Source organism: Lepisma saccharinum, chromosome 30, assembly GCF_977018435.1.
Source record: "Lepisma saccharinum chromosome 30, izLepSacc3.1, whole genome shotgun sequence".
NCBI classification, from domain to species: domain Eukaryota; kingdom Metazoa; phylum Arthropoda; class Insecta; order Zygentoma; family Lepismatidae; genus Lepisma; species Lepisma saccharinum.
Window position 1 is genome coordinate 611838 of NC_139258.1, and position 143725 is coordinate 755562.

The window sequence follows — 143725 nt, forward strand, 5'->3', positions numbered from 1 at the left end:
TCATTCCATTCTTTTATTGCAGTGACCATGAAAGAACTCCCATAGAATGTTGTTCTGTGTACAGGAATCGTGAAGTGTGTTTTTTGACGAAGGTTAATTTGTTTTCCTTTCTTCCTGTACGGAGCAATTTGATCAAATAAATATCTTGGTTCCTTATTGTTCAGGATCCTGTACAATAAAGACAATGCCAAAAATGTTCTCCTATTCTTAACGTTTAACCAATTAAGTTCCTGTAAGTACGGGGATATGTGTTCTCTTCTTTTGACATTCAGTATAAATCTTATGCAACTGTTTTGAAGTTTTTGTATCTTGTAATTTAGAGCACTGTGGATGTTTATAAATACGGGGGAAGCATAATCAATTTTTGGCATTACAAGTGTGTCGACTAGGTGAGTTTTCGTTTCTTTGCTTAGCATATGTTTTAATGGAAAAAGTGATTTCAGTTTGGCTATAGAGTTTTTAATTATATGTGTGACATGAGAACCCCATTGTAGATTCTCGTCCAATATTATGCCAAGGTTGCGTGCTGTTTCTACTTTCTGTATTTTGGAATTATTCAGTGTAGGGAGGGGGAGTTTTAATTGTTCTAACTTTGTGAGGTTACTCGTTGTGCCTAGAGTTAAAATGTAAGACTTGGATGAATTCAATTTGAGTGCATTACATTCAGACCAGACATCTGCACGTCACTACTTGCGCAGAGACTTATTCTCGTTCGTCTGCTCCACATATAGCTGGAACAGGGTATAAAACTCTATATCATATATGGTTTTGAAGAAATGGCACGTTAATTGTGCTTATCCGGAACAGGCTAACACATGGGAGAGGCTCTTGTCTGCTAATTTATAATGGTATTTAACAAACAAACCTAAAAACATAGTAATAATAACACCTTGTACCTGCATTTTTTATATCTTCAAGCTGTACTATTTTCCTTTCATTATTTTCCCTAAATGGTGCCTCAAATCTTGCACTGCATTTTTTAAAACCAAATTCCTTAGAGAAGACCCACAGAAAAAAACTATAATTGAAATGACAGCCCCAGTGCACAAAAATTGGTTTTCCAGAATCTTGAAATTGTCAGGAAAATAAGAACTTTGGAAATGCTTAATTCTTGAAATGTAGCACACTATAAGTATTGGGAACCTATAATAAAATGGTAATATTCATACTAGAAGTTTAGAAACAACTGCTTTGGAGAGATATTACATGTAAGATTCTAGAATTTGTGAAATGTCCAGGTTTTGTTATGTGCCTGATGGGCAAACTATGTGTGAGATGAATTAGTTTCATGAGAGCGATAACAGATGTCAGTGCGCCAAGCGTGAATGAGAGGACAAATTGTAGCTTTTGGATGACGGGAAAAGATTGATGTATACATGAGAATAATTAGAAAAGAAACGTGGTAACAATATAAAAATTGCATAAATAGAACAAGAGACATATTGTAAATAGTAAATTACTAATGTAAAGTCTATGTTCATATGTGAGAATTTAAGGACAGTTTACAATCGAAGAAATGATTTGATTACAAGAATGTGTCCTTTTCCGATCTTTGGATCGGAATATTTTTATATTTTTTCTTACCACTGGCAAGGAGTAGGTTGTCAGTCTTTTTCGTTTGTTTCTGTCTATGGTTGCGCTGTGATAATTTAGTCACCCCAAAGCACATTCTTGGTTTCGCTTCATGTTTGCGGCACTAAGCTAAGGTTAGCGCTTTCAGTTAGCGAACTGTGGTTTTCCTTCTATTATCTCAATTGGCCTAGGAGGTGGTGCTGTCTTTCCATAGTTAGACGCCCCTAAACATTTATTTTGTATATCTTGGTTAGGCCGACATGCCCAAGAAAAGGGGAAAGAGGGCAGGAAGAAGAGTACGAGAATTTATACTTGAAAGAAGGAAACAAGAAGGAGGAGAGACAATACAACCTCCCGCCATAAGTCATGACCCGTTAGGTTTGAAACGCGATATATCAATGAAGGAGAAAGAATTTAAGCTGGTGCCAATAGAAGAATCATCGTTGTCGTGACACATTTATGAGAACTGCAAATCAAGTAACAATGATGATCCAAGGAGCAAAGATAAGAAAGATCTTTCCGCATTAGGAAAGAAGGCTTAAATTGAAATTGTTATTAAGGGATTTGTACATAGTCCGATTGAAAGAAGAAGTTTCCAATAATCCAATTGTATAAAGTAGAAGAAACTTTCCATTAGCCAATTAGAAGCAGAAGAAGCTTTTCGTTAATAAATTAATAGAAGAAGAAGCCTTTTCCCAAAATAGAAGGAAGAAAAGAAGAAGATTTCCTTTCAATGATATATATAAGAAGAATATAACCGATGTAATATTTTAATCAACATATATATATATTTAATTGTACATACAAGCTTCGATATATATATATATATATATATATATTCTCTGTATTGTGTACAGTTTTCAGAATATAGATCCGCATTTAACTATATCCTCTTGGCTATAAAACGCTTTCTTATTTGGGATTCTCGAATAAAGAACCTATCCTCCGAGATTAAGATTTCTGTAGCTGTCGTAAATAACAATTTTTGTACCTCACGCGAGGGGGGAGCACGTGGCACACATAACGTGGGGCCTTACCTTAACTTACCCATGAGCAGACGTGATCGTTTTGAGGATTTTCCACCCAGAGAACTTCCGCAATTATCAGAAAATCAGAAATATACTATACCATCCAGGGTGTCTGAAATTAATTTCTTACTCTTCTGAATCTTATTCTCCATGCTTCAAATTTAGAATAAAATAATTGCAAAGAACTGTTTACAAGCAAGTGTGCACACAGAGGATAGAACAGGTAATCTGCATAATTTTACTGATTTGATTGATTGACTTGCTTTATTTTACTTCACTTTCTGCGCTGCTTTTGGCTCATTGCAAAGATGGGGATTATTTATGATATGATGTAATTGACGAATTTACACTCACAAATATCCATACCCAGGCTGGGACCCCTGGCATCATAGCGCAATGTGCTAACCATTCTGCCACAAGGGTCGGCTGCATAACTTTACTGAACCAATGTGAAGATCCATCAAGAACCTTACCTCTCTGCTTGGTGACATTCTCCCATCTCTTGATCATGATTTATACTGTCTTGATTTTACAATTTTAATAATCTTCCTGTTCCATGCCATGCCCTGAATGAAATAGAATAGTATTTTTATATTTACTGAGTGAGGTTCAGCCTAGGGCTGCTCTACCACCTAACTCAGGACTAGGCATTACAAAGTAGGATTACATGGATACTATTTTTTCTGTAACCTTCAAAAGTATTCAAAGATGTTAGCATTTGTTTTTTGGGTAGGGGGATGACTTGTGCTTCCTTCCAGGCACTAGAGAATTGACCTGATTTTAGTGAATAATTTATGACGTGTGTTAGCACAGGGAGCACAAAAGGGAGGCCTAAGTTAAGCATTTTTCCAGCTACATTTGAACAAATGCTGTGTACGGCCCTTTTTACCTCAGACTCAGACTAACTAACTAGGTTCATGGCTGCAGCAACACAGGCCTTCCATTTGTCCCTATCCTGAGCAAGATCTATATACTCTTTTCCATCCCTACCGATTTCCTTTAGGTCCATCTCAACGTTGTCCCTCCATCTTCGTCTTGGCCTTCCTACAGGTCTCCCAACAAGAAACCTGTAAACTCTTCTCTCCTCTCCCATTCGTGCCACGTGGCCTCCCACCTAAATCTTCTTGACTTAATCATCCCAATAATATCTGGACATGAATACAAATTATGCAGTTCTAAATTATTTAACCTTCTTCACTCAGGTGTCTCCTCATCCCTTTTAGGTCCAAATATTTTCCTAAGGATTATATTTTCAAACACTATTAATTTATGTTCCTCTTTCAATGTAAGGGACCAAGTTTCGCATCCATACAATACTGCAGGCAAAATTACTGTTTTGTATATTTTAACTTTTAGTTGCTTAGATATTAAACGAGAAGGCAAAAGTTTATGAAGAGAGAATTAACATGCATTTCCTGAATAAGCCTACTTTTTATTTCCTCTTCAATATAATTTTCATTTGTTAATATTACTCCTAAGTATTTGAATTAGGAAACTGGTTCTGAATGTTGTCTTTTTCCGGGGGCTCCCCTCGCCCCCAGGGCTGCTGGGGCAAAAGTGGCAAAAAGTGGGGAGATGGGGGGAGGGGTGCAGCACTTATTTTTTTTCTTTCTCTCCTTTTCTGACAGACCTACTCCCTCTTCCTCTTTTTTGGGGCGCCAAATTCCAAACCACCTCTCTTTTTCTTTCTCTTTCTATCTCTCTCTCTCCCTCCCACCTCTATCCCTGCTTCTCTTCAGAGAGAGAGAGAGAGCGCGAGAGGAAATCGGATGGGCACCCTGCTCTCTCTCTCTCTCTCTCAAATGAAGAGAGAAAGAAAGAAAGAGTAAAAAAAAGAAACAAATGAGGGGTACTTGCTCCCTCCCCTCCTCTCTCTCTCTCTTTCTCCCTCCTAGGGTGGTTCCTGGGCAGTGCGAGAGAGAGAGGGGGGAAGAGAGAGAGAAAGAAAGAACCCTGCCTGGGTGTTACAGGCAAGCATGCTCGTAGCTAGAATTGATCTCCGGGGGGGGGGGGCTCACGGGTTATCAGGGGGGCTTTGTAAACCAAGTCCATTTTTATAAAAAAAATATTAAATGAAGGTAAACTATGTGTGTGGGGGGGCGCTCATTCATTTATATATATAATATACTACACAAATACTACATTTTTCTACATCTTTTAAAACATCTCTTGAAGTGTTAATTGACTGATACTGAAATTATCCCTTACATTTAAAACATCTCTTGAAGTGTTAATTGACTGATACTGAAATTATCCCTTACACACCCCATACTATTTTACATGATACAGATATGTATATCACACACAAAAAACGCACAATATTTTTTCACAGTGCCTACAGTATATTCCACCTCCGACCGAAGAAATTAAACTCCCCTTCCTTCCCAAAACTTGGGAGCTGTTGTTGACCTTTGACACAGATGCGGAGGGAACTTGAATGATGACATCAAAGTCACAGATTTCTGTCTAAACGGGAGGTTGCAACAGGGACAGTGAAGGTACGGATAAATGAGCTCCCCTATGAAAGAACTTTCTAAAGTCTAGAGAATATTCTAAATACTTGCAGCTACTTCTGCTCATAAACAAAATGAGCGAATGTAATAGATACTGTTCATATTCTGTGGATTTATCCTTAAAGTTGTGAGTTGTCTACATTTTCACTCTTCATTGCAAACAAATTATGCAAAATAGTTTACCTAATGTAAAGGGGGGCTGATGGCAGTGCCAGGGGGGGACAGCTTCTCTTTTGGCATGAACTGGGGGAACCCCCCCCCCAACACGAGAGAGAGAGAGAGAGAGGGAAGAGGGGGCTCACAGGTTATGGGGGGGGGTGCTTTTGAGATAGAGAGAGAAAGAAGAATCTCTTTCTTCTCAAATCCTTCCTCTTTCCTTAGAAGCTATTCTTTATATTCTCTCCCTCGCTCACTTTTTCTTTCTCTCTCTCTCTGACCAGGTGCCGTGGGGAGTCTAGCAGGGTGTAGTGTCTCTTCTCTACCTTCCTCTCTCAAGAGAGAAGGGGGAGAGATAAGAAAGGTTGAAAAGGGGTGCGGGTGGGAAGTGGGTGACAGTTTCTTTCTCGTCATCACCCAATATTAGCCTGTGGGGGGGGGCATCCTTTTTCTCTCTCTTCTTTCATCTCTCTTTCTCTCTCAAGAAAGAATAAGGAATGAACAAGAAAGAAGAAGACGAGTAATGGTTCATCTCTCTCTCTCTTCTTTTCTTCTCCGAGAGAGGGAGAGACAGAAAAGGAGAGAGGAAGAATGTCTTTCTCTCTCTCTCTCTGCCTTTTTCTATTTCGCCTTCTCTTTATATTCTTCTTCTTCCTCCTCCTCCTCCTCGTCTACCCCCTGGTCTCTCTATCTGATCTTTCCTTTTTCTCCTGGAGGGAGGGAGGAAACAATTCTCCATTTTCGAGAGAGAGAGAGAGAGAAAGAGACTTGAAAAAAAGAAAAAGTATCTCTCTCTCTCTCTCTCTCTTTCTATCTCTCCTTCACTTCTCTCTCTCTCTCTCTCTATCTCTCCTTCACTTCTCTCTCTCTCTCTTTCTATCTCTCCTTCACTTCTCTCTCTCTCTCTCTCTCTCCCTTCCTTTTTTCTTTTCCACTCTTTTTTCGGAGAGGAAGACAGAGAGAGAGAGAGAAAGAATAAAAAGAAAAAGATAGAAGGGGGACGTGGGGAATGTTTTGCCCCTTTCTTCCCTGACAGATATGTTTTTTTCTTTCTCTCTATATATACCTGTCATTTTCTCTGTTCTTTCCTTGCCCCCCTTCCCTCCCGTCAGAGAAATATTTGCAGTTCTTTGCAATGAGGGTGGTGGTACGGGAAGAAACATTCGCGAAATGCTGATTTATTTTAGAAAAGTTACTGAGATGAGCTGCAAGTTCGCCGGAATTTCGTCTGCTACCTATGCCAGCTGTTTTTAGTTTGTTCCACAAATAGGGGTAAATCGTAAGTTTTGAGGTAATTTATGCATGTATGTGTGTGTGTGCGTGTGTGTAACTTCACGATAGAGTAAAGCACTTGTTTGCATAGGGTTACCAGACATGGACGTCCGTAGGATTTTTTCCAGGGAGGGCCAAGAACAGTGGCGTATGCTAGTTCTAACGAGTGGGTAATCTCCGACCCTTGATCCTCAAACTCCAAAATTTTCCGTGCAATTTATGTCAGGATCCATATTGGATTTAGGAATATTGTGTCGGAATGTTTGTCTTATTGCTACGACCACAATCAATTAATTCTCGTTATTGCCGTTTAATATACGTGTAGAATTTCAAATAATAAAACAATACAGTATTATAAAGCTATAAATAAACAACCTGTGAAATATAAAATGAAAGACGTGCACTAGTGAAATAAAAACCCGCAATATTAATTTAAGGGCAAAATTCAACTTACTCCAGGCCCCGATTACTTGTGCTGTACCACATCCAAAGCACGCTGTTTGTCCAGTTGCACGTCAATAGACGGTGTTAAAGGCGGAGCTACTGCGGAGCATGCGCACTCGTCTGGTCCCCCTCGAACATCCGGTTACGCTTAAGGTGCTATGGGCGTTAATATGAAAGAGCAAGGTGGAGATTCTTTTACAAGGAAATAAGGAGTCAACTGTGTAGGATATGGTTTCACAGTTCGATCGGGAACAAATTTATTGAGTCAAGTATCACTTCGTAGGTTTCCGAAGGACGTAGAGAGACGAAACTTGTTGATACAAGCAGAACGAAGAAAGGATTGGTACACGGAAAGTATATGTACGACTTGCATTTTGTTAAGCATGTTGATCGTTTATCTGCGTGTTGTGTTGTGGTGAAAAGCACGCCTCTTAGTGAGGTTTCAAACCGAAGCGACACGCGACAGCAGTGGTTCGTACCGAAGTGATAAGCAACACAGGCCCATTTAGTCTATAAATAAGCATTTACCGCTCACGGGAAATCAAGTCTCAGGCGGCAAAATACACGCCATTGGGAATCTGAGCGACACGTGCAGCTTGTTCTGTCGCTTCGGATCGAAAAATTTCATTGATCACTGAGGATTTACTTTTAAGTGGCACGGAGATTACACCCCAAAGCGACAAGCAACAGCCCCTTTACTCTAAAGGAAACAATTCACCTTGCATACGAGTACAACAGACCGAGGCGACACGATGCATGGTGCTGACAAAACAACAGTTCAGTCCAAGCGACACGTGCATTTTCTCTTGATGAATTGGTTCGAAAGGAAGCTTTCAGACTGCAGCGATACGTGTTTCTTGGAAACCAACATTCAAAAATAAAAAACACCTTCCGAATTAAAGCGACACGACAAATTGTAGGTGTCGCTTGTCGCTCGGACTGGGCCGTTTTATCAATACCGTGCATTGTTTTGCCCCGGCCTGTTATTTGCGCAAGCGTGGCTGGTGAATGGTTTGCTTTAGATCGAATGCTTCTGTGCGAAATCCCGATATCGCTTGTCGCTTCAATCTGAAAACTCTCTTGTTGTTTGAAGTATATTCGTGCAAGTGAAAGTAGCATGCCACATCATAGGTTTTCCCTAAATCCCTCAGGCGGATAGGCGACGTTGAAAGCACTACATTTACTTTTTAGCATTTGTTATGTGTCATTACTTCTGCAGATTTGGTGGCAAAGATTCACTTAAGCTTTACTTTACTTTATAATATAATAATATCCTAGTTTTATACAATTATCTTTCCCTCACTTTTCCATTTACAAAATAATTGAATATATCTAAACTTTTGTACGTTTTGAGTTCGTCGTGCGTGTACATGAGACACTTGTATGTAGTATGCTATACAACTGGCGGCCACAAAGACACGTCATATTTTAAAAATCTGCTCTGCAGTTGATCATCCGACGGATTCTAGACATTCACTCCTTCATAGTAGAACTTTAACAAATACCTTTCTTGACTATCGTCGCACAACTGATGAAAACAAGCGCTCATTTCTTACTTCGTATGCCGGTGAATCTGTACTGGCAACAACGGGGACTGGCCTAAACCGGAAGTTCCGGGGGGACCGGGCAAGACCAATGTTTATGTTTACATTTTTAACACGGTCTATACGTGTCTGTGCGAAAGATTGCAGCTTAACAGAGGAAGTTATGTGACTTTTGGATTTTTCATGTTTGGCACAAGCGTTGCAAAGATTACAGTATCCGCCACTCGTCCATACATTCTTTTCAGCCCCGAAAAGTAAGCACGGCCAACAAAAAAGCAAAGCCTATTAACACTTATACTTCCTGTCAACAGGGTTGGCAAAATTTGTGTTTTTTTTTAAAAAGAACAAAACAAACTGTTTTTTTTGTTTAAAACATGTTTTTTTTGTTTTAAACATAGTTTTAAACATGAGTTAAAAAAACATGTTTTAAACAAAACAAATTCAACCTTTTCCCAGTAAATTATACTTAAAGTCGTTAAAGAGAAAAAAATACTCATTTTTATGAGTACAATGGCGACAAGGACAGTTTATTTACCTTTGGAGATAAGGTTTACCATACTACAGGGAAGGGGTGTGCGGGACAGAATTTTTTGGGTCGAGACGGGAATCCCGACATTCGGGACGGGGAAAATTCTCAATTTCCCGAAAAAGTCGGAAAATTTTCGGGACGGGATGTGTTCGAAATTTCCCAAAGCTCTTGAAATCTCGAATTCTACCCGTAATTTCCATCTTAAGTGCTTGTTTTTGCACTTCCGGTACAAAACCACAATGCAGAGAACGTCTAGAATTGACGACGTTTTAAAATGACCATTCGAAATTTCCAGATTGCTTGGGATCCCAAAAAGTCGGGAAGTCATTTCCGGAAGTCGGGATCGGGACGGAAATTTTCTTTCCCGATCCCGGTCCCGACTTTTCGGGATCCCGCACACCTCTACTATGCAGGCATAGTCGCCGACTCCATAGGGCTTGGGAGGGCTCTAGCCCCCCAATATTAACAATGTGGGGGCAGATCCCCCCAAATAATTTTGCTTAAGAGGATCTAATGTATTATTTTGCTTCTCTTGTAAAGTTTACTCTGAATTGTGCCATATGAATTAACTTTTAATACACATTTAAAATTTTCTAGACCATCAACTTTGGGGGCTGAAACCGCTAAACCATCAACTTTGGGGAGGCTATGACCAGAGACAGCAAAACGCATGATTTATTACTAGTATATACTAAGTATGTAATTATGAGTATTGTTAAAATTTTTACTAAAAAAGAGTTTCAAAAGACGATGTACATGAACTAGGGTAGTGGATGGGACGTTTGGGCTACAAATGGCTCTCACATGACATTCAGAACGAGATCATTGATATATTAGGGAGATCTCTTTTACGCTCCGTGGTAGCAGATAATAAAAGTCGGGAATATTTTGCTATTATGGTTGACGAAACTTGTGACATATCCATCCGTGGACAATTAATATTCTGCATTCGAACTGTGAATAAAAAAATGATATTTTTGAGGAATTCATGGGCTTTTATTAAGGGTGTGCGGGACGGGAACGGGACGGGAAAAAATTTTCAATTTCCCTACTGAGTCGGGAAATGTTCAAAATTTCCCTAAGCTCTGAAAATCTCGAATTATACACGTCATTTTCACTTTAAGTGATTTCTGGATTAAAAACTAACCATTTACGGTAAGTTCCAGAAATTGACAATGCAGAAAACGTCGAGAAATAACGACATTTTCAAATGAGCATTCGGTATTTCCCGACTGCACGGGATCCCGAAAATTCGGGAAATCATTTCCCGAAGTCCGGATCGGAACGGGAAATTTTTTTCCCGATCCCGGTCCTGACTTTTCGGGATCCCGCACACCCCTAGCTTTTATGAGATTCCGAAAACTGAGGCTAAAACTTAAAAAAGGGAGAGAGTGAGTCATTCATTAATTTATTTCAGTGATCAGAGCCCCCCCCCCCCAATAATTTTGACAAGTCGGCGCCCGTGTCTGCAGGGACAAAAGTTGTGGGTAATAACTCCCTTTTTCCGCCACTTCTGAAGTAGGTTAGGATTTATATTCATCTAAATTTCAAGAAACTAAATATTATAGAATTACTATCCTCGTCCTGAAAAAATCACGGTGAAATATTTCCTGTTGCCTGAACAGTTTATATAGCAGAAAACAACCTGCAGTGTCATAATAGATTCTCCAAATGAATTTATCTTTCAAAGTACAAAATTATGTTACCAAAAGTAAGCATCTGCACTTCATTCAGTTATACAGACCAATGAATCGTATCGCAAAAGAAAAAAAATCACGTCATGATCAAAATCACGCATTGTGTATTTAGATAATTAGTTTCCATTTCAAGCTTCCACCAGTCTCGAACTTACAGGACGATACGAAACAAGGAACTGAGAGGTTTCGATTTCTACAGTAAAGAACGGGTCTTTCTTGTCGCACAACAATTTTGCTACCTTGTGCATACATAGCTAGCCTGCCTACCCTAACAACATAGGCATTTAGCTTAAAATTAAAAAGCTTTCTCTCGTGACGTCAGAACAAAAGGTTGCTCAAGTTTTGTGCGATAAGTGAGACCCGCAAAGCAAGGATTAATTGAAAAATAGGGTTGCCAAACAAAAAAAATATCACAGACTATAAAATATCTACCACCAAAATGTGTTTTAAACACTTGTAAAAAACATGTTTAAAACACATTGTTTTAAACATTTAAAACATTTGTAAAAAAAACAAAGCCGTGTGTTTTAAACGTTTAAAACAAAGTGTTTTAAACATGCCAACCCTGCCTGTCAACCATAGTGTTTTGTCATAATTTGCTTGCGAAAATGCCTCACATATTCCCGATTTTTGTCTTTGTGTGTAGAAATATGTTCAAGCGATGACACTGGCCTACCTGTATTAACAATTTGCAACTTCTCCTGAAAAGATCTTGTTCCAAAAGGTTTCACAAGCACATGGCCGTAGGCAGGAAAAAATTTCGGGGGAAGTTCATTCATAATTGTTCCCATGGGCGTCGCCAGAAATTTGAATAATAGAAATAATAACATTAATTGTACAATAATAATTAAAATTTCATAATAATAAAACAATTTTATTCCATAATAATAATACTAGTGGTGCATGGAAACGGAATTTTGGGACAATCATAAGGGAATCTTCAGTCTATATTCCTTGTGACGCAGGAGCAACACTGGGAAGATGACAGCAGAAGTGATAATGGAGGAGTCGCGGGTGGGTTACGATTCTGAGAATAAATCCTGTTTCACTCAAGTTTCAGAATTCCAAATGTATGAAAATTCTAGCTCGATCGTTTCAACATTGTCTCAATGTATTTTTGTGATGCTTCGAAAAAAAAATCGAAAATTTGTTACAGATTTTGGTTTCTGAACTTCCATTAATCCAACATGTCAGACGTTTCGGGGGGGTTTGAACCCTAGAAACCCCCCCTCTAAATACGGCCATGCACCAGCAAATCTTGTATCACATCCATTACCCTTTAACACAGCACTATCACGACAAACACTAACACCTAAATAAATAATAAACACGAAGGGAACGCCTACACTCATTCAGTTTCACGCGCCAAACTTCTGTTCTTGTGTTCCTGGCCCAGAATGAAATTCCCTATGAATGATAAAAAAAAATCCCTTTCCGAGCTCGAAATGACAGGTTTTAAAAGTTCGAATCATTGCAGGCCAGAGCCAGAATTTTATTTCGGGATGGGGATCATCCCTTATTAGCAGCCGCCACATAAAGTTGAAGCAGTGGGGTTAGAAGTCCTGAAGATGAATCTCAGATTATTACAACGTATTATGCAAGGTGTTTAATCCTGCTAATGAAGTAAAATGAATTATCACTATACACTTTTTAAATTAGATATTTGTAGGATTTCGGGGAGGGGGATTTCAGCCCCCGGGCCCCCCACCTGGCTACGTGACTGATGTGTTTTTTTTTCGATTTATGTTTAATTCGTTCATCTTCATCACTATTAATCTGAAGAGGCGGAATATAGCAACTTAAATTAACTAATATATATATATATATAATATTTATTTTTGTTATCTTTCCCTTTAAAAAATATTCAGTTCCGTGAAAGAAGTATTCTCGCTGCTTTTGAAGATTAGAGACGAGAAACAATCACTATTTATGTAAATACAAGAATGGGGGGAGTCAGCATATAGGTGCTTTAATTTCTTAAGCTTTGAATTTTAATTTAGTTTGCTTCATCTACAATTTTTTAGCTTTTTCCTTTTGATAAATTTATGTTCAAGTAACAGAAATCAGCAAGACAGATGCAAATGTAAAGTGAAAATTAGCGTAGAATTGGTTTGCTCTGAAGGTTGAGAGTGCGACCGGTGGGCTCTCACAAGGAGGAGATTACCCTGGGCACTGAATCACCGCGCCTGAGAAGCAGTGTTTCCTCCCCCTCTTTCCTCTCTGCTTCCTCCTCTCCAAGGAGGGAAGCGGGAGGAATGAAGTCAGTGTAAGATTCCCTGAAGTCATTCCACGGGCTGGAGATTGGGGAAAGGTTCCCGGACATTCAGCGGCAAACGGTTGGAAGCTTTGGCGCGCTGGAAGCAAAGAAATGTATGCATCGAAATTGGTTTGGAAGAATATTGCGAAGAAATGTGTGTGTGTGTGTAATATATATATATATATATATATATATATATATATATATATATATATTAAAAAAAAGAAATACAGCCGGGTCATCTGCGATTACTTAGATGACCCAGAGTATACGCCGCTGGCCAAGAAAGGTATTTTTCAGGAGGGGGGCAAATAAGGCACATTTTCCCCCAAAATAGTGTTGTTCCCTTCAAAAACATTGCTTAAATTTGAATTTATCATGTTTGTGCAAAAATTAACACGGTACCTATGTGATCTCGGGACAACACCTCTCACTCGTTTATTTCGTCATATTTGATATTCGTACTTACCTATGTGGATGAAATTAAATTATATGTGTGAAATATATCATTTTTGGTTGACTTTCATTTTCAAAGGGCCCCCCCTTCTGGACGCCCATGTTACCAAATCGCTATAAGGGAAATGTAGGACACAAAACATTCGCAATAACTAATACATATTTCTACAGTACACGTTAAAAAGTAATTTAAAAATTACCAGTCCAAGTCGATATTAATATCTATCCATAGCATGGGTGTGCCAACTTTTTACGCTACGAATTAGAAGAGGAAGAAGAAAAGTGTTCATTATAGCCATCTTCAGTTCACGACCGGCGGGAGCCAGAAAGTTTTGAATTTAGCGACTGGTTCATAAAATAGTGATGCAGCTGTAACATATAATCAATATGGTAATATTTTTAAATTTTTGATAATAGTTGGTATTCTCCCCATTACAGTCGGTATATTGAAATTGCTGATTTATCCTGTATTTACCCTTGTACTTTATCGTGCGACTAAGGAAAGCCGGGGCTATTAGCCCACTGTACTCCTCGATAATTATGTTCAGTTTCTTTAATCGACATATACCGACGTTTTACGTTGTGTAAAGTTGGTTCCAGCGCGCAGAAAACACAAATAATAAGAGATTGGTACTATTGTAGTATAAGGGAAAACCTATAAATCATATATTTCGCAGGTATAATTTAACAATACAGGGAATTTCTCCAATTCGTTTGAAATTTCGGATACTTACTAATTTGGGTCTCCTAATCACGAATCTGCACTTAAAATTTGGCGCTCACGTATAGAAATTCCTGAATTATGGCTAGCCCCACGAACCATTGGCACGTGGTTAGGTTAGGAAACATAGTTAAATTTTAGGGTCGTAGTAATATCAGGAATATATATATTTCATTCTTTAAGTATTCGAAACAGAAAATCTTGTGATAAATAATGAGCAATTGTGCATTGTCGGTTGCGATGACTGACCCTCTTATTTTGCAAGTTTGACACGTGAGCGCCAAATTTTAACTTCAGATTTGTGATTAGGAGCCCTAATTTAGTGAGTATGCCAAATTTCAAACAAGATGGAGAAATTCCCGGTATTGTAAAATCGCTCCGCAAATGTGATTCATGGATGAAATATATCTAAATCTATCATTTGATAATGGATATAATTTTATCAACAAAGCTTCCAACAATTTTGCTTGTGCAATATTTCTATAAATAGCCTATCAATGATTGCATAGGCCTATTTCCCTTATTTATGGTTTTTAATATTTTAACCCTGGAACACAACCGTACGTAAAATTTACGTGTGGTGTGCCCTTAATTCCCTTTCTTACCTTCCACCTCTCACCCACACACCCTCTTCAAGCAGTCTGTCGGACGTAAGGCAGTACTGTGGTAAGGAGGGTGCAAGTGCTGATCGTCTTGATTTGGTTTGTTTTGTTGTGCACTGTAGCCTACGGTAATTTTACGTAGCTCTAGTAAAGCGAGAAAAATCTTTCACGTAATTCTGACATTTGTAAATTCTATTTGGATAGAGGGATTTTGGGTAAATATGCGATAACGCCCGGACACCTTTCACTGATTTATTTCCTTAATTTTACCATTGGTACTTACCTATTTTGCCTTGCGGAACATTCTTTAAGGTGAAGTTATGCCTTTTTCCATAAAATACTGTCAACTTTTCATATTACAATTGATTATTTGTCTTACTTTTTGCACTTCTGTAATAGACAATATGGCGTGCACTCGTAATGGATCATCGCGCGTCATGACACGCCAGCTTGTGTTTTGTCGATTTTCAGTGCGTAAGCAGTGTTTCAAACCTTCATGACGGAAAATTACGTACTATTTCGATTTTTTTTTCATGTTTACCTCCACAAACCATGCACGTTAGCCCCAAAAACCATCCACGGGTAGCCCCACAAACCATTGACGTTAGCCCCAAAATCCATCCATGGGTAGCCCCACAAACCATTGATGTTAGCCCCAAAAACCATGCACGGCTAGCCCCACAAACCATTCACACAAGGTTAGGTTAGGCCTGTTAGGTTAGGTTCCATTAGCACTCATTTCACCCCTAAATTCATCGAAAAAAGAAAGCGCGGCGAAAATAGAAATTTTCGTAAAAAGAAGGTACGTTTGGAAACACTGCAGAGATCGCGTGACTTTCAACGCTCTCGCCATCTGCACGCACACAATGGAAACAACGGCATAATGTGGCAGGCAATGCCAATTTCTTACGTAAAAAGTGATTAATTCTTGTTCGGCAGCATTAAACTACGAAGTTTTTACTTTCCGTGAAAGAAAATACCTCCAAGAACATCCAGAATGCTAAAGAAATTCATTTCAGTAAGTACCTTCTCCTGTAACTTTGAAGAAATCCGTCCGGGCAATATCGCATATTTACCGGATTTTGAAAACAAAAGTTCTGAACCATGCACTATTTTCTTGTAAGGCTTTAAAATTACATTTGTTCCTTATTTACAGCATTATGAATATTATTATTGTTTGTTTTTCATTGTTTGAATTTTTCACCTTCATTCTTAATGTACGTATGAGCTTGTCAATCAAGACATTCTCTTAAAATATTCTATGTTTAATAAAACCTTGTTTATATATTTTAAAATGAAGAATAAAACTCCAATATAAGGAAAATAAACAAAATAATGTTCACAAGGAATCGTCATTTTGTTTTCATGATGTAGAGGTTTTTTGAAAATCTATTCCTTCATGTACGTAAAATTTACGTAGCACTAGTTACACTGTAATATTGGAACACGGTAGTGTTCTAGGGTTAACATCCTATCATTGTATTCTTAACTGTTGTAACTGTACATCAATTTCAAAATACGAGGGTGGATCATTAAGTATCGCACAACAATTTTTTTCCCGCGATGTTATTGTGGCTGGGACGTTGAAATTTTACAGATGTATGGTTTGAAGTTCGCGCTAGAGACGGAATTTGTTTGATCAGGTATAACTCTTGTGGCAGAAGCGTGAACTACTTAACAAAGATGGCACACATGTTATTGTCGTTAACGTGTGAAAAGCAAAGAGCTGTAGTTCGTTTTTTGTGGACGAAAGGACAAAACCCAAGTGAAATTCTCAGGGAAATTTTGGGCGTGTATGGGAAAAACTGGACCGTAGCAACATCTCCAGGTGGTGCACATTCTTTCAAGGAAGCCGTCTGAAGCTTGTTGACTCATCACGTTCCGGGCGGCCAGTAAAAGCTACAGCGAAACTGAATGTTACAGCCACTGAGCAGGCAATTCTCAATGACCGGCAGATCCATCTGAGAACCTTGTCAGGGTGGTTCAACAATTCAGACTTTCATCTGTTTGGCCCAATGAAGAAATTCCTAGGTGGCCATAGCTTCAATTCCGATGAAGAAGTTCAATCGGTTGTGCGCAGATGGCTGTATTCCCATTTAACGGAGTTCTATGAACAGGGTATATTGAAACTAGTGCCACGATGGGAAAAATATGTTGAAAGGCTTGGCTCCTATGTCGGAAAGTAGCTAAAAGATGTGGTTTCAATGTGTATAATTTATGTTGTCTTACGTATTAAACTTCCTTTTAAAGAAAATGTGCGATACTTAATGATCCACCCTCGTATATAGTTTATTTTTCTAAGACAGAACTTGTATTTTCCATTTAATATTTTGGTTCAGGAGAATATCATTTAGATATTGGTAATTTTTTTATACCAGGTTTTTGGATTTGTGATTTTCGTATACACCTTTATTAATGAATAGGTATGGGGTGTATTTTGCAGGCTAGTGAGGCTCTGGCATCAGGACCTATAACCAGTATAAACCACTGTAGAGCTGTGTGTTGTCCTGTATTTTATCCTTACGTGTGCTGAGTGCACCGTTACAGCCTCGGCTTTTGACCCAGGCAAAAATATTTATTTATTTATCAAAGAATTCCAAATACAGTGTTAGCCATTTTACATTGGAATGCACAGAGCATTTACTACGAGACTCGGCGACAAGCGGCCCGGCGTCAGCGCTTGTCTTTCTCAGTGAACAGGGTCCGCGACAGTCGCTAGAGTCGGCTATTAAAATTAGTTTTCATATTGTGTACTAACCTTGACTACAGAAGGTGTTGAAAATGATGTCCCTCTGCTGCAACACATTCCTGGCATCTCCGAAGGAAACTGACATTTACATGTGCAAGTTCGTCTACTGTAATTCTCCCGATTTCTCGTACAATACTCTCTTTTAACTCACGGATAGTGTGCGGATTGTCTTTGTATACTTTATTTTTTAGATTTCCCTATAAATAAAAATCGCAGGCTGTTAAATCGGGGGAAGAGGGGTTTTGAAACACCCGTTTCTTGGGAGAGGCGGCGGATAGATTTCCGAGGAGACTGTTCTAACTTTTGCCCTATCTCATCGAGTTTTTCCTCAGTAAGTACACGTGGGTTTTCTTTCCACTTTTATTCAGAACTGACCCTGTTACTCTAAACTTTTTTTTACGAGGTTTAATATAGTGGTCCTATGTGGAACGGGAACACCAGGAAATTTCGTTGCAAAACGTCGTCGCACTTCTTACAATTCCTCTTTCCGAAGTAATGCTCGACAAGATAATGTAAACTTTTGTGGTGCCATATTAAGCCACAATCTTCAACACACGGACACAACACAACACAACTTCCGAGGGAGGATTATACTGGCGTCAGTCTGCAACGTCAACAGATAGGGATAAAGAGCGAAGGTAGGGAGAGTGAAAAAAAAACACTGTCGCAGACCCCGTTCACCGGGAAAAACAAGCGCTGACGCTGGGGCGCTTGCCACTGAGTCTCGTAGCGAATGTCAGGGAATGCTCTGTATAACAGTAGAAAAAGAAGTTACGTGCAATAAAGAGCCTTGCACATTTTGTACAACAGCCTTTTAAAACATGCCTGATTTTCAAAAATGTGTGTTTACCATGTTAAATTATTGTATTGGCTGGGTAGCCTGTAGAATAGGGAAGGCTGGATGAGGCATAACCTTGGCTGATGAGAAGCAAAAAGTTGAGTGCTTCTTGTTGTGCAAGATGGCACTCGAAAGTGAATTTCCTGAAAAAGGCGGTCACTTCTGATGGTACCTTTAACTATATACACAGGAATACATGGTCTGCCAATTTATGTCTCCCGTGAGGAGCATGGATATTTAAATTTAACACTTTCAGAAGAAAGGTCTTTTGCAGGTGTTTAGTGGATGGAATTCGGTGACGAACAATAACCAGGAAGAAATTTAGAACAGAAATTAGTCTAACTAAATTTGAAGGGCATACCATAGACCAGATTTGAGAACAGTATTCAATTTTAGGGGAAATGAAAGATTTGGAAAAATGTGCTGAGAGCAGACAGGTTGTTGATTTTGGTAAAACAATTTTTTAATCCTCTGACATTATAGTTATGTTAGTTATGGTAAGGGGCTGAACCCTGTTTACTGTGATGGGTGCAAAATAGCCTAAGTGCTGACACACGCACAATTTAGAATTCAATCAATCAATGAATAGGTATAAATCATTTACCCTGAATAACTAACTCTCTAGCCTTCTTAAACCTGAAGATTTATGGCTGCAGCAACAAAAGCCTTCCATCTGTCCCTATCCTATCAATACAATCTTTTCCATCCTTACCGATTTCCTTTAGGTCCATCTCAACGTTCTCTCTCTATCTTCATCTTGGCCTTCCTACAGGTCTCTTACCATCAGGTTTCCCAACAAGAATCCTGTAAACTTTTCTCTCCTCTCCCATTCGTGCCACATGGCCTCCCACCTAAGTCTTCTTGATTTTACCATTCTAATAATATTTGGAGATGAATATAGATTACATAGTTCTAAATTATGTAACCTTCTCCACTCACCTGTCCCCTCATCCCTTTTAGGATCTTTTTTTTTTTTTTTTTTTTTTTTTTCAAATTCTCTCAATTTATGTTCCTCTTTCAATGTAAGGGACCAAGTTTCACACCCATATAATACTACAGGCAAAATTACTGTTTTGTATATTTTAACTTTTAGTTTCTTAGATATTAAACGAGAAGACAAAATTATGAAGAGAGAAGTAACATGCATTTCCTGAATTAAGCCTACTTTTTATTTCCTCTTTAATATAATTTTCATTTGTTAATATTACTCCTAAGTATTTGAATTTGGACACTGGTTCAAACGAGTTGTTATCAATAATTAGATTTTGATTATTACCTAACACTTGGTTTTGGCCTGTAAGCATATATTTAGTTTTCTCTTTGTTAACTTCCAAACCTATCTCTTGAGCAGTTTTGAAAAATATTTTAGCATTATTCTTGATTGTATTTATATCATCCCCTAATAAGTCTACATCATCTGCATATGCTAACAACTGAGTCACACCAATTAATTTTAGTCCTTCGTTAGTTTCTTTTACCTTCTGAACAGCATATTCTAAGGCAAAATTAAAGAGCAATGGAGATAATGCATCTCCTTGTTTTAACCCATCATGAATTGTAAATTTATCAGACACATTAATACCCACACGAATTTTATTTTCTGTTTCACTGGTGCATATTTTTATCATACTAACAAGCTTCTTAGGTATTCCAAACTCTACTAATATATTATATAATTTATCCCTTTTGACCAAATCATATGCTTTTTTGAAATCGGTGAATAGCTGATGGACATTTTGATTACATTCCCACTTTTTTTCAAGTGTCTGTCTGATGTGAAAAATTTGATCTGTTACGTTTAAATCCACATTGATAATCACCTATAATTTCATTAGCATATGGGGTTAGTCTTGTTAAAAGAATGTTAGCTAATATTTTATATGTTGTTGAGAGTAGAGTAATTCCACGGTAATTATTGCAGTTCATTTTATCACCTTTTTTAAACACAGGAACAATTATGGATTCTTTCCACTGTTGAGGGATTTCTTCTTTATTCCATATTAAACAAATTAATTTATGAATTTGACATATTAACGAATTTCCACCATATTTAATTAACTCAGCTGGTGTTAAATCAAATTTATTTACATAGCTAAGTTTACAAATGTTCTTGTCACCGGGAAAGACAAGCGCTGATGCCGGGCCACTTGCAGCCGAGTCTTGTAGCGAATGTCAGGGAATGCTCTGTATTTAGCTTTATCTTTGCTAACTTCCAAACCCTGGTTATGTAAAGTAAATAAGCAAGTCTGCTTCAGCAGTACTATTGAAAATCACATGTTGGTACATCCCCCATTAATTTAAATATCCATTTTATTCCAGGAACATCGTAATCTGCGCCACCGCTCAAGAGAGCCTGAGAATCTCGAGCTACTGGGAGAAAGGGAGGCATCACCCCAGCACCACCACAGATCCTCAGGCATCCCCACATACTGCGCTTTGGCACCTCTCGGCCTGGGCATTCTCCTGTTCTTCTCAACCATCTGGTTGGACCACAGGCTGCCCACTCCCTTGCGCGTGGTGGACGAGGCTGAAAACCGTGGACGGTTCATAGCAGAAAGAGCAAAGAACTACCTGGAGCAGCTCACAAGTTTCGGTCCTCGTACAACGGGCAGCTACGAGAACGAGGTCTTAGCTGTTGATTTCTTGACACGTGAAATTCAGTTCATCATCCAAAGAGCAAAAAAGGTTCATCGTGTGACTTTCGATATCCAGAAGCCCACCGGGTCGTATTACTTGGGCTTCAAGCCACATGGAATGACGAGTTATTACACAAATGTGCAGAATGTTGTAGTTCGATTAGGTTCTGACAATAACTCAACGACCAGTTTGATGATAAACTGCCATTTTGATAGTGTTCCTAGAAGTCCAGGTAAATATAGTCCTGCAAGATACGAGGGTGAATCAAATATGAACGAGCCTTGTGCGGAAAAACAATATTTATTGAAGGAAACGGAGACATTGCCACATCCTATTTTTCTACATAGTCTCCGCCCTTAGTGATACATTTTCCCCAACGTTGTGGTAGGTTCTTGATGCCGTTCTCGTAGAATGAAGCTGGGCGGGTAGCCAACCAGTTGCGCACAAAGGTTTCCACCTGATCGTTGGTCGCAAATCGCTCGCCCCCAAATGCTTTGAGGGGTCCAAACAGGTGAAAATCACATTGTGAAAGGTCTGGGCTGTATGGTAGATGCGGAAGTGGTTCCCAGTGCATTTCCACCAGTTTTTGCCGCATAACACCTGCTGTATGGGGTCTGGCGTTGTCGTGGAGGAACAAGACCTGGCGGCTGGGACAGCCTCATCGTTTGCGTCGATACTGCACCTTATCTTGATCCAGGAGGCCGCAGTAGTAGGGTGCGTTGATGGTTCTGTTCGACAAGCTCACGAACACGAGCCATGTTGTCATTCGTTACACTGGTGCGAGGACGACTGGATGCAACTTCATTTGCAACACGTTCACGGCCTTGCTGGAATTCCTTACACCACACCTTCACTCTTGCCCATGAGAGGGTACCATTCCCAAACTGGGCCTGCAGTCTCCGGTAAATTTCGGCCAGTTTGACGTTTTCCTGGGTGAGGAACTTGATGATTATGCATTGCGCAACAGACACTGGCACACTCTGCTCACTCATTGTGATAGCTACCAAACGAAGCATGCGACATGCCGGCTGTTCTGGTTCCTGGCTCACGACAGCCCCACCTACCGGCCGCACATGCCCAATCACACCCTGCTACCCATTCCAACGCTTAGCCAATCAAGGCTCGTTCATATTTGATTCACCCTCGTATCATTTTATTGCCATTCCTTGTTTTTTTTTTCCTGGTGTGGGGTTTTACACCCTAGCCCCCTTGAAGTGTACAAGAAAAGATTATATTTTAAGTTACTTACAGCTGTAGGAAAATACCAAGTTACCATGGTTCTTGAAAATTTTCACCTGGCACCTGAATATTTAAATCTATTATTTTCCTGTAGTTTACGGTTATTACAAGCATAAGAAAACAGTTTTTTCTTTGTGACGTTTCAGGAGAACACACGCTCCTTTCATCAGACATTTATTTTCATTTTGACTAAAGATACAGTTATAACAATGGTTAGTAATTTTTAAACAAAAAGAATCTGTTATATAATGGATGTTGTCAATGTTACATTGTTGTAATATAGCAACTTAACTGTGAAAAAAGCAGTCTATTTTATTTTTATTTTAGAATTTTTTAAATTATGAATCCCAAATATCATCAGGTAATTCAAATTCATCATTGTTTTCACAAAGTCTCTTGATGTTTTCTGTTACATTAAATTTTAAAGATGGTGGCTTACTCCATTTGTGAAAAAGAAAACTCCACACTGGATCTATGTTACCATTTTCATTATTTAATTTATTCCAGTGTTCTTCTGCAATGAACGAGGCTTCCCAGACATTCAACTCTGTGTTTCCCGTTAATCTTTTTAAAACCCTTCTCTTTTTAATCAAATGCTTCTCTTCGATGATATGAGTTGACAAACCTGTTCTTGGGTTTAGATTTATAATGTCCAAATCATGTTCGTGCCATCTTATTGCCATTTTCCTTGCTGTTTGTCCCACATAATCTTTTGAACATGAACAACTTATATTATATATTCCTGTGGTTTCCACATCTGGTAGCGAGTTTCTCATTTTGAATTCATTAAATGTACATTCCAAACTTCTTGGTGCTTTAAAAACAATTTTGAAATTAAAACTTTTAAAAATTTTTGCAATTTTATGTGAGAATCCCTTGTGGAATGGAATGCACACAAATTTCTTTTCAACAGATTTTTCATCTTTGTCTGTATTTCTCTTTTCCTTTAGTTTTCTTGCAACTTGTTTTTTGATTTGGTTTATTCTGTTAGTGTGAAAGCCATTTTCTTTTGCTATATTAAAGAGCCTTTCTTCTTCATTTTTGATATCCTCATTATTAGAACATAGTCTTTGTGCTCTCAGGAAAAAATTTAAAAATATGTTATCCATTGTTATACGCGAATGTTCTGATTTGGCATGGATGTATTTTTCCCCTGCTAATTTTATCCAATGGACTGATGTTTGAATTGTTGAGTCAGTTGTCTTAATTTGCAGATCAAGGAAAGAAATTACATTGTTATTCATGGGTTCGCAAGTGAATTTTATGCGACGATGTGATTCATTTAACGATTTAAATACGTCCATGATGGTGTTCTCATTTTTAGCAATAATTAGCACATCATCTACATATCTGATGTAGAGTTTGATATCCGCACCTATCGCATTAACAATTATCCGAATTAAGGACTATAAAGAAAAAATGGAAGAATGTTTCAAATTAAACAATTTCACAGAAACCTCTCGAAACCCTATAACTAAAATAATAAATGAGGTAAAGAAAGTAATTGAAAGCAGTATCACGATACCAAGAGAAATGAAGAAAAAACTCATTGTCAAAAATTCAACCCTGCCGATTGCCTTTGGACTACCAAAAACTCGCAAACCGGGAACTCCAATACGACCCATCATTGCAACTTTCACACATCCTGCATACAAACTATCCAAATATTTAGTTGAAAGACTTGCTATAATTAAACAACAAACACCATTCAGTGTTAAAAATGCATATGAAGTCAAACAGAAACTAAAAAATATTGTTTGGAATAGTGAGTATCGTATTGCAAGTTTTGATGTTGAAAATTTATATCCTAGTGTCCCAATAGAAGGTGCCACAGATGCATTACACAGATGGCTTATTGAGATGAAGGTTAACCCAGTAGAATCATGGGAAATGGTTCGATGGTTTACTGTATGTGCAAATTACAATTACTTTATATTTGATGGCAAAATCTATCAGCAAAATAATGGTCTATCAATGGGAAACCCAGTATCCGGAATCATCTCCAGCATTTTCCTTCATTACATAGAATCTCCAATTGTTAATGCGATAGGTGCGGATATCAAACTCTACATCAGATATGTAGATGATGTGCTAATTATTGCTAAAAATGAGAACACCATCATGGACGTATTTAAATCGTTAAATGAATCACATCGTCGCATAAAATTCACTTGCGAACCCATGAATAACAATGTAATTTCTTTCCTTGATCTGCAAATTAAGACAACTGACTCAACAATTCAAACATCAGTCCATTGGATAAAATTAGCAGGGGAAAAATACATCCATGCCAAATCAGAACATTCGCGTATAACAATGGATAACATATTTTTAATTTTTTTCCTGAGAGCACAAAGACTATGTTCTAATAATGAGGATATCAAAAATGAAGAAGAAAGGCTCTTTAATATAGCAAAAGAAAATGGCTTTCACACTAACAGAATAAACCAAATCAAAAAACAAGTTGCAAGAAAACTAAAGGAAAAGAGAAATACAGACAAAGATGAAAAATCTGTTGAAAAGAAATTTGTGTGCATTCCATTCCACAAGGGATTCTCACATAAAATTGCAAAAATTTTTAAAAGTTTTAATTTCAAAATTGTTTTTAAAGCACCAAGAAGTTTGGAATGTACATTTAATGAATTCAAAATGAGAAACTCGCTACCAGATGTGGAAACCACAGGAATATATAATATAAGTTGTTCATGTTCAAAAGATTATGTGGGACAAACAGCAAGGAAAATGGCAATAAGATGGCACGAACATGATTTGGACATTATAAATCTAAACCCAAGAACAGGTTTGTCAACTCATATCATCGAAGAGAAGCATTTGATTAAAAAGAGAAGGGTTTTAAAAAGATTAACGGGAAACACAGAGTTGAATGTCTGGGAAGCCTCGTTCATTGCAGAAGAACACTGGAATAAATTAAATAATGAAAATGGTAACATAGATCCAGTGTGGAGTTTTCTTTTTCACAAATGGAGTAAGCCACCATCTTTAAAATTTAATGTAACAGAAAACATCAAGAGACTTTGTGAAAACAATGATGAATTTGAATTACCTGATGATATTTGGGATTCATAATTTAAAAAATTCTAAAATAAAAATAAAATAGACTGCTTTTTTCACAGTTAAGTTGCTATATTACAACAATGTAACATTGACAACATCCATTATATAACAGATTCTTTTTGTTTAAAAATTACTAACCATTGTTATAACTGTATCTTTAGTCAAAATGAAAATAAATGTCTGATGAAAGGAGCGTGTGTTCTCCTGAAACGTCACAAAGAAAAAACTGTTTTCTTATGCTTGTAATAACCGTAAACTACAGGAAAATAATTCTATCATGCAAGCAATGCGTACATACAAGAAAAACTATTTAAATCTAGTTCTAAGATTTTTTAAAGTTCAGTTAAGGAAATATGTATTATCTTTTTTGGTAAACTTCCGATCTCCGGGAAACCTATTTCTTCAATTTTACAGGAGAAACTACTTACGGAACTGAGTTTCTGTACACTTTTGAAAGGTCGTGGAAGTGTTTTCTCCCATCGTCCAATTTATTTGGCCGGTAAATCATGCATTTTTTCTATATTAATATCTCTCCGATGCACAAAAGCTGTTGCCTCTATTTCCTTCCACTACGTAAACCGTATGTTCATGACGTAACCCCCGGTCAGGTTTGTAACTATATTAACATTACATAACCTAACATAACAAAGTTAATGTAACATAACTAATGTAACCCTTTTTTTAACTATGTTAACCTAATGTAACTAAGTTAACACAATGCAACTAATGTAACCCCTTTTTTTAACTGTTAACCTAACCTGACATAACTAAGTTAACGTAACTACAGTCGGGCCGCGATAAGAAGCGGTGTGCAATCAGAACGCAGAATGGCAGAACGTGACCAAATTCTGTCTCCTCGTTGGCTGCCATGTAACTGGGGGTTTTCTGCGTTTCCACGTTCGCACAAACAGGCGTTCAGACTAATCAGCTGTTGGCAAGCTCGGGAAAAAATAAAACGTCACGCGAAATTAAGCACGTACGTATCAGTATGCTAATATATGTTATTTCCGTCGTTAAGTGATAAATTAACGAATCTAGAAGTTTGAATCTGAAGTTCCTTGTAGGTTAACGTTAACTTCCCATGTGAATTTTACTTTCTGGCAAGCATGAAACATTTTCTCTTCCTGCTCTACACAGCAACCGAAAACCTTCACTGAAAGAACCTTTGTTGTGTTTTTATTATGGTACATTGCAAGCATCAGCTACCGACATCTTTTTACTTGTGTTGTATCGTATCACAATTACCAACAAAGGAAAATGCTTCTTGTGTTATGAACAACTGTGGCAAATCGTTCTCCTTTGATTTCATGCTGCCTCTCCTTGCCTTCTTTGTCACGCCGCGGTGTTCGTCTTTTTCGCAACTCAATACCGACCGCAGCTATGCCCGCCTATTGTTTTTGTATACGAAACTCGCCCTTTTGTAAAGACATGGAATTTATACTCTGTGACATTGTTGAAGCTTCAGAATGTACAAATGAAATGTATTTCTTGAAAATTAGGGTGAAATACGTATAAACAAATTACGTACAGCTTCGTTTCGTTAACACGTTTTTAAAATATATTTTGCAGAACGTACAAAAATTCACCTCTAAAACAGAATTTCACAGAACTGAGTTACTGTATTACGGAGAAGAATTTGTCAAGAACAAATCAATTGTGTGTGAATTGATTGATTGAGTTGGTGTTTTAAAGTCCACTTTATGCACACTACGGCTAATCTGGAATGGACCTACAGTTGGAATTGGGATCTGAATCACTATGTGCCTCGACAGGGCATCGAACCCAGGACTCATTGATTACAAGGCGACGACGCTTACCACCACTATACCATCGGGGAGGCACATGTGGGTGTGTGAAGTGAGTTAATTTTGGAAGCTACATGACAATACAGGCTCTGGCAATTATTTTCCTGTAGTTTACGGTTATTACAAGCATAAGAAAACAGTTTTTCTTTGTGACGTTTCAGGAGAACACATGCTCCTTTCATCAGACATTTATTTTCATTTTGACTAAAGATACAGTTATAACAATGGTTAGTAATTTTTTTTTAAACAAAAAGAATCTGTTATATAATGGATGTTGCCAATGTTACATTGTTGTAATATAGCAACTTAACTGTGAAAAAAAGCAGTCTGTTTTATTTTTATTTCAGATTTTTTTAAAATTATGAATCCCAAATATCATCAGGTAATTCAAATTCATCATTGTTTTCACAAAATCACTTGATGTTTTCTGTTACATTAAATTTTAAAGATCGTGGCTTACTCCATTTGTGAAAAAGAAAACTCCATACTGGATCTATGTTACCATTTTCATTATTTAATTTATTCCAGTGTTCTTCTGCAATGAACGAAGCTTCCCAGACATTCAACTCTGTGTTTCCCGTTAATCTTTTTAAAACCCTTCTCTTTTTAATCAAATGCTTCTCTTCGATGATGTGAGTTGACAAACCTGTTCTTGGGTTTAGATTTATAATGTCCAAATCATGTTCGTGCCATCTTATTGCCATTTTCCTTGCTGTTTGTCCCACATAATCTTTTGAACATGAACAACTTATATTATATATTCCTGTGGTTTCCACATCTGGTAGAGAATTTCTCATTTTGAATTCATTAAATGTACATTCCAAACTTCTTGGTGATTTAAAAACAATTTTGAAATTAAAACTTCTAAAAATTTTTGCAGTTTTATGTGAGAATCCCTTGTGGAATGGAATGCACACAAATTTCCTTTCAACAGATTTTTCATCTTTGTATTTCTCTTTTCCTTTAGTTTTCTTGCGACTTGTTTTTTGATTTGGTTTATTCTGTTAGTGTGAAAGCCATTTTCTTTTGCTATATTAAAGAGCCTTTCTTCTTCATTTTTGATATCCTCATTATTAGAACATAGTCTTTGTGCTCTCAGGAAAAAAATTAAAAATATGTTATCCATTGTTATACGCGAATGTTCTGATTTGGCATGGATGTATTTTTCCCCTGCTAATTTTATCCAATGGACTGATGTTTGAATTGTTGAGTCAGTTGTCTTAATTTGCAGATCAAGGAAAGAAATTACATTGTTATTCATGGGTTCGCAAGTGAATTTTATGCGACGATGTGATTCATTTAACGATTTAAATACGTCCATGATGGTGTTCTCATTTTTAGCAATAATTAGCACATCATCTACATATCTGATGTAGAGTTTGATATCCGCACCTATCGCATTAACAATTGGAGATTCTATGTAATGAAGGAAAATGCTGGAGATGATTCCGGATACTGGGTTTCCCATTGATAGACCATTATTTTGCTGATAGATTTTGCCATCAAATATAAAGTAATTGTAATTTGCACATACAGTAAACCATCGAACCATTTCCCATGATTCTACTGGGTTAACCTTCATCTCAATAAGCCATCTGTGTAATGCATCTGTGGCACCTTCTATTGGGTTATACGTCAAAACATCGACGCAAAAACATCGACAACAAAAACATCGCCTACATTTCATCGACAGTACAAAACATCGACAGCACAAAACATCGACAGTACAAAACATCGACAGCACAAAACATCGACGGCAAAAACATCGACGCCAAAAACATCGACGACAAAAACATCGACGGCAAAAACATCGCCGCCAAAAACATCGACGCCAAAAACATCGACGCCAAAAACATCGACGGCAAAAACATCGACGGCAAAAACATCGACACCAAGAACATCGACGCCAAAAACATCGACACCAAAAACATCGACGACAAAAACATCGACGGCAAGAACATCGACGGCAAAAACATCGACGGCAAAATCATCGACGGCAAAAACATCGACGCCAAAAACATCGACAGCAAAATCATCGACAGCAAAAACATCGACGCCAAAAACATCGACGCCAAAAACATCGACAACCAAAAACATCGACGGCAAAAACATCGACGCCAAAAACATCGACGCCAAAAACATCGGCAGCAAAAACATCGACAGCAAAAACATCCGACAGCAGAAACATCGACGGCAAAAACATCGACGGCAAAAACATCGATCCCAAAAACTTTGACGGCTAAAACATCGACGCCAAAAACATCGACACCAAAAACATCGACAGCAAAAACATCGACGGCAAAAACATGGACACCAAAAACATCGACGGCAAAAACATCGACACCAGAAACATCGACGGCAAAAACATCGACACCAAAAACATCGACGCCAAAAATATCGTCACCAAAAACATCGACACCAAAAACATCGACAGCAAAAACATCGACACCAAAAACATCGCTATTTTTTGTCATTAAAGCCGTTAATTTATAGTGCAGTCATGTTTTATTATTATTTGAGGAAGGCGGAAAGTAGGAGGAGCAGAGTAGAAAGACTGGGGTGAGTAACCGAATGGAAAGTAGAGGGGCGCTAAAACTCCAACTCGCCCAGGGGAAATTTATATCTTGATTCGTTCCATGAATAGGATTTTGAGTTGTGATAATAGCATCATGAAGCTATAGCTCTTCTTTGTTTCGACCAAACATGCCTACATTCGTCGATCTTTTTTTTAGATTTCTTATCAGCCATGGTTGTTGTGCAAGAGCGGCATTTTCATTGATTCGATTATTTCGCGCTGCACGCGCACCTTCTGACATCAAAACAATATTATTATTTGCACCTGATTCTTGCCTCAAAGCTCAAACAATGGAATCGTAAACAATGCGAAGTGTCATGTTTCCTTCTAGCAAGCTGCTTTTAACTTCATAGACGGGATAGTTGTATGCTCGTTATATTGTGGATGTGGAAGAAATGTTCTTTTATGACTATGGTACGAACCGACTGAGGGCACCTTTGCTTTACCTCCCCCGCCAACCTTCACACAGCAGACCCCTTGTGACAGCCACCGGACAGAAGCCTTCAAAACATCGTCCCTCACAAACATCGGGGTTTATCCGCAACTGATATCAATTCTGCCAGTCACACCAGAAGGGTTTCAAGTATTTTTGTCACAAATGTAGATTGTGCATGAAGTGTTTTTAATAAACAACGTGTTTTATTTTTTAAAAATACACAGCCTTATATGAACTTAAGAAAATAAGGAGAATAATTTAGCTGTAATTTTTTGCTAGTAGTTTGTGTTAGACATAAATATACAGGTTGTCGCCATACACATAGGCGGATATAGAACGTGTTTCTGAAATGATGTCCTCCTGCATCCACATATTTATAGGAAATTTTCACTAACACGTATCAGTTCCTCTTTCGAAATTGCTTCAATTTATTTCTTCATATTTTCTTTCGATTCTTCTGATATATGGCTTCCGGTATAAAAGTTTGGCAGCTCGCCACGATGACGTTAGAAATATGTATGTTTCTTGTGCAAGGCTTCGGAGAGATTTCTGAGGAGTATGTTTCATTCGTGTTCCAACGTCGTCTAGTTTATCCTCAGTAAGCACATGCCGTTTTTATCTTAACAAGAGCATACCCTATGTTCCTAAATTTGTTCACAAGTAACAGATCACTCTGTCTGTGTGAAACAGGAGCATGTGGGAATTCTGCTGCAAAACGCCTTCTGACTTCCCTACAAGAATTCGTAATGACGTAAGAGTCGTATATAAAAATTCGTTGTTTAAAATTGTACGGATAGCGTGGCATTATTAGACTGCAGAAAGAACTGGCAATACATAAAATAAAACAAAACAATCTAAAACACTTGTTAACAATTTAACACTTCACAAACACGTGCAAACTGGACAACAGCTGTCTGGATACTGAAGCACGGACGTGTCCAATGTCAAGGTCAGCATACAGTTGTGGGTTTAAATGCCAGCAGATGTGCTCTTACTTTCCGACGCGCTAGCCGTCGCCCAACGGCCACCTCGGCCGTGAAAGGCAGTGTATACGTATATCCTTATCGCTAAAAATTCCGAGAGAGGGAAATACGACGTTATGAAATCAAGGAGTTAACAAACTATGAATTAGAAATATTAAAATTAAGCTCCACACCCAGGTAGTCTGGCAATAAGACTGTTACCTTGTAACCAAGTGTACCCGTGTTCGATCCCTGTATGTATGTCAGCCTCAGGTGTTGGAGAACTCGTCTTTATTGAGGGAACTATGGATAGATTTGTCTATTTGGATAAAAAAGGTAAAGTGTTCCCCTGTGCATAGCACCATGCCATGAAGGCGTATAGGGGGTGTAGGGGTAACGCCCCACACTTTCTTGATCCGGTCGTGAGTGGGGGTGATGTGATCAGCATCACGCCCCTGACCGCCTTTACACCCCAGGGTTTCCCCCAGGTGCCCATGTTATTCGACGCTGGGTGGGCGCCGGGGCCGCTTCCATCGTTAGAAAAGTTCCCGGATTTGAACCGGCCGGGGATCGAACCCGGGACCTTTAGCATGGTAGTCAGACGCGTTACCGACTGAGCCACCGCGCCACCATATCCAATATCTATTTGGATATTCTGAAGAATAATTTGCAGCAGAGTATCAATCATTTGAGTCTTGGGAATGATTTTTACTTCCAGCAGGACAACGACCCTAAACATACAGCTGAGATTGTCAACCTTTGGTTGTTATATAATACTCCCCACACACTCAAAACTCCACCTCAGTCCCCCGACCTTAACCCCATTGAACGTCTTTGGAGCCATTTGGAAACCAGACTCCGAAAACATGACATAACAAGCAAGAATAGACTGAAAGAGGTCATTTTGCATGAGTGGCACAATATTACATCTGAAATAACCACGCCTCTTGTTCATTCCATGCAAAAGAGACTGACAGCTGTTCTCCATAACAGAGGAATGCATACTAAATTCTGACGACATGGTATTTGTTTCTTTCTTTTCTTCAATGTGAACTTTTATGTTGGTGTATGAATACTTTTGTCCAGCCAAAGAAGCGGGTATTGAGAATGTATTGTATTTTATTTTTCTACAAGCAGCATCTGATATTTATTTTTGTTGTCAATATACTGTTTGGTGCATACATGGTACAGCATTAACAGTTTTGACTTCCTTATTGTTTTCCAAGCTGCTGCAATTCGTCCTTTCGTCCTTTCAGTTCCACTGTATGATTACTTTTGTCCATCACTGTATATTAAGAGCCCGGTCTCTGGCACCGTGAGCGATCAACAAGCTAATTATTCTCGTGTGACCCACGAGGGGTTAATCGGAACTGAACCTATAGTTTAAAGAATCCATACCACTGTGCAACTTTCCTCCACCGGGGATCGAACCTCGGACCCCTTGAATCAAATACAAAAGCAGTACTGATACACAGTGGAGGCGCTTCGTTGTGCGACACCCGGGGAAAATGTCTGGAGAGGAAGGGGGCAAGGCAATATTGCAAGGGGGCAGTTGTATTACTAGCACACGGTGTGTACCAGTGCATGTACCAAAAGAAATTACTACGGTCTCCTGCGTGTAATAAACAAGGAATAACAATAGTCGGTGGTCTTTTCATCTTTCGTACAGAGGAGCCTTCCTTTCCCTTTCCCCCGACCACAAACGCTGCCGGCGAGAAGTCATAAATGGTTACCAGAAACTAAACAATCACGTTCACTGCGCAACCTCATTGTTTGTAATTTTATCAATAATAATAATAATAATAATAATAATAATAACGTCTTTATTGAGAGGGCGTGTCTCGGCCTCGCGGACCGTTCTTACAACAATGAACATTATACATTGGTAGCACGGTAGCACTATAAGTTGGAAACTTGAGTTCGCTCATTACACATTGTTCGTTTCACTGAAACACTTTATAATTTAGGGTAGCCAATCTCAAAATATTCGGGATTAGATCTGAATTCATTAGTGTGGAATACTTTGTCAAAAACTGATTTTCCCGTCGATGTTTTTGGTGTCGATGTTTTTGCCGTCGATGTTTTTGAGGTCGATGTTTTGCCGTCGATGTCTTTGGTGTCGATGTTTTTACCGTCGATGTTTTTGCCGTCGATGTTTTTACCGTCGATGTTTTTGCCGTCGATATTTTTTCCGTCGATGTTTTTGGTGTCGATGTTTTTGCCGTCGATGTTTTTGGTGTCGATGTTTTTACCGTCGATGTTTTTGGTGTCGATGTTTTTACCGTCGATGTTTTTGGTGTCGATGTTTTTGCCGTCGATGTTTTGATGTCGATGTTTTTGCCGTCGATGTTTTTGGTGTCGATGTTTTTGCCGTCGATGTTTTTACCGTCGATGTTTTTACCGTCGATGTTTTTGCCGTCGATGTTTTTACCGTCGATGTTTTTGGTGTCGATGTTTTTGATGTCGATAATTTTACCGTCGATGTTTTTGCCGTCGATGTTTTTACCGTCGATGTTTTTGGTGTCGATGTTTTTGCCGTCGATGTTTTTGATGTCGATGTTTTTGCCGTCGATGTTTTTGATGTCGAAGTTTTTGGCGTCGATGTTTTTGGCGTCGTTGTTTTTGGCGTCGATGTTTTTGCCGTCGATGTTTTTGCCGTCGATGTTTTTACCGTCGATGTTTTTGGTGTCGATGTTTTTGATGTCGATGTTTTTACCGTCGATGTTTTTGCCGTCGATGTTTTTACCGTCGATGTTTTTGGTGTCGATGTTTTTGCCGTCGATGTTTTTGATGTCGATGTTTTTGGCGTCGATGTTTTTGCCGTCGATGTTTTTGCCGTCGATGTTTTTACCGTCGATGTTTTTGCCGTCGATGTTTTTACCGTCGATGTTTTTACCGTCGATGTTTTTGGTGTCGATGTTTTTGCCGTCGATGTTTTTGATGTCGATGTTTTGTGCTGTCGATGTTTTGTACCGTCGATGTTTTGTACCATCGATGTTTTGTACCGTCGATGTTTTGTTGGCGATGTTTTGTCGGCGATGATTTGACGCTACACCTTCTATTGGGACACTAGGATATAAATTTTCAACATCAAAACTTGCAATACGATACTCATTATTCCAAACAATATTTTTTTGTTTCTGTTTCACTTCATATGCATTTTTAACACTGAATGGTGTTTGTTGTTTAATTATAGCAAGTCTTTCAACTAAATATTTGGATAGTTTGTATGCAGGATGTGTGAAAGTTGCAATGATGGGTCGTATTGGAGTTCCCGGTTTGCGAGTTTTTGGTAGTCCAAAGGCAATCGGCAGGGTTGAATTTTTGACTGAGTTTTTTCTTCATTTCTCTTGGTATCGTGATACTGCTTTCAATTACTTTCTTTACCTCATTTATTATTTTAGTTATAGGGTTTCGAGAGGTTTCTGTGAAATTGTTTTATGTTTAAAAAAAATTACTAACCATTGTTATAACTGTCCCTTTAGTCAAAATGAAAATAAATGTCTGATGAAAGGAGCGTGTGTTCTCCTGAAACGTCACAAAGAAAAACTGTTTTTTTATGCTTGTAATAACCGTAAACTACAGGAAAATAATTCTATAATTCAAGCAATGCGTACATACAAGAAAACTATAGGCTCTGGCAATACAGAGTTCAATAAATTACAACGAAACGCTTGGCAAATTGCTCGATTTCCTAAACATTAATGATACATTTGGTAGATGTGTAATTAATGCTTCAAGCTACCTGTATGTAAAAACATAAAAAATGAATGAAAGAACAGAAGTAGTTAACGTTGTTCCTTTAAATAGGAAAAGAGTCGGAATGAGAACAATGGAAGCGTCCCGTTGTTGACTGTTTAATCAGATGTTTCATCCTACACGTGTCTCTGTGGGCTCACGAAAATCCTGAAGTAGGTCAATCCGGCAAGGGTGCGTCACTACCAGAGCGGGTGGTTCCACGCCGGTAATGTAACCTTACCTAACCTATCCGAAAGTAACCGACGAAAGTAGTTATTTTTCAGTTAGGAAGGTTGGAAACACTGCATACCCACTGATGATAGACAACGCTAGTCAAGATTTGCCCGCCATATTGTGTGTAATGCGAGCGAAAAAAGGAACGAACAATAATTACTCAATATGTGCAAAATTGAAATTATTTTTGTGAAAAAAGCGAAATCCCACGTTAAGAATCTTTAGCAATGTATAATAGGTAAGGCCTGCTAAAAAAGAAACCAAACCCTCTTTGTGAAGTTTGCATATAAATTCGTTGAAGAGAACTGACAGTGCTGGTGCCTAGTGGTGTCCTTAGTTATTAACTTGGCCCAGTTTAAAAGCTGTTGCTAACCGCAGTAACGTGTTAGATCACATTGAGTGCCCTCCGTGATTTTCATTTACCCTACCATGATGAAACTGGAATGGCAGTGAGTGTGTGTAAAATTTCAGGATACTTTCAAAGAGACGTATGACATGTTACATTAAGCCTACGTCAAAGAATGTTTCAGTTGAACACGTTGTTACGAATGGTACAAACGTTTCATATCGTGTCGAACCTGATTCGAAACAGATGCAAAATTCGGATGCACCTCTACAGACATCGATAACATGGAAAAGATGTGGAAAGTCACATGTGCAAACCGTGTCTCACCTTACATGAAGTTGCTGCTGAACTGAACATTAGTATAAGCTCATTAAGTTGGTGTTTTAAGTGTACGTTAAGCACAGTAAGGCTAATTGGGACTGGACCTACAGTTTAAAGTGGGATCCGTACCACTATGTGTCTCCACCAGGTATCGAACCCGGGACCCCTTGATTACAAGTTGTAGATGATTCATCACGATAATGCACGTGCTCATTCCTCACTCTTTGTCTGGGAGTTTTTGGCAAAGCACCAGACACCTTTTGTCCCACAACCAGCCTACTACCCTGATTTGGCACCAGCGGACTTCATCCACTTCCCGATTCCAGACAATAAAAGAGATGAAGGAGAATTTGGTACCAGACCTATAGGTCATTCCAAAACTGGAGTTTCATCAGGCATTCCAGGATTGGAATTAACGCTCGGAGCGGTGCGTGCACAGTGGAGGGAAGTACTTTGAAGGAGACAGCTCTAAATAGCTGGTGAACATTGCCATTTTCTGAATTTTGTAAAAGTCTGGTTTCTTTTTGAACAGCCCTTGTATTTGAATGGATTGCATGGTTATTTATGACATTACGTGTAGATCCTTCTTTAGGAAGGTCACTCCGGTGCAAGAATTATTTACTTTTAATCCAATCTTGTAGAAATTAAATGTTTCTTACATTTCAAAATGTGTAGCTTAATCTTAATTGGATTCATGGCTTTCATAGCCTGGATTTGAAAGAAACGGTGGCTCCTGAATTATCTTTAGTTTTGCCTACCCCTCGTTATTTGAATTGTTAATTTTTATGTTGGTATTTGGTCTAGGAATTAATTTGTGCGGTTGTTACGCACACATTGAAGCTGTAGTTGAAACACAAAATACATAAATACCTTAAGAAAAATATTGTCCATCGCGAGCCACCACTTTCGCCCATCTGCCAGGCAAGTTACGGATTCCGTGGCGAAAGAAGCCCTCATCCTTTGAAGCGATCCAGTCAGAGACCCATTTTTCGATATCTTCTGAAGAAGGGAACCACTGTCCAATCAAATCGTTATTCATGCAATCGAACAAGTAGTAGTCCGAAGGAGCAACGTCTGGTGAATACGGCGGGTGGGGTAAAACTTCCCATCCGACATTTTCTAAATAGGTTTTGACTGGTTTTGCAACATGTGGGCGAGCGTTATCATGTTGAAAAATAAGTTTATCACGTCTGTTCTCCCATTCTGGTCGTTTCCTGGCCAGAGCTTGCTTCAAACGCATTAATTGTCGTCGATAACGTTCTCCATTAATAGTTTCACCCGGTTGCAGCAGCTCATAGTACACCACACCTTTCATATCCCACCATATGCACAGCATAACCTTTGCACAGTGAATATCTCGTTTCGGTTGTGATGGACCTGGTTCACCTGGCTTCACCCAGGCCTTTTTTCGTTTCGGGTTCTCGTAATGGATCCACTTCTCATCGCCAGTAACAATGCGATGCAAAAACCCCTTTCTTTTCTGTCTTTGGAGCAGCAATTCGCAAATGGTTTTTCGTCTTTCAACGTCTCTGTCTTTCAATTCATGTGGAACCCAATGTGACATTTTTTGAATCATTCCCATGGCTTTGAGGCATTTGGAAACTGTTGTTTGATCAACGCCTAATGCTTTTGCAAGTTCTTCCTGCGTTTGAAACGAATCCTGATCGAGCAATGCTCTCAATTCTTCGTCTTCAAATTTTTTTGGCTGTCCAGGTCGCTCTTGGTCTTCCAGGCCGAAATCACCACTTCTAAACCGTGCAAACCACTTCTGACACGTTCGCTCAGCTAGCGCATGTTTACCATACACTTCCACAAAAATACGATGACTTTCGGTAGCACTTTTCTGCATGTTAAAGTAATGAAGCACGAACTGCGCCATGTTCAGTTGACTACAAAATGCTGTTGTTGACGCATCAATCAACTGCCCTATACTACGAAAGATGAGCGCTAACAGGAGTCAACGCATGTGTGGATAGACGGAACTGTGGGACGATACGCTCGTTACGCCATCTCTTGTCCAGGCACACGAATTAATTCATAGACCAAATACTTTATCAATATTGACCAAATTTGCATGTCAGTCCATCCCCCATAGAAATATTCTTAGAGCCGTACAAATGAATCTATGGACAGTGTTGGAATATCACTTTTGGTAGGAATTAGTACAGTATCACTAGGCTATACCAGCGGTAGCATAGCTACTGGTAGGGTCTCCCATGCTGGGCAGGCTGTGGTAAAGAGTCAGACTAAGAAGCAAGCTACTGGTCAACGGCTCCAATGGCGGAAGATGGATGGCCATCTCGACGGCGAAGGAGGTGGAAAAACCAGGAATCATGAGGAGTAACATCTCTTTTTAAAAAACCTTGGTCCACCTGGCACCGGCTGGTAGTACCTTGTAAGGGCCCCTTGCCAGGGTTACGGTGAAGACCTCAACGGCAACTATGGTGGAGAAGGAGACCTTTGGAACGGCATAGCTGGCGGAAGAGGCACTCATTCTCATTGAGTATAAATATGAGAAAAAGCCACTGTCTTGTGTAGAGGAGGGATCCTAAAAGACTAGGGGAAAATACCCCGACAGAAAATTAGCCTGCTTGGAGGCTCAGGTGGCAGCCCCACCACCAAGATCTGGTGCTGTGGGCCAATAACCCGCACACTTTAAATCACACTATTAAAGAAACATCAACAAGAGGCAGCCGAACTGATTCTAAGACGACGACATTTGGCCTGAAAAGGACAACGAGAATTGGAATATGGAATGTAAGAACCCTGCGGGAGAGTGGAAAACTACGGCAGGCAGTGGCCTGCATGAAGAGCTATTGTCTGAGCATCCTAGGTATAAGTGAAGTCAGATGGTCAGAGTTTGGAGAGGTAAATACCCATGAAGGAGTTACATTCATATATTCCGGAAGACCTGAGGGTGAAGGTGTGAGCCGTGATGGTGTGGGTATGTTGATGCACAAGGAAGCAGAAAGGAGCCTTATTCAATGGTATCCAGTGTCTGCAAGGATAATTGTGGCTCATTTCAAAACCAATATCAAAAACATGGTTATGATACAGTGTTATGCATCGACAGAAGCAGCAGAGCCTGAAGATAAACAAGAGTTTTATAGGCAGCTCAATGAGACAATTAAGAAGCAAAAAAGGAAGGATATCATAATCATTGGAGGATATTTAAATGCAAAGCTTGGGCAGGACAACGAAGGCCTTGAGCATGTGATGGGTAAACATGGTTTAGGAGAGCGAAATGAGAATGGACAACATTTTGTGGACTTCTGTGCTAGCCATGTATTAGTTATTGGTTAAAAAAAGGTAAAGTGCTCCCCTGTGCTTAGCACCATGCCATGAAGGTGTATAGGGCATGTGGGGGTAACGCCCCACACTTTCTTGATCCGGTCGTGAGTGGGGGTGATGTGATCAGCATCACACCCCTCACCACCTTAACCCCCCAGGGTTTCCCCCAGGTACCCATGTCATTCAACGCTGGGTGGGTGCTGGGGTTGCTTCCAACGTTAGAAAAGTTCCTGGATGTGAACCGGGTGGGGATCGAACCCGGGACCTTTAGCATGGTAGTCAGACGTGTTACCGACTGAGCCACCGACTTAATTATTGGTGGTACTATATTTCCTCACAAGAAATGCCATAAGGTAACGTGGGTGTCACAAGGCCCATAGAACAGAAAACCAGATAGACCACGTGGCAATTGGACGGAGGTGGCGACGTTCGCTACAGGATGTAAGAAACAAGAGAGGTGTGATTGGGAGTGATCATCATTTGGTAGTGGCTAACTTTAAAATGAAAATTCAAGCTCAGAAGAAGAGAATGGAACAGACAAGGAAGCGGTATGATGTTAGTAAGTTGAAGGACAAGAATCTCCAGGAAACCTTCAGGATTGAACTGAGAAACCGGTTCCAAGTATTGACTAATGAAAGTGAGGAGAATGAAACCATTGAAATAAAATCTGATCTGCTTTCACAGAAGTAAGTGAAAAGGTTCTGGTATTAAGGATAGGAGGAAAAAAGATTGGATGTGTCTGCAGACCTAGCAAAAAAATAATGAGTGAAAAATAATTTAGGAGGCAATGAACTCAAGGAGGACAAGGGCAAGGAAGGCAGAATTGCAAACAAAGTATACAGAGAAGGATCGAGAAGTAAAGAGTAGCGTTCGTAGGGATCAATGAAATTGAGTAGACAATCTGTCCCAACAGGTGGAGAAAGCAGCAAAAAAGAGGAATCTTAAAGAACTGTACAACATCACAAAAGTTCTGTCAAGGAAACGGATGCGGAGAAATCGACCAGTGAGAAGTAAAGATGGTACCCTCCTTACGAATATTGAGGACCAACTGAAACGTTGGAAGGAGCACTTCTCTGCAACCCTTAATTGCTCTGTGGATGCTCAGATAGACCAGGGGGAAGAGGAAGATGATAATGATGGCGATGTTGGCCCCTGTGTAAGAATTAGGACGGATGTTCCAACAGTAGGAGAGATTAAACAAGCTCTGAGAGAGGTACGTAATTGTAAAGCAGCTGGTGTCGACAGCATGCCACCGGAAGTGATGAAAAGTGACATAAACACCACAGCAAATATGTTGCAGCCCTTATTTGAGAAGATATGGATAGAGGGAGTGATGCCTAAGGACTGGAGGAGTGGCCTGTTGGTAAAGCTACCGAAAAAAGGTGATACATCAAAGTGTGACAACTGGAGAGGTATAGCACTTCTCTCCATTCCGAGTAAGATCTTCACTAGAGTTATCCTAAACAGAATTAAGGAGCATGTTAACTTGAGACTCAGAAGAGAACAGGCAGGGTTTTGACCAAATCGCTCTTGTATTGATCAAATTAACACCTTGCGGATAATTTTGGAGCAATGTATAGAATGGTCATCTCTCGTCTATACAGTTTTCGTTGACTTCGAGAAAGCATTTGACTCGGTCAACAGAAATGCAATGTGGAAGGAAGTGAAACGATATGGAGTACCCACAAGAATCCTTGATCTTATCCGAGAAACTTATCGTGATTATACATGTAGAGTTATACATGAAGGCCGTGTATCTGAACCAATAGATGTGCAGTCTGGAGTGAGGCAAGGTTGTATATTATCACCTACAATGTTGCTGATCGTGATCGATGCAGCGATGCGAAATGTAATAGGAGGGAAAAGACGTGGTATCCAATGGGGATTGAATAACAGACTAGAAGACCTTGATTTTGCAGACGATTTGTGCTTCTTATCTGAAGCACATGGTGATATGCAAACAAAACTAGCAGATCTGATAGAAAGTGCAAAAAAAGCAGGACTTGTGATTAACTCCAAGAAGACCAAGGCACTGAGGATTAACTCCACAAAAACAGACCCGTTTAATATTGGCGAAGAGATTATTGAAAATGTGGATAGCTTTACTTACCTGGGTAGTGTGGTGGCAAAAGACGGAGGGGCTGCACAGGATGTTTCTCAACGAATCCAAAAAGCAAATGGTACCTTTGTGAGGCTCTATCCAGTATGGAAAAACAAGAAGATATCTATGAAGACCAAACTTCGTATTTTTCAAAGTAATGTTAAATCTGTACTGTTGTATGGGTCTGAGACATGGAAAGTAACAAAACGATTACCTCTAAATTACAGACCTTCATCAATCGCTGCCTGAGAAAAATTTTGAATATCTTTTGGCCAGAAGTGATTCAAAACCAAGAACTTTGGAGAAAATCTGGAGAAACCGAGGTGTCCATACAAATAAAGCGGCGAAAATGGAATTTGATAGGGCATACGATGAGGAAGGAAAATGAGGCTGTCGAGAGAGAGGCACTAGACTGGAACCCGCAGGGAAGGAAAAGAGGGAGGCCTAGACAGACGTGGCGAAGATCTGTTCACGCTGAGTCCTTGGAGGAAGGAAAGAGCTGGAATGCAGTGAAGAGAATTGCCGTCAGTAGGACCAGGTGGAGATGCTTTGTTGATGCCCTATGTTCCACAGGGAACAATGGGAATTAAGTCAAGTAAGTCAAGTTGAAAGAAGTGATGGGCCATTAACCCCCTCGAGAATGACACTGATTTTTTTTAAAACTGATAGATTTCGATGTTTTACATACTATAAAATTGGTTCCTGCATGCAGAAAACACAATTAATGAAGATATTTGATCCCAAAGTATGGCCCACGTAAGTAAAAAGCGGTCATCTCTGAGTACTTTCGCCTCTTTTTATTGATAAAAACCGTTTGTGTGTACACTAAAATAGTGCAAGTACATGTCGGAAACTGCTATGAACTCAAATACTAACACTCCTAACCTAATGACGTACAATTATAGCTGTTGTTGTGTAATGTCATGTTGGGTGCTATACCGTATTTACTCATGTATAATGTGCACTTTTTTTCCAAAATTTTTGCCCCCAAAAACTGTGGTGCTTATTATGCACGGAATAATTCAGACAGCCAACATGATTTTGGGACACTTGCATTGATTTTTCATGTTTACGGAACTCTATCATGTTATATATCATTGTAAAGCTTGAATCCTGCAGTTTCTGAATATGGAAACATTATTCCATACAAGATAACGACACTAATGTGAAATGCGGTTGAAATAAGTTCATCAAAAAATGAAGAAACGTTCTGATTTTTATGGTACTTTGGATGAAAGAAAACATAAGGAAAAAGATAATAAAAATTAAAATGTATTACTGGACAAATAATATGACATACATGGAGTGTGTAAATTCCTTAATGGAAGAAATCTTGTGCTACTACCTGCTATTTGGAAGGTTCTGAATGTGCCTTGTATAAATGTTACATTAGTCACGGAAATAAAAAGTATATATTTTGGAAGACGAAGATGGAGGGACAACGTTGAGATGGACCTAAGGGAAATCGGTAGGGATGGAAAAGAGTATATAGATCTTGCTCAAGATAGGGAAACATGGAAGGCCTGTGTTGCTGCAGCCATGAACCTTCGGGTTTAAGAAGGCTAGAGAGTTAGTTAGTTAGTTATATTTTGGAAAAAAAGGAATGAGCAATTGAATAGGTATGACGTCATTCACTCTTGATCAGTATAGCAACAGATTTACAACCTACAACTAAGAAAGCCATTTCTTGAAACTGGATTGTACTGCATATTATATATGAGATATATAATTTTTTGTCACTTTTACCCATCCAAAACCAGAGTGCGCATTATACATGTACGCGCACTATACATGCGTAAATACGGTATTCACTTGTCCAAAACCTTCGGGCTGTTCTGTTTCATGGTATGGTTAAACATTAACGTAACAGACTTACTTTATTTCAGAATAACACATCTTGGCAAGCTAAAAACAATGGGAAACATTCATAAACAACAATCTTCTTACATATTTAACTTTCTAGAGGGGATGCAGAGGGCCAAGGGCACCAGAAGTATTGATTCAGCACAAATTAGCATGCCAGTGCATCAACAATGTGAAATTTCTCACTTGAATTGTCTTTCGCAGGTGCAAGTGATGATGGAATGCACTGTGCTATAATGTTGGAAATTTTGTATGTGTTGACGCAAGCAAGCTCTCCCTTGGAACACAATATAATATTCCTCTTCAATGGAGCCGAAGAAAATCCTTTGCAGGTCTGTATAATTTACACTTTTCAGCCTGCTTGTTGTTGTACAGGGTGGTGTATATTATATCTACCAACTTCAAATGAAAACAGAAAGACTGTGATTACGAAATAAAAATACACACTCAGGCATGTAATGCAGTGTATATTATGTACAATAAAAACATAAGTGCACCTTGAAAATAACATCCTCTAAATGTTGTCCTTCTGCTTGGATGCACTGTTCGAGGCGATGCGGGAAGGCTTTGTGACATGCGTCTCAATATGTCCTGTAGAATAAGCACGTATTGGTAACAAACGGTTCACAACATTACCTATGTAACCCTCCTCAGAATGCTGTGTGTCTTGGGAACAGGTGCATGGCAGTCTTCATTGTACCTGCACAGTGCCCGGTGCTTGTTTGGATGAAGTCTTCCACAGCGGCAATCCACGTCTGCACTGGGCAACGCTCCATGGTATGCTATTAGCCTGACTTCCAACTCTGCACAGATGTATGTATTCCACATGTGCATTTTGGCAGGGTTGTCAACTCAAATTGGTAGATACAATATGCGCCAACCTGTATTTTCTAATAATTATGTGACTAAGTTGAAAGCCATGATTTTGATCTGTGTAGGTGTGAGATGGTTTGGCTTTTAACCTTGTAATTGTAAGAACATTACTTCTTGATCTCGTTTTATGTTTATTAATAACATTTTATTTGACTAGCTGGTTTTTAGGGCATTTGGTAATAAGAATGTTTATGTGTTTATATTTTGTAGCGTGACATCAGATTTTGGAGTCAGGATTGAGTCATGCTGGGATGTACGTCAATAATTTCAATAGGCAAACCCAATGGGAAAACAGGATTACGCACACGTTTTAGCCACCACATATGGTACTGTTGTGAAAGTCACAGCTATTTTACATGGTAAATACCGTATTTACTCAGATAATGCACCCTTTTTTTTTTCAAAATTTTTGCTTCCAAAAACTGTGGAGCATATTATGAATGGAACAATTAGGACAGTCAACATGAAGCCACACATGTTTTCATTGTCACTGAGCATAACACGTGTATATCAACAGATGCAAATACATATTACCAAGTTGGATTTATTTTTAAAAAAGAACACTATAAACGTGAAATGGCCATTTTCCATGATTTTTCACTTTGTCTTGCAACACAGAGAAAAGTGGCCCCATTCTGAGAGAATTCACAGCAGTATTTGTCGGGCGGGAAGTAATAGGAAATATCTTCCTGAGTGCTGCAAATCCATAACGTAATTTTGATCTGGCTTTCTTCTACTTCAGAATAAACAGGGTGGTTAAGAAGTGACAGCTTTGGGATGTTAAACATAGTTGAGGGAGAGGGGGCAGGTGACTCATTGTATACACACCAGACGATATTCTCCTCTTGGTCCATATAGCAACAGGTGACTCATTGAATAGGTATGATGTCATTCCCTCTTGATCTGCATAGCACAGCTTAACAACTTACAACTAAGAAAGCCAGTTCTTGAACCTGAATTGTACTGCGCATTATATATGAGATATAATACAATATAAGTATAAATACGGAGAAACTAGTACTCACTTTTATCCACGAAGCTGTTTTTTCTTTTTCGATCAATTTCAGTGGCCACTGCCACCATCCTCGTTGGAACTTGCTGTACTGTTGCTTGGTGTGCATCTTTTGTTCGTGGTTCTCCGGCTGCCGCTAGGTGCGCTGTTGTTAACTGTGCATCTGGGTTTGTGTCGTCTGCTATTTCCGGGCGATAACTGTTGTAGTAGGGGAATCCAAGTGTGGTGCACTTGCCCGCTATCGATGTTTAGTTCGTGCGGGAAGTGTATTATGGTGTGCGTTTCCTTGATTTTGGTGTCTAAAAGCGTGTGGGCAGTGTGTCAGTGATAAACACAAATGGTACTTCCTCTCCCCCCTTGATAACACAGGTGTATACAATGCAGAGTGTGAATGCAAGGCACATTACATCGGCAGGTCCACCATATCTGTCAATGAAAGAATCCAACAGCACCTAACAGATGCGAAAAAAGCCCAACCCACTACTGGTCTTGCTAAACATATCAAATACAATAGCCATAAAATTGAAAAGGTTCAAGTCAAATGCACTGCCCACACGCTCGCAGACACCAAAATCAAGGAAACACACGCCATAATGCACTTCCCACACGAACTAAACATCGATAGCGTGCAAGCGCACCATACTTGGATTCCCCTACTCAACAGTTATCGCCCGGAAATAGCAGACGACCTAGACTGAGACGCACAGTTAACAACAGCGCACCTAGCGGCAGCCAGAGAACCACGAACAAAAGACGCACGCCAAGCAACAGTACAGCAAGTTCCAACGAGGATGGTGGCAGTGGCCACTGAAATTAATCGAAAAAGAAAAAACAGCTTCGCGGATAAAAGTGAGTACTAGTTTCTCCGTATTTATATACTACCACGTCTTTTTCCCAATTATGAACAATGTAAGTACTTAAAAAAAATACTATAAAAATGATTACTTACGGTTCATGAGTGTATGTTTTATAGAAAACACAACGTTTCGAGACGCAACTGGTCTCTTCCTCAGGTGCACTTCTTGGCAATCGGAATTACTTAATGCCTACGTCAATTTACACAAAGAAGCAAGGAATAAGGTGGTAGTAAAAGATCATGGTTTAAAAAGGTATTTGTTAAAACTGCCCTTTTTGTGCATAAAAACTCACTTTCTCACATTGCCAAGCATGAACCTCATGTACCATGTAGACAACATTGCTTGAGGTGGTGTTTTAAAGTGTAATGGGAAACATGTTTTTTATGGTCATTTTTAGGTTTGACGTCTTGAAACATTGTGTTTTCTCTAAAACATATACTCACGAACCGTAAGTAATCATTTTTATAGTATTTTTTTAAGTACTTATATTGTATTGTAACAATGTGAGTTAGTCGCACATGCCTTTTTTATAAAATGAATACGAGATATAATTGTTTGTTGCTTTTCTTCCATAAAGAACCAGGGCGTACATTATACACGCATGCACATTATAGAACTGTGCAACGTCCCACCTACACACAATTACCACACTCTAAACACTTCACTTAGGAGGATGGCAAAAGTCTACCCATAGGAGCTAACTTTTTGTCAGCCGTAGAACATGGACTCAGAAATATCTCAGGGCTTGCTGGGTGTAAGGAAAGACTATACCAGCTTAATATATATATTTTTATATGTTTATTATAGTCTCAACACAAGGGTGTCCGTTTGCACACTTACACACGTGTCTTTACCTGAAACCCTTACTACGCGCGTGCATTTACTTGTACCACACACGTGCTTTTACCTGTACCACGCACGTTCTTTTACCTATCCACCTTGGGTCTCGAAGAGATAAGGGGGGGCAGGGAACATCCAATTTATTCCTCGCTGTGAGGCGCCAGGGGGAGTATGGGGACCTAATTTTATTAAGGGCCTTGGTCGCCGCTGACGTCACGGGTTGCCCTGTAAAAGAGAGTAGGTTGTGCGTAGTACCCCAACCACAGCCTGGAATTGGCCGAAACCAATCTGTACTCCCGAATAACGGGCGCAGGGTAAAGGATTAAAGGATGCCGCGACACCCCCGGCGTTAGCTGGGAATTGGCAAGCCAACCGGTGTCTCCTATGAAGGGACGGCAGGTTAGAAAGGAAGGTCCGGGTGCTCCCAGACAAGCCGGGCAGGTAGAACCTGGGCACCTATCAGCCTAAGCAAGCGGACCAGGTAGGTAGGTTGCTGCTAGGCTCTTCTTCTTCTTTCTCCGTTCTTCCTTCTGGGATGGCTTCTAGTTCTCAGGCTGGGAGGCCAGTTAACCCTGGATGTTTGCCTGTTGACATCAGGGAGCCAACTGAGCTCCGGGCCTCGCTGCGCTGGCTTTATACTCGCGGGGGCGGTGCATTGGTGGTAAAAATTTTAACTACAAGTACACGTTGCTAACTCATTTTTTTACATATAGCAACCTTCGTACTGAGAAACATCCAAGAAGTGACATTAAGAAAACACTAGTGGGAAAATCACTAGATGCACGCGTTAATATAAAGTAAAACTGTGTGCATTCAGACAATACAATTTATAATGAGCCTCGCAGGACTCTGCAATTCTAAACAACGAGTTGAACAGTGTAAATGACAAATTAATAACATTTACTGAATATAACAACCACGCAGGGTCTAATAATAAGCGAAACTAATAAACATAGAGGTGGATCCGTTAGCGTTTACAGAATACAGCGACCACGCAGGGTCAAATAATAAGCGAAACTAATTATCGTAGAGGTGGATCCGTTAACACATTTAAACTAAAAGCGTACGCCTTGCAGGGACATCTAGCATGCATTCTTTATCCAAATCTTCTTAATAAAATATAATATGGGGACCACGCAGGGTCGTTAAATGTGGCGACCACGCAGGGTCGTTACAACTGTAAATACGGTAAGTCATTTTAACTATCTGAAAGTCCTCAACACAAGCTGAGACATGTTTGTTCGATGAAGATGTGCTAGTGGCAGGCATGTGTGTGTGTATGTTAGGTTCAGAAAACAGTATGAAGCAACATAGGTAAAAAAAAAAGGTGGGGGACCCCTGAAGTAGGCCCGCATATACGCACACACGCTTACTGTCCTGATGCCTTTAAATAAACCAGGATGTCACTTTCTCTACATTCAAATGGTTCCCCCATCTTTTTCTCTTTTCTTTTTTGTTTATTATTCAAAATATACAATATATAATACAAAAATAATTATAAAGAAACATAGTAGTACAATATTGTTTGTGAAATTATACACATTCGAATTTATGTTAACCCATTCTGGGAGCCAGGACAGTAGTTAATTTTGTTAATATACTTGTATATAGAATGTGATCAGTTAAAAGTTGGTTAATAGAGTTTAATTGTAATTAGTATTGTATAATTAATTAGAAGTTAATAAGTGAAGAATTAGTAATAATGAGTTATTTATATATCTGCTTATATTCTTTTCTTTTTATTTATGAATTTAGTTATGCCTGATTTGTAATGTATTGCACATACTTTGAAATCTGCATTATATGTTAACATTGTTTGTTAATAATAATAATATAAATCTAATGATTTGGTTTCCGTTAATTGTCTATTCTGGTAAACCAGAACAGATTTGGTATAGTACATTTCCATTTCTTACTAAAAGGTAAAATTTACTAAAGTTCACTATTATGCAGTGGCGTAGCATTATAGTATGCCCGTATACCCGGCGTTCCCAGATTTAAAATTTCAAAAATGCGTAAATGCTATAAATATAAAGTAAATCTTGACTAATTTCATATATGTCTGACCTTCATGGCATTATAATAGCTATTTTTCGCAATCCGCTTGCAACGCTCCACTAACAACACTCGTTCTAGCATTTTTTTTCAATGCCTTTCCTGGCCGGACGCCGAGCAGGTTCGGTGTACAAGGACCCTATATTACTTGCTGCCTTTCTGGAGGGAAAGCTTGGATCTCTAAAGCACGTGCCCAAATGCTGTCTCTTACGCCAGCGTACGGAGCAGAGGGCTGTGCTACGTGATTGGTTCACGTGACCCTTCCTGCCTTCTGAAGCAGACGACAGCGGTAGAATTCCTACCCGGTTCTTCGCGCTCGTGCCACTCGTGCTATGTGTTGCTACAATACGCAATATTGACTGACGTAACTTTACCAAACTGAAATATAGCACTTCTTAATGGCCACTGCATTGTATATTTTATCGCACGAACAGCGATGTGCATTAAAAACTAAAAGATCAACACAGTTTTTGTCAAATAAGTTGCTGAAGTCCTCGTGGTAGAAGTTCAGCCTGTGGCTGCTACCACTTGATAAAAAAAAAATAATAGTTTTGCAGGTTATTATTTTTTCGTTATTATGTAACTGCTTAATATTGTGTCAATGGAAATGTTTAGCATTCATTTGAAAACTCTTAACATCGAATGGTCTCTGGACAAAATTATTTTAAAATGTTTATCAACATTCTCAAGATGTAATAAACAGTGGTCTGAATTACTAATCGGCACTGTTACGTTAGTGGAGTGTACGGTAGTTGGATCATCCACCGACCTCCGTGTCAGAGTGTTTTGCACAGCACGCCAAGACGACAGAGGCCCCTGATTCGAATCCCGGGGTGAGCACGGGTGTTCTTTGTGAGTGTCCCTTCATCAATATCATCATCACTCATATTCATATTCGCGATTAACCAAAAGTGGCAGAAAAGCGAAGTAAAATAAACCAAATCAATCATTAGTTGGATCATTCACAACAATGACGTCTACTGTTGTCCAGAGGCTTGTGATTCAGGTAGGTTTTATAATGATTTGTGTCATGCCGAAAGGTATAAAAAACCAGAATTCAAAACATTTGTTGCATAGTGAGGCATCTAATTTTCTAGCTAAAAACTGCATGGATGTTGATGCTTTATTGCAAACCCAGCTGACTTCAGGCAAATAAACAACACCTGTGGCGACTAATTCCATAAGTAAATTATTAACCAAAAAAGGGCCGACCTTTCCTTTGGACTTGGCGTTCCCACCCGAAATGCCCATGCTACGCCACTGCTATTATGTAGGTTTTCAACATAGACAAGGAAATTGTATGTGTAATTGCTCGTACACTGGTTAGGATGAGCAATAATGAATTCCCCATATTTTACTGATGCAACAGAAAGCTACCTGCTGGCTGCTAAGTGTAAACTTAGTTAAACAACACTGAATGGCACTTTTGCAAACCAAACTGCCAGCCATGTTAAAAAAATAACTCTTTTCACATAGTACACCATTTATTTTTTTTGTTGAAATTGTGCATTTTGTTATGGCTCCAGAATTGATCATTCCAGTGTAGCATTGAGTAATTGTGTTGTTTTTCTTCCCAAGGCTTCCCATGGTTTCATCACCCAGCACAAGTGGGCAAGAGAGGTAAAGGCATTTATTAACCTTGAAGCCTGTGGAGCCGGTGGAAGAGAAATTTTGTTCCAGGCTGGACCAAGACATCCGTGGCTTATTTCAGTATGTATTCTGTATCATTGTTATTTTCAAAGCAGTGGTTCTTAACCTTCATTTTATCATATCCTCCTTTTAAATAACTTCTTTTGTTACACATCCCCAGGATTTGACGTAAAGCTTAAATTCTCGGCTGGACCCTTTGGTCGCCGACAGGGCAGTTGTTTTCAAATTTTCCTCGTCTTTCAAAAAACCTCTAACACGTTCCAAAATCTGAAAAATTACATGAGCTTAGAATTCCTTGTAGTACACTGACGTGAATTTATGTGTGGTTTGCTTTTGTTGTTTTCTATATATTTTCAATAGTTTCATGATTGATTGATTTGCTTTATTTTACTTCGCTTCTTGTGCCACTTTTGGCACCCCTGGCGGCATAGCGCAATGTTCTAACCACTACACCACGGGGGCCAGTAGTTTCGTGATTACCGAAGTATATTAAACTCTTGATAATATCTCCATAACAGTGAAAGCATACTACACAAAAATTCATGTCAACGCTCTAGAAACAATTTTAAGCTGGCATTTTTCAGATTTTAGAACGTGATAGTGTTTTTTTAAAAGGAGAGGAAAATTTTAAAACAGCTGCCCTAGTTGTGGCCAAAGGTCCACCTGATCCTAAGTCTATAAAATATTTATAAAAGTTGCCCATGGGGGGGGGGGGGGCCTTTTTATTACAATTATACAGTACAGTTTAGTACAGTACTCGTACATTTATAATAATAATAATATTACCACAGTGAATGATAGCGTAACATTACTGAAATAAGAAGGCTCATTCTGTATTTCACAAATATTATAATAATAGGCTTGATAGCCAAAACTTGTTTTCTAGTTCTACAATATTTTACACGGGTCCACTGACTGGCACATTTGTGGACTTTCTGTGATGCGTTTTATGAACATATGCTAGATTCTAAAGCAAAAATGTGTGCATTACCTCAGACAGTGGCATGGCCGTATTTAGAGGGGGGGTTTCTAGGGTTCAAACCCCCCCCGAAACTTCTGACATGTTGGATTAATGGAAGTTCAGACCTAAAATCTGTAACAAATTTTCAATTATTTTTTTTTCGAATCATCACAAATATACATGGAGACAATGTTGAAACGATCGAGCTAGAATTTTCATACATTTGGAATTCTGAAACTTGAGTGAAACAGGATTTATTCTCAGAATCGTAGCCCACCCGCGACCCCTCCATTATCACTTCTGTTGTCATCTTTCCAGTGTTGCTCCTGCGTCACAAGGAATATAGACTGAAGATTCCCTTATGATTGTCCCAAAATTCCCTTTCCAGCTTTTAAATTCCCTGTCCGATAAACTCGAAAATCCCCCTTGATAGGAGTTCAAACCTAAGATCTCCAGTTTTGTAGCGCGTTACGTTCGCGATTGAGGTTACAATCCATGCACCAGGCTAAGTTTTTATAAAGAATAACTGGTTCCACACTTTTCAAAATTCCAAAAATTTAATTTTAAATTCAAACAACAAAAACTTTATGACTAAAATTTCCATCTAACTTTTAAAGCTTTTCTCTTGAAGGTATCTAAAGTTTAATGACGAAGTATAATAATTGTGCATTTCAGTACACACTGTATGAAACGTTAAAAAAACAAAAAAAACAACTTGTGCTGGATATTCACTGGATTGAGTAAGCCCCCTCAAGGATATAACAATAATATAATAATAATTATTATTAGTATTATTATTATGGAATAAAATTGTTTTATTATTATGAAATTTTAATTATTATTATACAATTATTGTTATTATTTCTATTATTCAAATTTCTGGCGACGCCCATGGGAACAATTATGGATGAACCCCCCCCCCCCCCCCCCCCCCGAAATTTTTTCCTGCCTACGGCCATGGACAGTGGCATTCATGCTCCACGGATACACAACAAACAGTCCCGAAACATGCCACTTTTTGGAACCATCTTCAGGGGAACTCAGACGTAGCCACCGTAGAAGCTCCGTACACATTGAAGACATATTCGCTCTGTCCACCAGGGTGAGTGGTGACACTAGTCTCCTACCAAAAATTTTGGACTGCGTAGAAGAAAGGTCACAGGTGACTCTGTGTGAAAATAAACATTTGTATCCATTTTTTAAAAAAATGTTGTGAGGAGGAGATAGAAATCATTATGTACCATATACAGAGCTTCAGTACGTTGAGAACAATCTACAATTCCAGTCACAAAAGTACATAGTCTGCATTGTGTATTAGTATTAACTGAACTGTCACTGCTTTCACAGACAGTCTGCAAATTTTTTGATCATATTTGTTTTCATTACTTTTTCTTATCTTCTATCATGGGATTTTGTCATTATAAATATGGAACATTCCATTTACATGGGTGGAACATGCGGACTACATTTTTGATATTATACAGAGCATTCCTTGACGTTCGCTATGAGACTCAGCGGCAAGCGGCCCAGCATCATCGCTTGTCTTTCCCGGTGAACGGGAACCGCGACAGTCACACGCTACAGTCTGTTTTTTTCGCTCTCCCTGCCTTCCCTCTCTTCCCCTTTCTGTTGACATTGCAGACTGACGCCAGTATAATCCTCCCTCGGAAGTTGTGTTGTGTCGTGTCCGTGTGTTGAAGATTGTGGCTTAATATGGCACGACAAAAGTTTACATTACAACAAAGGATTTATCTTGTCGAGTGTTACTTCGGAAAGAGGGATTGTGGAGAAGTGCGACGACGTTTTCCAGTGAAATTTCCTGGTGTTCCCGTTCCACATAGGACCACTATATTAAACCTCGTAAAAAGTTTAGAGTAACAGGGTCAGTTCTTAATAAAAGTGGAAAGATAAATGGGGAAATTTAAAAAAATAAAGTATACAAAGACAATCTGCACACCATCCGTGAGTTAAAAGAGAGTATTGTACGAGAAATCGGGCAAATTACAGTAGACGAACTTGCACGTGTAAATGCCAATTTCCTTCGGAGATGCCAGGAATGTGTTGCAGCAGAGGGACATCATTTTCAACACCTTCTGTAGTCAAGGTTAGTACACAATAAGAAAACTGTAATTTTAATAGCAGACTAGCGACTGTCGCAGACACCGTTCGTTGGGAAAGACAAGCGCTGAAGCCGGGCTGCCTGCCGCCGAGTCTCGTAGCGAATGTCAGGGAATGCTCTGTAGTAACTATTCTACTGATTGTTTATCAACATTTTTCTTACAGTTTCTGTGCAATGAAATATGAATCTTAACACTGTTGACTAAACATAACTACCCTTAAAATATTTTCCTAGATTTACTGAACAATTTTGTGTCGCAGACAAAACACTGCCTCTTCACTTAACAAGAATTTAATTTTATTTTCTGTGAATTGTCAAATGATGAAAGGCAAAGAGTGAATGTAATTTGAATATTCTAGTGGAGTTTAGGAGAAAATGTAACAGTTGGAGAAATTAATTGTTTTTTGGTGTCACAGGGGCACAATAGAAAACACAATTAAATGAAAAAGTTAAAATAAATGAATAATAAGTAAAATGCCTTCTACTGTCTAACTTAATTATGTATAATACTTGAATTTCTATGCAAGTGACAATTTTAGATTCTCTGACTCATAGGATAGGATAAAGTTACAGCATTGCATTTAATTTTCCAAAATTGAGGTTCAAGGACACTTTCACATATTAATCATGAAAAATCTGTGAGAATCCTTAAAAGTGTACATACATCTATTTTAGGCATATGCTGAGTCAGTCCCACACCCACATGCAATGGTTATGGCAGAAGAAATATTCCAGAGCGGCATTGTCCCATCAGACACAGACTTCAGAATTTTTCGTGACTTTGGTCATGTGCCAGGTGTGCAAATTATTAACCTTTCCATTCAATATACAACCTCTGACAATAAAGTTTGGTGAATGATCCTGAATATCGAAAGTAGACAAATTCTAAATGAAACCTACCTTACTGTCCTTCGAAGTAGTCCCCTCCCATTTCTATGCACCGTTGAGAATGGCTGAACATGTCCTGGAAACTTTTAGAAAAGTCTTCTTTCGGGATGGTGTTCAAGACCCTCGTCACGTTCCGTTGGATGTCCGGAATATCCTCAAATCTCTGACCTTTCAAAGTGATTTTGAGGCGTGGGAAGAGAAAGAAATCTGGAGGATTGAGATCCAAATTTCTTGCAATGCATTGCTACAGAGGATGAGAGCTGGTGTGTGAGGTACGACCCTGAAACGAAACGCCAAAGCATGGAATGGCGTTCTCCTGCATCACCCCGTCGGAAGAAAGCCAAGGTGGAAAAATTGTTGTTCCCTCCGGCAGGAATTCCTGGTGGATCATGCTATCACTGTCAAAGAAAGTGATAAGCATCGTGTTGATGCATGATTTTTACGCCTTGACCTTCTTCGGACGGGGTGATGCAGGAGAACGCCATTCCATGCTTTGGCGTTTCGTTTCAGGGTCGTACCTCACACACCAGCTCTCATCCTCTGTAGCAATGCATTGCAAGAAATTTGGATCTCAATCCTCCAGATTTCTTTCTCTTCCCACGCCTCAAAATCGCTTTGAAAGGTCAGAGATTTGAGGATATTCCGGACATCCAACGGAACGTGACGAGGGTCTTGAACACCATCCCGAAAGAAGACTTTTCTAAAAGTTTCCAGGACATGTTCAGCCATTCTCAACGGTGCATATCCATGGGAGGGGACTACTTCGAAGGACAGTAAGGTAGGTTTCATTAAGAATTTGTCTACTTTCGATATTCAGGATCATTCACCAAACTTTATTGTCAGAGGTTGTATTATAAAAGTTAAATTTGTACATGACTCTCAAGATAAACTCCACAGCTTGTGAAATGAATATAATAAATTGAAAACCTTTCAGAAATAGATGCCTTCAATCTATTGAGGTATAACAATACATTCCATATGCAATAGGACAGCATTGTTTTTTGTGTCATGAAAATAAGTAATACATAACCCTTATAAAGTATCTGTTAACAATTTTGTATTGAGTGTGTGAATAATTCTTAATTAAATTGGTGTCTTTTGTTACACTGAGGGCACATAGAAGATCAGAATGTATACTTGTTTTTTCCTGCATTCATTTTGGTACCATTTCTTTATTTTACTTTTGACTTGGACCAAGTTGATATTGGGTTGGTTTATCGATAAAATTACCAATTATTTTACCAATTCGATATATCTATAAATATCTTATTATTTAGTGCAAATTTCTGCAATTTTGTTATAATTCAATGGCTAATCTCCAGGCCCAACTGTTTAAAAAAGTAAATGTCTAAATACAAGGGTCATCCAGAAAATAAAGACCGTTTGGTTATACAAAATGAAAAACACAATATTTATTGGAAAAAACAATTCTGATACATACCTGAAGCTTCCTTCACTTCTCTACATAATCACCTCCTACATTTAAACATGCCAGGTGGTCACTGCATTCAAACAAAAGACCGCTCGCACATTTCCACCAAAAGGCACTACGATCAATGCAAATCGTTATTGTGAGACTCTGAAGAAATCTACGGCGAGTCATCCAAAACAGGAAGCGAGGAATGCTTTCTGGAGGAATTGTGCTTCTGCATGACAATGCCCGCCCTCACACTGCTAGTGCAACTCAAGAATTGCTGGATCAATTCGGATGGGAAATTTTTGATCATCCACCCTATAGTTTAGACCTTGCTCCTAGCGATTTCCACCTTTTCCCTAAGATGAAAGAGTTTCTGGGCAGTTTTGGAAGTGATGAAGAGTTGGAGAATGCAGTGCCCACCTGGCTTACCTTTTGAGTCCCAAGGCCATTTTCACATGTAACCCCCTTGGTCCCAAGCCGATTTTGAGCAAAATGCAGTGTTTCAATTAAATGAGTGTAGATCGGAGGATAATTGTCCTAGAGAGAAGAGTGATATACCGTTGTACGCAGAATGAACCAGAGATTCAGACTATATGAAATTTATGCAAATTCAGCGTATATGTGGCGGTGGAGAGGGGGCTAACTCTCAAAATTCCAAAATTTCGAGGGAAAAATGGGGTCCCACCTCCCCCCCAAGAAAAAATACATGACAGTGTCGACGGGCACATGGAAATGATCGCTGACATGTAAGGAACACATAAATATTTCCATTATCATCATATGACCAATGTAACGTGAGTTGTAGCTCCTAAGGAATGGTAGGCACGCCACTGATTCAAGCTTCAAAATGCAGCGGTACCTTGAAATTACTTTAGCTCAGAGACTATTTGCCCTGGAGATATGAACGATATACCGTTGTACGCAGAATGATTCACAGATTCAGACGATATATAATTTATGCACATTCGGCGTGCATATGGAGGGGGAAAGGGGGGAAATCTCGTGAAAAATATATATGTTTAAAGAAAATAAGGGGTTTCTCCCCCCGCTGCCCCAAAAAAAAAGGATATGAAAAGTTCAAAATGCACATAGAAATTATCACTGGCATGTAAGAAACAGAAAAATATTTTCATCATTGTCATATGACCAATATTAAGCAAGTTGTACCCCTGCAAAAAAATGCTTGTACGCCACTGTCTCAAGCTTCAGAATTGAGCGAACTGCAGAGTTACATTGAAATGACTATAGCTCAGAAACTAAATGCCCTACAGATATGAAAGATATACCGTTGTACGCAGAATGAATCACAGATTCAGACAATATATAATTTATGCACATTCGGCGTACATATGGAGGGGAAAGGGGGGAAATCCCCTCAAAAATACTTTTTTTTTTAAAAAAATGGTGTTTCCCCCGCCCCCTCCCAAAAAAAGAATATCAAAATGTCAAAATTCACAAAATGCAAAATTTATGCAAAATCGGCGTATATATGGAGGGGGAAGGGAGGAAACCCCCAAAATAATTTTCAAAAATTGTCACTTCACTCAAAAAATGTCCTCACACTTGGGCACAAAACGACACACCTACGCACAACTTTCACGGATGAAAAGCTAGAACACAATGAAAAATGAGCGCCGATTCTTGCAGCTGCTTGAAATTCTATTTTTAGACAATGCAGGGTTGCAACGTGTGGACACTTGTGCTAAAAAACAAAAGTTTCCTTCAGCGCACTTCGAAATTCCATTCTCACAACGCAGATTCAACAACCAGTCTTCCCCCACCACCACCCCCTGCTTGCGCCCTAACAGAAAACTTTCATTTTGACATCGGATACTGATAAACAAGCTTCCTTTGAATGCAGTTACCAGGTGGGAGTGAAAAGCATTGCTTTAGAACAACAAAGCTCGTCTTCCTTTGTCGGCAAAAATTTTCCCTTGAAGAGAGACAAAAGAGATGCCCCTTTTCCCGCCTTTTCCCCTCCATTTTCATGAAGAAAAAAAAAGGTGCAAGAAACATTTCTGTTAAATACAAGTGTTAGGAACAATATATATATTAAAAAATTGAAATTCTAGCCAAAAATGGAAAAGTTATAACATAAAAACTACGACCTTGACACAGCGTCTCGACCGAGATGCTTGGGACCGCGAGGGTTACATTTGGGTATCTCAATCGAGACGCTTGGGACCAAAAGGTAATGAACTGGCGGCAGAAGAGTATAATATGGGAATTCTGAAGCTCGTGCCCAGATACGACAAATGTTTAAATTAGGGATGGGACCGATTAATCGGTACTCTATCGGTATCGGCCGATATAGGCATATCGGTGTGTCGGTTTATCGGTAAAATTACCGATTATTTTATCGATCCGATATATTGATAAATATCTTAATTTAGTGCAAAATTCTGCCATTTTGTTGTAATTTTTATGTATAATTCCATGCTCTTCTTTCTAAAAAGTAAATGTCTAAATATTTAGCTTCTCTTGCACTGCAGTCACCTCAAAACACACATTTATTAAGGAGATCAATGAACATTTCAGGTTCTTCAAGGACAATTTCTAATTTTATATCGGTACTTTATCGGTATCGGCCAAAATTTCATATCGGCCCATCCCTAGTATAAATGTAGGAGGTGATTATGTAGTGAAGTGAAGGAAGCTTCAGGTATGTAACAGAATTGCTTTTTTCCAATAAATATTGTGTTTTCATTTTGTATAAGCAAACTGTCTTTATTTTCTGGATGACCCTCGTATTAAAATACTATGTTAATATATTTTCTGAGGCTTTTTTAACCCAATTTTATAAAAGAAAAAGAAAAGACTTCATTATTCTAAGTATGGGATGTAGCTTAACCTTACTTGCAACGTCAGAAATTAGGTCACATTCGTTACCTCATATTGACCAAAACGAGTTGAATCTAAAAGTTGAGATTTTTACTGTGAGTTAGGTTCATGCAGGGCTTCCTTTGTGCCAAATTTCAGAATTTTTCTCAAAATTCAATGAACGGCCATGTTTGAGCCCATGCTGTAAAAAGGGGTGCATTTCTAAGCACTGATATTTTATTTACAGACACCCTGCAGGTAGGTCTACACATACAAGAATAATTCAAGCCTTAGACTAAACCCCTTCATTGAAAAAATCAGGCTTAAAAATCCAATTTTCTAACTATTGTAACCCCAATCTTCACCCTAATACGATGCAATTTTTAGCAAATCATACTTGAATATCATAGAAAGTATGCTTCATTAGCTACAAAATGAATTTTGTTTCAGGTCTCTAGCTCTAACGGTTTCTGAGATATTAAGGTTTCTGTGGACTGCTACATGAGCAAAAAAAGCCATGCGCCATGTTGGAAAAATGGCTGCCCCAGGAGAACTAAAGACAATAGTTTTTTTTTTTTTTTTAACATTGGTTTTGATATCTAGAAACATTTACAAACCTATGTACTAAAAATTATTTTTTTCTAAAATGTTCATGCAACCAAATATTTTAAAAATGGTTGATTTGACATGGAATGACCCTGCCCCTACGCATAGCTTATACCTAATGCCAACGTATTATTTTATTATTTAAACACTTATAAAAAGTAATATGCTTATTTTTGTTATTTTTTGTGTCTACTAGATTTTTAACTCCATGAAAGAGTATTTATTATGCATATTTTATTACAAGCTATTACAATTTTTTTAAATTTTAATTTTAATTTGTTTTGTAAAATGTACAATTTATTACATGCATGCAAAAATTTGTAAGTTATTGTCTGTACTTTCAGAGTATAATTTACCTGTGACAAGAAACTGTCTTGCTCCATGTTCTGGAAAATACATTTTATTTAATAGTTAATATCTTGAATAGCACATTATTTGTTATTGTGAGATGTCATTTAACCAACATCTCAAGCATACAGGTTTTACTGATTCCTTCTTTCAACTACAGGGTGATAATTAGTGAACTATATGAAATAAAACGGAAATTAGTGACAAACCACGTAGTACACAAACTGTATTGCGCATGTAAACTGCACTACAGACATTCGGATTTATGTTATGACACGTTCGATATGTCTGCCATCTCTGGCGATGATGTGGGGCAGACGAACAGCAAAATTCTGCATGACCCGCTGAAGTGTCGAAACATCGATGACCTCCTGAATGGCAGTTTTCAGCTCGGCAATGGTTTTGGGGTTATTTCTGTACACCTTGTCCTTAACATAGCCTCCTTCCAGTGGCCTCTGGGTACCCCAGAGCCAGAATGCAGTCCCCAAAATACTCCTCCAGGACATTTTCACTTGCAAATGGCCGACATCAACACGTTGCGTGCGCATACGCATACGAATTCCCATCATGCCCTGTAGCCAGCCACACAGTTTGGACGTCATCACGCGAACCATTCAGAAATTATGACGGTTTTATTTCATATAGGTCATTAATTGTCACCCTGTACATTGAGTCTGAGAAGTTTGTGAAAGATCACCTCTTGTATTGAGAAATAATATGCTCTTTAACATATTAAATAGTAAATGAAATGTATAAGTTATTCTTGTGTTATGCTACTTATAGTAAACGTATGCATGAACTATTTGCGTACTCTTTCACAATTATTATTCAGTTTCTTTTTATTTCAGGTATAGATTTTGCAAATGCAAGGAATGGATATGTTTACCACACAAGATATGACAACATGGACTTCATTCCGCTGGGCACATTTCAGCATGCAGGGGACAACATTCTGGCATTAGCCAAGCACTTGGCTTCGTCGCCCATTCTGGTGAACACCAGTTTGCACAGCAGCGGAAGGATGGTTTTCTACGACGTACTTGGCTTCTATATTGTTGCGTATTCAGAAACGATGGGCTACGTTCTCAATATTGGAACAGTTCTTCTTTCGTTATATTCTGTGTTTAAAGGCAGCCAAGTGGCCAATTCAGGTAAATTTCTGAACATTTTTCCTCCTGTCTCAGCATAATACAGTGTGTTGTAAGGGGTTAAAAGTCCTGCAGGTTTCTAAAAAGCTATAACTTTAAAGTTTTCTGTATTGGATTTTGTTCACCTACCAAGCTGTTTCTGTATTCTTCCTTCACTTTTTCTATGCATTACTAAGTCATAAAAAAACAGCAGTCCCTTCATATCTACATCCTCATCCTTTTTAAAAAATATTTCAGCATTTAAAATTGATAACAACATTAAATAGCTACCCTATCATTCATTCCCTTCACATTACGCATTGCTAGAGGCATGCAAATTTCATTTTTGACGAAAACACGAAATATGAAATAACATGCTGTAATGTTCATTTTTCATGTTTCTGAAAGGTGTGAGGTGCATTTTTCTACCCTGTTTTGTCACGAAATAATGCAAAATGAACTGCAAAATGCGGAATGTACTCTTAAACATGACATTTACCGTTTATATACCGACAAGACACTTTCTGAAGTCTGAAGTATCCTGTGAGTTATGCAATTCACGGAAAATTGATTAATTATGCTGTAAATATTTGAGAAGTAAAAATGGACCCCTTTACACAGGAATAAACTTAATACTCTGGTAACTACATAAATGTGCAAATTTGGGATTATATTTACAATTTTAAAACCAAAATGTAATTTTATATAGCACTTTTGATGTGATTATTCACTGCTATAACACCAAAATTTTATTTCATTTACCGCTTTTGAAGCCAAACTGATATGGCTGATACAATTCATTCATATTTACGTTTACTTAACTTTAATTACACTGAACTAGTGTCCCAAATTCAAATAATGGGACCATAGTGGAGTTGTTAGCACAACAGGGGTCCCGGTTTCAAATTCCAGCCTGGCCATGGGTTCTCTTTGCAATTAATCAAAAGTGGCAGAAAAGCAAAGTAATATAAACCCAATCAAATCAAAAATCAAATATTGGCCGATTTTGGTTACCCCACTCGTATGTTTCAGTGAATCTAAAATGCAGTGTTTAATGCGTATACAGTACATTTTAAAAGTCCTGCAGGATTCTAAGAACATATAATTTTTAAATAATAGGTTTACTACACTGCACACTTTTTTCCAAAATTTTTGTCCCCAAAACTGTGATGCATATTATGCAGGGAATAATTTGGACAGCCAACATTAAACCATGCATGTTTTCACTATATCACTGTGTATAACATGTACGTATCAGGTCATCCCATAAGTAATGTCGTATTTTTGCACTGTGAGAAAAAGAACGATAACTTGCCTGGAACACTACTGTTAGTCAGGACAATAGTCTCCATCGGACTCCACAACACTCTGCCACCTGCCAACCAGTTGTTGAAACTCCCGCTGAAAGTGGTCATCAGTTTTGGAGGCAAAGAACTGGGTCAATGTTTGTCGCACATCATCTTCATCTTGCAGTGTTTTCCCCGACAGGTGGTTGTGAAGACTGCGAAAAAGACAGTGGTCTGTTGGTGCAAGATCTGATGAAAACGCTGGGTGGGGGAGTTTCTCCCAGCCACAATCCTCCACCTTTGCACAGGTTCTTTTTGCCATGTGTGGGCACGCGTTATCACCGAGGTAGACGCGCATCTCTGAATGACCGCAAAGGAAGAAATTCATTGGTGTCAGGTCTGGAGACTGCGGTGGCCACTCAGGAAAATCACCACCACCACCCTTTGGTCTTTTGTCACCATCTTCCTTCACTCAGAAACTTCCTATGTAACCTGACTTTTGACTCACCCTGTAGATATGCTCACTTTTAGATATATATTCTATGCACAACTTATTGCTGTTTTAACTTAATGATTATTTCCATTCAATTTTAGTTGTAGGTAAGGTGAACTACAATAAAAAGTTGATGGTCCTGGTGGGAATAACAGGACTGAGCTGGCTGGTTGGCATTCTGACTGCTGTGTTGGTGGGAGCCATACTGGATTTGTTTGGGAGATCAATGAGCTGGTACACAAGTTGTTACCTCATATTCGGCCTCTACTATTGCCCGGTGTTTCTGTGTTTTGTGATGTTTGCCATCTTGTATCAGGAAAAATTTAAAGAAGTAAGTGCATTTTTTTTTATTACAGTATGCTTCAGCTCAAAATATTATAAAAAGTCTTGGGTGTGTATTTCACTCTCCACTCCCAAAGTTCAGCAAATATTGCAAATGTATTTGGTCTAGGAATTAATTCGTGCGGTTGTTACGCACACATTGCAGCTGTAGTTGAAACACAAAATACATAAATACCTTAAGAAAAATATTGTCCATCGCGAGCCACCACTTTCGCCCATCTGCCAGGCAAGTTACGGATTCCGTGGCGAAAGAAGCCCTCATCCTTTCAAGCGATCCAGTCAGAGACCCATTTTTTGATATCTTCTGAAGAAGTGAACCGCTGTCCAATCAAATATTTATTCATGCAATCGAACAAGTAGTAGTCCGAAGGAGCAACATCTGGTGAATACGGCGGGTGGGGTAAAACTTCCCATCCGACATTTTCTAAATAGGTTTTGACCGGTTTTGCGACATGTGGGCGAGCGTTATCATGTTGAAAAATAAGTTTATCATGTCTGTTCTCCCATTCTGGTCGTTTCCTGGCCAGAGCTTGCTTCAAACGCATTAATTGTCGTCGATAACGTTCTCCATTAATAGTTTCACCCGGTTGCAGCAGCTCATAGTACACCACACCTTTCATATCCCACCATATGCACAGCATAACCTTTGCACAGTGAATATCTCGTTTCGGTTGTGATGGACCTGGTTCACCTGGCTTCACCCAGGCCTTTTTTCGTTTCGGGTTCTCGTAATGGATCCACTTCTCATCGCCAGTAACAATGCGATGCAAAAACCCCTTTCTTTTCTGTCTTTGAAGCAGCAATTCGCAAATGGTTTTTCGTCTTTCAACGTCTCTGTCTTTCAATTCATGTGGAACCCAATGTGACATCTTTTGAATCATTCCCATGGCTTTGAGGCGTTTGGAAACTGTTGTTTGATCAACGCCTAATGCTTTTGCAAGTTCTTCCTGCGTTTGAAACGAATCCTGATCGAGCAATGCTCTCAATTCTTCGTCTTCAAATTTTTTTGGCTGTCCAGGTCGCTCTTGGTCTTCCAGGCCGAAATCACCACTTCTAAACCGTGCAAACCACTTCTGACACGTTCGCTCAGCTAGCGCATGTTCACCATACACTTCCACCAAAATACGATGACTTTCGGTAGCACTTTTCTGCATGTAAAAGTAATGAAGCAGAACACCCCGCAAAATCACTTTATCTGGCATGAACTGCGCCATGTTCAGTTGACTACAAAATGCTATTGTTGACGCGTCAATCAACTGCCCTATACTACGAACGATGTGCGCTGACAGGAGTTTTCAACGCATGTGTGGATGGATACACGGAACTGTGGGACGATACGCTCGTTACGCCATCTCTTGTCCAGGCGCACAAATTAATTCCTAGACCAAATACATGCAAAAAAATACACTAGACCAAAATAAAATTTATACTGATTTCAATATTATACAAGGTGTCTAACAGTCAAGAAATCAGCAGATAAGTCAAGAAATTAAGCTTTTGTTCAAGAATTGTTGCTTTTACAGTGCAGTGTAGTGAACTTTCATTGTTATATATCTGTACTGGGATTTAATAAAATTAAACATTTGGAAACCTAATATTGTATTGAGTTGAGGTTAAGATTTGTGCTCTTTGTTTCTAAAAGATTACATTCTTGTGTGCTTGAAGTTTTGTAAAAAATACTAAATAAAGTAATGTGGCTATTTCCCATCTAGGATGAAGTCTAAAGCATTAATTTTTACATGCATTAATAATTACAGCAAGTCTAAATCTCTTGTTAAAGCACAGCTTCAGTTTTCATCTTACCTGGCCTTGTGGTAAAGGTTTTTTACTGCGCACTTTTTTCCATAATTTTTGCCCCCAAAAACTGTGGTGCGTATTATGCACGAAATAATTCAGACAGCCAACATGAAACCGTACAGGGTTGTTCCATGATTTTGGGACACTTGCATTGATTTTTCATGTTTACGAACCCTATCATGTTATATATCGTTGTAAAGCCTGAATCCTGCACTTTCTGAATATGGAAACATTATTCCATACAAGATAACGACACTAATGTGAAATGCGGTTGAAATAAGTTCATCAAAACCTGAAGAAACGTTCTGATTTTTATGGTACTTTGGATGAAAGAAAACATAAGGAAAAAGATAATAAAAATTAAAATGTATTACTGGCCAAATAATATGACATACTTGGAGTGTGTAAATTCCTTACTGGAAGAAATCTTGTGCTGCTAACTGCTATTTGGAAGGTCCAGAATGTGCCTCGTAACGGAAAGAAAGAAGTATATATTTTGAAAAGAAGGAATGAGCAATTGAATAGGTCTGACGTCATTCACTCTTGATCAGCATAGCAACAGCTTTACAACCTACAACTAAGAAAGCCATTTCTTGAAACTGTACTGCGCATTATATACGAGATATAATTTTTTGTCACTTGTACCCATTCAAAACCAGAGTGCGCATTATACATGCACGCACACTTTACACGTGTAAATATGGTAAATATTAAAAAAGAATTTTGGATGTTATTTTGATAGACACCCTGTTATACCAATACAATAAAAAGTTGTAATTGTTTCCCGAGAAACATGAATGGTTCATTAACTTATTTAATGAATGTTTATATTAAGGTGACACAATCTGTTTTACCTTTGTTGAAATAAACTGCATATTCAGACATTTACATCACAACACCAGGACATATGAACTATAAGTTTATATTCATTCATCATACAATTAGCACAATGGAAGAGTTTTGCAGTACATACAGACACTAGCGTATGCAGAATTTTTTTTAGAATTGTAAAAGTGGATATTACAGAGCTGCCTGGGCATGGGTATTCTTTGTGAGTGTCCTTTCATCAATTTCATCATAACATCACTCATCCTCGTCTTTGCGATTGGCCAAAAGTGGCAGAAAAGTAAAGTAAAATAATTCAATTCAAATCAAATAGTTATGAGGAAATTATCTCAAGGCAAGAGTGTCTTTTGAGAGATGATGTCATGATGGGTGATAGGCATGGGCATCTCATCCCCCCCTGGAAAATAAAAACCAACCAAAAATTATGAATTTCACACATATAATTTCATTTTAGCCACAATAATATCTGTTAATTATTGCATGAACACCATAAATTCAAACTTAAGGAATGTTTTTTAGGGAACAACACTATTTTTGGGGAAAATTTGCCTTGTTTGCTCCCCCATGGAAAAAAATACCTTCCTTGCCCCTCCCTGGAAAGAATCCTGCGGACGTCCATGGTGATAGGCTGATCAACATTCCTCAGAAATTTATGAAGAGACTTGCTTACGTATGTAGCTGTTTGGCTCAAAAACTCTCCTTTATACAGGGTGACTGGTAATTAGATGTATTCCCTGAAAGGGGTTAAAGTAGAGACAATTTGCAATAAATTTGACCATATGGTACCCCATCCGAAAATTAGTAGTTTTCGAGATAATCAAATTTCTATTGTTTTTTTTAAAAATGACAATTTTCCACATAATTGTATGGAACTTATTTCAGCATTTTCTGATAGCTAACAAATAAGTGGTTCGTTGAAAAAAAAGTTTTTCCCAAATAACAATCACATGTAAGTAACGGGTGGGTCTAAACTTACAAGTGGTGATAAATAGGGGCATGCATATTTCGTTTTTGACGAAAAAACGAAATTTGAAAAAACACATTGTAGTGTTAATTGTTCATGTTTTTGAAAGGTGTGAGATGCATTTTGTGACCATGTTTTGTCACGAAATAATGCGAAATGAACTGCAAAAAGCGAAATTAACTCAAACACGAAATTTAGGGTTTATTCACCGACGCGGCTCCTTCCGAGGTCTGAATTATCCTGAGAGTTATGCAATTCCCGGAAAATTGATTAATTCTGCTGTTAATATTGGAGAAACAAAAATTGACTCCTTTACACAGAAATAAACTTAATACTCTGATAACTACATAAATGTGCTATTAGAGGTGAAATGTAAATTCTGTGGAATAAGTGTAGTTTTTAAATCAAATTTAGGATTATATTCACAATTTTAAAACAAAAATGTCTTTTTATATACCACTTTTGATCCAATTTTTCACCGCTATAACACCGATATTTTATTTTATTTACCGCTTTTGAACCCGAAATTGTTTCAGTTTTTCATTTAAAATCAAATTTAGCAATCGTGCCACTCCTTGCCCCAATCCGCCAACACCTCAGTACACAAAAGATGGGAGAGGGCTTATATATCAACCATGAGTGCAACCACACCCCCTGGCCTGAACAAGGCCACCCAGTGATGTCCCCCTACAACCACCCCTCACCTTCAGCAATACCCTTTAACTACCCCTACACCTTTCACCTTTACTGGCTCAGTCAGTAACGCATCTGACTACCATGCTAAAGGTCCCGGGTTTGATCCCCGGCCGGTTCAAATCCGGGAACTTTTCTTTTCTAAGGTTGGAAGCGGCACACACCCAGAGTCGAATAACATGGGTACCTGGGGAAACCTGGGGGTAAAGGCGGTCAGGGGCATGTTGCTGATCACATCACCCCCACTCACAACCGGATCAAGAAAGTGTGGGGCGTTAACCCCTATACGCCTTCATGGCATGGTGCTAAGCACAGGGGAACACTTTACCTTTACACCTTTCACCACTCACAGTTTTGACAGCCTGGCGAGGGAACAACATGATTTTTTCATGTGTGAAACTATCTACTTTTTCTTTCTGGTCCTGGCAACACTGCAGGCCATGCTATCACACTGTTGATGTCGCTCGTTTCATGAACCTTTTTACTACTCCCGATGATGTGACAATTTGTCACGAAAATTTGAAGTTTTTCTGCGTCTGGTGAGTGTTTCCTCTCTCCTCTTTCACTTTTTTTTATATACTGCTGGACAAAGAAAACCCGACACCTTAATATTTCACATCTGAATTGCAATAACAGCTCGCAGGTATATTACAGAATGTTCGGCAGATCATGTAGTACCATATGCACCATTCATAGGTTTGGACTTTGTTTATGCATTCGTACTTAATTCAGTTTCTGCAATATTTAGTTAGCCTTTGAATCAGAGCTTTTATCGACCCATTGCGTAATCACAAAAAATGCAAGTGTCCAGTTTATTTTGTCCAGCAGTGTATATGAAAATGGATGTGCGTGTGTTTGTTCCAGCATAACTCTCGAACGCCTGGAACAATTTCAACCAAACTTGGTACACATATCACTTGCAATCTGGAAAGAAATACTGTGGGGGTAAGACACCCCTGGCAACCGTAGGGGTGGGGGTAGGAAGGGGTGACGTGTAAAATAATCGTAAACGACCGATATTAGTGTGGAATCCATAGTTTTCTGGGTCAATAAGATGAATAGTGACACTCCCAATGCCGTTCAACTCCAAGTTCATCGCCTATCGGCATGGCAGGTGAGAGGGGGTGAAAAATAAAATGTCAAAAATGACATACTTTAGTGTCGAATCCATAGTTTTCAGAGTCGCTAAGCTAATTGGTGGTATTCATGATGACATTTGAGAGAGAGAGAGAGAGATACTTGCTTTCTCGTTCAGAATTAACAAGTCACAGGGGCAATCTATTAAGTACTGCAGAGTGGATTTAAGATCACCATGTTTCCCCCACGGACAACTTTAATAGAAGATTGGGATAAATAAATGCTCGGGTAATGCCGGTCAATCAGCTAGCATTGAAATAAATGCACAACTGCTGCGAAACTATCACTCTTTCCCTTAAACTTAAAACATTTTGTGTGGGCCTCATTGTGATGCTTGTTTAGAAGTGTTTTCTGTTTTTTTGCAGGTTGCAACAGTGCATGCTGTCTTCTTAGCAAATGCTATACATTTGGTGTGGACAGCATTGTTGCTGCTAGCTACAATACTTGGGATAAGGTCAGCCTTTGTACTTACACTGCTGGTGTTATTCCCAACAATCAGTAACATCGGGATGATGTTCTTGAAGTCGCCCCTTTCAGGTAAGAATTTTTCCAACTTCTCTCTTCCCTTGAACATTGTTGTCAGTATTGGGTGCAAAAGTCATAGTTTGACTTAATGCTCAAGTGGAATGATGGGACTCAATCTACAGTTTAAGGTGCCTCTACCAGGAATCAAACTTAGGGCCCCTTTCTTACAAAGTGAAAGCATTAACATGACACCATTATTGCATGGACAAACGTTGCAAAATTTCCACATAAATATCAATACAAAGTAGACATATTTCATGGTTCAGTTTCAAAGTATGGAATATTTTAATTTTCCATAAGACATAAAGTTTCTTATAATGACCTTTTAGGAACTTGTCTTATTTTCAAATACGTATTTACGCATGTATAGTGCGCGTGCGTGTATAATGCGCACCCTGGTTTTTGATGGGTAAAAGTGACAAAAAAATATATATCTCATATATAATGCGCAGAACAATCCAGTTTCAAGGAATGGCTTTCTTAGTTGTAGGTTGTAAATCTGTTGCTATACTGATCATGAGTAAATGACATCATACCTATTCAATTGCTCATTCCTTCTTTTCCAAAATATATACTTTCTCTTTCTGTGACTAACTAACTAACTCCCTAGCCTTCTTAAACCCGAAGGTTCATGGCTGCTCCAACACAGGCCTTTCATCTTTCCCTATCTTGAGCAAGTTCTATATACTCTTTTCCATCCCTACCGATTTCCCTTAGGTCCATCTCAACGTTGTCCCTCCATCTTCGTCTTGGCCTTCCTACAGGTCTCTTACCATCAGGTTTCCCAACAAGAATCCTGTAAACTCCTCTTTCCTCTCCCATTCGTGCCACATGGCCTGCCCACCTAAGTCTTCTTGATTTAATCATTCTAATAATATCTGGACATGAATACAAATTATGTAGTTCTAAATTATGTAACCTTCTCCACTCACCTGTCTCCTCATCCCTTTTAGGTCCAAAGATTTTCCTAAGCATCTTCTTTTCAAATACTCTCAATTTATGTTCCTCTTTCAATGTAAGGGACCAAGTTTCACACCCATATAACACTACAGGCAAAATTACTGTTTTGTATATTTTAACTTTTAGTTTCTTAGATATTAAACGAGAAGGCAAAAGTTTATGCATTTCCTGAATTAAGCCTACTTTTTATTTCCTCTTTAATATAATTTTCATTGTTAATATTACTCCTAAGTATTTGAATTTGGAAACTGGTTCAAACGAGTTGTTATCAATAATTAGATTTTGATTATTACCTAACACTTGGTTTCGGCCTGTAAGCATATATTTAGTTTTCTCTTTGTTAACTTCCAAACCTATCTCTTTAGCAGTTTTGAAAAATATTTTAGCATTATTCTTAATTGTATTTATATCATCCCCCAGTAAGTCTACATCATCTGCATATGCTAACAACTGAGTCACACCATTTAATTTTAGTCCTTCTTTAGTTTCGTTTACCTTCCTAACAGCATATTCTAAGGCAAAATTAAAGAGCAATGGAGATAATACATTCATCCCCTTGATTTAACCCATCATGAATTGTAAATTTGTCAGACATATTATTAATAGCCGCCCAAATTTTATTTTCTGTTTCACTGGTGCATACTTTTATCATACTAACAAGCTTCTTAGGTATTCCAAACTCGACTAATATATTATATAATTTATCTCTTTTGACCGAATCATATGCTTTTTTTAAATCAATGAATAGCTGATGGACATTTTGATTATATTCCCACTTTTTTTCAAGTGTGTGTCTGATGTGAAAAATTTGATCTGTAGTTGATCTGTTATGTTTAAATCCACATTGATAATCACCTAAAATTTCATTAGCATATGGGGTTAGTCTTGTTAAAAGAATGTTAGATAATGTAACATTATATGAGGCACATTCAGGACCTTCCAAATAGCAGTTAGCTCCACAAGATTTCTTCCAGTAAGGAATTTACACACTCCAAGTATGTCATATTATTTGGCCAGTAATACATTTTAATTTTTATTATCTTTTTCGATGTGTTTTCTTTCATCCAAAGTGCCATAAAAATCAGAACGTTTCTTGATTTTTTCATCAACTTATTTCAACCGCATTTCAAATTAGTGTCGTTATCTTGTATGGAATACTGTTTCCATATTCAGAAACTGCAGGATTCAAGCTTTACAACGATATATAACATGATAGGGTTCCGTAAACATGAAAAATCAATGCAAGTGTCCCAAAATCATGGAACGACCATGTTGGCTGTCTGAATTATTCCGTGAATAATACGCACCACAGTTTTTGGGGGGCAAAAATTTTGGAAAGAAGGGTGCATTATACATGAGTAAATGTGGTAAGTGTTCTTGTGATATCAGCCAGGTATATTCAACGTTTATTTCCAATGTTTCAAGTGAATGCATTGCTGTCATCATGGAATGTAAGTGAGACCAAGTGAAAATATAAGTGCCTTAGTTGAAGGAACAGAGCCTAAACTCGATGGCGCAGTGGTAGCGTCGTCAACTTGTAATCAAGGGGTTCCAGGTTTGATACCTGCAGGAGGCACATAGTGGTTCGGATCCCACTTTAAACTGTACGCCCAGTCACGATTAGCCTTACTGTGCATAATGTAGACTTAAAACACCAAATAAATAAATCAATCAGAAATTAAACTGTGACCTGTGATTGGTCCACTGTGGACTACTGTATTTCATTGACAGACTTCATTCTTTCTTGGAGAAGTAGCATGCCAATTTAACCTGGTAGATATATCAAGAAGACTTGTTTGTATCACATTATCAGGAAAGCTTCAATTTGTACTATTACAGTTGGACTGCCTTATACGTAACTCATTTCTGTGTAATTCTGTTTTATTACTGTGTCCCGACAAAATATAATTTAGAAAATTGTTAATTAAACCTTATTTGTACATAATGCAGTTATACGAAATTTGTAGAGGCACATATTTTTGTTAAATAAAAAAGCAAAATTTCGGTACAAGAACAGAGTCAATTTCGGGTTCAAAAGCAGTAAATAAAATAAAATTACGGTGTTATAGCGGTGAATAATCACATCAAAAGTGCTATATAAAATGACATTTTGGTTTTAAAATTGTGAATATAATTCTAAATTTGATTTAAAAACTTAACTTATTACACAAAATAAACTTATCCCTTCTAATAGTATTAAGTTTATTCCTGTGTAAAGGGGTCCATTTTTGCTTCTCAAATATTTACAACAGAATGAATCAATTTTCCGTGAATTGCATAACTCACAAGATACTTCAGACTTCAGAAAGTGTCGCGTCTGTATATAAACGGTAAATTTCATGTTTAAGAGTAAATTTCGCATTTTGCAGTTCATTTCGCATTATTTTGTGACAAAACAGGGTAGAAAAATGCGCCTCACACCTTTCAGAAACATGAAAAATGAACATTACAGCATGTTATTTCATATTTCGTGTTTTCATCAATAACGAAATTTGCATCCCTGTAGTAATTTAGTGTTATATGAGGTGTGTTCAAAAAAAGACTGAACTTTTGCTGTTCTTTCTTTATTGCTCATGATACACACTTTCAACCACTATCCCCTTCAAAGTACTCCCTCCAAGCATCAATACACCGTTACCATTGTTTCTTCCAATTTTGGAACACACTTTCTTCAATGGCACGCAGTACTCTCCTCGCATTTTCCTTAATTTCCTCGATGGTATGGAAACGCTGTCCTTTCAAAGTGGTTTTCAGTTTGGAAAAGAGAAAAGAAGTCTGCAGTGGCTAAGTCCGGAGAATAGGGTGTGTGGGGCACAACAGAAGTGCAATTTTTTACCAGATAACTTTGAATAAAGCATTTGTTACCTTTCTCCCCAGATACACTTGTTTTCTTTCGGATCAATTAAGAATTATTAACCGGCACACCTCGTATATGCGGTCCGCGTGCAGGATTGCACGGACCGCACATGCTCCTTATTTGGTTTGAAGGTCAACATGTTTCCCACACAAACCCAATATCATGATCATCGCACTCGGTCGCACATCCACGGCATTTTGACCGGTACTGTCCTGGCAACACACTGACGTAACAGTTGAGACTGTGCACGAACCCTTGCTTCCAGCGCCATCAAGCAACGAAATTAAGAATTATTAACCGGCACACCTGATATAAACCGAATAAGTAGTGTTGAAGATTGTGTTTTCTCTCGCGGGTTTTGCTACATTATCTTGAGAACTAATGTGGCTGCTATGATTATATTATACCATGTTATAACTCATGTTCTGCTCAACAGTATGAGGCCATAAAGTTTTATGTAGCTGCTCAAGTGAAACTCATTTATTTTTATGTCCAATCTTTTAACAAAACATGAAAGGAAAGGAAGCATCAAAGAGGGGATAAAAATAGGATAAATGTACTTATCTCATGAAAAGGCGCAACAAAGTGTGTTCAATATTCTTGATTTCATGTCGTAAAATACACTCATGCTCATAAATTAAGGATAATAGAGGTTTTGGTGCCCCACGATACAGCACTGAAACAAACTAGTTGTGGTAGCACAGACACATGTTGAACACACAAGAAAGACATCCACATACCCTGCTTAACCATGTTTATTGCAGAAAACGTGAGAAAAACCAAAGAGCGCACATATGATACAAAGCAAGGGAGATTGTAAAATGTTCCACAGTTCTTTGAGCATGTGCACAGGTTTCAGTATGGAATATGATGCTTATGCACATTGACACATGCAGTACAATGGCTTGGCATACTCTGGAGGGGGTTGTCGAGCAGCTGTTGGGGTATGGCCTCCCATTCTTGCACCAGTGCCTGTCGGAGCTCTTGAAGAGTACCAGGAGGTGGAAGACGTGCGGCAACACGTCGGCCTAGAGCATCCCAAGCATGTTCGATTGGGTTGAGGTCAGGGGAATAGGCAGGCCACTCCATTCGTATGATGTCTTCTGTTTGAAGGTACTCCTCCCCAGTAGCAGCTCGGTGTGGCCTGGCATTGTCATCCATCAGGAGGAACGTAGGATCGACTGCACCTCTGAAAAGACGGACGTAGTCTTGCAGAATAACATCCCGGTACACCTGACCTGTTACAGTACCTCTGTCGAAGATATGCAAGGGTGTACGTGAACCCAGGATAATGCCACCCACACCATGACACCACCACCTCCATACTGGTCCCTTTCGACGATGGTACCGGGTCGCTATCTGGTTCCTGGTTCACGCCAGATGGTTACACGAAGAGAATCATTGTTGACACTATGCCTGCACTCGTCAGTGAATAGTACCCGAGACCATTCTTCCATTGTCCATGTCCTGTGTTCTCTACACCAGTTGTTACGGGCTACTCTGTGGCCATGTGACAGTGGAATGCAAATTGCAGGCCTCTGGGCGAATAAACCGTGCCTGTTGAGTCGTCTGTACACAGTGTGTCTGGAAACAACTGTTCCAGTGGCAGCTGCAAGGTCTCGAGCAAGGCCCCCGGCAGTACTCCGTCTGTGTCTCCAGGCACTTATGGTGAGATACCTGTCTTCTCGTGGTGTTGTACACTGTGGACGTCCACTGCTGTAGCGCCGAGATACGTTTCCAGTCTGTTGGAATCGTTGCCATAATCGTGAGATGACACTTTGTGGCACATGGAGCACCTGTGACACGACCTGCTGTCTTTGGCCCGCCTCTAGCCTCCCAAGTATCCTTCCCCTCATTACATCATCAATATGTGTTCTTTGAGCCATTTCACACACACACTCACCATTCGCACAACCGAACACAACTGCACACTTCCTATAGGCACTGTACTCTGGTCAGCAGTTTCGCTCCTGTGAGTCATTTGTCTGCTTACAGCGCCACCACACACTGGATCAAGGTCAACACAGGTTCATTGGTACAGTACCCAGACATCATTTCAAGCTGCAACGTGCACATCAAATATTTCTTTGTACAAGGTTCAGCATTATCCTTAATTTATGAGCATGAGTGTATCTCAAACATAGGGGTGTTTCTTTGTGATGTCCTTGCATCAGTTTCTTCCACCACCCTGCATCTTCATTGAAGTGATTAACCTAAAGAAGTAGAAAAATGACAAGAAATAAGTATAATATGAACAAACTCATGTCTGAAATTTATATATTAATTCATAATTTGTTTACCATTTCTTTATTTTCATTTGTCTTTTCAGCACACAAATGGCTAGCAGTGTTCGTGACGAGCTCTTTGATTCCAGTATTTATTGTCCTGTACCTCACTATGCTGTGCTTCACCTTATTTATACCATTAACAGGAAGAATAGGGCCTCAGATGAATCCAGACCTGTTCATTGGAGGAATGTCTGCTTTGTTCTGTATTGCCTCTACAAGCTTCCTGGTAAGATTTACTTTAGTTTGCATCTTGTGATAATTTTTATGTAAACATTCTTTTCTGGTGAGCAGCTGAAAATGGAGGTGTTTTTCATAAGAAGCAGTTGGAAAACCTTTATATCCATCAGTAACTGCACATATACAACATTTAATATGTGGTCCATTTTAGTACCAGTGCAGATTATATGTAAAAGGGTTAATTTTTTTATTGGTATCAGTGTAGTATAAAGCTTGACCATTCCTGATAAATTAAGTAACTAACTCTCTAGCCTTCTTAAACCTGAAGGTTCATGGCTGCTCCAACACAGGCCTTTCATCTTTCCCTATCTTGAGCAAGTTCTATATACTCTTTTCCATCCCTACCGATTTCCCTTAGGTCCATCTCAACGTTGTCCCTCCATCTTCGTCTTGGCCTTCCTACAGGTCTCTTACCATCAGGTTTCCCAACAAGCATCCTGTAAACTCCTCTTTCCTCTCCCATTCGTGCCACATGGCCTGCCCACCTAAGTCTTCTTGATTTAATTCTTCTAATAATATCTGGACATGAATACAAATTATGTAGTTCTAAATTATGTAACCTTCTCCACTCACCTGTCTCCTCATCCCTTTTAGGTCCAAATATTTTCCTAAGGATCTTATTTTCAAATACTCTCAATTTGTGTTCCTCTTTCAATGTAAGGGACCAAGTTTCACATCCATACAATACTACAGGCAAAATTACTGTTTTGTATATTTTAACTTTTAGTTTCTTAGATATTAAACGAGAAGACAAAAGTTTATGAAGAGAGAAGTAACATGCATTTCCTGAATTAAGCCTACTTTTTATTTCCTCTTTAATATAATTTTCATTTGTTCATATTACTCCTAAGTATTTGAATTTGGAAACTGGTTCAAACGATTTGTTATCAATAATTAGATTTTGATTATTACCTAACACTTGGTTTCGGTCTGTAAGCATATATACTGCTGGACAAAAAAAACCGGACACTTGCATTTTTTGTGATAACGCAATGGGTCGATAAAAGCTCTGGTACAAGGGCTAACTAAATGTTGCAGAAACTGAATTAAGTACGAATGCATAAACAAAGTCCGAGCCTATGAATGGTGCATATGGTACTACATGATCAGCCGAACATTCTGTAATATACCTGCGAGCTGTTATTGCAATTCAGATGTCAAATATTAAAGTGTCCGGTTTTCATTGTCCAGCAGTATATTTAGTTTTCTCTTTGTTAACTTCCAAAACTATCTCTTTAGCAGTTCCTGAAAAAGTACTGATAATAAACTTTACTTATACCATTAACCAGGGGCTGAAAAATAAAGGGTGCCCAGTTGCTATGGCACCTGAAAATTTTCATTTGGATCCTGAATTTTTAAATTCAGTTTTATTTTTTTTTTATATAGTAGAACCTTGATTTTACATTTTTCAGGATACCAAGCTGAAAGAAACTTAAAATACAGGAAAATGTAAAATCGAGGAAAATATTTATTAACATTTTAATATATTTGGACCATCAAGATTGTATGTACAGGGTGAGTCAAAGATCCATGACCACCCCTTATAAAATGAAAGGGAGTGTAGATTGCAGCAATTGGTCATGGTACGAGGGGTGTTCCATACGTAGCGAGCCTAACCTTGAAGGGAACAGGATGGGACCAGAATAGCAACCTATTTTTCTATGTAGTCTTCCTGCAGGTCCACACACTTGCCAACGCTTCTGCATTGCTTTTATCCCAGTCTTATAAAAGCTTTCCTCAAGGCTTGCAAAATAGTCACCCAAAGCACTGATGACGTCATCATCACACTGATAATCCACACCGCCCAAAGCTTTTTTCAGTTAGAGAAGGGGAGAAAGTCTGATGGAGCAAGATCGGCTGAATAAGGTGGATGTTCCAACAATTCGAACCCACAATCACGGATGGTTGCCATCGCTACAAGCGATGTGTGAGCATGTGCATTGTCCTGATGCAGAATCACCCTTTTAGAGAGCTTTCCCCGTCGCTTAGTCTTCATTACACCCAGTAATTGCCTCACCAGGGAAGCATAATGCTCTCCTGTCATGGTGTTTCCTTTTCGGAGATGATCTACCAACAAAACACCCTTTGAGTCCCAAAAGACTGTCGTCATCACTTTCCCAGCAGAGAGACCGGACTTTGCCTTCTTTGGGGTTGGGGGAGCCAGGGTGTTTCCTCTGTTTTGATGCCTGTTTTGGCTCCGGTACATAGTGATGAGCCAAAGTTTCGTCAACAGCCACAAGTCATTCAACAAATCTGTCTGGATCGGCCTGGAATAGCTCAAGATTTCGTTCTGAGATCATGGGTCTTGTCAACTTTTGTTCACTTGTCAGAAGTTTTGCAACCCAACGTGAAGAAACCTTTTTCATCCCTAACTGGTCATCCACAATGCGCTCCACTGTTGATTTGGACATCTTCAGTTCCTCTGCAATATATCGCATAGACACATGTCTGTCTGCAAGAATAATCTTGTGCACTTTCTCTACATTTTCTTGTGTCACCATCTCCACTGGCCTGACTGGCCAAGGACCATCTTCCACACTCACTCTCCACCACTTAAATACGGCTACCCATCTCTTCACTGTGGCAGAGGAAGGAGCATCCTCTCCTAATGTTGTCACCATATCCTCATGGATTTCCTTGGGACTCAACCTCTTTTTCAACAGATAATTGATTACTGCTCGTATCTCTTCTCTCTTAATTTTTCTGATGTTACACACTTAGCACACTTCTAGCTCCTGCAAAGACGAATAAGATGGTTCGAACTGGACACCACTGTGCATATACACTTACAAAGAATTGCTATTTAAAATCCCCAAATTATTTTCAGATTTAACTATGGGAACCCTATCAGGTTCACTACTTATGGGACACCCCTCGTAGTAATATGTTAGGCCTAGGAGGAAACTTTTTGGTGCATGTCATGACAACATCCGCCATCTTGGTCACTGCGATCTTGGATCAACTTCATTTCTTTAAATGGGAAGGGGGGCATGTGGAGTATGGTTTTGGGCTAGAATTTCACCAGGAAGTCAGTGGTGAAGTCAGATTTGTGAAAACTTTAATGATAAGGAAGTTATGGTCATATGAAAGTTACACAATGTGTTCAATATGCTGTCCTTCTTGTGCTATGCACATGTTGAGACGGTTCTCTCATGCTCTGTGGACACGGATCAATATCTCAGGTGTGATTTGTGCACAGGCATCCAGTATCCGTTGATCCAAGTAACTCGCATCCTGAATCTTTTCAGTATATATACGATTGACTTCACATGACCCCACAGGTAAAACTCGAGTGGGGACAAATCTGGTGATCGGGGAGGCCATTCCACTAGCCCACATCGACCAATTCATTGACCAGGGAACTGGAGGTCCAAATTGTGACGAACCTGTCACCCATAATGAGGTGGTGGCCCATCCTGCTGAAAATATGAGGGGAAACTGCCATCCTCCATCAAAACTGACGGAAAAATGTGTTCTTGTAACAGCTGCAAGTAGCCCCCTGCATTTAAATTGTCATGAATGAAGAATGGGCCAATGATACATGTTCCCCAGATCCCGGCCCACACCATAACCTTCCCAGCACCAACCATATTGCTCGTATCTCTCCACAATGGGTTCTCGGAAGGACCAATACTGCATGCTCTGTTTATTTACTTCCCCATTCACATAAAAATTTGCTTCATCAGAGTGCAGAATATGCAGTGCAAAGGTGGGTTCTGGCAAATTTGCTTCACAGCCCATTCACAAAACTGCAGTCTCCTATCCGGGTCATCCTCAGAGAGATGGTGTTGCAGCTGCAGCTTGTACAGGTGTCACAGGTGTCTCTGACACCCTGCAAATGGAACTCTGGCTGATACCACATTGCACAGACATTCGATGTGCGAAGACTTGCCAAACGATGCTAGCACTGCTGTGGCTGTTCCTTCGTCAGTGGCAGTTCTGGGCCTACCAGATCGTGGCCGGTCCTGGACTGTACCGCTCTCTTCGAACCTGGTCAGCACTTGGGACACTGTAACGTGTGACCATGGGTTCCGTTCGTTGAAATCACAAGCTGCCCCCTCCTTTCATATGTCCATAACTTCCTTATGATTAAAGTTTTCATAAATCTGACTTCACCACTGAATTCCTGGTGAAATTCTAGCCCAAAACCATACCCCACATGCCCCCCTTCCCATTTAAAGAAATGGAGTTGGTTCCAAGATGGCGGACATTGTCATGACATGCACCAAAAAGTTTCCTCCTAGGCCTAACATATTACTACCATAACCAGTTGCTGCAATCTACACTCCCTTTCATTTTATAAGGGGTGGTCAGGGACTTTTGACTCACCCTGTATAATGTGAGAAAATGTAAAATCGGGGTTCCACTGTATTTAGAGTTTCCTTATGAAAATTTCCATTCTTTTTTTTTTAATAATTAGTACAGTATGTGTTTTTTTCTGTATCACATGTATCTTTAAATCAGCATAATAAACCTGAAATTATAACCTTTTTCCATTGTTGCTAGCCAAATTTTAAAATATGGCGTGATATGGTACAGTCGACCATATATTAGAATGTATTGCATAGTTATTCGAGCTGTAACCAGTTGAGGCATCTTTAGGAAGGCCACTACTTTTAATCCAATCTTGATTAATTAATAAATTAATTGTTTTAAGATCATATTTCGTAGCTTAGTCGAGCTCATGGCTTTCTTAGCCCATATTTGCAAAAATAATAATAATGCTGGCTCCTGAGAAATAGGGGCTGGCACCTGAATTATTTCTAATTTTGTCTGCCCCTGCTGTTAACTGATATGACATTTATGAACCAATTCTTTTTAAGACTTAACATGGAACAAAGAGATGTTCAGCTTGCCCCATAGGAGAGTGGTTAGCATGTTGTGCTATGATGCTAGGGGTCCCAGGTTCAAATCCCGGCCTGGGCGTGGATGTTTGTAAGTGTCCATTCATCAATTTCATCATGTCATCACTCATCTCCGTCTTCGCAAATTAGCCAAAAGTGGCAAAAAAGCAAATCAAAATAAGAAAAAATGTTCATTAGGAATTGTAGCTTTTCTGGTGTTTTTGGGTAACCCTGTGTGGTAATGTAAAAATATATATAAATATATACAGAGTGTCCATAAAGTATCTTTGCAACTTCAAGCTTTTATTCCAAACACACATGAAGAGAGAATTAAATTAAATTTGTCACATAGTAGCAGTATATATTGAAGTTTTTTTCATAACTTAATAAACCTCAATATGGGCACCATTGGTTACACGAAGGTCAAGGGAAAAATCGATTTCGTGCCATGTCCACTCTAGCATAGCCTCATCAATGGTGGCAATGGCATCAGTGATCCTTTGCTTGAGGTCAGTAATGTTCCGTACCTTTGTTCTGAAATCTAGGGGCATTATATCTGGTGAATGAGGTCGCCAGAGAATAGAGCCATCTTGTCCAATCCACCTACCGGGAAATATTTGGTCCAGGAAGTCACGAACATTTAATCCCCAATGTGGTGGTGCACCATCCTGTTGGTAAAGGATGGTTGGTTGAAGGTCAGCCAGTTGTGGTGTCACATATTCAGTCAAAAGGTCAAGGTAAACATTTGCAGTAATTGTTTGCTCCGCAAAGAAAAATGGACCAATGATTCGATTGAATATCAGTCCACACCAGACATTCTCCTTTGGACTGTCTCGTTTGAGGTTTATTGTCACAGATTCTCGCATTGTAAGTATTCAGTTTGCCGAGACATGAAATGTTGCCTCATCAGTAAAACACACTCGGTTGAGGAACATTTAATCCTTCAATATTCGATGAAGCATGTCCACTGCAAACATTTTGCGTTTTGGTTTATCATTGGACTCGATGGCATGCAACAGTTCATTTTATACGCATACAATCGCAGGTTGTGGTGTAGGACCTTGTGCACTGTTGATCGTGGTAGCTGTAACTGTCTGGCAGCAGTGTGAATGGATTTATTTGGAGAATTAACAAAGGCTCGTCTTACACGTTCAATGTCTTCCTCTGAAACTAGTTTTCTTCCACTTCTTGCTTTATCCAAAATTGTACCGGTCTCCATGAATTTCCTGTGCCATTCACGAATTGATGGACATGCTGGTGGTTGTTTCCCATACCTAGTCCTGAAGTTTTGCTGAGTCTGAGTGTCACATTTTGTGTCAATGAACCATGCCACACATTGTGCCTTTTCTTGCGAAGTAGCCATTTTTCTTTCGAGCACCTCTCTTTCTTCACAATGTTACCTGAAATACACATATTGACTATTAGTACAAACTTTAATAGTAAACGAGTACAATGAAAAAAAAAATCACTGAAATATCTCATCATTTACATTTGTAGTGAAGTTTTGAAGTTGTAAATGGATTTTATGGACACCCAGTATAATAAGTATCATTTGGCTGGCTCTGTGTATGACCTGCTATTCATTATTCTCTGTCATTTGCAATAAAAACAAGTTGTGCAGTATGAGTAATGGCCAGGAGTCACACAAAATATCTTGTCATCTGCTTCCCAGGAGGGTACAGCATTTTTTTGAAACCTACATGAAACTTCCTGTGTTGGACCCCCGAGTCACATGGAAGGGTGAACGAACCTTTGAAAAGGACAAATCTTGACAAACGAGTTGTTTCTCTTGGCGGTTCTTCTGGTCAATGAAGATCAATGGTATCAGATAATATCGGCAGGGCTCGAAAAATCCCGGTCGTCATGGCGACTAAAAATTTCAACCTGGTGACTATGAGCTTTTGCTGTAATATTGCCGTTTTTTAAGTTTGCATGTGTGAAATTTTGAAAATTCTAAGTTCAAATTGCAGTACAGCGTAAGTTAGCAAATGTGTTCTTTTATCAATGTTGTGAACATTCCATAGAATCAGTAACAATTTCTTACTCGTTGTCCCCGAACCCTCCATTTCCCGCTTTCTCACATAATGATGTTTTTAATACAGTGATGCTCAGCTTCTTATAGATTGATTTGTTTTATTTTACTTCGTTTTTTTTGCCACTTTTGGATAATTTGCGATGATGGGGATGAGTGATGATATGATGAATGAACACTCACAAACATCCATGCCCAGGCCGGTATTCGAACCCGGGACCCCTTGCATTGTAACGCGATGTGCAAACCCCTCTGCCACAGAGGCCGGCTCAGCTTCTTATAGTATGCACTCAGGGTGCAAAATCCTGGGGGGGACGGGGGGTAATCCCCCTCACCAACAATCTTGGCCTCAAAAATCCCGGGTGGGTGAGTTTTGTTACAATAAACAAAAGATAAGGAATTACTTTTAATTTCCAATATACTTTACTAAGAATAATATCAAAAACACACACACATTAGTGTGGTTGTGAGTATTAAATGCATTCTCGCAAGAGATCATTAACAAATAAATCTACATCAATACGCACAATAAAAGTAAAATAAGAATGCAAGAAAATAATAACTATGAAATCTAATTAATTTATGTTAACATAAAGCAAAAACAAAACAAAAACTTACACATAATAAAACCACTTTAACTATTTCATAATTTATTAACATCTTTAACCAGTTAGTAAAGGAATTAATTAGCTGTTTTGTAATATCTCATATCTGATATGTATAAAAGTAACAAATTAATTTCCTTTATGTAATTAATAATAATAATAATATATTTTTAATTGAGTGATTTTTTTTTTACTTTTAATAATACACATGTGCGGGAGGGGGGTTTGTAGATTAAGAACTTTCCCCCTCCCCCCCAGTTTATAATGATTTTGCACCCTGTGCACAATTGCTAGAAGGTGGTTTCCTGGCACCTGATTTTCAGAGCTGGCGCCTAGCTCTGAAGAAGATTTTTCGAGCACTGAGTATCGGTGAAGAAAATTCAACCGATACATATTGATTCCGATACATTGGTATCAGCTCAGCCCTAATAATTTCCAATAGGCTGATGAGTTGCTGTCATATATCCCTAACCATACCTGTTTGAAGACTGTTTTCACGTTATTCTACTTGCTGATGTGTTTTTCAGGTACCTTTCATTATGATATTGAGGAAGCCATGGAATGTCCTGTACGTGTTATGCGGAATAGTGTTGATTACTCTTGTCCTTGCTGTGGCCACTCCATTAGGATTTCCGTACAGTGCAAATCCAACTTCACCATCCCCTCAGAGAATCCTTATTTTCGTGAGTATTTACAATGGAAAGTTATTATTATAAAAATACATTAATTTTTCTTAACGTTAAAATCTGTACTTACGTATGTGAATATGTTGTTCCTATTTTCCTTAACATACTGGTAATGTGCGAATTAGCTGGAGAGATGTACCTCCATAAGAGATCCCAACATTCGAATAGGACTAAATTAAATGTTTTTCTTAACTTTTTCATTCGCGCCGAAAGACTGTGCAATGACGAGAAAGAGAAAGAGAAAGAAGGGGAATGGATAAGGAAGGTGGGGGTAAAGAATGGGTACACTATCCGCGACCTGGAAAAAGTAGCTAGGAAAGCCAAAAGGATTGTTAGGCAAGAAAAATCGCAAAATGACAAAGAGGATAAAAAAACTGAGATAGGAAACGGTGAAAAAAACACATATTTTGTCGGGATCCCATATTTTAAGGGGGTCTCAGAGAAAATTGAAAAGTCCGTGAGGGGTTACGGAATAAAATGTGGGGTAAGAGCGCCCCGGAGTATTGAAAAGCACTTTACATCCTATAAGAAAGGGAGGGGGGATGAGCGCAGTAACCCTGAAGAGCGGAAGGGAGTATACAGGATAGTGTGTGAATGCGGAAAGGAATATGTGGGACAAACCGGGAGAAGTATGCAAGTTAGGTGGGGAGAGCATGATAAAGACGTAAAGGAGGGCATACCCAAAACTGGATTATCTGAACACATATTGGTTAACCGACATAAGATTGCTAAAAGGGAAGTTATTAGGGAGGTTAACAATAAATTGGACAGAAACGTATATGAAGCTGCCTATATATGCGCGAAAAATTGGAATAAACTTAATAGGGACGATGGGAATTTAGAAGACGGCTGGGTTAATTTCTTTAAAAAATGGGATAAGGCCGCAGTGTTTAGGGACGAGATGGGCTTCCATGTTACTCCTGAGGTCAGGAAAGCCGCCGAGGTGGAGGTCGACTTCTCCTTGGATTGGTGACTCCCGAGCCCCAGTTTGGAAGAATTGAGGAGGGGAAGTTCTCTTTCCCCAGGTACGGGCTGACACCGTGCATTCGCCTACCCTGAGCATTGGTCAGCAGTTCGCCAACTTCAGCCTTGGATGTTCTTTTGTTTTTATTGTATTGCGCGGTTTTAGATGTGTAATTTATATTCTTTTTTAGAAAGTGTCCTTCAAGCAACTTTTTAACCTAAATCCTTAACCTTCACTTTCACGACGAGGCACCATGTCAGGTGTCTGAATAACCTCGTTTCAACCTGAAGAAGGAGGTAGTGCAACCTCCGAAACGTAGTACGAAAAATCTCATACTCACACACGTAAGTTGCCGATTTTTAGTCTTTTAGCCTAAAGTTTGTTTCTATTTTCCTTTCTTTAGAACTACGTTTCGGAGACTAACTATCCCCTTCTTCAGGTTCGTATGAAAAATCTAGGTACTTAACATGGTACTAGGTCGAAATGTAATAAAAGGATTGTGGACAAGGGTTGGTGTGGATACATTTAAGATATATATTATATAAAAAACTCGTCATTCACTAAAAACACACACAGTTGAGCAGGAAAGGCCGTACCTGCAAGTTGTGATACACACAGATTTTTTTTTTAGTTCTTTAACGTTTTTAACATGAGAATATGTTTATTGTGTGTGTTTTTAGTGAACGATGAGTTTTTTTAAATACGTCTGGGGTGGGGATATAATATCTTAAATGTATCCACACCAACCCTTGTCCACAATCCTTTTATTACATTTCGACCTAGTAACATGTTAAGTACCTAGTTTTTTCATACGAACCTGAAGAAGGGGATAGTTAGTCTGCGAAACGTAGTTCTAAAGAAAGGAAAATAGGAACAACATACTCCCATACGTAAGTACAGATTTTAACATTAAGAAAAATTTTAACGTCTTTTTATATTCTAGAATTGTGAGTAATACTTACCAAACCTATGAAAAAAAAAAGATTATTATTATTACTATTTCCAGATCAGTTATTACAACCTTAACCTTTAAAGTCCCGTGGCGCTTATGCACTTTTTGCCTCTGTCCCAGCCCATTTAAACGAGTTTTGTAAGGTTTAGCAAAACTCGTTATAGCTTCCTTCCTATGGCAGATAATTTAGTGAAACAAGAAACATTTTACTGTAGCTTGACAAGTTTAGAAACAAGATGCTGCAATCCATTGAAAATAGCTGTTGCGCACATCACACCACATTTCCCCACTCCCTTCTCCGCGGCGACGTTGGTTCGCAGTGTTGCAACCTGGAGGAAGCGGAATGGTCTGAGTATTTTCAACGAAATTTGAATGTGAAAGGCATGAAATTAGTGCCTGCAGTTGTGACGTCAAATAAAGAAAGATTGGGTTAAGCAACGGTGAAATATTGTTCGCACACTGATATCGATAAGATATAAAAGAAGAGCTTTCATTTCAAAAATATGCAGCCAAGAGTACAGAGCAACGAATATTTCAATGCTTTAAAGAAGAACACAGGCAAGCGTGTTATCAGATTGCCTTCTCGTAGTGATTGTTGTACGATAAACAAAACAACCCCCACCGCACTCGGCTTTAAAAAAAAAAACAGGCCACTGCTCCATGTCGCATTAAGAAAATGAAGTAATTCGCCCTGTAGTTTCCCTTTATTATAAACCTTAACGTACGTGCGTGAAAATACTAGTTTAGGATCCGTGCACTGCGTGCATTTTCTAAGGCCGGATTAAATAAAATGAACCACTGATATAATATGAGCTGGCACCGTCACGCTACACAGTGAAAATCATTTGTCATATTTGTTTTAGCTTAATTTTCCTGAGTTGGCACCACCGGTTCCCTTCAGGCCAGATCAGTGCGTGGAAGAGTGGTGGGGAGGATGATGTAATAGGAACTGCTCCGCAGCGATCTACGCATATTGGGATTTAACTTGAAAGGTTATAAGAATAAAATGAACTTTGACATAGAAAAGACTAAGTGTTGCCATCTGTATGTATTTGTTATTATTCGTGGCTTATGTGAAAATTGAAAAAAGAGAAAAAGACAAAATTTTGCCCCTCCCTGTTGAGAGATAGGACAGGAACAAATTCTATGTCCAAATTCAAATTCAAATTCAAATTTTCTTTATTAAAGGGTGAGGTTCAGTCTGTGGCTGTTCTCCCACCTAACCCTATTTGCAACCACATGTCTACATTATACATCAATATTTATTTTGTTCCTAATGTCTTTTGCGATCTGAAGAAAAAAATGAAAAAGAAACGAAGTGCATTAGTTTTTTTCTACAAGGGTTTGCAACACACACAAGTGCATGAGTTTTTTCCACAGGAGTTGGCAACACACACAATGAAGTGCAAGAGCTATTTTCGGGCCTCCTCGATGGCGCAGTGGTAGCATCGTCACCTTGCAATTTAGGGGTCCCAGGTTCGATACCCGGTGGAGGCACATAGTGGTTCGGATCCCACTTTAAAACTGTAGGTTCAGTCCCGATTAGCCTTACTGTGCATAAAGTGGACTTAAAACATCAAATCAATCAATCAATCAATCAAAGCATGAGTTATTTTCGACAAGGGTTGGCAACACATCACTGTCAATGCATATCGACTCTTGGTTTCAAGTTCCATGCACTTCGAGTGATGAGCATAGAAAATGAACAGGGTTGTAAGGTGACGAAAAAAGGTTTTGTTCCATCGGTCAAGGTATGACCAACTGGGACTCTGGCCAAAATTGCCATCGGTCAGCACATGACCGATCGGGACTTCAAAGGTTAATAGATCATTTTTTGAAGATATTAGATTTTAGTTGATTTTCAGCTTGGTATTATTGCCAGGAATGTCAGTCCATATAGGCATAGTGGTGTATCAGATTATTGGTGAAATTACCAATAATATAAAAATGTGTGTGTGTGTGTGTGTATACCGGGTGAATCACCTAAAACTTGTACCCCAAAATATTTCAGAAATAGAAGGTGCTGTTGATGTGCTGTTTTCACAGAAATGAAGTGTAACCAAGGGCTCATAATTGTAGCCTATACACAGATTGTTATAATTATTAGAATGTGTATTTATTTTAGAAAGTTACATTTTTTTCAAATGAAACAATGGCTATTGTCAGTAACAAAATAAAACTAGAGTAAATTAGAATGTCAGTGGTGTTTCTTTCAGGATTCTAGTACAAGTAGTTTTCGAGCTATCGTAGTTTGAAAGTTGTACAGGCTGCCAGTTTTCTGCTCCATTTAACTGCTTAGTTACGAGGCTATGATGTTCGTATGTTTGTTTCGTATACAGTCCACTGATTGCATTGCAACTTCCTTGTCAGTTACATGGTTATAGGGAAACAGTTTCATAGATCGGAGACACATTAAAATTGGATATTTTGTGTTTCGCATGGTTCGTACTTACCAATTGTGGATTGCGGAACATAGTTCAAGGTGCCATTATGCTTTTTACATGAAAACCAACGCAATTTTTCACATTCTGAGTGTTTTTTTTATTCCTTTCTTCGCTTCTAGAACACACAATATGGCGGGCACATCTTGACTCACGTTGTGGGTATGCAGTATTTCCAACCTTCTGCACCGAAATATACCTACTATCGTGTTAGTCACCGGTGGAAATTATACATTATGCATGGGTAGCTGACGTATAGCCCCATGAACCATACATGGTTAGCCCCACATACCATTCACGGATAGCCCCACAAACCATTATGCACTGTAGCTGACCGATAGCCCCACGAACCATTCATGGAGAGCCCCACGAACCATTCACAGATAGCCCCACGAATCATTTCCGATAAGGTTAGGTTAGGTTTGGTTACGTTAGGGAAGCATAGTAAAAAAAAACAAAAAAAAAAAAACAGGTTTCAAACACTGACAGGGGATTATGTCATCAAACAATTGCAGCATCCGGCTGTCGTAAGGCAAGCAAATATAAGCAATGGCAATTTTGCGTTGGTGAGATATTTCTCTTGAAAAATACATCATTTCCCAATTGAATATATTCCACAATGAAAGAAAATATCTTGATGAATGTTGTAAACCTTGGAGAAACTGAGCTACCGCAACATAAAAGTTTTATGAACAACCTGTATGATTTCCATTTCCTTAATTAATACTTTCTTAACACTCACTGGAAGTTTTCTTTGAATTCCATACAGGGTATTGTTAACAATGGAAGATGATAACAAAAATGATTGAAATGAAAATAAGTGGTCTCATGGTGAAACAAACTTTAGGAATGCATTAACCCTGTTTGGATCAATAGTGGCACAAAGTACCGCGTATGAAGTTATTCCCGTGATACTCGAAAGAATTCTTTGAGTAAGCCACATATAAATACAGTGGTTCATTGATTTTGATGTGTGGAGAGTGTAAGTGGTGACCTTTCACGTAGTATGCCCAATTTTCAACCTCACTTCCACATAGTAGACCCTGGACTGCTTTTTGCAGATGAACGAGGCTCTGGTGACTGGCTCTGTGTGTTGTCCTGTGTTTTGTGTGCTGAGTGCCTAACGGCCTCAGCTTTTAACCAATCAAAAAGTAAAAAAAAGTAAAGTGCTCCCCTGTGCTTAGCACCATGCCATGAAGGCATATAGGGGGTGTGGGGGTAACGCCCCACACTTTCTTGATCCAGTCATGAGTGGGGGTGATGTGACAGCATCATGCCCCTGACCGCCTTTACCCCCCAGGGTTTCCCCCAGGTACCCATGTTATTCGATGCTTGGTGGGCGCCGGGGCCGCTTCCATCGTTAGCAAAGTTCCCTGATTTGAACCGGCCGAGGATCGAACCAGGGACCTTTAGCATGGTAGTCAGACGCGTTACCAACTGAGCCACCGCGGCCACAACCAATCAGAATATTTTAATATTTTAGTTATGACTTGTCAAATTATTGGGAGGTCTCTATTCACTGAAATAAATTAATGAATGACTCACTCTCTCTCTTTTTTAAGTTTTGACCTCAGTGTTCGGGATCTCATAAAAGCCCATGAATTCATCAAAAATATCAAAATTTTCATTCACAGTTCAAATGCAGAATTTTAATTGTCCACGGATGGATATGTCACAAGTTTCGTCAACCATAATAGCAAAATATTCCCGAATTTTAATATCTGCTACCATGGAGCGCAATACAGATCTCCCTAATATATCAATGATCTCGTTCTGAATGTCATGTGAGAGCCATTTGTATCCCGAACGTCCCATCCACTACCCTAGTTCATGCACAGCATCTTTTGAAACTCTTTTTAGTAAAAATGTTAACAATACTCATAATTACATACTTAGTATATAGTAATAAGTCATGTGTTTTGCTGTCTCTGGTCATAGCCCCCCCCTAAAGTTGATGGTTTAGCGGTCTCAGCCCCCCAAAGTTGATGGTTTAGCGGTCTCAGCCCCCCAAAGTTGATGGTCTAGAACATTTCAAATGTGTATTTAAAGTTAAGTTCATGTGGCACAATTCAGAGTAAACTTTACAAGAGAAGCAAAATAATACATTAGATCCTCTTAAGCAAAATTATTTGGGGGACTCTGCCCCACATCGTTAACATTGGGGGGGGGGGTTGAGCCCCCCCCCAAGCCCCATGGAGTCGGCGCCTATGGTTATGACACAACATTCCAGTTGTTATTTTAGTTATGGTAAGGGGCTGGATGGGTGTAAAATAGCCTAAGTGCTGATGCACCCAAAATAAATTAAATTTCAGTCAATTGATTTTGATGTTTTTCAGGGGACCAAAGTGGAAAAACTTATAATGCAGAGAAAACGTGAAATTGGTGTTCCAGTACATTTACAAGAACATGGTATTAAAGAGCTTTTGAAATTGTGTTAGATTAGGGGAGAGTTTTACTTTGCTTATTTTTCTCTTTGCAGCATACGGAAAGAACTTTCCATGATACCCAGGGCCATGTACGCAAGGAGGACTCTGGCTATTGGCTGATCAATCTTGACCGTCACAGCCCCCACAGCGTCGACTCTTTTGTCCCAGAAGTCGCAGAAGCCCAGAGTGTTGGCAAGGAATGCGAAGAGGAGCTCTACTGTGGATTGCCTCTGTTTTCACCAAAGCTTGTACAAATAAGGTGAGACAAACGATGTACTGTTCAGATTAGAAATTGCATGTGAATTATAAACGGGTAGGGCCACATGTTTATGGTGAATAAGACATCAAGATTTCAGTACAAAAACTGGGCATATTTTGCGAATAATAAAATGGCATTTCAGTGTTATGATGTTGAATAAAATTTTGGTGTTATGGCGGAAAAATTTGATCAAAAGTGGTACGTAAAATGACATTGTGGTTTTGAAATTCTGAACATAATCCTAAATTTGATTTAAGAACTCCACTTATTTTTCAAAAGAATCATTGTCAGAGTAATATGTTTATTCCTATGTAAAGGAGTCCATTTTTGTTTCTCAAATAATTATAGCAGAATTAATCAATTTTCCATGATTTGCGTAACTCCCAGGATAATTTAGAAAGTGTTGCATCGATAAATAAACTCTAAATTTCGTGTTGAAGAGTTTATTTCGCAGTTCATTTCAATTTAATTCATGGTAGAAAAATGCACCTCACACCTTCCAAAAGCATGAAAAATGAGTATTACAGTGTGCTATTTCTAGAGGCACATATTTTTGGTAAATTAAAAAGCTAAATTTTGGGCAAAAACAGAGTTCATTTCGGGTTCAAAAGTGGTAAATAAAATAAAATTTCGGTGTTATAGCGGTGAATAATCGCACCAAAAGTGCTATATAAAATGACATTTTGGTTTTAAAATTGTGAATATAATCCTAAATTTGATTTAAAAACTGCACTTATTGCACAAAGTAAACTTATCCCTTCTAATAGCACATTTATGTAGTTACCAGAGTATTAAGTTTATTGGGGGTGTAAGGGGTACCTTCCACGTAGGCACCCAAAAGTCAACCTCACTTCCACGTAGTGCACCCTGGACTAAAGACTAACGAGGCTCTGGCGACTGGCACTGTGGCCAGTATAATTTTGTGTGTGTTGTTCTGTTTTTTGTCCTTGTGTGTGCTGAGTGCCCGTTTACAGTCTCAGCTTTTAACAGAAGTCAGAAGATTTTAAGATTTTTAGTTATGCAACGTTAGAGTTTATATTTGTAATGATAATGGGCTGGCCCCCGTATAATGTGACAGGAGCAAAATAGCCTAAGTGCTGACACTCCCACAATTTGAAATTCAAATTAAAAAAAGGGGTCCATTTTTGCTTCTCAAACATTTACAGCAGAATGAATCAATTTTCCATGAATTGCATAACTCTCACGATACTTCAGACTTCAGAATGTGTCGCATCTGTATATAAACAGTAAATTTCGTGTTTAAGAGTATATTTCGCATTTTGCAGTTCATTTCACATTATTTTGTGACAAGACAGGGTAGAAAAATGCACCTCAGATCTTTCAGAAACATGAAAAGTGAACATTACAGCATGTTATTTCATATTTCGTGTTTTCGTCAAAAACGAAATTTGCATGCCTCTATAAATGGGTTATAGTTCAGATGGGTTCAGTTTTGAAAGAAACAGCAAGAATGAGTCTCTTCTGAAGCACAAGTTCCCATGAGAACATTTTCAGTTATTTGTCAATTTTTAAATTTTATGATTTTATCCTCTGTCTGTGAAGGTGTTTAATGACTTCATCAATTCAGAAGTTAAAAATTCACTAAGTATAAAGTATATTTAGAGGCACATATTTTTGGTAAATAAAGATGCAAAATTTCAGTACAAAAACAGTCAATATTGGGTTCAAAAGCTGTAAATATAATAAAATTTTGGTGTTATAGTGGAAAAATCTGATGAAAAATGGTACATAAAATGACTTTTTGGTTTTAAAATTGTGACCATAATCCTAAATTTGAAACTGTAGGTTGTAGTAACCAGAGTATTAAGTTTTTCCTGTGTAATGGAGTCCATTTTTTGCTTTTCAAATATTTACAGCAGAATTATTCATTTGTCTGTGAATTGCATAAATCACAGGGTAATTGAAACTTTAGAAAGTGTCGTGTCGGTAAATAAACTCTGAATATTGTGTTTTAGAGTTATGCACCTATTGCCTTCCAAAATCAATGAACATTTACACTGTGTTATTTCAAATTTCAAGTTTTTGTCAACTGTGGCCGAGTGGTTAGCACATTGCGCTGCGATGCCAAGGGTCCCGGCTTCGAATCCCGCTCGTGCTTGGTTGTTTGTGAATGTCCATTCATCAATTTCATCACTCATCCCCATCTTCGCAAATTAGCCAAGAGGCACAAAACGTGAAGTAAAATAAACTAAATCAATAAATCATTCAATGTTTTTGTCAAAAACAAAATATGCATGCCTCTATAAATGGAATTATTTTCCTGTAGTTTACAAGCATAAGAAAACAGTTTTTTCTTTGTGACGTTTCAGGAGAACAGAAGACATGAAGAGACTTTGTGAAAACAATGATGAATTTGAATTACCTGATGATATTTGGGATTCATAATTTTAAAAAATCTGAAATAAAAATAAAACAGACTGCTTTTTTCACAGTTAAGTTGCTATATTACAACAATGTAACATTGACAACATCCATTATATAACACATTCTTTTTGTTTAAAAAATTACTAACCATTGTTACAACTGTATCTTTAGTCAAAATGAAAATAAATATCTGATGAAAGGAGCGTGTGTTCTCCTGAAACGTCACAAAGAAAAAACTGTTTTCTTATGCTTGTAATAACCGTAAACTACAGGAAAATAATTCTATCATGCAAGCAATGCGTACATACAAGAAAAACTCTATAAATGGGTTGGGTTTTCAAAGAAACAGCAAAAGTGAGTCTCTTTCTGAACCACAAGTTTCCGTGAGGACATTTTCAGTTACTTGTCAATTTTTCAATTTTATTCTGTAACTTCTATGAAGGTGTTTCATGACTTTATCAGTTCACAGGTTGAAAATTCACTAATTTATTATACTACAGATATTATTACGCTGTTTCCAGAATAATTGCCAGGTTGTAGTCATGAGTTACTTATCGTAAAATGCACTAAAATTTGTACAACATAAACCCTATACTGAAAAACAACATTGCATCCTGTATTGGCTCTTGATTTTTTACCAGCACCAGATATTGGCTCTAAAAAGGGAAGATAAATTGCATGTATTTTGGGGTGTGCATTTATTATTACGTAACACTATCAATTTTCTGCTGACTGAACATTAAAATTAGCCAATAAATTCAGTAGGAAGTGAGAATACGATTTTATATACTTTGGTTTCATTTTCGCTTTTTCATGGGTTTCATTTTCACTTTTTCATGTGCAGCAGATTCTCTAATTGGGTCCCAGCACTGAAGCCAGTGGTCCATGAACCCACAAGGCTGGAAGTTTTGTCGCAGAAGCTTGTAGCATTAAATACAAAGAGAATTACATTTTCTGTGACAGGTAATGTTTTAATGTTTTCGTTTTAAAATCATTGCGAGTTGTGGCATGAAAACCCATAGTCAAGTCAGTAAAGTGTTGTCCGACCAATTGTACAGTTATACAGGGTGTCCCGGAAATAGGTGGCATAATTTCAGGAGCATGTTCCTTACATGTAAACAATGACAAAAGTTTATATGAACCTAGGTCCGGAAATGTTTGGTTTCCAAGTTATAGGCTGTTACAACACGTGCTCACTGGAATTTGTCTATCTTCAACATTTGGTCTATGGCACTTAGTTATTCACAGTACCCTAGAGGAGATGTTCAAAATGGCCACCCACAGCCTCAATACAGGCCGCACATCGACGTCACATGGCCACTCGAATACGCTGCCAAATGCCTGGCATGTTTCGTATTGTCTCATAACCTGTTACAATGCAGTTGCAGAGAGTATTCACATCTGCCAGTGCAGACGAATACACCAGTGATTTAAAATGGCCCCACAAGTAGAAGTCCAAGGGGTTTAAATTGGGTGACTGTGGAGGCTAGGCAATTGGTCCACCTCTACCGATCTACAGACTAGGGTACCTTTGATTCAGCTAAAGTGTGCAGGAGCACCATAATGCATGTAGTGTGTTTGTTGACGTATGTTCAGTGGAACATCTTCCAAGACAGGCCTCTTCAGCATTGTCATCTGCCAAACATACATGAAGTGCATATCTGCTTGTTCCTGATTGGTGTACATGAATTCATGATGAAAGTTGTGCGAATTGCTCACAAGTTTAATATAAATATATTTTAAAAACTTATGTTTTGTGAGGATCTAGGTAACTCCTGCGACGTTTCGGGATGGAACTGTTCCCTTTCTCAGGCTGCTCATGTTTAGGTTATGTATAAATCATAACCACGTCGAGCTCTCCATAGGTACAGGATACAGGTACATAGAAACAGGATTGGTATAAGGTGGTTAAAAAACAATAAAAATCTAAAACCCATTACAGGTGCACATCATACTACCATGCTGTTTCCCCGATTAGAAACTGCTCCTTGGAATGTTAGAACACAGTTTTAAAGTTTTAACATTCCAAGGAGCAGTTTCTAATCGGGGAAACAGCGTGGTAGTATGACGTGCACCTCTAATGGGTTCTAGATTTTTATTGTTTTTTAACCACACACCTTTTTACCAATCCTATTTCCTGTACCTATGGAGAGGTCGATGTTGTTATGATTTATACATAACCTCAACGTGAGCAGCCTGAGGAAGGGAGCAGTTGCGTCCCGAAACGTCGCAGGAGTTACCTAGATACTCACAAAACGTAAGTTTTTAAAATATATTTATATTGGTGTACATGGTATCAACAACACCCTCTCAGCATGTACCACTCATCAAATACCTGGTTGTCTTACAGGAAACCACCTGTGGAAGATAGACAAATTCCAGTGAGCACTTGTTGTGACAGCCTATAACTCTGAAACCAAACATTTCCGAACATATGTTTATATAAACTTTTTTTAATTGTTGACATGTAAGGAACACACTCCTGAAGTTATGCCACCTATTACTGGGACACCCTGTATAATAATTCTGTGTATCTTTTGCGAAAATGTATTTATTGAATGTCGCACAGAGCAGCTTTTATTGAATGCCGACAGTGAAATCGATAGGTAAATAAAGTGAATTTTGTCCCAAAGTACACACAGAAGTATTGTATAAAAAGAGATTTCAACCATATTTGTGCTATGGATGTAGTCTGTCATGGGAGCGACAACTATTCTTTAGTGATGTGTTTTTCAGATGCCTGAAGCTGAACAACTTAAAACGTCTACAATCAGTACTGGGAATTTTTCATTAATAATTGTTGCTTGAGTTTTATTTGTTCCAAATGTCTAACCTTCTACCTCACAGGCTTGTTTTGTTTTTGAAAATTTTAGTTGAAAATGCTAGGTAGAATTTACAGCGAAAAATGCAGGCTTGACCAGGATTCAAACCCAAGGTCTCTGGCACACCGTGCCATTGCTCTATCCCTGAGCTACCGGTAGCACTAGCAGAGACGATACCATGCAGGTAAAACAGTGACAGTGAAAAATCAGGTGAAGCCAGGTTGACTTGGTAGCTCGGGGGTAGAGAATGGCATGGTGTGCCAGAGACCCGGGTTCAAGTCCTGGTCGCGCCTGCATTTTTCGCTGAAAAATCTAGTAGTACATCTCCTGTGTGTGCCTAATTTAATGAATTAACCCATCTTAAGTTGAAAATGCTATCATTTTATTATATTAGGACTGTATTATGTGGAAGAATGTAAAAGAAATTACAGTTCCACTGTAACTACTTCTGTAGTATTGTAAAATTTCTGAAGATACAAAGGTTTTTATGAAATATATTTTCGACATTCACATCTCTACCTCATAGTGAACCTACACTTGGTCATGTAATGAAATTAAAACCAATACTTTCTAATGCCTCTGGCATCAAAAATACAAATACATCAGTATGTATATTGGCTTACTCGTAGTTATAACTGATAATTAGTAAACATAATATCGCAATATCACTCTGAGAAAATTATATTTGAGTAAATCTTCAGCAGATTCTACCAGAAAAGAGATGTCACATCATTTACCACATTTGTCTAAATACAGGGTGTCCCAAAAGTCTCCATACATGGGAATAACATTATTTCTTTGCAAGTGAGATGCAAAAATGTCACTGATTCATGCCGAGCCCATCCACCTGAATACATTTAATGGCAAGAATGCATTGACTTGCACCTGGCTCTCGAAGGTTGCCACATCGAGAACATTATGTCACATTTAAATTCTAAAGTGACATTACCTATGTATGTGGACTTTTGGAACACCCTTTATTTTTAAAGGCAGTGGCTTTCTCAATGTGATGAAAATTATAACATCTGGAAACATTTCTTGCTGTTTAAAATATCATTTTAAGTATGTTTTGTATCACACTGAGAAAATAGAAAGATAACCGTTTCATTGCTGTAAATCTTCTTTCTTTTTAGGTCCAGATCACATGACTGTTTTCTTCTCACCGTTTGAGAACGTGACACTGGAAAAATGGAGCTTTGGCAATGAACTAGCGCCAAGTGGGCCGTACTTTAAGAATCGCCCTGCATACTTCATCTACTATAGTCATGGTCTGTCTGGAGCTCCTTTCCAGTTTTGGTTTGAATTGAAGGTAAGTTGAGGTGGGAAAACTTACAATGTGATAAATGTTTTGTGAGGTTAATATAAACTGGGAATATAATATTTGTGTACAGTGGAGTGCCCTAGTCACGTTACATAGGAAGTTTTATTTCTCGTTAATTGACTGTGATTCGTTGAATGTCCAGTTTCCTGGTGCTTGGATTGGTCACCATGTTTCCTTTGAGTGGCCACCGTGGTCTCCAGACCAATACATTTTGTCCTTTGAGTTTTTTAAAGGTGCTCGTCTACTCGGTTAAGATTCAAAACATCCAGCATCTGAAGGAACTCATTGTGCAATGTGCAGACATGATTATGCCGGATATACTATAAATCCCTATGTAACCTGACTTTTGACTCACCCTGTAGTTCTCTTCCATTGTCCTCCTAGAATATGTGCAGAATGGGTCTCTCTGATGGTGTAGTGGTAACATTGTCTTGTAATCAAGGAGTCTCAGGTTCGATACCTTGTGGAAGCACCATGGGCGGAGTTTGAGCTTTTGCTTTGGGGGGGGGGGGGGGGCAGACTCTGGGAGAAGCATATCATGTACCTGAGGGTCGTTGAATATCCCCTAGCTTATAACGGGTCCGGAGACTTTTCTCCCGGAAATTACAAAACAACAACTTGAAAACACTGAGTTCTAGGCATTTTAGATTTGAAAATGTTAAATTTCCTCGCTTAAGTAAACAAATATTAATTAGTATATTGGTTGTCAGTTTTGAAAGAAGCAAAACAGTACGATTATTGCATTTTGCATTTCATTTTTTTTTATTGATACAATACTAGTATTACTTTAAAATGTTACGGTAGAATAGTAAGCTTCAGAAATTTAAGAAAAATTAAATTGAAAAGTTCTTTTGATGCCCCAGCAGTAATTGTTGACTCAACACAAAGTCATTTTACGTTTTTCTTTCTTCAAACTGTACACATCAATCAAATCGTCTAAGTCCCGCTATTGCGGCGCAATTATCCCACATGCCATCATGCCAAACGTCAAGATTTGCGGTATGGCTTCATAACAAAAATGTAGTAACTGAACTTAATCAGGTGTTATTTGTTTAGTCTGTGAACTCCGCCTATGGGAAGCACACTTTAAACTGTAGGTCCAGTCCCAATTAGCCTATTTGTACATAAAAGTGGACTTAAAACAATACTCACACTCATGATGTGTGCGGAAGATGATAAAAACTGTAGCACCAACAACATGAAGTTTCTGAGCACACCATACAATGTTTTGTTTGCATTGGTTAATATTTCACATGGCATTTCCAAGTAAAATAGAAAAGGTTCAGCGTGAATCAGAGGATTGGGAATGAGGCAGATTATCAGTACTTCATTGGAAGTGGGCATATGACATTCTTTTTTAACCCAGTATCTGGTGATGACAGCCCTGAAGATAATGCCGTGGCAGCACAAATGTGAGTTTAAGTCTACATAAAAAAGTGCAAGGCTTAAAAGCAGGGGTAGACAAATACAAGGCACCTGGTCACCATGGCGTCTGTATTTTCAAATTCAGTTGTAAAAAATACAAGTTTCCTTAAGGAAATTTCTATTAGGGACAGCCCATTGACATGTGTTGGACACCCACACTACATTTTTGGCATTAAAGTAACTATTCTACTGATAGTTAAGCAACATTTTTCTTGTAGTTTCTGCTGAATGAAATACGAAACTCTACACTGTTGATTAAACATAACTACCCTAAAAAGATTTTCCCAGATGGGTGGGACAGATATAACACTGCCTTTTTACTTAATAAGGAATTTATTTTAATTTGTGTGAATTTTTCAAATTATGAAAAATCAGTTATTTAAGACAAAGAGAGGAAGTAATTGATCTTTTAATGTTCTAGTGGAGTTGAAGGCAAAATGTAACAGTTAAGGAAGAAATTAATTGTTTTTTGGTGTCATGGGTGGGGAACAATACAAAAGAAATATAAAGTTAAAAACAAACTAATAATACAAGGGGGTTCAAAAAGTTTCCATAGCCGTATAGAAATAATTCACGTAGGAACACAAACTTGATAGTACAACTGTGCCAAATATGACTGCAGTTGAATAATTACTATTTCCGTGCCAAGTGTTTCAATGAATGAAGGTGCAACAATGCACAAATTGGAATACAGACCATTATCCGATTCCTCCTTCTGCAAGTCAAAGCTCCCAAACAACTCCATGAGGAAATGTTTGCTGTATATGGTGAAGAGTGTCCATCCTATAGTGTTGTTGCTGAATTAAAGAAAGTTCAAAACAGTGGAAGCATTGCAATTTCCCTCTCCTAAAAAGGCAAAGGTCAAAGAGTCTGCCAAGAAGATGATGTTATCTGTTTTTTGGGATGAACAGATCACCTTCCGAATGGCCACACAATTCCTGGGGACTATTACGCAGACCTTCTGGCCAAATTGCGTGAGGAAAATTAAAATTTGCAGGGGAGGAATGCTGTCTAAAGATGTGCTCATCCTGCATGATAATGCACCTGCCCATGCATCTCATTGTGTTCTCGTCAAAGCACGTGAGTGTGGCTATGATATTTTGCCTTATCCTCCACATTCCCCTGATGTTGCACCTTCGGATTTCTTCCTCTTCCCCTAATATGCGGGGCAGGCATTTTCAAGATGACAATGACGTCATATCCACAACAGAGGCCCGATGTCTAGCATTTTACAAATATTGTATTCGCAAGTGTTTACAACGGTGGGAGAAATGTGTAACATTGGGTGGTGACTATGTAGAAAAGACATAATCTTTCTGCCCAGTTTCAACTTTCTCCGACATTTTGAACTTTGTGAATATGGAAACTTTTTGAACTCCCCTCGTTTGTAAAATCCCTTCTGCCATTTAACTTAATTATACTTGAATTTTTATCCAAATGACAAGTCTATATTGTTAACTCATATTTCATTTAATTTTAAAAATTGAGATTCAGGGGCAGTTTGACATGGAATGCCCCTTTACCTTTTGTTTCTTAATGATGAGTACAATAAATGTTTCTGTGTGTTTTCTGTTTCATTAAATTATGCCATTATAAAAATGTGTAACATTATCGTAGTTGGATTTATGGTTGTTTAGCTTTTATTTGAAAAAAAAAAAATAATAATTACTAGCTCATAAGAGAAAAGTACTCGTGTCTTGCTATAACAAGTGCATCAACAGTGGTGGTAAATATGTTAGAAAGTAGTGTACAGTACATACATTAAATGGCAATACAAATGTGTTTTTTTTAATATAATCTATTGGAACTTACTTTTTGCATAGCCCTCGTATGCACATGTTCTTGCCAAAGAAGTAAGCAGTAATTGATGCTAACAATATGTGTTTGTTGTCGGTGTGAATGCTCGAACTAACTCCCTCGCTTTCTTAAACCTGAAGATTTATGGCTGCAGCAACACAGGCGTTTCATCTGTCCCTATTCTGGGCAAGATCAATCCAATCTTTTCAATCCTTAGCGATTTCCATTAGGTCCATCTCAACATTATCCCTCCATCTTTGTCTTGGCCAGTAGCGTACGCAGGATTTCATCAAGGGGGGTTTTATATCTAAAACTTTTTTCCAAATTCACATTACCATTGTTTTATTATACTTTAATTAAATAATAATAATCACAATTAATTAATAATACTTATAATAATTAATTAGCTGAATTAATACTAATAATAGTACAAATACCACTACTACTACTACTATTGAGTAGTAGAGATCTACATAAATATATTATTTATGAAAACAATAGAACGAAATTACTTTCTAGTCATCCGATTTTTATCAAATCCTGGGATGGTTTGTTTCTTTGTTACGAAATAATTGTCTCGTCAACGAGGTGAGACATTTCAGGGGTGAAGAAGATCCATAAATACAAGAAAATGTATTAAAATAAATTGAAATAATCAAAGTATGGAACTCATCCAAGGAGCTGCGGTGATCTGGTCAGCAGAGCGTCTGACAATCACGCGGAAGATCCGAGTTCGATTCCCGAAATTGGTTGGAATTTTTCCGGCTTTTCTCCCGCATAAATGTCCCCGATAATTCACATCTGGATTATCTTGCTGTTCTTACCAACAAAACATTTTACAATAGTTAAGCTTATTGTCATTTGAATAATTGTCTAGTCAACAAGGTGAGACATTTTAAAGAGACATTCAAACGAGCTGCGGTAAACAACAATGGGAAGGCGAATTGGTGACTGTATTCTTGTCCGCCTAGCCTTTGTCTATACATTAGCCTCTTACAACGAACCAACAACTTTATTTAGTTAATTCTCATTGTTCACGCACAAAAAAAATACATGTTCGTTGAACACTGGCGTACGTAGAGGGATGGCCGATGGTGTTCCAGCCACTACCGAAATTTTGATAAAATCAGAATTTTCAAATAAAAATCCGTTAAGAACTTTAAAAAATCAAAATGTGTAAATGCGAAACCTCTTTTAAAGTGAATCCCGATTACCATTTTTGTCTTTGAATACAATTTTAATAGATTGAAAAGCTCCAAAAATACGAAATATTTTATTATGCATCCTGCCCTCCAAATCGAAGCCATTTGCTATCCACATTTACTATTCCAGCCCCTCCAGAAAAAAAAATCCTGCGTACGCAAGTGTGTTGAACATTGTGGCAACTGAGATACAAAACAACTTTTTTCTCTTTTAAATCATAGTTACCCTAACCTAACCTCATAAACTCGTGGTTATTTTCAAGGCATCACTCTGAAAGACGCGTGTGTTTGCAATGCAATGCTGTCCTTTTCTCCATGCTGCATGAAAATAATAATTCAAATTATTATAATATGATTATTATTATTATTATTAGTAGTAGTAGTAGAAGTAGTAATAGTAATATTATTGTCCCAGATCTTTGACTGTGAAAAATTGTCCATTTAATTTTTTTCATAGCATTTTTCATAATATTTCACAAGCTCAAGGGGGGGGTTTAAACCCCGTAACCCCCCCCTTGCGTACGCCACTGGTCTTGGCCTTCCTACAGGTCTCTTACCATCAGGTTTCCCAACAAGAATCCTGTAAACTCTTCTTTCCTCTCCTCATGGCCTGCCCACCTAAGTCTTCTTGATTTAATTATTCTAATAATATCTGGACATGAATACAATTTATGCAGTTCCAAATTATGTAACCTTCTCCACTCATCTGTTTCCTCATCCCATTTAATTTGTACATATTTATAAATGCCCTGAGGGAAGTTTCTCACAGTTTTGCTTTTATTTCTATCGATGAAGGAAAAGATAGCTGCTTGGAAAATAAAGCAGAATTCTCTCAATCCGTTTACTATGTTTTAGTGTCCTTTGCAGAACAATCTATCTGACATACGGAAGATTATTGCAATATATGATATCTTGAAGTTGATTAGGTAATTTTGAAATCCTTATGTAATTATACGGCGCATGCTTTTAGAAGGAACATGAGTTCGGCCAATACCCAGCCAGTGCTACTGCGCTGTTGCTAAACTAACTGCTAACGCAAGGGAAGGACATAAAATTCGCGGTGTCCATTATTTTTGATAATGCTTGCATGGTATATATGAGTACAGTGAAATACGTAATATAGTGAATATTTCTACGCAGGATTATAATATCATATCACTGTTGCATATACGAGAAACCCATACCTGAAAGAAGCTTAAGGTATTTATTTATTCATCACCACTCTCGTCGTCTTCCTCGGTCTCCGCATGGACGTCCGCAGGATTTTTTCCAGGGAGGGGCAAGGAAGGTGCTTTTTCCAGGGGGGGCAAACAAGGCACATTTTCCTCCATAATAGTGTTGTTCCCTCAAAACATTGCTTAAATTTGAATATCATATTCATGCAATAATTAACACATATTATTGTGGCTGTAATGAAATTATATGTGAAAAATATATAATTTTTGGTTGACTTTCATTTTCCAGGGGGGCCACGGCCCCCCTTGCTCCCCTCCCAGACATCCATGGGTCTCCGTGTCACTGATTTCACTCATTTCCGAATCACTCTCCTGGAGGTTAATGATTAGATTTTGCACGCTTGGTGCCTGTACTACTGGTGCTAAGTTTTGAGAGTGACATTATTTAAAATAAAAAGAACACACACTATCATATGAAAAGGCTGTATTTAATCTTTTCACAAACTGTTCTTTGTAATGCACGAGTGAACGATGAGCGAATAATTTTCCACCGGCCTTGCTACGAAAACACTGAACTCAAACTGACCCAGGCTTTCAATGTTCGAGAATGCCCAGAACAATGAAGGGTCATTGTTTATATCGAGGCGAATTTAACACCCACACTTTTCCCTAGACACAACAACTCAGCTGCGTCAACTTGGTGACAACGAAAAAAAAACAGGCGGAAGGAAATGAAAGGTGATGTTACCCTTGTTTCTTCAAGGAACAATAACTCCGGCTGTAGGCGACGGAAATTCATGGGATTTGGACAGTCAGGTTCAAAATGTCTTTCCCCATCTTATGATGAACCTTAAGTGGCGAGTTTTATGAAAACTTCTTGCGCGCAAGAAAAATGCAGAACATGGCTTTTAACTTCCACGCTGCAGTCTCCTAACTATACAACGTTGCACTCCTGCCATTGGCTGATCGCGACGCACACCCTCTGCGTAGCGCCACCCGATATCGCTTCTAAAAGCATGCATCGTATAACAATTTCTCATTTAGTAGTATACCCTGTAACATTTGTGACTTGCGTTTACAGTAGATGTATTTCAAGTCCAAGTATGTGAAATGGCAAATGTAAAATCCACACCTCAAAGTAAATATTTTAAATATATATACCGTTCAAATTGATTGAATTAGAATTTTTGGATACGTTACAATCGCACAGACCCTTTATATTGTTAATACGTATATTTGCATGTGTGTGGGAGGGGCGTGAGAGGCGTTAATGCATTGGTTGAAACAGAATTTGAATTTTTGGAAAGTTCGCATTGAAAATCGGGAATTATGTTTGAATGTTATCATTGTCCTAGAGTGGCCACCCTGATATATAGTAGTACTACAGGCAAAATTACTGTTTTAACTTTTTGTTTCTTAGATATTATACGAGAAGATAAAAGTTTATGAAGAGAAAAGTAACACACATTTCCTGAATTAAGTCTGCTTTCTTTATCTTCATTAACTTCATGTGTGAATGATTTAATTATGTAATTATTATAGAACGAGTGACATTCACTTTTATGCAGCCACCACTAATTTCCTTATCTGTTGGTTCTTATATTTATTGTAAAAATATCTTGTATGATTGATGTTCTCTTAAGGTGATAAAAAAGGTAAAAAAAAAAGGTAAAGTGCTCCCCTGTGCATAGCACCACGCCATGGAGGCGTATAGGGGGTGTGGGGGTAACGCCCCACACTTTCTTGATCCGGTCGTGAGTGGGGGTGATGTGATCAGCATCACGCCCCTGACCGCCTTTACCCCCCAGGGTTTCCCCCAGGTACCCATGTTATTCGACGCTGGGTGGGCGCCGGGGCCACTTTCACCGTTAGAAAAGTTCCCGGATTTGAACCGGCCGGGGATCGAACCCGGGACCTTGAGCATGGTAGTCAGACGCGTTACCGACTGAGCCCGGAGGGACAATTACGCACTAGTTGTGCATTTATTTCAAAATCGTCGGATTGGGCACTGCTATTTAAAAAAGGGTTTAGTATGCAAGAGAGTATGGATTTCTCTCCATGTTGCAAGTGGAAACTGTTTTTGAAGTTGATTAGTAAGCTAGACACGATGTTTGAAAAATATGATTAATAAGTATTTACAGAATCCCATGTATTCCTTATGGGAAATCAACTTCAACTTCAAATAACGACTAATCAAATGCGAGTTTCGACTTTTCCTATTACTATCACATAGTTCAACGTGTCCTTTTTCCGTCCATGTACTTTTCTACGTCATTGGATGTTTGATATTCCCGAGAGAACGAATAAAAGAATGGTCCCATAACGCTAATGCATTTTTCCTTGCCTCCTACGGCCATCCTGGCAGTGTTGCCAAACCTGATGTGCATAAAAGAGCTACATTTCACCATTAATAGAGCTAAATATGACTTTCAAGGAGCTAGACTAAAGAAGGCTACATAATGTGCCTCCTAATGTAAATTTAGGTGTCAGAGTGGTGGGGGCGCTGCTATTACCGTTAGATTTAGAGTGATGGCAATTTATTTTTAGTTTTCACCGCCTAGATTTGGCGGCATCACCCATCTCAATAATCCAATGATGTTCATATGAAATCGAAAATAAAGGATTCCCAGATAATAATATTGTCATCTTCACCTTAGCCACAGCACTACATATAAAAATACGTGGGGAGGAAAGAGAGGATGGGTGACGCAGTCTATATATGAATATCACGTCACGTGCAAAATGTACACTCATGACAAAGGTTGGTCTTGATGGGCCGGAGCCAGTGGTGGCATCATAGTGCAACAGAGGGCGGGTGCCACAGTTCACAGTTAAACGAGTGCATGAAAGAGCCAGATCTGGCTCCAAAAGAGCGAAGTTGGCAACAGTGATCTGCATCTTTCCCAGTGAGAGAGACCTAGGGGAAATTGTCCCTTCTCACCTTAACAAAAGATCTTAAGTTGCAATGATAATTTACGAGAAACAGGTACTGTAGTTGTAAAAAATATTTATGGTGTGCCAAGATACTATAATATTTGGAAATGTCCGTTTGAATCCCAGGCTAGACATGGGTCATTATGTAACATAAAACTTACAACACATGGAAACAGAAAATGTTTAATGGTCGTTATGCTTAATTCCAGGTACCTCACGATTACCAGGTATCTCAGCCAACCATGGACATATCAGTGACTGGACACTATTACCATGGGTCACAAAGCAAAACACCCGAGTTTGATATGTTTTTACAGAAATATCCAAAGTGGACACACGTAACTGCATGGCCAGCTACAATTAAATCATGGGTTTTGTAATGGTGTGCAAAGATGCAGTCGGTGCAAGTATGATGTAAAAGAGAATTCATGACCTTGTATGTATTCTACGGTAATTTGTATCTTCTTGAAATATAAACATTATCTGTATGGAAGATGTGCATGAAGTCAAGTTGGAACTATAAATTGTGTTTTGGTAATGGCCTTAACAATTTTAGCAGTGTATTCTGTGGATACTGTGCACTAGCTCCAGGAGTTCATTGAGGAACTCTTTAAAAATATATATGATTATGTGGTGTTTAGATTTAGAACATACTTATTGTTGAAATCACCAAATTTTGTAAATATGTATGTGTGACTTGGTTTTGTAATTTGTTAGGTTTTTATTCTATTACTGCCAATTTTTTTCTTAGACTGGATTTGCAACAGTTTAGTACTTCCATACATAAAGAAACGTGAATGTTTTTCCTGTTCACAGTCTGCATGATATCATGTGTAATCTTGTGGGTTGGAGGATTTCAACCATGAAGATCTATTGTTTGTGCACACACTTAAAAGCAGAGCTACTAACCCAACGTCCAGCTTCACAACAACTTTGCATGCTCTATTCATTTTTTGGTTCTGTGCAACTTGCTCACTATCTTATATAAGCATAAATTCAAAATTAGAAAGCATACCAGTTCCTGTCTACGTGTATCAGTGTTAGGGTAACCTCAGCGGTTTTAACAATTTTTAATAGTAATTTAACATGTTCCTGTCAACATGGAGCTGTGATAGAGTAACATTACGGGTTTTAACAATTTTTATAGCAGTTTTAACAGTTTTATCATGTTTTAGTCATTCTAACATTTAACCTGTCCATACATATACCTTGATCCTTTCTAAATGACGAAGCTTTACGTATGCACGTAATAGCAGACTTCATGACCTGAAGAAGGGGGCAGTTGCCACCAAAACGTCGTCTACGACAACTAATTTCGAATTTATGCTTTGCATGCTCTGCCAATCCAAGGTGCTATTAATATACTTAAATGAAGTACTCACTTATTTTATCATTTTCTACGTCAAGGTAATTATTCTATTCCTTGTCCAAATAATTATTCAATCAATCTTTTCCGTACCAACCGGAATGTAAGTGCTCAGATAGTCACAGACAAGACCTTGTCATGTTGTTGCTTCTCTTTTAAGTTCAGCATGATCGTGACTACTATCCTTCCTTCACTTGTTTTTAAACCGTCTTTTCACTGAAAAAATGACCAGGACTCGAACTCTGGTACACCATACCATTGCTCTACCACCAAGCCAGCCTGGCTTCATCTTATTTTTCACTGCTGTTGTTTTACCTGTGTGGAATCGTCTCTGTCAGTGCTACCGCAACGGGATCTGTTGCCTTTGAAACACTAGACATTGACTGGTTCCTCCCAGCGTGCAGGCTGGCTCGTGTAATGTATTAGTTGGGTTAAGGGTATAAATAATGGAAGGAAGTGCTTAAGGGCCTTGGATACCCCCCAAAACTAATAAATTACAAGTCACTAAATTCAAAGGTTATTGCCACGTTGCTACACGATGCCTTACATCTCACACGAGAATCAGAAAAGCCAAGTAAAGTGAAACCAAAAATGGCAGAACTGGCAATAAGTATAAACAACTTTATCTCTCACAGCAGTCGACACACCTCTGAAATAATATATTAATGCATGCCATACTCAAAAAAGGCACAATACCTGTAACAAACACAAAATAAGTCCAATTACACTTCAGTTCATTAGCAACAAGCAAATGAACCATTTTTTGTCAACGCGATTATGAACTTATAGCTAAGGAAGAGGTTTGTTGTTCTTAATAAATAGTTATGAGGACATATAACAGTAGTTTCAGTTCGAATTTTAACAATAGTTTATTAACAGCAACCACTTAGAGAAATTATGAATCATTAACAGAAACCACAAGGGGGTTATTATTCAAGTATAACAAATAGCAATCCATATAATCATTAATTTAAACTCGCTTGTCCAGACACAGCAATCTTTTCACAAATATAAGGAACAACAATGAAAGGTATCTTTTTGCAAGAGATACAGAAGGTTGATCCGCATATGTGTGTCCGATTTTGGACTAGCACCTACCTTATGAAAATCCATGGGACCACCATCGGTTGGCCTCCAATGTGATCACCGTGTGTCTTGGCAATAGCCCTGCACCGTAACTTCGATTGTAGGAGGCTATGAGAAGTACAGGAAGTGGAATCTTCTGCCATTCCTCCTGACATGCTTTCCACAGGCCCCGGAGAGTGGTGACACGACGAGAGGAAAGTGCCCATTTCAGTAGACCAAACCCACAGAAATCCATGGGACTCGAATGCCGGTGTCTGTTGCCATCTGTTGCAGAAAGTTCTAAGTAGAACGAGATGTATGTGATGAGGCACAGAGACTTGATTTGCGGCAGTTCGTCTGTATATGCTGCTGGAAGAACGCAGAGTTGATTTTACAGTTTTTTGGGACATGACGAATAGTTAACTTCCCTTGATAGGTGTATCCCGCGACAACCAGAAATCCCTTCGAGAAAGTTGCTTTGCAATGACGGACGAAATCTGGAGGGCATTTTGCATCATGTGGAGTGTACGTTATGGCTCGAATTTTGCCACAATCTGATAGATAAATCCATGCCTCTTCTAGTGTGGCCACAAACTTCCACTTGTCCCCGGATAAATGTCATTCGTAGAGGCATCTGCTGTTGGTCGTTCTCTCACACCGATGGCCCTCACTGAGGTAATGTCCACGGGTTTTAAAGACCTTCTGGAGGTTTCATTTCTCACACAGGGTGCGGTTCACAGTTGACTGGGCCACATGGAGTCGTGTGGCCATCACACGTTGCATCGGGGTTTTCCTGTAGCGCCATTCGACACAACTTCCGAGACAGGTGGCGTCACTGCAGTGCACGCTCACTTCCTCATCCCCCTGGTGGAACCTCATGGTTTTTATGCCGCTTGATTATGTTCTTCATAGTCGTTGAATCCAAGGTGCGTCCATGTTTTTTTTGCACTGTTTCTGAATTTTCGACATCGAATATTTGGTGTGGAAAAGAGCAACTACGTAGCCTTCCCAAAAACGGCTCACCTTAGGAGCCATGATGCACACACACACTCATGATAGTGCCACGATACTACAGGCTCTAACCGTCCTTCCACGCTCTTAACCGCTTGGATCGGTCGATTCTGTGTGCAGGGGTGACTGTTGAAAATCGACCTTACCACGTAATTATTAACGTACTTAATCAGTGTTACCAAATTTTAAAAAAATGATGGTTAACAATCTGTTTTTCTGTACTACTTATTAACTTGCATCATTCAAAAATCTTTTAACACTTCATTTAGCATTCAAGTGGTGCTCTTTCTCAACTAGTGAATGGTCGGAAGATGGGTATAGTTTATTAAGGACTCTGATTCTACAGAACAGTGCTTTGGTTGCCTTCACTATGTACCGTGTAGGTCGCCAAATTCACGACTGTATATACTACGTTTCAAAATCCAATTTTTGTGTAGACGTAGATTGCAGAAAACATGCTAATGGTTCGTTTACAACACCACTAATCTCGGTTACAACGCATACTACAAATAATTCACTTTAGTACACTTTTGTTCCCCACTTGTTAAATTGGTACAATGCCACACCTTTTCCATTCTTCCTACAGACTTGCGATTTCTCCTGGTAACTTCCCCTCGGCAATAATGGGCCAGCCTTTTCTCATGAAGTACTTTCCTCGTCTTTGGGCATCAAGTAGCTTTTAACATCACGGAAGCAAGCAAGTCAAAACCAAAAACCTCTTCAAATGGGACGTCTCAATGCAGTCAAAAACTTGGGCGTGTTCAATGAGCAGAGCATCGTCAAATTAGCAATCACGTCTCTAGCAAAAATGCCCGATACACATATCCACGTTCTTCTTCTTTGTTCTTAATTCCCGCATAATCTCTTTTGCCAACCATACACATGACTAGTTTCCAAAAACTTGTCTCCTTAAAAATGTACGTTCACGAATACGACGTTTCCTCACTTACTTCCACAATTTATCCATATGTAACTTGCAATGCATTTTTACTTCGCGTGCGGAAAAAAACTCACGTATCCTTGATGTTCCATCACAATGTCTTGAAGTAAGTTTCCATTATTACGACTGTCAACTACGTGGTCACGTCATAACACATATGTTCTCTCCATGGTTAAGTTCTGGCACTCATTACATCAGAAGAAAAAGGAGGAGTGGGTGCTGTGTTGCGCGAAAGCCCAGAACGAAGTGAACAGCTCTGTGATGCCAACTAGAGCCATCTTGTGGCTGAAGCAATAACTACCTCTATACAACTTGCAACCAAACGCAGCACGTTCAGCAATGAAGCGGAGCAGAATTTTCTCGTATTTTATCAGTGAATAGACAACAACATTATCGTAAAGTCACCGAACAGAAAATACGCTACAAATCTCCCCCCTCATGCAAATAAAGAAAACCCATAATAATGCAGTCACAAAGGTGACTATGTGTTCTAAATTTAGCCCACACTATTTCACCAAGCAGAGGAAATCTCCCGGAAGCACAATCATCACAATAGAAATTTCCTTCTGGAGCATTAAACATTCCAAATGAAAATTGGTGGGATAATTATCACAACAAATTAAGGAGCCACACTTTGTGCAAAGAAAGCACCAAGTTACAGAAGGGTGCTTCTTTACTTTTGAAGGTTTGAAATGCTTAGGACAGATTATTTGACATAAGAGAACCTGCTGGCAGACAATAATCACCAGTATGATACGAAGTTGGACACTGAATGCACTTCACAAGATGCTCAGACATCCTCATCCTGGCTTCCCTTGGATCATCAGATGTGCATGTATGGCACACATGCAGGGAGCACGTAAACGACCCTTCATCAAACCATGCTTGGGGCACAGTCTTTATACGATACTCATGATAGTATTTACCACAGTCCTGTACATTGCAACACTGTTCAGTTCCATCATACTTGTCTTGTTACTAATGAAATGGGATGCTTGCCAGAAATGCACTGGCTGCATTTGAAATCACCCTGAGGATGATCTTTAAGTGTAAGACACTCCAAGTGATATACTGAGTGGCAGATACCTTCACACTGTATATATTCATGCCTTTTGCATGGCTGCATGCAAACAACACATGCTTTTTCAGATTTAAATCCTTTTAAGCTATTTCTCCTCTGACTCTCACAGGAATTAGTCTGTTGTTTCTTAGCAGAGGGCTCTTGGAAATTATTTATCATTGATGAAGATGACATATTTTTCTGCACCCTATATTCCATAACAGGATACTCCTGATTGAACAGATCAACACATTCATATCTTGTCTTAGTCACGGAAGCTTCAGCCTGCTTTACTGCTATCTCCCATTTGCCAAGAATGCATTGTTGAACCTTGTATCTTGAAATATATCTGGGATCTGTTTCATTGGACTGTTTCAAAACGTTTGTACATAACTTCAAGAAATTATCCCTTCCATTGAACTCCATTAGGGACTGGGAATTTAACCAAGCTCTTTTCCAACAATCTCCAAAGAAATGGACATGGTACTTTCGGGAAATTTGAGTTTCAAAAAGCGAGGTTTTATTAAACTTTCCATCTTCAGGATCATACATTATCATTGCAGGCCAAAAATGGTTTCTTTCTAGATGCCCCCTTACCACATCGCCAACGCACCAATCAACAGCATCCAGCCCATTGCAGCCAACTGACATGGAAACTTCCACAACTGAACCTGATTTTTCTTGTCATTAACAAACTTTCCAATTTTTTCACTTGGACACTCTTTTCTTACACCTGAAGCTCTATCATTGCTACGTTCACTGTTGGCTGTGGAAATTCGGCACTCGCTGGCCATCTCTACATGTCATTTGGTTTCAATGCTTCGCTTTCTGGTAATCATTCTTACTACAGCCTAGTTTGTCTGGGATATCTAAAATCTGGAGACAAATATCGTCTTTCAATTACTTACTTACTTACTCCTTGGCGCTACAGCCCTTGCAGGGCCTTGGCCTCCTTCACGACGAGCCTCCAGTCGTCTCGATCCATCGCCTTCCTCCTCCATCTCCGGACTCCCAGTCTTCTCAGATCTCCCTCTACATCATCGAGCCATCTTTTTCTAGGTCTTCCTTTTCTTCTTCTTCCACCTGGTCCTCCTGTTAACACCTTCTTTCGCACTCTACCATCTTCCATTCACTATACATGTCCCAGCCATCTAATTCGTCCACACTTAATCTCTGTTACAATATCTGAATTATTATATGGTTCTTGTATTTCCACGTTTGTTCTCATCCTCCAAAACTCCTCCTCTCTCACTGGCCCAAAAATTCCTCTCAAAATCTTCCGCTCCCATCTTCTTAGTAACTCTTCGTCCTTTTCCACTAACGTCCAAGTTTCTGATCCATATATCACTACTGGGCGTACAATTGTTTTGTATATATTAATCTTGTTTTTTCTGCTTATGTCTTTGGAAGAGAAAACTTTCTTGAGTCCCAGTGAACATCTATTGCCTGCAACTATTCTTGCCTTAATTTCCTCAGATACATTGTTTGTTTTATTTATTATCGATCCTAGGTATTTAAAATTATCACATTTTTCAAATTCTTTGTCTCCTACCTTTTTCGTTCTTTCATTAACTGTGGACTCTTTTCTTGATGCGAGCATGTATTTAGTTTTTTGTACATTGATTTGTAATCCTATATTCTCTGCATTCTCTTCTAATTTTTTAAATTCGTTATTTAGTTCTGTTTTGTTTCGTGATATAAGATCAATATCATCTGCATAAGCTAGGCACTGACTCATCCTGTTAAAGATTGTACCTCCTGGATTTATACTTAAATGCCTAATTGCCTTTTCCAATGCTATATTGAATAACAGGGTTGACATGACATCTCCTCGTCTTACTCCTATCTCTATTTGAAATTCTCTTGAAAGTTCTCCTTCAATCTTTACTTTACTTGTTGTTGCTTAATGTCATTCCTGTTAATTTAACTAATTTCGTTGGTATTTTCATTTCTTTCATGATTTTTAGAAGTCTGTTTCTCTTGACGCTGTCATATGCCTGTCTGAAGTCTATGAAAAGATGATGCAGGTCTATATTGTATTCATAGCATTTTTTCCATTATCATTCTGATTGAGTAAATTTGATCTGTAGTTGACCTATTTCTCCTAAAACCACATTGGTATTCTCCAATCATCTTTTCAGCTAGTGGTCTAAGTCTCCTGACTAGTATCTTAGCAAATGCTTTATATGCCATATTGAGGAGTGTGATACCTCTAAAGTTTTCACATACGGTTTTGTCTTTACTTTTATGTATTGGACATATAATTCCTCTTCCCCATTGTGGCATTCTTTCTTCTTCCCATATTTGTTTGTATAGCTCTTCCAATTTATCCACTATAATGTTCCCTCCTACCTTCAATAATTCTGCATTTATATTGTCATCACCTGGGGCTTTATTGTTTGCTAGTTCTTTAATTGCTTCTTTAACCTCTTGTCTTGAGGGGGGCTTAATCAAATCTTTGTTAGTCTCTTCCATTTCCATGTCAGTTTCATCTTCCTCTTCCATCCTCAAAGGTCTTTCTTCCACTCTGTCTCCCATATCCTCATTCTCCTTCTCTTGTTCATTCTTATCTCCATTCAAAAGTTCACTAAAGTATTCTGCCCATCTGTTCAAAATACCTTCCTTATCTCCTATCAGATTACCCTCCTTATCTTTGCAAAATGCGACTCTGGGTTGGAATCCTTTCTTCTCTTCTTTCAGTTTCAAGAAGTAATCTCTCTTTTCCTTAACTTTCCATGTCGTTTCTATCTCTATTAATTTTTGCTTGTCGTACTCTCTTTTCTTTCTTCTGCACAATTTATCGGCCACTCTTCTCTTTGAACACTTCTCTATTTCCTTTTGTATTTCTGTTTATAGTCTTTAACCTTGCGTCGTTTCTTTCTTTTATAGCTTTATCACACTCTTCATCCCACCATTCGTTTCTTCTCGTTGGTTTCTTCTTACCCAGTACCTTTTCTGCAGCTTGTTGAATGCTGTCTCTTATTGCTTTCCATTTTCCCTCTATATCAGAATCTTGCCATTCCTCTTCCTTCTCTTCCAATCTCTTCTTTAATGTCTCTTTATATCTTACTCTGTACCTTTTATCACCTTCGTTGTATCATATTTTTCTTGTTTCTTTCCTTCACTATTTCTATAACAGGCAATTCTTTGTCTATATTTGATTCTGACTAGAGAGTGGTCAGATCCACAGTCTGCTCCTCTGCAGCTGCTGATATCTGTTATATCTGATGAGTGTCTGTCATCTATTATCACATGATCTATCTGGTTTTGTGTCTCCCCATCTGGTGAAATCCAGGTTTCCTTCTTTATGTTCTTCCTTTGTAGTTGAGTACTTTTAACCACCACTCTTTTACTTACGGCAAAGTCTATTATACGTAGTCCATTCTCGTTACTTTCATTATGTAAACTTTCTTTGCCAATTGTTTTTCTGAAAATGTCTTCTTTTCCTATTTTGGCATTTACATCTCCAATTATTAATTTTACATCATGTTGTGGTGCTGTATCGTATACATACTCCAATTTGTCATAAAACTCATCTTTGATCTCATCATCAGTCTCCTCAGTTGGTGCATAAACACAGATTGCTGTGATGTTAAACAGTCTCCTTTTGACCCTCATGGTGCATATTCTCTCATTTATTGGTGTGAAGTCTATTATAGCATTCTTCGTTTTCTTATCTACGATAAACCCTGTTCCATATATCTCTCCGTTTCCACCACTGTTGAATACTATGTGGTTTTCTGACTTAAAAGTGGACTGTCCTTTCCATCTTGTCTCTTGCACTGCCATGATATTGATCCCATATTTCTCAGCAATTTCTTTAACTACTCTCAGTGCCCCTGGTTTCTTTAAGGTGCGCACATTCCATGTTGCGATACTAATTGTCCTTTCTTTATTGACCGTTCTCATATTCCTGGTCTGTCCTGGTCGTCATCTTATAAATCCATCCTTCCGAGGCTCGTCTATTGGCTTCTCAACGGGTTGTTCTTTTACAAGGTAAGGGTGTCGGCCTTACGCTCAACCCCCAACCTGGAGGGCCAGGTAATTTGTTTTCAGGGTTTTCTTCCCCTAGTCTTTGTAGTTCCCTCTACAAACTACAAGGCAGTAGTCCTGGTTTTGGTCCACCCTGGGTATTTTAATTGCCCAGTACCCACTATATCTAGTGAGCTTTCCTCTATCCGCCACCTGAGGAGGCGCCCTGTAGGAGACCACGAACTCCGCAGGGCATCTTTCAATTACTGTTGTATTATATGCGTACATAACAAGGCCACGTAAACATCTGTTGTTCCAGGATACATATTGACTTCAGCATCACTTAAATTGTAGAAACTGCATTGTTTCGTTTTTACAATGAGAATATACACTTGTTGAGGATTGCGTAAATTTACGCTATCCTTAAATGCTAAGAACTATACTATCAACAACCCCTGCCAAATCTCGTGAGAATGTCCTATATCTATCACAAAGGTGGAGTTTCATGATGTAACACTCAAGTTTTTTTTACACAAAGAAACATCTAATACAAATCCGAGCAAATGTCTGTTCATACACCCAGCAGGTCCACATGGGTTTACAGAATCTGGATGACATTCACATGCAGTGATGGGCTCACTTTACACAGACAATCTAGTGGAATTGGTTTATTTGTCTTTATCTTCACATATGGTGGTGGTTTCGACTTCAAAGCCCCCACAGATGCCTTCTCCTTCTTCCATTGTTCCAAATGCTACTTCAGCCGTTGCAAGGCAGTGCCAAAAGGGGTTTTCTTATTTACATGTTGGCTCTCTGCATCACCTTGTTGGTAGAGATACACTGTCCCTTGATTTACCCAACCGTAAGTTCCATCACCGAAGAAATAAACTACAAAGTCGCCTTGGGAATGTAGAGAATTTGTAAGGTTTTGTTGAACTTCACTTTAAAATAATATTTGAGCTGGCCGAACAGAAAACACGCTACACTCGGCAGCTCAGTGGTAGAGCAATAGCATGGTATACGAGAAACCGGTGTTCGAGTTCTATTCTAGCCTGCATTTTTTGCTGAAATTCTACAAAGTACATCATCTCTTGTGTGCTATATATTAATGAGTTCACGTATTTTCATGTTTTAATTCCTGAACATCCTGAAAAAGGGGCTTCAAAACAGGTCTGAAACATTTGACTTGTTGACAACTATTATAATCGCAATATCATATTTGAGTTGTGAGTTTTCGTTTTTAAGTCTATTTTATGCACAAAAAGACTAATCAGAACTGGATCTGCCCGGTGCCTCCCCGGTTATCGAACCCGGGATCACTTCATTACAAGGAGACGACGTTACCACTTTGTCTTCCATATGTTTATATTTGTCAACAATCCTACACACGTAATCAAACTATTATTACTCTTATGATTATGCTAGAATTTATTTATCAATATTTAATTTCATAGGTACATGTAAATTCATGCATAAAATCTTCAATACTGTAAAGATTTACGAGGAAAATTCTTCGGCTAAGGGCATTGACCGTGACATGGTTTCACGAAGGTTGAGAACCATTTCTCTAGTGTTTAGGTATTCGCTTTATTCAGGCTGAAAAGTCTAGCGTATACAGTTTGAGGTTAGTGCATATTATTTCTCAGTTTTCTCGTTCACAACATGCCTCTCTCAAGTTTCAATAACTTGCACAAATTTAGCAATGCAGTTTACATGTAAGAATGTCTCTTGTTACGTTATTTTCGGGTGACTAATAAGCTGGTTAATTCAATTATGTCGGTACCATCATGCAAACTGAGCAAAGAAAACAGTGTCGCTTGCTGCGTGCATCTTGTCTCTTCGGTGTGAAACACTCGTGTCGGTGTTGCTTCGGTGTGAATTCTCCCTTACATTTCATCAATCTCCTTCATGTTACAAGAAGAGCATATGATAATACTTTCACCCTTGCTACAGTTTCATGAATTCCACTTTTCTGATACAGGGAGAGATCTCAGCTGGTTTCTTCAGTGCAGCATATACTGATTCTGGCTTCAACCCAGGTGTAACAATATTAATAACTTGAATACAACGAAGAATTCTTCAACCAATGTGAGGCAACATTACATGTACTAAAATGTGAAACATTTTCATTCTCTGATATTGTTTGACATACCAGGTGTGCCGGTTAATAATTCTTAATTGATCCGAAAGAAAACAAGTGTATCTGTGGAGAAAGGTAACCAATGCTTTATTCAAAGTATGCACCATCGCTAGCTATACATTTTGCCCATCTGTCCGTCAAATTATGGATGCCCTACCAGAAAAATCGTTCACATTTTGAGGTGATCCAGTCAGCAAGCCATTGTTAGACATCTTTGTAATTGTTGGAAGTGTTGCTGGGAAAGTGAGTGAGACATCGATGAAAACAAATGGTAATCCGAAGGGGCTAAGTCTGGTGTGTATAGCAGGTGGGGCAAGAATTCCCAGCCAAGTGCAGAAATGGTGTCTGACGCCTTTCGCTGTGTGTGTGATGAGGCGTTGTCATGCTGCAAAATCACTTATCCGTATCTTGTCGCCCAATCTGGATCTTTCCCATGGCATGAAGACGATCAGATATGGTTTTGCGACCAACATTTAACTTCTCTGCCAGTTGTTGTTGCGTTTGCGTATCTTCGTCCAACAGTGCTTGCAATTCGGCATCTTGGAATTTTTTCAGCTGGCCCGGGGGATCTTTGTCTTTCAAGTCGAAATCACCACTTTTGAATCGTCGAAACCAATGCACACACACATCTTGTGTTAGGACATTGCCACCGTTCGTTTCCGCAAGGATATTTGATTGAACAAGAAAAGCAGGACGTAACACACATGTTCCTTATTTGGTTTGAAGGTCAACATGTTTCCCACACAAACCCAATATCATGATCACTCGCACTCGGTTGCACATCCACGGTGTTTTGACAGGTACTGTCCTGGCAAAACACTGACGTAACTGTTTAGACTGTGCACCAACCCTTGCTTCCAGCGCCATCCAGCGACGAAATTAAGAATTATTCACTATCACACCTGGTACAACATTACTAGGACTGTTAACATATTCTGTTTGCTATTTGTCTATAGCATTTTGTAAGCTTTACCAGTATGGTTGTGATATCCTTCCCTGAATTAATTTTGAGTAAAGAAGGGAAGCTTTTTCTTTATCTAAAATAAAATGTGCGATAGGATGGTTCTATTTTAAACCCTTTTTTTTTGTTTTTGTTTTGTTTCTCTCTGCAATGATTTTTATGAGTTTCTTTATTTGTGACGACGTAATTCATAATGAAATCTCATGCATATGGTTTGTGAACTGCAGAAATATATGTTAACATCAAGAACCAAAGATTGTGAAGAAAGTAAAAAAGCAAGATTACTTTGCATCAGTTTGTATGGTGGTCTTCAACAACATAGTCAAATTATTTATAAAAATTAGTTTCCAAACTTTGAGCCTCTTACCAGACTTGATACTGTATTTTCTTACATATATAGTATGCCAAAATATATGCCCATATTTTTATAAATGTTTGTAATGCATGTGTTTAAGTTATGTATTCTGATAGGTATATGTATTAAATCTGTTAAGGAGCATACTAAACGTTTTTTTTGTTGTGTGTGTGTGCACCTGCCGGCCCCCGTGGCAGAGTGGTTAGCACATTGTGCTATGATACCAGGGGTCCCTTGTACGAATCGTGACCTGGGCATGGATCTGAGAGTCCATTCATCATATCATCACTCATCCCCATCTTCACAAATTAGCCAAAAAGTGGCACAAAGAGCGAAGTAAAATAAAGGAAATCAATTATTATTGTGTGAAGATCACAAAAATCTCAGTTTCAACCCTTCCTGGATATGTTGCATAAGTAAAGTTTTGTGTTTCCATGTTGCACTGCCATCTCCATCCCAGATACCATATCCTCAGTTAATTAAGGCAGTGGGACTTCGAAATTAATGGGTAGAGGCATGTATATTTTGTTCTTGGTGGAAACATGAAATGTGAAATCCCACACCGTAATGTTCATTTTCCATGTTTTCGAAACATATTAGGTGCATTTTCCTACAATGTTTTGTCACGAAATGATGTGAAATGAACAGCAAATTGCGAAATAAACTCCGAAATACGAAACTTGGAGTTTATTCATCGATCTGACACTTTCTGAAGTCTGAAATATCCTGCGAGTTATGCAAATCATGGAAAATTGATTAAATCTGCTGTAAATATTTGAGAAGCAAAACTGGACCCCTTTAAACAGAAATAAACTTAATACTCTGATATCTATATAAATGTGCTATTAGGAGGGAAATGTTTATTCTGTGTAATAAGTATTGTTTTTAAATCAAATTGACGGTTTCATTCACCATTTTAACACCGAAATGCCATGTTATATACATAGGCGGATTTCTGGAGGGCCCAGGGGGGCCTGCCCCCCTCCCAACTTAAAAAATACAAAAAAAAAATAACACATGATTAGAGGCACATATTATTGGTAAATTAAAAAGCGAAATTTCGGTACAAAAACAGAGTCGATTTCGGGTTCAAAAGCGGTAAATAAAATAAAATTTTGGTGTTATATCGGTGAATAAAGGCACTCACAAATCGATGCCCTCCGGAAACCCTGTAATATGGACAAAACAGAAAGATCATACTAAGGATTGTTACTTCTGTTTAACAAACATAGTGGGATATAGTTCTAAATCAGAACATTCTATATTTTATCCTGATGTTCCTTCAGCCAAGAAACCTACGAGGCATGATTTTATACAAATTCCTAAGCCTCCTAAAGAATGGACAGTGGGTGAAACAGAACCAAGCAGTGCTTCTCCAGGTGATGAACCTGTACCCTCAAACACCGATCCAAATTTTCCTGATCCAAATATACCTCACTTTCAGTGGCGTGCCCAGGGGAGGGGGGGGGTTGGTGGGGGTTAAACCCCCCCATTCGTTTCGTCATTTAAAAAAATTCAAAGCAAAAGTGAAATAAATTTTGTTTTATAAATGTGTTTGAGTACCAAATCGCCAATATTGTAAAATGTTTACATTTGGCAATGAGAAATCTATTTGCTTCTTCAATTACTTTTGATAATATTGGAGTTGAGTGACAGCAATGCACAGGCATTCATTCATTCCTTAGTCACTGAAAAGGGAGGAGAATTTCCTTCTCAGTATGGTCAAGAAAAGAGCCGCAACCCTTGGAATGCGAACTGAAGGAATCCCTCCTCCCCTTTCTTTCACCCTCTTAGGAGAATGACCCTCCCTTTCCTGTTACGACAGTGCTGCTAACTTCCCTTTTCTTTTTTCCCCTTGTTATACCATTTATGCCAGCAGAGCAAAGTTCTGTGAGATTTGAATCACTACAATTAGTAGGCAAAGTAAGTCAAAATCTTATCTCGCACCTGGATGCATATTTATTTCAAAATATCAATAATTATAATAATAATAATAATTGTTGCAGGAAGTAGCGAAGCATGGTTTTACGAAGGAGGCAAGCGATGTTTTGTACAACAGCATGCCGGGAGGAAGGGAGGAGTGAGGGATGCGTTATATAGCCCCACTGGCCCAGTCAGTTTCATAAACAAAATAAAAACAATTAATATGCCAAAATATTATACATTTTACTGTTGTGCTCTTTACAAATTAGATATTTTTTTCTCGACCAATCTCCAGCCTTCAGTTTATTGAATTTTCTTGTGAAATTTGTGAAAGATCTCACTTGAATTTCTGCGTAAATAATTTAGCAGTTGCCAACACTACTGACACTGACACTACTGGTTGCTGTCAACACTGGTGACGTAATTTGAGCTGGACCAAGCTGGATGCATGGTTCAGACATTCGACCGCCCGGTATCTTTGTCCCAAGTCATGGTGTTCACTGGGGTTGTAGCAAGTTGCAGTCTGCAAGGTAGCAAGTCGAAGTGGTCGTGTTGTGTGTTACGTTTCTGCGTGTGTAATAGATTTTTGACGTGGAACTAAAGATGGATAGAGAAAAGAGGAGAAATACATTATTAGATTATTTCGAAAAGAAACAAAAAATGGAAGTTGAAGATTCACCTTCCACAAATAGAATCTCAGAAAAGGTCGATTTAAGTTCAGAGGAATTCCATCCGAATTGCGAGAGTGAAACGTGCGAACTTTCAGACTCTGATATTCAACAAGAAGGCATAACAGAAGATATTGCAAACCTTGTTGCAAAATTATGTCAAGGAACTGTCGAGGTAAGTGACGTTCATTATTTGATAGCAGATATATCTATAGGCAGATTTAGAATTGTTTTTCTGGGAGGGGCACAGCATGTGCTGTAAGCATACAAATGTGTGTGTGCAGGGGAGGGTGGAGCCCGCGTGTGTATGTCTGGAAGACGTGTGTAGGATGTCACCCTATATCACCAATAAACTTTCGCAGGGCGAGAGAACATGAAGATGAACAAGTTTCCTCAATGATTTAAGGGGCCTTACCGATGGGGGTGTAATCAAAGAGGTCCTGGGTTTGATCCCCTGTGAAGGTGCATTGCACAGTGGTACGTATCCCGATTTAAACTTTAAGTCCAGTCCCGATTAACGTATCGGAATATAAAATGGACTTTAAAACAATTTACTATTTGTTTTGTTCACGAACCCTCAGAAAACTATATTACCTATTCTATAGATCCACCAAGGCATTTGAAACCCTGGCGTCGGAGCAGTGGCACTGGTGTCGCTGGTTAAAGCCACGGGGAAGCCTGTGGTTCACGTATTTTCCGAGGTCCCAGAAAGCTTGGTGCTACTATATATGTATGCAACCACATTATAAAATCACGGTTGCCATGGACAGTTTTATTATTTTGTAGGAAAGAGATAAAATTTGTATTACGACACGGGATAGACTAGGTAGGCATCTTATGAACTGTAAATATTCCTTACAAATCTTCAGAATATTTCTCTTGTACAAACACAACAAATACAATAAGTAATATGTGTGCAGTAATAAATTCATTTTCTGAAAGCATCTTTTCTGGCATCACTGGTCTAAATAGGGGATGCTGCCTCCAGTTAAGAAAGTTTCACAAAGCATACCCCCAATTAGAATAATTTGCATATTGAGCATCCTCCACCTACTGTATTGCCTTCAAGTTGATACATTAAAGGATGTACCCCCTCGTATCTCCAAAATCGATCAAACATCCCCTCCCTTAATGACACTGTAGTAGAAATTGTTAATTACTGAAGGAGTTTGTATTTGTTTGTCGACTGTCAAACAAATGTTTTGACCAATAATATAATAATACAATGCCAAAAATGTACATACACAATATTTAGCAAAATCATCTCCACAACAAGTAACAATGTTGATTGAATTGATGTTTTAAGTCCACATTATGCACAGTAAGGCTAATCGGGACTGGGCCTAAAGTTTAAAGTGAGATCCGAACCACTATGAATATCGAACCCGGGACACCTTGATTACAAGCCTGTGGTTCACGTATTTTCCGAGGTCCCAGAAAGCTTGGTGCTACTATATATGTATGCAACCACATTATAAAATCACGGTTGCCATGGACAGTTTTATTATTTTGTAGGAAATGAAACTGTGGTATTGTCATCTTGCAGCAGTGCAAACACATCCAGTAAATGCTCTTCAAGCAATTGATATGTGCAGTGAAGTAATATTTCCCTGGGTAAACACACGTTTGCGCATATTATGTACAATCCTGGTAACAACAACATCAAAGGAGAAATCATTCTCAACTTTGAGGCGGTTGAAGACCTATCTTCGAAATACCATTTGCGAAGAAAGATTAAATGGGTTCGCTGCTCTGAACATTCACCAGGATACAAGGGTCACTATTTATATTTTGAGCCTTGGCAACACTGATTGAAGTTAGGCACGATTTGACGTTTGCAGGGAATCGTCTGGCATTATTGACCATAACGTACTTCAAATGTTTTGTCAATAGCTTCATTTGTTTTGTTTATGTTGCCTTGGAGATTGCGCGACAACAATAAAATGGAATTAACTCGTGAACATTTTCGTGCGATGATTTTTTACGATTTTCAACGTGGATTATCAAGACAAGAGTGCATCGATCAACTTACTTCCACATTTGGCGATGAAGCCCCATCCTTTGCCACTGTGAAACGCTGGTATAACGAATTTAATCGTCGCCGCCATTCGCTCACCGACGAGATTCGCGAAGGTCGTCCAAAATCAGTTGTTGTTCAAGAAAACATTAATGCTGTGCAAAACCTAATACTGCAAGATCGTCATGTGACATACTGTGAGATTGAGGCAACCATAAGCATTAGTTCCACCAGCATATATAAAATATTACATGATCATTTAGCTGTGAGAAAGGTATGTTCTCGTTGGATCCCACACAATTTGACAAAAACTCAAAAAGACGCTCGCGTCAATTGGTGCAAACAAATGCTCAATAAATACAATCGTGGTGCTTCAAAAGACGTATATAAGATTGTAACAGGTGACGAATCATGGATATATGCATATGAGCCGGAACGTAAACAGCAGTCGACTGTATGGGTGTTTCAAGATGAACCCAATCCAACAAAAGTTCGAAGCACATCGAAACAAATGGTCGCCTGTTTTTTCAGGTAAATTGGTCATGCGGCAACTGTGCCTTTAGAGGAACGTAGAACGGTCAACTCTGAATGGTACACAACAATTTGTTTGCCAGAGGTGTTCGGTCAAATACGGAAAACAAACCAACGCCGTCGGATCCAGGGACGTATCCAGGAATTCCTTTCGGGGGGGGCTGAATACCTTTTTTCAAAAGAGTTATAGATAAGAACCTCACAATTATATGTTTAAGGCCAGTGTTGCAATTTGGTTTCAAAACCGGGGGGGGGGGGGGGGGTTGCACGGAAAGTTTACTTTCTCTTGGTAGACAAGGCTTAGCATTAAGAGACCATAGTGTGGAGGCAAAAAAATGGGGAGCAACTATCCCCTAAATCGTTGCCACTGTTTAAGGCTGCCATTTTAATCAGAACGTGGAATCCGGACATTATTTACTACTCAACTCCTCTGTTTCCATGCATTAACATTGTGTGCCGGAACCATCTCAGTATGTGTGTTTGTCCATTTCATCTCGTCAGGCATCAAACCATCTGTGTACCAGAAGTGTTTTTATGAAGCTGTTACACATGCACGGGGATGGACAATCCACTCGGCAATGCGAGATTCAAACTGTGGGCTGCGAACTGGACGCAGACAGTTCTCTCTGATTCGAGCCTGAACACCACTACAGTGTCTTGTCCTCCCATGTTTGCAGCTCTTATAAAAGCAGAAACCCACCAAATTGTTCATATTCAGGCCTAAGCACTCGCAAGTGTTAAAAATTGTCTGTCACAGCTTCCGCAGTCTTGTCACCATCAGCACGAAGAAAACCCTTCCGTTCCCAACACATCTAATGTTTTGTCTCCCAATATGATTAAATGCTTACTCATGTATCTCCAGTGACATGCTCAAGGGAATGTTGGTGGGGTCATAACCCCATTTGACCCAGTATTCCTTAAAAAAAAAAAAGAACGTCAAAGACAGGAAAAGATGGCAAAATGAGGACTGACCACCAAACATAGTATGCGTAACCCATCTCCCTTCCGAGAATCCTGGGAACGCCACTCTTTATCTCGTATACATTTTTTTTAAATCAAGTCACCAGAAGTTTTTATCATTTCGTATTGGAGACTGAAGTAAAGCACCTTATACACAATCAAATAAATCATGAACAAGTCCTTGAATTGAACGCTTAAAAGGAAATTACATCAGAGACAACGCCATTTTCTCATTGGATCCAAGGTTTGGTCTAAGAATATCTAAGCCTCGGACAGGTTAAGTTTGCAGCAAGTTTTATGTTATGTATTAATCCACGCGAGAACGGCGCTCAGCATCTCCCGTGCCAATCTTGCCTCAACCGCCGAGATGTTCATGTCACAGGCAGCCAGAAAATCGGCAGTATTGCAGCGGAACTATATTCTGCGCGCAAGTTTGGGTCTACATGTGTGAAATGTTGCTGCAAACTTAACCTGTCTCGGGGCTTATATAGGAATGGTTCTAATTAATGCATATTTATATCCTCATTATATTCTAGAATGTTCCGCAGATAAACGATTCATAAATATTGCCTCTTATTCAAGAACATTCCCTCTCGAGCCTTCCAGAGATTAGAAATTACAACGAATCGGCCTACGTGTGGAGCTACCTTTGTTGTGCAGCTTCCAAATGCTGACAAGTCTCTACATAATGCTCATGTTCGCTGAGACAACACTGAAAGCTCAATAAAAGTTTACGTGCAATATTATCAATTATCAACAAGAGGGTTAAAGAACATCTCAATCTTGTCAAGTATTTCTCTCCTTAAATCATTGTCACATTATTCAAGAAGACAAAAACCTAATTTTATGTAGTGTAAACTGAAAAATTTCCTGATGGGGCTCGAGTAACCTGATCCCCACCTTGGATACGCGCTAGTACCAATAACAGGGTTATAGAACATTCTCAGTTTTTCTCGATAATTACTTCTCCCAAATTATCATCACATTATTCAAGAAGCCAAAATCGTAATTTTATTTAGTGTAAACAGAAAAAAATCCTGAAAGGGGCAGGAGGGCTCGAGCCCCCTTATTCCCACCTTGGATACATGCTATTAACAATAACAAGGTTATAGAACTCTCCGCGTTTTCTCGATAATTATTTCTCTCAAATTATCATCACATTATTCAAGAAGCAGAAATCCTAATTTTATCTAGTGTAAACAAAAAAAATCTTGAAAGCGGTGGGGGAAGCTCGAGCCCCCTGATTTCCAACTTGGATGCGTGCTATTAACAATAACAAGGTTATAGAACATTCTCCGTCTTGCCTCGATAATTATTTCTCTCCATAAATTATTAGTCACATTATTCAAGAAGCCGAAAACCTAATTTTATCTAATGTAAACTGAAAAACATTCCTGGACGGAGGAGGGCTCAAGTTCCCTGTACCCTACCTCGATTTCTATTATCAATAACAGGGATACAGAACATTCTCCGTCTTGCCTAGATAATTATTTATCTCCTTAAATTATCGTCACATTATCTTATTTCACAACACAAGAAACAATAAACCTCATTTTATCTAGTGTCAACCTAAACCTTTCGGGGGGGGCTCGAGCCCCCTAAGCCCCCTCCCTGGATACGTGCCTGGTCGGATCATTCTTCACCAAGACAATGCCAGCTGTCACACATCTCGTCTAACAACCGACTTTATGAACAGTCAAAATATCGAATTGATGGGTCATCCGCCGTACAGTCCTGATTTGGCACCCAATGACTTCTTCTTGTTCCCGAATGTCAAGAATGAATTGCGTGGACAACGATTTTCGTCGGCGGAAGACGCCGTTGATGCGCTCAAAAACCATATTATGGAGGTATCTCAAGAAGATTGGAAAAACTGCTTTGACAAATGGTTCGAACGAATGCAAAAGTGTATTGACCATAAAGGAGAATACTTCGAAAAACAATAAAGCAGTTTTCAATGCCAAATTCCTGTTTTTTCATTGTTAGGCTCAAAATATAAATAGTGACCCTCGTATAAAAGTTACTTGTGACTACATAGTCAGAACTCGCACAGAAACCTCGATGAATAAATTTCAGAATTTAAATTGTTGAACTGTGGTACCTTATTTATTACTGTCTTTAAGACATCAAGTAGTCTTAATCTCTTTAATGTTGTTACAATGTTGAGTGTACATATTTTTTGTTTAAAAATTATATTTGAGCAATTAAATATAAAATATTAATAATTGAAAATATTCAAGCAGGTGTTTTTATATGATGCTTTTCTTCTTATCACAAGTGTGACTTAAAAAATAAAAACATGAAGCATCCATAGCAAATACATAGATTGCGTTCATTAGGGTAAAAAAAAAAAAAAAAGTGTTCCCCTGTGCATAGCACCACGCCATGAAGGCGTATAGGGGGTGTGGGGGTAACGCCCCACACTTTCTTGATCCGGTCGTGAGTGGGGGTGACGCCCCTGACCGCCTTTACCCCCCAGGGTTTCCCCCAGGTACCCATGTTATTCGACGCTGGGTAGGCGCCGGGGCCGCTTCCACCGTTAGAAAAGTTCCCGGATTTGAACCGGCCGGGGATCGAACCCGGGACCTTGAGCATGGTAGTCAGACGCGTTACCGACTGAGCCACCGCGGAAAACCAAAGTATTTTAATTATCAAATTTGTTACAAGAAATTTGACCTGTGAACTGGAAAATGTGTTGGATTCATAACCCCCCCCCCTTACGAATATCCTGGGCACGCGCCTGCTCACTTTATTTCCCAATCCGAACTAAATGATCTAGTCAGAGACTTCAACCTTTCTAAAGTTCAAGCGGAATTATTAGGTTCTGCAAGAACTTGGAAGGAGTCACATCCCAAACGAGTGGAGACTATTTTTAGATTCATCTAAAGCCCCTATCACACGGAACTGGATTTCTAGTTGGAATGCCCTAGTTGGCGATGAACTGACTTTCTAGGTAGAAATTATGGCTGCCTGGCTGACTGCTTGACTGGTTTTGAGGAATAGGACATGTTCTAATTGCTACTAACTTCTTCGACTAGATTCTGTGGAACAGCCAATCAGAGCAAAGTTTGGCCATGTGAAGATAATCTGTGAATTTGCAAAGTAGCCTTTTTTGTCTGTGGTTTCCGAGTGCATACAGCACGAAAGGCATGTTTACAATTGAAAAAGCTAAAATATTCTTCCATACAAGTATAGTAAACGTTGTAAAGTATGTATTTTATCTGCGCCGTTCTTCTCTATCTAAAACCATTTAATACGAAGCGATATTCCTCTCGGTTGAATAGTTATCGTATTTTAAAAGTGTGAAGTGATACGTTGTTTACATCTCGCGCGGCCGCCATTATGGGAACGAAAGACTATCGACAAGTACGGTGTAACAAGTACTACTTTTTTTTTTTTTACCGTGTGAGGCGAAAACTAGCAAATGGGTAGCCAGTCCAGCGTCAACAAGAGCGTTCCTACTAGAAATCCAGTTCCGTGTGATAGGGGCTTAAGAATAGTTTAAAAGTAGTATTGTTGAAAATATGGATACAATATTAAAAATGATAAATTATGAAAAATATAGTTGGCAGATATGCGGAGACTTCAAAATGAGTGGTATACTGTTAGGCATGCAGTCTGGGTTTACAAAATGTTGTTGCGTTCTTTGCGAATGGGACAGCCGGGCAAAAGATAAACATTACAACATTGTGGATTGGCCCAAACGAAAAAACTTAATTCCTGGAGAGAAGAGTGTTAGGAATCACCCTCTACTTAAGAAATACAAGATTTTGTTACCGCCGTTGCATATAAAGTTAGGGCTGATGAAAAATTTTGTTAAGGCTTTGGATAAACACGGTGAGGGTTTTCGGTACTTGACAGGGGCGGCACCAGAAATTTTCGACCGGGTGGGCAGAAGCTGCATATTCATAAATTAGGGTGGGCAGTATAAATGTATGTCCTTATGAGTTTTATATTCACTCATGCCCCCCCCCTCCAACATATACAGGGTGTCCTAAAACAACTTCAACAACGGTTGGATGCTGGTAGATATAAAAAAAAAAACAGGGAACATTTCCTCGTACACACAACCTCTATCAGTGCTGAAAATCTAACCTGTATGTATGCAACCCAACTCACCAAACTATCGCTCTGACGTAACTTCTAGGGATGCGTAGCAAGGTTGCCACTTGAATTGAAAACTACAACTTGGGAGTCTTATCTGGCAAAATACAAAAGAATAATTATACTTGCGATGTTGTAAACATAGGTGTGCGCAGGCTGATTTATTTTGGGGTGCCTTAAGGGAAGTTTCAGTTACCTATCTGGTCAAGGCTAATCTAACTGTCGTAACTTCAAGTTCCATTTCCAGAAACTATTAGGTATATGAACATGAAATTTTAACATTATAGAATGAACATTTGTTATCACTTTAGCACAGGTTTTACTATCACTGTGTCGATATGTAAAGTAATGAATATAAACAATTGAAGATAATAAATACAAGGCTCTATCTCTACAGGTACTACCAGCTGAATCACTCTCACGAAATACTGAGTTGGTGTGAATGAAATGTCCGGCCCAGGTGCGTCATTGCCAAAAAAAAAAAAAACCTACAATACCTCCTTAATCAAAATAGTTGCCGTCTGCAGCCACACACTTTTGCCATCACTCAGCCAACAATTTGATTCCATAGCGAAAGAAGTCTGGAGTCTGCGAAGCAAAGAACTCCTCAAGGGTATGTTGCACTGCTCGATCATCAGCGAAGGTCTTCCCTGTCAGGAAGTGGTCGAGATGCCGGAAGAGATGGTAGCCAGTGGGAGAGAGATCAGGAGAATATGCTGGATGAGGAAGGGTTTCATATTGCAATTCATAAAGAGCCTGCACCGTCCTTTGCACGACGTGTGGGTGAGCATTGTCGTGCAACATGGACACCATGTCTGTGGACCATTGCTGGATGCTTGCGGAGAAGTTTTGCGGTGCATTTCATGGAGTTTAGCACTGTAACGATCTGTATTGATGGTGTCACCTCGCCTGAGAAAGACATAATTGATCACACCCACCATAGACCACCATACCAGCAATAACACCTTCCGTGGGTGGAGAGGTGGTTTCGGAAACCGCCCTGGACGTTGATCACGATCCAACCATTGTCCTGATCGTTTACGATTGCCATAGCAGATCCATTTTTCATATGAAGTGACAATCCGATGCAGGAAACCATCCAGGTTATTCCTTACACTCGGAGAACTGCACACCTCCAGACGGCGAGTCTTGTTGACCGGTGTCAAATCATGTGGTACCCATGAGTCCAACTTTTTTACTTTACCGATCGCACGGAGCCGCCGAATGACAGTGGTATGGTGTATACCTAATTCGTCTACAATGGCACGAACACTTTTCCGAAGGTTCGCTTCAACGGCGTTCCTGAGGAGCTCATCCGAGCATGATGTTGGTCGATGGCCACGGGGCTCATTTCGCAATGCTGTGTCACCGGAACGAAATTCCACAAACCAGTGGCGAATTGTGCGTTCATTTGACAATCCTGGCCCAAATGCACTGTTAATGTTTTTGGCGGCTTGCTGATCAGAATGTCCCAGTTTGAATTTCTAAAGAAAAAACACTCGCAATTGTGTGTTCTCCATGGTGCTCTTTCAGACTACCCTGTTCAGCAACACACTGCCCCCTGACTGTCTGGGTGCTCCAGCCTGTTTGCTGGACGTACAGAGTTTATGACGTTAGACCCGTGACCTCAGTCAATCCCTGTGTTGTGTTGTTGAGGTGAGTTTCTCACCAGACGTCAAAGCATACATTTCATTCGCACCAACCCAATACATCTATCTGTAGGTTCAGTTTTACCATGTTTCATAATGCACATTACTTTATAAACTATATTGCTGTACCTAGTCAGTTGATAGTTAATGCTGTGTGTTACATATCATTTTTAACCTTAGAATTCAGATGCAAGCAAAATCTGAAAATTGATACACTTGTCATTGAAAGAGAAGGGAAAGAGAGCATTCATGAAAGTGTTTGAACATGAAAGTCTTATTGGAAATGTTGGAAGGTTGAATTAACAAAAAAGTCGGTCCTCTGGAAAATAATAAGTACGGACCGATATGTGAAGGGGCTCTGGGATTTGTAAAGGAAGAAATAATTTCTTTACTACGTGATTACTGATTACTATAGTAAACTAATATCACATTGTTTTGTGGAGAGGGAGAGAAAGAGAGAGAGACCGAGCTGGTCATCTCAAATGAAACGAAATTCCTTACTTTTTTACCACGGATATTTTTTTTCATTATTTTAATGGTATTTCAACATATTTTTTTTTATGTTTTGAGAAGACATTGAGGATAGCCAGGTACCTTTGGCATCCCCGTGCGCACAGCTATTGCTGTAAGAAGTATTTACAGCATTTACAAACTGGCCAAGACCAAGAATTTCCAACATATGCGGACTGATATTCAAGACTCATTCTAAAATGTCCCCATCGTGTTTCGAGTGTCCTACAGTACCAATAATCATGAATCGCGAGATTCACGTATGATATGTTGATGAAATCGACGAACTGAGAAATACAAACATAGTTTGTTCGCCACCTTGTTTTGTTTCACACGCAGACTGTTATTTATTTATTTCTAAATGGCTAATCGAGTCCCTCACATAATACGGGGGTAAAACCATTTACTGAAAAGAATGAATAGTAAAAGCTCTTGCAATAAAATGAAAAACATCGTTTAAACATTAATTAATTCGCACATTATAACTAATCAACTCGACCTGGATAAAGGTGTCACTCAGTAACGTGCACTGAGGAGTAGCTAGTCTAGCAGAGATAAATTAATCAATCTGACATCTCTAATTATTTTCAAATCACAATATTTATTGTCTTGTTAAAGCCACAGTTCATATGCAACACTTTCTTTTCACGCGCTTCTCGTCCCACGATGTGATCCACGGGCAAAACTGGCCTAGCTCGCTCTTCTTCCGCCTTAGCAGTTCCAGGTAGAAACGGTCGCCCGAAGGAAAAGGGAAGATTTCTGCCTCTACCTCCCTTGTTCCCTCGCCCCCGCTGCAATGGTTGAAAGCCCGTGCTTTCAGGTCCCCCACTCTATCTCCTATAGGACAGATAGGGGATTGGTTTCCCTTCGATTTCTTTGTAAATCCTCTAAGAACTCAAGGAAAAAGATAGAACACAGTCTCCCGTCTTTCACAGGAGAATATAATAAGGGAAGAGGTGGCTGCCTCTCTGGCAAGGAATTTGTTTATTTCAAATAGTGTCAAAAAAGCAATAAAGTTTGAAAATGTATCCCACAGATATACCAAAATCAGTCTGTTTCATCATACTAGTCCAATCATTGGTTTCCATGCATAATGATAGTCCCTTAATTAAAACTTAGGACCTCTTCATTTAATCAGTTTAAGAACATATTACATAATACATGTTTCATCTTCATAATTGAAGCAAATTGGTGGACAGAAAATATGAATTGGGTAGATTGATGTTTCTTCTGTCGATACATGTGTGTATCGTGTTGCGTCGACGTGCGCTTCTTGAGAAATCACGGCGCGAACATTGGCCTGCTTATCGAAGAAGTATTGGGTGATCTGAAGATTGTGGGTTCAAAAAACGTGATTTTGAAGAAAATTGGTGGACAAAAAATATGAATTGGGTAGATTAATGTTTATTCTATCGATACATGTGTGCATCGTGCTGAGTCGACGTGCGCTTCTTGAGAAATCGCGGTGCAAACATTGGTCTGATTTTCGAAGAAGTTTTCTGTGATCTCAAGATTGTGGGTTGAAAATTCGTGATTTTGAAGAAAATTGGTGGACTGAAAATATGAATTCGGTAGATTGATGTTTATTCTGTCGATGCATGTTGGATCGTGTTAAGTCGCTGATCGCTTCTTGAGAAATCGCGGCGCGAACATTGGTCTGATTTTCAAAGAAGTTTTCTGCGATCTGAAGATTTAGGTTTCAGAATACATGATTTTGAAGAAAATTGGTGGACAAAAAATATGAATTGGGTAGATTGATGTTTCTTCTGTCGATACATGTTGTATGGTGTTGATCCGCTCTCCGCTTCTTGAGAAATCGCGACGTGAACATTGGCCTGCTTGTCGAAGAAGTTTTCTGTGATGTGGAGATTGTGATTTCAAAATACGTGAAAACTTTTCTGCAGTACTTATGTTCTCTGTATTTACACAACATTTTACACGTTGTACAATATGTATGTATAATATGGGATGTAGTTTTATTATTTATGAAATGGGAACGTGTTATGTGCAGACAATAATGTTATGCTTTCTTTATTTTTTATTTTATTTTATTTTTTCCAAATATGGAATATATAATGATTAAAATACAAATATTTGCTCAGGCTCTCTCTCGCTCTCGTTTTAGTAGTGTTCTTTTTTTTTAATATACTAATCTCTTGGCCTCCAACGGATGTATTTATTTGGGCAAGAGAACGCACATTCATATTGTTGTTGGTTTGGTTTATTTTACTTCGCTTTTCTGCCACATTTGGTTATTGCGAACGCGGTGGCTCAGTCGGTAACGCGTCTGACTACCATGCTAAAGTTTCCGGGTTCGATCCCCGGCCGGTTCAAATCCGGGAACTTTTCTAACGCCCACCCAGCGTCGAATAACATGGGTACCTGGGGAAACCTGGGGGTAAAGGCGGTCAGGAGAGTGGTGCTCACATCACCCCCACTCACGACCGGATCAAGAAAGTGTGGGGCGTTACCCCCACACCCCCTATACGCCTCCATGGCGTGGTGCTAAGCACAGGGGAACACTTAAGGATGATGTGATGAAATTAATGAAGGAACCTCGAACAATCCAGGCCGGGATTCGAACCCGTGATGAGCGTGCATTCTTGTTCCTGTGTTGTACTCTGCAGTGAATAATGAAATAATTTGAAATGAAAAATGTATGTCTTCTTGAACTCAAGAAGAAGACAAATGAATATTATTGACGAAACTACAAAAATGTGTGTTTTGTTTCTGTGCATAAAGTGGTCTTAAAACACCAAATCAACCAACCGTGGGGGAGTGGTTACCATAGCGCGCTAGGACACCAGAAGTTCCGGGTTCGAACTCCGACCTGGGCATGCGTGTTCTTTGTGTTTGTTCCTTCATTAACTTATCGTATCATCTTCGCAATTAACCAAATGTGAGAAAAAGCGACGCTAAGTAACAAAAACAAAGTCAAATCATTGATTGATTGCTTGATTTGGTTTATTTTACTTTGCTTTTCCGCCACTTTTGGATATTCGCGAAGATGATACAATATAATTGATGAAGGGACACACTCAAAGAATACCCATGGCCAAGCCGAGATTCGAACCCAGTATCTCTCGTTTAGTAGTCAAATCTAATCTTTTTTATTTTCAAATGGGTTGGGTGTTACGTGTACCTTTTTTAGTATTTATTCATCATTTTGCAATGTTTTCCTGATATTGAGGTTCTATTTTTAGGAATACTGGGCCCTAAAGGGGGAGGGGTATGAGCCACACCAACCCCCCTTGAGCACGCCACTGATTGCTACCCCAAGTGTCGACGTAACCGCACGTCACTGGTGTCACTACATCACGTGTGCATTCCGAGCGCCCAATACACCTCAGTGTTTGACATAAGTATGGAAAATGTCTTAGCAAAAATTTTTAAAAAGCAAGAACCCTGGTATAAATCAAATTCTTGGTTCATTCTGCATAATATTTACCTAAGAATGGCGTTGTGGCAAAATATCACCGAAAAGTAATAAATAACATTGTATGTATTATGTTATGAAGCACAAAGTTCTAAAATTTCGTCCCTATTCTATGTTAGTTAACCACAAGAAAAATCACATGATTACATAACTGATAGGAAATATGTATCAGTAAAAAGATTTTTTGCCTCCCTGATGGCATAGTGGTAGAGTCGTCGCCTTGTGATCAAGGGGTCCCGGGTTCAATAACCGTTGGAGGCACTGTAGGTCCAGTCCCGATTAGCCTATCTGTGCATAAAGTGAACTCAAAACAACTCATGTAAGAAAATTTCTAAATAGGGTTACTAACTCATTATCAAGTCAATAATTCTGCAGCTATTTTTCAAACCTACAGAGCTGTTATATCAAAATCTATGTTTGTGATTGCTTCTTATTAATAGAACGAACATGAAATTCTTTTTTCATTTTTTATTTTGGATACCATATCGAAATTAGAAGATGACAGGTATATAAAATCATGATGATGAAAGGAGCATATCAAATTACCTCTGTCTAACTAAACAACTTCGTGTGTTGCTGGAGGAAGCAAAGCAAAGAAGAGGTTTTTATTTGCTTAACAGATTACCTTAATCATACCCAGGCCGGAAGCCTGGAGTTGACAACATCAAGCAACTCCACTCCATCCAGTTTCAATTATAAGTTTTTGGCCAAGTTATGGCAGACAGTTAATTAAATTTCTATATTTTTGCCACATTTCAAGTATCTATTTCTTTTAATTATGTGGCACATTTTCAAAGCAATTTGATGCATCGCCCGCCCCTGTGAAGGAGCTGCATCTAATCTTGATCATATTCTGCGCAATTTTGCGCCTCCCATAAAGTATCCTAAGCCTACTGGCTGCTTAAGTATACAAGTGGGCATTAGATCACATTTTTTGTTCCAAAAGCTTTGGAAATTAATTTCGTTTTCCAATGATAAAGTTAAGGAAGTTGAAAGGAATGCTAAAATTAATTCCATTCAACTTATTATTTACTCTAAGTTTCGTAAATCTATTCACTAAATCAGTGTTGCGGCAAAGGACACCAAAGCCTTTTATTGAATTATAATATGTGAACTTGCCTGTAATATAGATAATATTCACAAGTAAAATATAGGATACATGAGTGAGCACCATAATAAACTTATTTATTGAACCATTTGCATTTTCCCAAGTGCATATGTTTATTGAATTTGATTGGGTGGGCAATCAGGTGGGCACAGCAATTTTTCGGTGGGCAATTGCCCACCCGTGCCCACCCCTGTCGCCGTCCCTTGAGAAAAACATTTCCTAAACTCAGTGATAGTTAGTTAAAAGAAGGCATATTTATTGGGCCGCAAATCCGTGAGATCGTTCATGATGACAACTTTGTGGAATTGCTAACAGAAAAAGAGAAATGCGCATGATTAGCGTTCAGACAAGTATGCTGTAATTTTCTTCGAAATGTGAAAGCTGACAACTACAAGGAACTTGTTAAGAACTTGTTGAAGTGTCATCAGCGCATGGGGTGCAATATGTCATTGAAAATTCACTTTTTACATTTGCATTTGGACTTCCCCCCCCCCTACTTGGGCACGGTTAGTGACGAATGCAGCGAGAGATTTCACCAGGATATTTCTGTCATGGAGAAACGATATGCAGGAGAATCGGTACAGAACATGTTAGCAGACTACTGTTGGAACCTCAAGGAAGAGGTTTCTGGTGGCAGTTACGAACGGTAGAGTTCAAAAAAGAAATTTTGAAAATGTGAGTAAAAATGTGTTGTTGTTTTTTCTTTTTTTGCACGAAATTTCTTCATTGAACAGTCAAAATCGGTCCTATATATATTTTTTATCTCTAACATCACATTTCTTCCCACTTTTGGTTAATCGCTACATTGAAGATGAATGACTACAAGCAGTATTCGAAGTCGGGGTGCAGAAGAACAACCCCCCCCCCCACACACACACACATACACTACCACCACCACCAACAAGCACAATCTAACAGCGGCGTATACTCTGGGTCATCTAGCGTGATGCTGATCACATCACCCCCACTCACGACCGGATCAAGAAAGTGTGGGGCGTTACCCCCACACCCCCTATGCGCCTTCATGGCGTGGTGCTATGCACAGGGGAACACTTTACTTTATCTAGGTAATCGCAGATGACCCGGCTGTATTTCTTTTTTTTAATATATATACACTGGCTGACAAAAAATGAAGCACCCAGAAGGAGTGGTCGAAGATTACCCCATTTCGGTATACCTGCATACCATTGATGTATGAGTAAATGATTAGATGTACAAGGATCTGTAATGTGTAGAACGCCCACCAGAGGGCATTTGTGACGTCACCTCCTGTTGCTGATAAGGTGGGACCAGTCACCTGCCGTGAGTCAGACAGTGCAGCACGAAGTTCAGAGAGGAAAACGAAGCACCGGCGATGCCTCGCAGACGCGTTAGACAGCCGATCCGGCAATTGACAGCATTTGACAGAGGCCGCATTGTGGGACTGCATGAGGCGGGTTGGTCGTATCGGACAATTGTCAGGCATGTGGGCCATTCAGATGTCACAGTGGCCCGATGTTGGAATCAATGGGTACATGAGGGCACCCATGCACGTCGTGCAGGTTCAGGTCGACCAAGAAACACCACCCCGAGGGAGGACCGTCGTATGGCGCTCCAAGCAGTGCGGGATCCCACAACTTCGGCACCCGTCATCCGAGAACATGTACTGGACACTCTACAACATCCTGTGAGTTCCCGCACAGTGTCTCGACGACTCGCATCCGCCGGATTCGGGTCCTACCGCCCCATGCGCCAGTTGCCGTCCCTTGAGAAAAACATTTCCTAAACTCAGTGATAGTTAGTTAAAAGAAGGCATATTTATTGGGCCGCAAATCCGTGAGATCGTTCATGATGACAACTTTGTGGAATTGCTAACAGAAAAAGAGAAATGCGCATGATTAGCGTTCAGACAAGTATGCTGTAATTTTCTTCGAAATGTGAAAGCTGACAACCGCAGGTTGTTGTGCCGTGCCGTGCTCGGGAGGCATGGACAGAGAACGAATGGCGTCGCATCATGTTTAGTGATGAGTCCCGCTTCTCCATGACCTCCGATGACCATCGTGTGCGGGTGTGACGGCGTCAAGGGCAGGGGGCACATCCTGCCTACATTGTGGAGAGACACACAGGTGTGACCCCTGGCATCATGGTGTGGGGAGCCATTGGATATGCGTTCAGGTCACGTCTAATAGTGCTTCGGCAGACTTTGACGGCACAGCGATACGTCACAGACATTCTGCGTCCACACGCCCTACCCCTTATGGCACAGCACCCTGGGACAGTGTTCCAACAAGATAATGCACGCCCACACACAGCCCATGTGTCTATGGACTGCCTAGAGCATGTTCAGGTCCTCCCGTGGCCAGCACGATCCCCGGACCTTTCCATCATTGAACATGTGTGGGATGACATTGGACGGGGACTCCGTCCTAGTGCCAACCTGCGGGATCTTGTGGGACAGCTGCAACACCTGTGGACGAACGTGCCTCAGGAGAGGATCCAAAGGCTGTTTGACACTATTCCGAACCGCATAAGGGCATGCATTGCGGCCAGAGGGGGTGCGACACCCTACTGACCTGGCGCCAATATTCCACCTATAACTGCCAACGGGCTTGACTCTTGCATCCTATATTGTAATCAGTTCAATAAAGGTACATGGACTTTCAGCATATGTAGTTTCATTCACGTCCAACCACTCCTTCTGGGTGCTTAACTTTTTTGTCAGGCAGTGTATATATATATATATATATATATATATATATATATACATTTCTTCGCAATATTCTTCCAAACCAATTTCGATGCATACATTTCTTTGCTTCCAGCGCGCGAATGCTTCCAACCGTTTGGCGCTGAATGTCCGGGAACCTTTCTCCAGCCGGTGGAATGACTTCAGGGAATCTCACCCTGACGTCATTCCTCCCGCTTCCCTTACAACCCTTGCCGAGGAGGAAGGAGGGGGAGGAAACACTGCTTCTCAGGCGCGGTGATTCCGTGGCCAGGGTAACCTCCTTCTTGTGAGAGTCCACCGGTCGCACTCTCAACCTTCAGAGCCTTACCGTTCCCTCCGCTGAACTAGGGAAAACATACCCGGTAGAGTGCGAAGAACAGGAAAATATGAATAACATGGGCAAACCAATTCTACGCTAATTTTCACTTTACATTTGCTTCTGTCTTGCTGATTTCTGTTACTTGAACATAAATTTATCAAAAGGGAAAAGCTTAAATATTGAAGATGAAGCAAACTAAATTAAAATTCAAAGCTTAAGCAATTAAAGCACCTATATGCTGACTCCTCCATCCTTGTATTTACAAAAATAGTGATTGTTTCTCCTCTCTAATCTGCAAAAGCAGCGAGAATACTTCTTTCACGGAACTGAATATTTTTTAAAGGGAAAGATATCAAAAATAAATTATATATATATATTAGTTAATTTAAGTTGCTATATTCCGCCTCTTTAGATTAATAGTGATGAAGATGAACGAATTAAACATAAAACGAAAAAAAACACATCAGGCACGTATCCAGGTGGAGGACTCGGGGGCTGAAACCCCCCTTTCCGAAATCCTACAAATATCTAATTTAAAAAGTGTATAGTGGTAATTCATTTTACTTCATTAGCATAATACGTTGTAATAATCTGAGATTCATCTTCAGGACTTCTAACCCCACTGCTTCAACTTTATGTGGCGGCTGCTAATAAGGGATGATCCCCATCCCGAAATAAAATTCTGGCTCTGGCCTGCAATGATTCGAACTTTTAAAACCTGTCATTTAGAGCTCGGAAAGGGATTTTTTTTTTTTATCATTCATAGGGAATTTCATTCAGAGCCAGGAACACAACAACAGAAGTTTGGCGCGTGAAACTGAATGCGTGTAGTCGTTGGCTTCGTGCTGTGCTTCGTGTTTATTATTTATTTAGGTGTTAGTGTTTGTCGTGATAGTGCTGTGTTAAAGGGTAATGGATGTGATACAAGATTTGCTGGTAAAACCTTTTGGAACAAGATCTTTTCAGGAGAAGTTGCAAATTGTTAATACAGGCAGGCCAGTGTCATCGCTTGAACTTATTTCTACGCACAAAGACAAAAATCGGGAATATGTGAGGCATTTTCGCAAGCAAATTATGACAAAACACCATGGTTGACAGGAAGTATAAGTGTTAATAAGCTTTGCTTTTTTGTTGGCCGTGCTTACTTTTCGGGGCTGAAAATAATGTATGGACGAGTGGCGCATACTGTAATCTTTGCAACGCTTGTGCCAAACTTGAAAAATCCAAAAGTCACATAACTTCCTCTGTTAAGCTGCAATCTTTCGCACAGACACGTATTGACGTGCAACTGGACAAACAGCGTGCTTTGGATGTGGTACAGCACAAGTTATCGGGTCCTGGAGTAAGTTGAATTTTGCACTTAAATTAATATTGCGGGTTTTTATTTCACTAGTGCACGTCTTTCATTTTATATTTCACAGGTTGTTTATTTATAGCTTTATAATACTGTATTGTTTTATTATTTGAAATTCTACACGTATATTAAACTGCAATAACGAGAATTAATTGATTGTGGTCGTAGCAATAAGACAAACATTCCGACACAATATTCCTAAATCCAATATGGATCCTGACATAAATTGCACGGAAACTTTTGGAGTTTGAGGATCAAGGGTCGGAGATTACCCACTCTTTAGTACCAGCAGACGCCACTGCAATCAAAGTATCACCCAACCTGCCACGATACGAGACACTTTTTCTTCTGTCCCATCTCATTTCGAAAACATTCACTTGTCCCATCTCCTTTTATGAGACGAGACGGAAAATGTCTCGTCTTGTGAGCAACACTAACATTAACAATAGACGCATCCTCCTAGCTGTCCCCAAAGTTTCGAGCAAACATCCTCCCATGTAACAATTTCCAGTTCAATGAAATATCACTCACAAGGAAACAGTCATGCCCAGGTCGAGAGTCAAACCTGGAACATGCGACTTCCTCAGATAAATCATGAATTTTGTGTATAATAATTACAACGCCAGTTCATTCCTGGTAATTCTGAATCTGCGATTTGGTTTGCATATACAAAGCATTACCTGACATTCGCTACGAGACTCGGCGGCAAGCGGCCCGACATCAGCGCTTGTCTTTCCCGGCGAACGGGTCCGCGACAGTCGCTAGAGTCGGCTATTAAAATTACAGTTTTCATATTGTGTACTAACCTTGACTACAGAAGGTGTTGAAAATGATGTCCCTCTGCTGCAACACATTCCTGGCATCTCCGAAGGAAATTGGCATTTACACGTGCAAGTTCGTCTACTGTAATTCTCCCGATTAAGAATTTTAGCGGCTGTAAATGCTGTGGTTTTTGAAACACCCGTTTCTTGTGAGAGGCGGCGGATAGATTTCTGAGGAGACTGTTTGTCCTATCTCATCGAGTTTTTCCTCAGTAAGTACACGTGGGGTTTTCTTTCCACTTTTATTCAGAACTGACCCTGTTACTCTAAACTTTTTTATGAGGTTTAATACATTGGTCCTATGTGGAACGGGAACACGAGGAAACTTCGTTACAAAACGTCGTCGCACTTCTCCACAATTCCTCTTTCCGAAGTAACACTCGACATGATAAATCCTTTATTGTAATGTAAACTTTTGTGGTGCCATATTAAGCCACAATCTTCAATCTTCAACACACGGACACGACACAATACAACTTCCGAGGGAGGATTATACTGGCGTCAGTCTGCAACGTCAACAGAAAGGGAAAGAGAGTGAAGGCAGGGAGAGCGAAAGAAACAGACTGTAGCGTGCGACTGTTCACCGTTCACCGAGAAAGACAAGTTCTGATGCCGGGCCGCTTGCCCCCGAGTCTCGTAGCGAATGTCAGGGAATGCTCTGTATAAGCAGGATAATGGTCAGTTTTCGAGGGCTACTACCGTTGAAACGAGGAGTAAATATATATATATATATATATATATATATATATATATATATATATATATATACATATATATATTAAAGTTTTTTTGTATTTATAATGATAAGCCTTTGCATGCGTAGTTAATTCTATATTTTCGAGACTTGAGACGAGAACGAGAATTGCCCTCCGAATCCGAGACTGTGTTTATAAATAGAGACGAGACTGTCAATGAGACATTTACAAATAATCACGAGAGAGACATTTACAAATCTCAACGAGAACGAGACCAAAGCTGCCATGTGTCGTCTCGATAGGATCCTCAGTGGTGAAGTTGTGAACCAACCAATTAATGCGTTTGGGGTGACGAGATGATGTACCTTTTTTCGCAGTACAAAATTCAAAATATATCGTACCATTTCATTATGGGATATTGTTATCTATGGTTATACACATGGGCGGGCCTCCCCGATGACGCAGTGATAGCGTCGTCGCCTTGTAATCAAGGGGTCCCGGGTTCGATACCCGGTGGAGGCACAAGTGGTTCGGATGCCACTTTAAACTGTAGGTCCAGCCCCGATTAGCCTTACTATGCATAAAGTGAACTTAAAACAACATATCAATATCAATTATACACATGGGTGTATATATAGTTTACGTGGGGGGGGGAAGGTGGATCAACTTTTGGTATAATTAGGGTTGCTTTATTTCGTAAGTGAAAATCCAGGACACTGCTGGCCGGAAGCTTGTTGGGGAGCAGGGGGTGCTGGACCCGACAAAGTTGTGTGTATGTAGTCACGAAGTCACTGCGTTTTTAAAAACCAAATATCTTTAAGACGACTCGAGGGGGAGGGTAACTGATTTGACAGTCTCAATGCAGTTTCTTATCACAGAAATTCCGAAACCATCAGGAAATTGCATACATTTGGTCTGCAGTTTCATCTGGTGTGTGGAATTACGTAATTTCCTTCCCATCCGTTTCCCGTCCTACGTCTCTAATTTAAGAGAATAAAATAAGTCCGAAGGACTTTTATAAACAAGTGGATGAACAGGTAACTCTGGTAATTTTACTGAACCAAAGGGGGGTAGACCCGTTGAACCCCCCTTAAATACGCCCTTGGTTATACACATTATTTCCTTGTATTAATTATACATAATCTAAGTATTAATATGTACCGTGCAACTGATGTAATCTTCTCAGTGTATTTTCTCTTAATTGCCCAAAAATATTTGATCATAACTTGCGCAACAGAAGTGAAACACAAACTTAAATTGCTTTATGGAAAATAAAGTAAAATGGGCTTTATAAATAAAGTGAAGAATGTGAAAAGTCTTATTTTTCACTACATAGGTTACGGTAAATTTCGATAAATATAAGTTTAAAATATATATATTTTTGAAAGTTTGGTCAGCAACCAATTTTATAAGCAATATTTTTCGCATAACCTGAGAACACGCACGCAGCAGAACCCTTTCATTTATCTTGCACGTGAGCATTCATGGAAGAATGATCATTACAAAGCATAGCTTTCCTTTCCACTATCGCTCCTTCTTCCATTATTTAAGTTATTTAAATCTGTACAGATTTGTAAAACTGCTGCACATGTTCGCTCACCGTGTGCTACAATACAATACAATACAATACAATACAATACAATATATTTATTCATCGTTAGACATTGTACAATGCAATAGATGTCGTCAGTTATTGGTTACATATTTGTTATTGTATATATGTAAATATATAATTATATATAGAGAGAGGGATTACATGGAACTCCAATATGTTATAGATACTAATATGAGAGTATATGCATATATAAAGTAAGAGTACATAGACATTAGACAATTATAATATTAGTGACGATGAAATAATATAAATATGGCAGTGGCAATATACACAACAATACTGGACGCTCGAAGCAGACGACAAACGAGCTATTTCTAAGTCGTGACGTATTAACATGGCGGGGCGTGTTTTCAGCGCAACGCTAGCCTCGCAACTTTGCGTCCAGGTTAAGGCAGAAACGAGACTTCCAGAGAAACGCGAGAACTTGCAGGTGTAATTTTTCCAAGGAGTAGTTTTTAAAATTGTTGTAAAAAAAATGAGTGGAAATGTCCATTGCATTATTTGTGGTGAGCTTATGTCCGCGACCCATATTGTCATCCGTCTTGGAAACCAGTTTCTTGGGTCGTTTTGCACACTACGTTTTCAAGGCGTTGTACTTCAGGGTTAGGTGGTAGAGCAGACTACGGGTGAACCCATAGACATACTACTACTACGGATGAACCTCTCCCGCTAAATAAAGGAATTATTATTATTATTATAAGGTAGTGTCTGCTGCCACGTTCTCTTTCTGCTGTAACCTCAAAAGGGACATGAGCTAGCAGGAGACTTGGTCTTTGTTTTATCGTGATTTCATCATGCTGTATGTCTGTAACACATACTGTGAAGTTTTAGCGATTACTTACACAAAAATATTTTAAGAATAGGTCCCTTAGCATTCATCTAATGATAAACCCAAATTCTCTCGTAGTTAGGTTATGTTCTATTAGTATTAAAATAATATCGCTAAATGCTATCTAAAAAAAGAGGTTCTAAATTACCTGTACATTCATTCCCACTAGTCATAAACTTGCATTTTAGCAAATTTGACGCTTATTCTTACCTATGTTCTCACTGCCGACACGCGCGTGGCAGCAGACTCTGCCTTATTATAAGCATCTAAACTTACGAAGTGGTATACCGTGTTTGTGCAGGCGCCATTTTTAAATATGCGATTTTAAGAATCGTGTGAG

The 143725-nt window shown here is 39.0% G+C and overlaps 1 protein-coding gene across 2 annotated transcripts; it reads left to right on the forward strand.

The window, feature by feature from the left end:
• The first annotated feature begins 13744 nt into the window (after positions 1-13744).
• On the forward strand, positions 13745-113606 carry LOC145981861 (endoplasmic reticulum metallopeptidase 1-like). 2 transcript variants are annotated; one of them, XM_083115311.1, is made up of 14 exons: positions 13745-13858; positions 20698-21247; positions 43206-43333; positions 50217-50348; positions 54044-54164; positions 60296-60598; positions 62455-62684; positions 68498-68669; positions 74804-74988; positions 83008-83163; positions 90003-90208; positions 93438-93556; positions 96549-96724; positions 105479-113606. In XM_083115311.1, exons 1-14 carry the CDS (start codon positions 13856-13858, stop codon positions 105647-105649), a joined length of 2652 nt encoding a protein of 883 aa, XP_082971437.1. In that variant the 5' UTR covers positions 13745-13855; the 3' UTR covers positions 105650-113606. The 2 variants fall into 2 exon arrangements, with proteins under 2 accessions (XP_082971437.1, XP_082971438.1); XM_083115312.1 differs by having other exon boundaries at positions 93441-93556.
• The last annotated feature ends 30119 nt before the right edge of the window (positions 113607-143725 follow it).

Coding starts and splice junctions, on each gene's coding strand:
- LOC145981861 (XM_083115311.1), top strand. Junction 54,165..60,295: donor TGACTTTGGTCATGTGCCAG/GTGTGCAAATTA, acceptor TTTTTATTTCAG/GTATAGATTTTGCAAATGCA. Junction 90,209..93,437: donor CCAAAGCTTGTACAAATAAG/GTGAGACAAACG, acceptor TTTCATGTGCAG/CAGATTCTCTAATTGGGTCC.